This window comes from Pleurodeles waltl, chromosome 11 (assembly GCF_031143425.1).
Source record: "Pleurodeles waltl isolate 20211129_DDA chromosome 11, aPleWal1.hap1.20221129, whole genome shotgun sequence".
NCBI lineage: Eukaryota > Metazoa > Chordata > Amphibia > Caudata > Salamandridae > Pleurodeles > Pleurodeles waltl.
In genome coordinates this window covers 165,487,653-165,631,831 of record NC_090450.1, presented here as the reverse complement: position 1 = coordinate 165,631,831, position 144,179 = coordinate 165,487,653, and the positions used below count along the sequence as shown (strand labels likewise).

Sequence of the window (144,179 nt, the reverse complement as noted above, 5' to 3'; positions counted from 1 at the left end):
ATGGCTCCATACCACTGAGACATTTAACAGCTAAATGGAAGAAGTGCACCTCCTCTGTATCTTGTCATTCCTGTCCTCAGCTAAAGGAAACTGAAGAGCACTTTCTTTTCTTCTGCCTGCAATATTCACACCCTTGCGGCAGATCCATAATCCCTGTTTGTAAGCTCTTGGGTGCCAGACACTACTGGGAAGCCCTAAGAATCTTTAAATATGATTTGAAGGTTTTTATAGTCATTGCTGTCACCAAATATCTGGAGCAAGCATGGAGCATTGTCCTAATGGAAATTCTTGGACTGACAAAGTGCCCAGGCTGTCTAGTTATCGGACAGATACTTTTGAACTTACATCTGATTACTCCACCTCCAATGTAGATGTGTTTCCCATATGCTGTACATGTACTTCAAGTTAAATTTGTACCTTGCACTTACACGATGCATATGTGTTTTAATTCTTTTACGTGTGTAAATCATACATATTCTATCTATTTTCTTTTTAAGATTGGAATGCACTAGGAGATTGTATATACTCAATTTTATGAATGTATTTATGTATACTTTTATGGTTGTTTTACCAAAATAAAGTAAATACTACTACTACTACTACTGAACGGAATTACACAGAAAGAAAAAAAGCACTCTTTCTGGACCAGGACCTACCTTCCTGCCAAATTTGTTATAATTCTGGCCAGTAGTTTTTGCGTTATCGCTGTTCACAATCCCTATGGAACAATGAATGGGTAAAATGTGTTTTGGGACCCCCATTTTTTCTCAACTCCCCCGAACGGTTCACCCAGAAACTTTCCAGGCAGCAGCTGACGGGACTGGCAAAATAGAGAGAGAGAAAGGGAGATATCCCTTTGTCAGTGCATGTTTGTTTTTTCCTGGGGGCTGCGATAGGCCCTCATGGAAACCACACACACATATAAAAGTGATCTCTTCACGAAAGAAAGACTCTTTCCCTATACATATGTATAGGAAATATATGTGATTATCTTCCTGCTAAAGAAAGAGATTATACTTCTGTCTAGTGGCAGTTTTGACACCATAAAGTATTGCAGGCGGTTTATATTCCTGCTGCAAAGAACAGATCTGTATTTTATGTAAATAGCTGAGTGGATTAGTAAAGCCAGCCATTACCCGTGCTTTACAATAAATGAAAAGTATGTGTGTGGGGGCTATGAAGAGATAAAGGGCACTTTTGCTGGGTGGTAATGACGGAATTCAAGGAGGAGGTGATTGGAGTGGGCGCACCAAAAATTATTGTTGGACTGGGCACCACCAGCGCTAAAGGCTGTGTCTTCAGAGAACTTGCTGATTGAGGGAAGAAGTGAAGGTAAGGTGACAGGCATTTAGTGTTACACACATCACACACACACACACACACACACACACACACACCCTCCAGCAATTTTGTCAACATATTTGCCTTCTATGTAGGCTAGTGTTTTAGAGGAGCAGTTTAGCAAGTAGCAGAGATGGCGTCTCATTGGATGACTGCTGCGCAAGCCCTAACCTAGGTTATGGAGGTCAGCTCTGAGGCAGGAAGAGATAAAGGGCACTTTTGCTGGGTGGTAATGACGGAATTCAAGGAGGAGGTGATTGGAGTGGGCGCACCAAAAATTATTGTTGGACTGGGCACCACCAGCGCTAAAGGCTGTGTCTTCAGAGAACTTGCTGATTGAGGGAAGAAGTGAAGGTAAGGTGACAGGCATTTAGTGTTACACACATCACACACACACACACACACACACACACACCCTCCAGCAATTTTGTCAACATATTTGCCTTCTATGTAGGCTAGTGTTTTAGAGGAGCAGTTTAGCAAGTAGCAGAGATGGCGTCTCATTGGATGACTGCTGCGCAAGCCCTAACCTAGGTTATGGAGGTCAGCTCTGAGGCAGGATCAGAGACTGAGAGAGCAGATACTGATACAGCGTCTGAGGGAGAGGATAATGGAGCAGAATCTGGGAGTGATTGTTTAGTCCGTAGAGTCCCATCCGATGACTTCTCCTCCAGTGATTCTGAGGGAGACGATGAGGATAGTCGTGCTGTCCCTTCACAAGCACAGTCTGTGCAGCGGGACCACAGCTGCTCAGCCCAACCCAGAGCGCAGGTATGTGCAGCGGCAAGCGCAGAGAGAGTGCGCTCTTGGCAGCCCCCAATTTAGTTCAGCCCCATATTCTACCTTTTAATGGTGACACTGAACATAGAGTTGATATGGCTAACTTTTTGCCAATTGACTACATCCATTTATTTTTGGATGTTGACTTCCTTCAGCAAATTGTGAGGTAAAGAAATTAAAGGAAACTATTTCTGAGTGAGCGTGAAGGCACTGTAAGGCCCCTTTCCAGGGTAAGCAAGTGGACTCCTAAATCGCTGGTGGAGTTGAAGATATTTTTGGGCCTCATGCTCAAAATGGAGTCAGTGCAGAAACCCACCTTGCAGTCCTACTGAACGACTTGCATGGTTTGAGTAACCCCCACCTTTGCACAGGGCCGCGACAGGGAAGGGCCCAAATTGAATTGTGGAGACATCAAAATTATCTATCACAAAACAACCTGGTTTTGTAAGGCAGGCACCTGCGTTTTTGGTCCTGGACTCGGCGGTCATATAGGGGAATCTACCAAACCCAGACATTTCTGAAAGCTAGACAGCCGGGGGAGTCCACAGAGGTGTGGCTTGTGTCTGTTCCCTCAAAGTTTTCTTATCCAGAATTCCCTGCAAAGATGAAATGGTGAATGAAAACTTATTTTCCTTGCATTTCTAGCACTCAAACTACAGGAATATGCAGGGATCCAGAAAATTCCCACCACCCAGCGTTTCCCCATTTGTCCTTATAAAAATGCTACCCAACTTGTGTGCCCTGTGCCTAGGGCCTTGGTCAGGAATGGATCACACCAGGGTCAATAGTAGCTCTCCTGCAAGGACTACCATTAACCATTGTGTGATCCATTCCTGTCACGGGCACTAAGACCAGGCACACCAGTGGGATAGAATTATTATTGGGACACGTTGGGTAATGCTGGGTGGTAAGCAGTTTGTGGATCCCTAAATATTCCTGTATTCTATGTCACAGGATTTCAAGGACAAATAGTGCTTTTATTCAATATTTTATCTTTTCAGGGCATCCTCGGAAAAAACCTTTGGGGAACCCTCTAAAGCGATACCTCCCTAGACTCCCCTTAAAGTCTGCTTTTCAGAAATGTCTGGGTTTTCCCTAAATGGTCCCAGAACCCAGGACTAATTAGTACACCCACCTTAGTCATCATTATCACCACAATACATTTTGGGACCTTCCCTTTGGCAGGCATTTGGCCTACCCACACAAGTGAGGTAACATTTTTATCCAAGGACCTGGGCGAATGCTGGGTGGAAGGAAGTTTGTGGCTCTCTTCAGATTATAGAGCTTTTCCTCACTGAAATCTGAAGAAAACATGTTTTTTAGATAAAATTTGACATTTACAAAGAATTCCGGGTGGCCGAACCTGGTGAGAGCCCCACAACTCAACCTGTGCTGGATTGCCCTAGGTGTCTAGTTATTGAAAATATACAAGTTGGCTAGGTTTCCCTAAATGCCGGCTGAGCTAGAGCCCAAAATCCACAGCCATGCAATTTGCAAAAAACATGTTCATTTTCAGTGGGAAAATGTGATGCATCAATGTTGTGTTTTGGATCGTATCCTGTTGTGGGCACTAGGCCTACCCACACAAGTGAGGTACCATGTTTATCAATAGACTTGGGGGAATTCTGGGTGGAAAGAAGTGTGTGGCTACCCTCAGATTGCAGAACTTAGCAACACTGAATTGTGAGGAAAACACATTTATTTTTTACAAAATTTAATTGAAGTTTGCAAAGGATTCTGGGTGGCAGAACCCGAGGAGAGCCCTAAAAGTCACCCCATCCTGCATTTCCCTAGGTGTCTAGTTTAAAAAAATATTTGGGTTTGCTAGTTTTCCCCAAGTGCCGGCTGAGTTTGAGCCCAAACTCCGCAGCAAGGCACTTTGCAAAAAACACGTCCATTTTCAGTCAGGAAATGTGATGTATCCACGTTGTGTTTTTGGTAATTTCTTGTCACTGGTACGAGGCCTACCCACACAAGTGAGGTGCCATTTTTAGCAGGAGACTTGGGGGAATGCTGGGTGGATGGAAGTTTTTGGCTTCCCTCAGATTGCAAAACTTTGCAGCACCGAAATGTGAGGGAAATGTGTTTTTTGGACAAACTTTGAAGTTTGCAAAAGATTCTGGATGGCAGAACCTGGTGAGGGCCCCATAGGTCACCCCATCCTGGATTCCCTTAGGTGTCTAGTTTTTAAAAATATACAGTTTTGCTGTGTCCGTAAAGGGCAGCTGAGCTGGAGCCCAAAAATCCACAGCTAGGCACTTTGCAAAAAACACATCCATTTTCAGTAGGAAAATGTAGTGTATCCACGTTGTATTTTGGGTTGTTTCCTGTCACGGGCACTAGGCCTACCCACACAAGTGAGGTACCATTTTTATTGGGAGACTTGAGGGGATGCTGGGTGGAAAGAAGTGTGTGGCTTTCCTCAGATTGCAGACCTATGCATCACTGAAATAAAAGGAAAATGTTTTTTAGAAAATTTGAAGTTTTCAAAGGATTCTGAGTGGCAGAACATGGTGTCAAACCCACAAGTCACTCCACTGTGCATATCCCAGGTGTCTAGCTTTCAAACATATGCAGGTTTTCTAGGTTTCCTGTTATTGGGTTATAGATAAGGGCAGGTAACGGAGAACCGGCGGATGACCATGGCGGTAACCGCCATGGTCATAATTCCATGAGGGGAGACCGCCAGCCTGTTGGCGGTCTTACCGCCGGTTCTCCGCCTTCCGCCAGGGTCGTAACGACCCCCCTAATGTTTTTATCGCTTAGAAACAAATAGTGTCAATCTGGTCGCACCTCAACCGGGGCAAAGTCAAAATTTAAGGCCAACTGTGATGGAGCCCTACTTGGCTACAGCAAGCGGAGTCCTCTGTCAAAAGTTTACCTTCAGACTTAGGGGCTTATTACAACTTTGGAGGAAGTAAAAATCCTTCAACTGGGGGAAACCTGAATTTAGAATTTTGATCCATGGAGCCCTCTTCTGATGCTGTGCACGAGGTCCCGGTCAACTTTCTACGTTTGGACTAAGTCACTTTTTCTTAGATTTTCTTCACCGGGGCAAATCTGCAAGTCAGGCTGCGTCACGGTTGAGGTAAGCCAGCTAAAGTTGCAGCGGCAGGTCGGTCCCGTTATGGAGCTTTTTTCAAAAAGTTCTCCAAAGTTCTCCAAACTTCTGGATCTTCTCCAGAAGGTCTTTTAAGGTTCTTTTGGTGTCCAGAGCTCACCCCAAGGTTCCAGAGGCTCTGAGTTGCTCCATGAGGGTGCAGACTACAACTGCCAGAATGCACCTGGCTCAAACTTCACATTGGCCACTGGACATTAGTCAGCTGGTCAGTTTCTTCAGGAGTTGGTGCAGGGGACTCTGGTTAGCAAGTTTTCACCTGTAGCAAACAGAGAGTCCCTCCTTGAACCACTTGAAGTTAGGCAAAGTCCTTCCTGTGGTAAAGCCCAAGTGTGCAGCTGGTGCAGTCTTTCTGAGTGCATGGTCCAGGTGCAGGTCAGGGGTCCAGCTGGGCAGTCCTTCTTCTTCTGATGTTCTTCATTGTAGGGATCTGAGGTATGCTTGCAGCTCTGCCAGTTTTATCCTTGCTCCTGGGGGCAAAACAAGGGGGCCCTGGTTCTCCAATCAGATGCAGTGTCCTTTCCCCTCTGATGACCACTTCCTGAGAAGTGTGGCAAAAATCAATATCAGGGAGCAACATTCCTCAAAAATCCATCATGGCTGAAACTGATTTTTGGTGGTTACATCTGGCTGAGCTCACCCACTGGTGTGGCTAAAAATCCTAAACACACCCCTCTCCTGATCTAATCAGGGGGACACCTAATTGTCTGTTTGCAGGATGTGAGGGAGGTGCTGGGTTGCTCCATATGTCCTTTCCTACTTTTGAAGTCCAGTTTGGCAGCCCTCCCCTTCCTACTTTTCCATCTGCTGAGGGGAGTTCTCCACCCCAGGCACATCTCTTTGTACTCAGCCCAGGCCACTTCACATCTCATCAAGGCAGCCTGCCTGGGCTACCAGAGGCTGGCCAATCACAGAAGGGCACTACAGGGCTAAAGTTGGCAACTTTTTAGGAAGAATTTAAAACTCTTTACCTGAACAAGTTATATTAAATACAATAATTGTAAGTTGTGGGATTTATTATAACAATTAATTTGATACTAAACTTGAGGGATCTGGCACTTAAGGGGACTTTGTAAATTAAAATAAAATCTCTCCATTCTAGCCTATGGAGGCCATTCACTACAGTGAGGGAAAAACAAATTTAGCTATTTTACCTCACCAGGGCTTATACAACATAATATATATGGTTCCTGCTTATAGCTACATGGCATCCAACCATAGGGGCACATAGGGCACACCTTAGTGGTGACCTATATGTAAAAAGAAGGTTGTTTAAGACTTTGGAAGTACTTTTAATTCCAAAGTCGAATTTGCATATAACTTTAGTTTAAAAGCAGCCAGCAAGTCAGGTCTACCTTTAAAATGACACGTAGCACCTCAGCAGTGCACCTATGGGTGTACTACTTATGCTGTGGTCCCTAAACCTACATGCCCTACAATATACTAGGGACTTATAGGTAGGTTAATATTGCAAATAATAATTAGCCTAATTTGCATATCCACTTTACACAGAGCACTGGCCCTGGGACTAGTAAGCAGTACCCAGGGCACAGCCAAGAGTCAGTAACCACCAGTATCTGTCCAAAATGTTTGGTGTGACTAGGGCAAAAAGGAGGACTTTCCTACATGAAATGCTGGCTGAACTAGAGCCCAGAACCCACAGCTAAGCAGTTTACAAAAACACACCCGTTTTCATTGGGAAAATGTGATGTATCTACATTGTGTTTTGGGTTGTTTCCTGTCACTTGTACTAGACCTACTCACACAAGTGAGGTACCATTTTTATCGGGAGACTTGGGGTAATGCTGGGTGGAAAGACATGTGTGGATCCCCTCAGACTGCAAAACTTTGCAGCAGTGAAATATGAGGAACATTTATTTTTTAGACAAAATTTGAAGTTTGCAAAGGATTCTGGGTGGCGGAACCTGGTGAGAGCCCCAAAAGTCACCCCTTCCTGGATTCTCCTTGGTGCCTTGTTTTAAAAACATTTCAGGTTTGCTAGGTTTCTGGCTGAGCTGGAGTCCAAAATCCACAGCTAGGCACTTTACAATAAACACGTCCATTTTCAGTATAAAAATGTGATGTGTCCACGTTACGTTTTGGGGCTTTTTCATGTCATGGGTTTTAGGCCTGTCACTAACTGTAAGGAGGCTGAAAACACAAAACATAGTGAAAATGGGGAATGTCCAATTAAAATGCCAAAACTGTGTTGACAATTGTAGTTTTCTGATTCAAGTCTGTCTTTTCCTGGAAGCTAGGAAGATGTTGATCTTAGCACCACAACCCCTTTTTGATGCCATATGCAGGGAAAAAAAACAGACACTCTCTTCCTGCAGCACTTTTTTCCTATTTTTTCCAAAAAAAAACAAATTTTAGCTGTATCTTGCCTAAATTCCCAGTCTCCACCAAGGGAATTCACAAACCCCTGGTACCTTTAGAATCTCCTGGATGTTGGAAAAAAGGACACAAATTTTGAATGGATAGCTTTGTTTGAAAAATGTTATGGATCCTTAAATGCAAACTACCCAAAAATCGCCGAAAAAGGGCTCAGTACTGAGGGGAAAAAGGCCCAGCAGCGAAAGGGTTAATATTTACTCTATTTTTCTAAATTGGGAAGGTATTTTTCTTGTTTCGTGTTTTTACTTTATTACTGTTTTTGTGTTGCATAAATAATTTACACATTGACTTTACATTAATGCTGGTTGGCTGAGGCGAGGACCTGGACAGGAAGAACCTAACACTCCTATCAGGGGTGGGTGATTACATTCACTGTATAACCTGCTCTCTCCCTTGGGTAGCTTGGCTCTGAGTAGTAAGACATCACAGGGGCAATGTGTAAAGCATTGGCACAGCACTCTTAAATCCCTAATGCAGTGCACTGATATTCAGCAGGTCAGTTGTTACTGTACTCACAGACCCTATGGGCCCAAACCCTCCTTCTCTCCTTAACAAACAACTACTAGCCCACCCCGTGGACTGAAGATAAAATAAGATGCATTTCCCTGGGTATTAGGCTGATCACTCCAGGAGACACACTTACTCAGGATCCCAGGGGAAAGGTGGGAGGAATAGAAAACATGCTGACCCAGCAGTGGTGGCCAAATGGAGGTTTGGCTCCCATTCAGGAAGTTTGCGCAAAGGTCTCCATGCCTTGCCTTCTGGCACGGTCCCTGTTCTACAAAGCACAGGGAGAGGATCATTGTTCACAATAGTGCCCAGCCAAGCCGGGATCTCTAGTACTCGGATCCACTCCTCTGCACCCCTCTGGAATGAGTCACAACGTCTGGTGCGAGATGACTTGAGTCACACCAGACAATTCCGATCACACATGAAAAGTTACCAATCTCTGACCTCCCTAGAATGAGGAACAACGTCTGGTGCATGACGACTTGAATAGCACCAGATAACTCTTATCACACATGAAGAGTTTTCGATTCCATACTTGCTTGGAATGAGGTACAACATCTGGTGCACGAGGACTTGAGTTGCACCAGACAATCACGATCACACACAAAGAGTTACCAATTCTGCCCCTCCCTGGTATGAGGCACAACGTCTGGTGCACCATGATTTGATTCACACCAGACACTTCCAATCACACACAAAGAGTTACCAATTCTGAACCTCCCCTGGAATCAGGCACAACATCGGTGCATGAGGACTTGAGTCACCCCAGACAGTTCTGGTCATACACAGAGGTGCAAGTTCAATGGTGCCACACAAAGTAGGATGCGGCGCTGCTATGGCTACGCCCACACCTCTAAGGGTCATAACGTGAGAATTGGACACAGCAGACAATCAGCTTTTAGTCTGATTTACGCACAAGAGAAATGCAGCACAATCAATGAAGCGGGCCACAAGGGGTCCCTCTATCGGTGAATCTGCTCACCACCAACAAGATCCTCATGCATGTTGAGGCCCCATGAATGCATGCAACAGGAATCCTGGAATGTTGCAGGCATGTAGACTTAATTGTTAAATCCAGATTGGCTAAGGATAGTAGAGCAGCATTTATTTGTCTGCTGCCAAGAGACTTGGTTATTAGACACACCCCATATAAATGGATATACCACTTATAGTGTCCCAACTATTCCCTAAAAATCAGGTAGGGCTAAACGGGGTTTGGCTACTTTTATCTCTTTAGCAGTAACAGGGGTTGCTAGACAGGTTGTCGGCTCATCATCAAACTATGAAATACTTATTTTTAAGCTTCAGAAGTCCTTTGATATGCTGTTGATACAATATTATCATCATAACATTTTTGATCCTACTATAATAAAGACGGTTGACGATTTAGAGAATTCCCTGCATAAATCATTAAGTCACAATTAGAATATTGTCTGGGTAAGGAACTTTAATATTCAATTATGTGACTTTAAAATCATAGAGTCTTGTGACATCACCGATGCGTTTGAACACCCCTTTCTGCATTTTAGGCACACCCCATATTGGGGCGCATTAAATAGAGTCATTTCTGCTAACTATTTAGGCCCGTATTTATACTTTTTTTGCGCCGCATTTGCGTCGTTTTTTGACGCAAAAACGGCGCAAACTTGCAAAATTCCATTGTATTTTGTAGGTTTGCGCCGTTTTGCGTCAAAAAGCGGCGCAAATGCGGCGCTAAAAAAAGTATAAATACGGGCCTTAATTTTTGCTAACCCAGATATGGGGGGGATCCCAATGTATTTGGATGGAGGGTTGAATTCTATAATTGATTTCATTGTCTTCTCAAAAGATTTACTCCTATTTATGGGAAATTTCAATGTGTTGCCAGTTTGCATAAGTTATCATAACCCCTGATACTGGATCTATGGATGGTTTTGATAAGGGTTCAGATGGCAGTGCACAGCAACCCAAGCTCAGGTTTAATAGAAATGTTGAGAGGTTAATTTCAATAGAGAACGTATTACAAGTTTAAGGAATAAATTGTGACTGCACTTCAGGATGATGCAAACTCTGCTGATGTTATTCAGGCTTTCTCTCCCATAGCAGGCTATAGGGCTGATGAGCTAATGAAAGGCATGAAAAGGCCAAATAAAAATCCTCACTGGTTCAATAATTCTTGGTCATCCACTCATAGAGAATTAAAAAAAACCCTTAAGGCTCACCGCTGTGTTCATGTTGGCATTGGGTTGGCGAAGAACACCTACAAAGAAACTAAAGTAGCAAGGAGAAAAGAATTGAGGGAGATCATGTGGGAGGCGCTGATAGAAGCAAGCTTCATGAAAGATACAAAAACCTTTGGCAGGTGGTCGATTCCACTAGCTCACTAGGAGACAACACCCCTAAAATAAATGCTGTCAGACCATCTCAGGTCTGGATGGAACACTTCTCCAAAATAATCAGTGCTGATGATCAGACACAAGGTGAACCAGAGATTGAGGCTTTTAGCAAGACAATTGAAGTTTCAGATGTCATATGGACCATTCAGCTTAGTCCTTCAGATAAGGCCACTGGTCTGGATAGAATTCCCTTAGATCTATACAAATTCCTTCCAGAATTCTGTGGACCAATAATCACTAATGTATTAAGATCTGCTATGACTGGGCCCCTGTTCAAGACCTGAAAGAGGCGGTTATCATCCCTATTTTCAAAAAGTTAGACAAGAGCCAGTCTCATAGTTATCATCCAATATCTCTTTTGGACAGCTCTGTAAAGATCTTAGGTTGAGTTATTCTAGCCACATTAGAGGACGGGGTGGCAGAAACCTGTGGCTTGTCTGATGTTCAATTTGGTTTTTGCCCGGGTCTAGGCACGTTAGAACAGTCTCTGAATCTAACCCTCATTGTACAAAAACATACAAAGGCAAAAAAAGGCTGCGTCCATGATGCCTTTATGGATCTAACTTGTGCCTTTGACACAGTAAACAGATCAAAACTAAGGGGTGTAATGTTACAGTTGGGGGTTGATAATCTGATTATAACTCTTCTTAGCAGACTTCATACACAAACCTCTGCTAAAGTCCAGTATAGCCAAGAGGGCTATTCGACGGAAGAGTTTCCATCTATTAAGGAGAGGAAGCATGGGTGTATATGTACCCCCTTCCTTCTTCTTCTTTATATTAATAGCCTGGAGGACCATATGCGTAGTACGGGTCACTCCCTGTGCTTCTTTATGCAGATGACGCTGTCCTCACAGCGAGGACAGCCAATGGCCTTCAATCCCTCTTGGATGCATTTAGGCCCGTATTTATACTTTTTTTGCGCCGCATTTGCGTCGTTTTTTGACGCAAAAACGGCGCAAACTTGCAAAATACCATTGTATTTTGTAGGTTTGCGCCGTTTGGCGTCAAAAAGCGGCGCAAATGCAGCGCTAAAAAAAGTATATATACGGGCCTTAATATTTTTATGGGAAATCTTGGCCTCAGGAGATATAAATCTAAGGCCCTCATTACAACCCTGGCGCTCGGTAATAAAGTGCCGGTAATACTGCCAACCGGTTAGCGGTAAATACTGCCAAATTATGACCATGGCAGTAAGATGTCAGACAGACAGCCACTTTAACACACTGACCACCAGGTGGTAGCTGCCTTCAGCCAGGCCGAAGTCAATGTTCCGCCCACCGTACTATGAGACAGAATACCACCACCTTTTCCGGGGCGATACCAACGACATCAAAAGCCTGCACAGAAGGGAAACTACTCACCTTTGGAGACACAAGGAAGAACCATGCCACCAGAGAGCCTGAACTGAATATCTTCCCAATGCTGTTCTATGTCCTGCTCTCTACCACGAACACCAATGACGGTGAAGTCGACCACTGTGAGTACAGCCGCCTAGCACACAAGGAAGGGAGGGAGGAAAAAGAGAGTGACACACACGCAACACGCAACACCCCCACTCCAACACCATACTCACAATCAGATGCAGTACCAAAACATATCTACCCTGTAACTCGGAAGAATAATGCAAGGACAACAGGAATTTACTAAAGTGAGTGTAATAGGATCAACACAGTATCAATAATAAATATGCAATGTAAGAGATATATACAATTTTACAGTTCAAGGGACACTGCCCAGTCCTCAGCGTGCGTGGGCCACAGAGCACAGGCCAAAGTCCGAGGCCTCACTTGTCGCCTGCATCAACACAGAGAGAACACTGCAGGGGCATCATTTGGAAAATAGGCAGGCACCTCAGGGAGAGGGGGAACGGGGGGCACCTCAGCTGGGAGATGGAACAAGGCCACTGGTTCTCGATGGGGCAACAAGCCCTGTGCTTGGTCCTGGGGAGTGTAAGGACACAGTCTCTGCCCACATGCTCTGGCGGGGGCAACATGCCCTGTGCTTGGTCCTGGGGAGTGCAAGGCCACAGTCTCTCAAGTGGGTGACTTGCCCACATGCACAGGAGGGGGCATCGTGCCCTGTGCTCTTGATCCTGGGGAGGCTGGGGTTAGTGGGTGTCTTACCCACTGGTTCTGGAGGGGGCATCGTGCCTTGTGCTCTTGATCCTGGGGGATGGGGTTGGTGGGTGTCTTACCCACTGGTTCTGGAGAGGGCATCGTGCCCTGTGCTCTTGATCATGGGGAGTGCAAGGTCACAGTGTCTCATGCAGGTGTCATACCCACTTGATTTGCAGGGGGCAGGCCACACAGCAGCCAATGGAGGCAGGACTACATGCCGTCCGCTGGCGGTGACGGCTGCTCAGTGGTGGTAGTGGGGCTGCTGCTAGTGGTGGGGGGAGGCTCCAGCCCATCCCTTGCAGCCTCGGCTGGCCACCCATTAGTGGTGGTGATGCTGCTGGTGGGGGGAGGCTCCAGCCCATCCCTTGCAGCCTCGGACGGCTGCACAACCATGGTTGGTGTGTGGGCTTCGTCAGAGTCCCTGACCCAGGCTCCTTGCTCTTCCTGGCAGCAGCTGGTCCTGGCTCCTTGCCCTTCCTGGCAGCAACTGGTGCTGACTCCTTGCTCTTCCTGGCAGAAGCTGGTGCTGGGTCCTTGCCCTTCCTGGCAGCACCTGGGACAGGCTCCTTGCCCTTCCTGGCCACAGCTGGTACTGGCTCCTTGCCCTTCCTGCCAGCAGCTGGTGCTGGCTCTTTCACCCTCAGGACATGTTACCTGGATCCTTTCCCACCACAAGTGGGTGTGGTGAGTACTGGGCCCGTCGACTGGGTAGCTTAGGTGCTTCCAGGGTTTTTGCCATGCTGGCCAGACGTGAAGGATGCAGGGAAGGGGTAGGGAAGATGTCAATGGTGGATAGGAAAAGCTTTTTAGGGCCTTTGCGGTGGGAAGAGGGAGAAGGTTTGGGAGTGGAGGAAGAGGGAGTGCTTGTTGGAGGTGTCTATCTGCTGATTGTGGGTGTATGTGCATGAGGTGAATGCTGTTGTGAGGTGGATGGCTGTTGGGTGTCTGAGTGCTCGTGGTTGTGTACTTTGGGAGGGGGACAGACACAGTGGGAGAGGACACAGGGGACATGTGCATGGCTGTTGTAGAGGTGTCTGCAAGTGAGGTATGTGTTCTGCTAGGTGTGGTAGTGATGCTTTTAGTGGATGAGGATGTAGTGCATGCAGATGTGAGTGTAGACGGAACTGAGAGGGAGATGGGGAAGAGGAGGGGGACACAGTGGAAATTGTGGATGTTGTTCTGTCTGCATCTGGATGGTGTTTATGTGAGTGCCTGTGGGATGTTGTGTTTTGCTTGTGTTCGCCTGTGCCACTCTTGTGTGCATGCTCATCTGGCTGTGTGCTTGGGATAGGTTGAGGTTGAGGAGAATGGGACTGGGAAGAGGGAGTTGAAGGGGGGAGTGCGGAAACAGGGACAATGGTAGCAATCAGAGAGGAGGCCAGAGCCTGAATCGATCTTTGTTGAGTCGCCAAGCCAGTGTGAATGCCGTCCAGAAATGCATTAGTCTGTTGCAGCTAGGCTGCCTGCCCCTGGATGGCATTCAGAATGGTTGACTACCCTACAGAGATGGATCTCAGAAGGCAATAGCCTTCTCACTCAGTTCAGCTGGGCTCACTGGGGTAGGGCCTGAGGTGCGAATGAGATGCCCACCCTCCGGGGTGAGCGGGCATGAGCAACTCGCTGAAGGGCTGCTGGGATGGTGGGGCTGGTACGGGGTGGCGGCTGTTCCAGTAGCTGGGGTGGTCACAGAGGTGTCCGCCATCACCAGGGAGCTTCCATCGGAGGAGGTATCTGTGTCTGTACTGTCCCCTCCAGTACCCGCTGTGGTGCTCCCCTCACCCCCGTCCCACTGGTGCCCTCACTGTTGGTGGACTCTGCCTCCTGGGTCCTCTGGGATGCAGCTCCCTCCGTCGGCAGTGCCTCTGCTCCTCCGCCAGATGATGCTAATGCACATAAAAGGGGGAAGAGACAAAGGATACATTTGGTCAATGGCTGCACCAACACCACCGTTGGCTTACACACCACCATCACACACAGAGAACAGCCCTACACACTATGCATTGCACTTCCAGTGATATTGCTAGCCACCAAGGCATGGGGAGGGGCACACACCGTCAAATGCAGCACACCAGGGACCCACGCAGCCCTGACCAGTTGTGGATGCTTACAAGCTAGATAGCAGGATTATCCCTTCAGGAGCCTTGCCACCAGGGGACCTATTCTGCAATGTCAGGCCTGGCCTAAGGGCACCCACTGACACACATCCCCTACCCGGATACCACCCTACCATGTGTAAGTTGCAAAGAAGGGAACTATACTCACCCCCTTGTGGCTGCTGTGATGCCCTCATGCGTCCATCCAGCTAAGGGTAGGCCACCGCCAGTATGCGGGCCATCAGCGGGGTCAGGGTTCAACGGGCACCCCTTCCTCATTAGTAGGCAATCCCCAGCTGGGCCTCCGCCATCTTCTGTGCCCAGCGTCTCAGGTCCTCCCCCTGTTTCTGACAGTGAGTGCTCCGCCTACCGTAGACCCCCAGCGCCATATACCCTTCTTTTGATGGGCACTGACCTGCAGAGGAAATACACACAGGAAAATAGTATTAGTCAGCCAGTCCTGCCTGTTACACTTTTGGCCCACCATACCCCTTTACATCACCACTTACACACACATGTCCCAGCACACAACCAATACAAGTCCTTCACACACACCACTCTATGCATTAATGTCACAAGCATCGTTGTCACAGTGTACTCACCTGTTGGTCTGAAGGCCCATACAGCAGTCTGTACTAGGGTAGGACCCCATCCACCAGTCGCTCCAACTCTGCTGAAGTGAAGGCAGGGGCCCTTTCCCCAGTCACACAGGCCATGGTAGGTTTGAGACACAGGTCACCGCAGCACATGCAGTGTAGGTCCTCTCCTGTTGAAGGTCAGGTAGCAGGTGAGTGATCGAATATGGCGGACACATCCACGGCGGTGCATATCGTCACCACCAGCGTACATCACCATTGGCCACTGTAACCCATAGGGCCCAATGTTAACCAATGAGGAGTTGCACGGCGGTTCCTGACCGCCTCCCTCAATGGCACACAACGTCAGCGGGATTACCTCACTTCCACCTGTCCCTCCACACAGGATAGGTGGACGCCATTTCAGGGGGTGGGGGCAGGACCTCGATAACAACTGCGTCACTGTTTAAATTTGGACATACAGGACAATTCCCACTGAGCCATTACAAATTGACAGCATGAATAGTACTGTTGTAGCCCCTTTGTTCAGTGTGTGACCGGCTCCTCACTCTTTTGTCCCTTAGATTGCTACTGCTGCGGATGAATAGTAGATGGAGACATAGCCCTGTGTACAGACCCCTGGTGGACTGGACAACAATGGAGGAGACAGGCACATCATCCTCACCTATAGACTTGACAGGGCCACAATCACAGACCTGTGTGCTCAATTGGAGCCTGACCTGATATCTGCTATCCGTCACCCCACTGGGATCCCCCCTCTTGTGCAAGTTCTATCAGTGCTCCATTTCCTGGCAACTGGTTCTTTCCAAGTGACAGTGGGCTTGGCAGCATGAATGTCACAGCCAATGTTCTCAATAGTGCTGACCAGAGTGTTGTCTGCCCTGATTAAACACATGTGCAGCTCCATTGTTTTCCCCCAAGTGGAAGATTTGGCCACAATGAAGGCTGACTTTTATGCAATGGGACATATCCTCAACATAATTGGGGCTATTGATGGAACACATATTGCATTTGTCCCACCCATCAAAATGAACAGGTGTTCAGAAATCGTAAGAGTTTCCACTCCATGAATGTCCAAATGGTGTGCTTGGCAGACCAGTACATCTCCCATGTCAGTGCTAAGTATCCTGGGTCGGTGCATGATGCCTTTATCCTGAGGAATATCAGTATCCCAAATGTGATGGCCCAACTACAGAGGCACAGGGTGTGGGTAATAGGTAAGCCATGGTTCCCACCCAGTATATGTTGGTGTATGGGTGTGGTGTGGGCCATATGGGATAGTGTGTGGCTAAATGTTGTCCCTCATTATTTGCAGGTGACTCTGGTTACCCCAACCTATCATGGCTACTGACCCCTGTGAGGACGGCAGGACAAGGGCAGAAGAACTTTACAATGAGGCCCATGGGCGAACCAGAAGGATAATAGAAAGAACCTTTGGCCTCCTGAAGGCCAGGTTTCTTTGCCTCCATCTAACAAGTGGATCCCTGTGCTACACACCAAAAAAGGTCTGCCAGATAATAGTGGCATACTATTTGTTGCACAACCTTGCCCTGAGATGCCATGTGCCTTTTATGCAGGAGGAGGAGGCTGGAGATGCCTGTGTGGCAGCAGTGGACCCTGTGGACAGTGAGGATGAGGAGGCAGAGGATGAGGATAACAGAACAGCAGTGATGTGACAATACTTCCAATGACACAAGGGTAAGACAGAGTTACTTCACATTTCATTGTCATTATTTAGAAATTCTTTGGCACTGGCATGCTGTTATTTCCCACTTCTATGCCCACTTACTGTACCCTTTGGCAATTCATTTTACAGATGTTGGTGCCCCACTATTGTTCCTTGTGTGATCACTGCAGCCAACTACAGGTATTTTCTATGTGATCATTTACTGTACAGTTGAATTGCAATGTTTGTACCTGGTTAAACATAAACATACTTAAAAAATGTGGCATACTCCATACTTGTATTTTTTCAAAGGGTGTTTATTGAAGTGCTAAGAAAAAAGAGGGGCAAGTGCAATGGGATGAGGTGATGATGGAGGAAGGTTCAGGGTATTGTTCCAGTCCATTTGTAGCACAGATGCATTGTCCAAGGGGACATAGGAAGGGGAGCAATGGCATTTCAAGGTGGACAGAGTGACTGAGTGGGACACAAGGGTGACAATCAGGAGAGTCTCATTTCCTGGCGGGGGTCTTGGCAATATTCTCTGGCTTCTGCCTGGATCACAGGGAACATTTGCGGGGTGGTTCTCCTTCTGCAGGGGGAGGGGTGCTCATGGCCTTTTGGTCCTGTGAAAGGGCCTCCTGCCCACTAGCGGCAGTGGAGGTGGAAGGCAGTTCAGATGTCTGGCTAGTGACAGGGGCCCACTGTTGTGAGACTGCCTCCCTTACAATATTGGCCATGTCTGCCAGCACCCTTGCTATGGAGACCAGGGTGGTGTTGAAGGCCTGCAAATCCTCCCTGATCCCCTGGTACTGTCCCTGTTGCAGCCACCTGTTCTTCTGCACATTGTCCAGGTTCTGGCCCATCGTGTCCTGGGAATGTTGATGTGCTCCCAGGATCTCGTGAGTGCTTCCAGGAGAGTCGGATCCCTGGGCCTGTCCTACCTCTGGTGCACAGCAGTCCTCCCAGTTTCCCTGTTGTCCTGTGCCTCTGTCCCCGAACCATGTGCCCACTGCCACTGACCCCAGGTCCCTGATTGTCTTGGGTATGAGGTGTGTCCTGGGGTCCCTGTAGAGGTGGACACACTGCTGATTGACGTGTCCTGGGGACAGAGGTATGGGTACGCTGGGTGGGTGCTGTGGTGGTGTTTCCTGATGGGGGAGGCTCTGTGGTGGTGTATGACTGGGCTTGGGTAACCGACTGTCCAGAGGTCCCTGATGGGCCAGGTTGGTCATCCTGATCCAGGCAACCAGAGTTGCTGTCATCACTGCAGGCCTCTTCAGTTGGGGGACTGGATATTGCTGGCACCTCCTCTCCGGTGACATTGGCTGGGATACCTGTGGGGATGTAAATGATGTGTTATTGTTTCTGTGTGTGACATATTGTGCATCTGTGGGTTTCCCTATTTGGTTGTATTTGCCCTGGCATCTTTCACTTGTGTAAGTAGGAAAGTGGTGGGCTAACTGATTCTCTCTAGTGTGAATGCTTGGGTGATAGGTGTCCATGCAGGGCTGTGAGTGGTGTCTTTGCATTGCTAGAGCATGTAGGGCTTGGCATTGGGATAAGTGAGATGCGATGGTGGGTTGTGTGTGAAGTAGTGGAGTGATGGGAGTGAGGGTGGAGGTATGTGATGGCATGCAGGTAGGGGGGTGATAATAGCATAGAGTTGACTTACCAGAGTCCAGTCCCTCCTTCTACTCCGGCCAGGCCCTCAGGATGCATGATTGCCAAGACTTAATCCTCCCATGTTGTTAGTTGTGGGGGAGGAGGTGGGGGTCCACCGCCAGTCCTCTGTACAGCGAGTTGGTGTCTTGCTGTAATGGAATGCACCTTCTCCCATAGGTTGTTCCACTTCTTCCTGATATCATCCCTTGTTCTGGGGTGCTGTCCCACGGCGTTGACCGTGTCCATGATCCTCCGGCATAGCTCCATCTTCCTTGCAATGGATATGTGCTGCACCTGTGCTCCAAATAGCTGTGGCTCTACCATGACCCTTAGCTCCTCCTCTGAGAATCGGGGGTGTCTTTGTGGTGCCATGGGTGTTGTGTGAGGTGTGAAGGTGAGGGTGTGTAGGATAATGTGTTGAGGGTTTGATGCGTGAGTGATGTATAGGTGTGAGTGGTGTGTGGCTTTGTTTTTTTCTGTGGTCATGGTGTCTGTCTCGTGCCAATGTTTTGTAGTCGTAAAGGGTTGTGGGTAATGTGGGTGGGTGTTTTATAGTGGTGTGGGTGTGGTGTGTATGGGTTTCAGGTGTGTGTAGTTTGAATTGTCCAATGTAGTGTTATTTTGTTTGTGTGTGTGTATTTTGAGCTCAGCGGTGTGTACCACCAATGGTTGACCGCCATTGAACGTCCGCTGTGGTGATTCGTGGGTCATAATGTGGTGGGCGTCGTTCTGTTGGCTTAACGGTGTGGGTTTGGATACGGTGCCAGTTTATCACTGACTTTTGGTGTGGCAGACTTGTGTCTGTGGCTGAATAGTGTTGGATCGGTGTGTGTATGTCATAATATGGTGAATGGATATCTGCAACGGCGGCGGTATGTTGGCTGCAGTCAACATGGCGGTAAGTGGGATTTACCGCCAATGTCATAATCAGGGCCCATATGCCTAACCTCCAATCGAACACCAGACATGAATTTCTAGTGGGAAGGGGAAAGTGGAGAGAAACGTGGTGGTTCTCCAGAGGTAGAGTGTCTCTTTGTGTCCTTGTTTATATAGTCAACCAGGTCACTCTGGAATCTAAAACAAGGTACGTTAATCCACTGCCTACTAATTCCTTTCTACTCCAGCCACAATGCTATGTTACAAACCTCACCATTCTATCAGCCTGTTTACCTCGACTAGCATGCTGTTTCAAATGGATTCAGGACTGCCTGCACAATAGTAAAGCAAAGGATGTTACATATGGTTCAGAATTGTGCATTACTCCACCCCTTCGCTCCCTGAATTGACTAGATTCTGAATCTTCACAGTTACATTGCATGTATCTTATAAATGTGTGGACCTCCTGCAAGTACTCTATTCTAATGCAATACTCATGCATGTGTTCCATAACAAGTCATTGAGGCACAGTTGCTCTCACTCTACTGTGATACTATGTGCACAGTTCTTTAAGCTCCCACACCTTTCAAAGAAACCTCAGTGCCTCTCGTTATACACACATTTCTAAACAGCCTCAATGCTTCATAGTATAAACCGCATACTAAGCACTCTGATGGCTTCACCCAACAACACAACATGCCTCTGGTTACCACACATTGGAAGTCCCAATCAAGACAGACTGCACAGATTTACTGGTAAGGACTAGCAGGCAGTTTTCCCAGAATAGGATGCTGGTAAAAAGACTGTGCCTAATAACTATCAATCAGCTACTACAAACCTCTGTGCAAGTCATGCTCTGGACATAGGAACAAATATTGTAAATGCTAAAATGAGCTCCTCTGTAGGTGGACCTCTATCCCCAGCAGATTTTTGTACTCTCCTGGGCAGGCCATTGTCTCAATTAGAATAAGCCCCAGGTCAGGGCCAACAGCTACACCATTAGGAATGCCTCCTTCCTTCACACTCTATATCAGTTGGCAGAATGCTGTAAAGGGTGAATGAGATATCCTATTTTTTCTGCAGATATACTGCTACTGTCCTCCTCCAGTTCAGGCCCTATGGCTCTAAATCTGGTAGTCTCATTTCTCCTGCATTTAAGTGTGCATAGAGTATACATTTTCCCACTTGGGCTTTTTGTCTTCCAAAAGAAAGCTTTCCAGCTCTATTGATCAAATATCCTATTCTAAAACAAGGTGCATCTAATGATGGCAACCAGGTATATGCTCTGGATCAAAACAGTGAGTGTTTCAAGTGGAACCTGATTTTCTGATTCCCAGGTACTTGAAGTTATAGCCCACTAATTTGGAGGGAGTGGCTGGAGTGTCCTTTCCCAACAGTGACTTGTGTTAAGTGAGGATCTTCATATTTACCCCTTTATTCTGTTTGTTTCCTCAAAGATTGAAAATAAATTAATTATAGCCAGTAACTGCTTGAAAGGTATTTGGAGATTGTAAATTATCAACAAACTACCACCTGTGTGGACACTTATGACTCCTTCTCTTGTTATTGAATGAAGTTTAAAAATTGGTTTTGAGTATTGATTGGGCAACGTGTTTTTCCTTATCCATGTTAATGTATTAAACATTTCGCTTGGTGAATGCAAGCAACGTTTTGTTATTTTGCCCATGGTGATATCAAATTCACGTACCTGCGCTCAGTCACTATTTTGTGCTACAGGATGTTCTGTGGGTAGAGGATCTTCTGCATGCTGTTCATGCTACAGGATGCTCTGTACCTACAGGATGTTCTGTAGCTACAGGATATTCTGGAGATGGGAATCCTGTAGCAGGGAGTCATGTAGTAAACCTGCAACCCTGCCCATTCTGCTATATTATAAGTACATATTTGCATCTTCAGTGCAAATCAGAGCAGGAGAGTAGTCCTGGGAGCAAAAGGAAAAGTGACTGAGTGATGTGCTCTTTTCTCTGTCAAAGGATTCCAGGTATAAACCTCAAATAAGTGCACAATTTGTGTTGGGGGTTGCAGGTGGGGTCCCCTGGCACTCATTTTTGGGGAACATACCTTTAACCCAGAACAAGAGGCAGAATTGAAGAAAAGGGAGAAAAGAGTAAAAAGATGGGAAAACAGTGACATTCAGAATGCAGGGGTGAAAAAGAACCCACATGAGTGAAATTAAGGGATGGTGAAGGTAGAATAGTAAACGAAAGAGGAATGAGGTGGAATTTAGACTAGACAGTCCTAGTATTCGGAAACCCTGATATCCATCAGGGTCCCTGCACTTATTCTTTTACAAGTTAAGCATTGCCTTAAATGTGTTTGTTTGTATGAAGCAATGAAGCTATTGTACACTGCTGAAAAGTGGGGTACAAAAAATAATCGTACACAGACAGGCACAGTCCACAGCTTCCCCAGTATTTAAACAGAGTGAAGTTGAATTCTAGAGAACATTTTACTAGGGAGACATGAATGTGTCCTTAGAAATTAGGAATTAATGGAGAAATCAGTAAGCCCATATCAACTCTACTGGTAATTCTTAAATTCTCCACAAAGTTTCGCTCCAACATTTCAGCTGCATAAACTAAACAGGTGTGTTTTAACAGATGACATAACTCCGAGAGGGTGGTAAATGTTATTACTGATCCCATCAAATTCAGAAGCCCACATAAGGAGGGCCTACTGTTATACAACATTTTATCTCATATGTAAGGAGAAAGCAAGTTTATTAAGAACATTGTCACGCAGCTCAGTGAAGCGAAATATGCTGAGCTGTGTGAGGAGAGAGCAGGATATATACAGAAATATGGCACTTTCCTCCCCTCTCCCTAGCACCGGTGCAGAAATCTGCTGCTGTGCACCATGCACACACCTTTGCACCATAGTGCAAGGGTGTCTGCATGAGTCTAGCACAGGTTTTGTACCGGAAGAATAGCCTTCCGGCACGAAATACTATGCTTAGACTAACTTTAAAACTTTGCCTACTTTGCATGTGTGCTGTACACATGGAAAGTCGGAAAAGAAAGGAGAAATAAGAGCATCTATTTGTGAGAGTGCTTAGTTGGAAAGGGCACTATTTTTGGCACAACATCTATTTTCTTTTTTTAGTAAATATGGTTTTGCGTCAAAATTCTTGGGTGGTTGTATTGGAAAGCATATGCACCACCCTTGGTGCAAAGTAATGCACAGCTTTGCTATGCGCTGCTTTGCATTGATTTGATATGATTTTCCAGCGCAAAACAAGTTTTGCGCTGTTAAGTAAATAGATAAAAAAAGGATTTTGCTTCGATTTACACGCCTTAAAATCGTCGTAAATATACCCCTGAGTGATCTTTTCATACGGAATAATTGTTGCCAATCTATTTTGCTCAGTATTGAGATCACTTACAATGTAAAGTGTTGAATCATAAACGGAAACTTCGCCCTTTCACTCGAATGTATTGCCTAACCATGCACTCTGCCACGGTAAACAGATAAAAGTCCGAGACAATGGTTAGATACCCTGTAGCCCTGTGCACACCCTGTTATTAATTAACAGAACGGACTGCTTGTGGGTTGCCAGTACACGTTTTATTGGACAGAAAGAACCTGAGTGCAAGTTCCACAGTGTTTCAGATGAAAGCTGCCATTGTCGTGAAAACTCGAGTGTGGCTGTAGTGGGTGGAAAGTGATTTAACTCGACCAGCACTGAATGAGTGGGTAGTTTAACATGGCGTCAAAATTACTGTACTTCACAATCGCTGCTATTTTTGTGGCCTATTGTTTTTATAGCCCTCTTCCAGAAAACACCGAGGAGAGATGGAAAGTGACTTTATTAAGTTGGATGTTCGGAACAGTTACACGTGTGGTAAGTTCCACCTTGCATATTCATCCTTTGATTATTGTGACACACTTTAGAAGTACTGTTTGCTGATATATATATATATATATATATATATATATGTTAACTCTGTGATTAAATCCAACAGATGTACTGTAAAAAGATATTTCTAAATGTATTATTATGTACTGTAATTAATGTAGCTTATAAAGGGATACTTACATATACTTTTTAATGTATGAATCAGTTTATGAACTGAATATTGTTGGAATGGTCAGAATATATTCATCTTTATTTGAGAGTTCTGTTTATCTATTTCCTGTAAATGTATGAGGCCTTCTTTAAATAGTACAATAAAGATACAGAACTCTCATGCTGCTAATTTTATGCAAAAGCCGGGCAGCACAGATTAACTCACATGAAGCTTAGGGGAAGTGGAAACCAAGATTCTGTATTACACAAAGGGTCATATGTATGAAAACATTTTCCCATAGACACTGAATGGGTAAAACCCTTTTATACATCTGGCCCAAAGTACTAACACTTAAACAAATGAATATCCACCAGAACTATTTTACTACACAATATCGGCTTCATGTATAAAAGCAAAATGGCAGTTGCAAAGGTCAAATCTGAGCCTGGTATTTTTAATTGTGCACAACCAAAATTGTGATTCAGTGACACGTTAAAGCATCGCAATATGGGTTTGCGAGTAAATACCGATTCAGTGTTTGGAAAGCGTGTGTAAAGAGGACCTTTACACACGCTTTCCAAACAAACAAATACCAGTTGCTTACGGTTTTGTGACTATAATCTGGTCGCAAAACATTAACATTTTACCACCACATCAAAGATAACCATTCGCCAACGGGAAAGGACACCTTGTCCTCTGTGAATGTGTACGAAAACATATTTTAGGCGCAGGCAGTGTTACTTAAAAAACGGTTGTAAATGTTTTTCCATTTTTTTTTTAAACGCGGCTCGTGCTTCTATTAGAAAAGGACTGCATTTAAAAAAATGCTTTATTTAAAAGCAATACTAACGATGTTGGTTTGCTGAACCCATCAGGTCACCATGCCTGCCATTCATAGTGGGTCGCAATTTACAAGCTATCTCATGGAAAATACTAAGGTGGGTCGAATCGTAACCCATTACGGTTCGGTAATTTGTGAGCCAATTTAATACCAAATGGTTTGCAAAATACCACTGCATTTGGTAGAATCAGGACCACAAATTGCAGTCACTTCTACTAAATACAGTTTAGTACAATCCAAATGAGAAATTGCAAATTGGTAATATTTTTCAATTTACAATTAAGTGTTTGTAATATTTAGTACATGAGGCCATAGGTCTTATACTTAAGTTGAGGAAAATAAGGTAGTTCAAATAAAGACATACACATAAAAGTGAGCCTGAAGCAGTAAGTTATCACAAATACTTCCTAACTAGTGCCACAGTAATTGTTCAATGTAGGGGAACTACTGATGGTGGACATGGGTTACTATAGGTTACCAAAGTTCTCAGGCTGTCTCACAAATTAGAAATGGTGGGTGGAATATTTCTGCTGGTTGGATGTTGGGTACACTGTGGATTCTGCACTGAACCTGGGGTACCCAATGAACCCAACAGATCACAGTAAAAGCTAGGTAATTTATTGGAGATTAAAGTCCATTTTCACATTCATACCTCGATATATCTCGCATTTTGAGGGCTAATGGGATGATCTGAGCAGATCTGTAGTTAGGGGTGGCTGGCTGAACCAAAATAGCAACACAGTCCTAAAACTTAGGCACAGTAGGAACAGTCATCCTAGTCCTCTTCTGCAGAAAAGGGTATTTTTTCCAAGTGATGAATGGAATGGACTGATCTGGGACAATGCAGGCTCCACATAGTGCTGTTCGGATGTTCTGTGTGCAAGGCCCACATTGCTTTTGTGGACACTCTTACTTCATGAAGTGTAAGCAATCTTCAGTCAGTTAAGTCTTGCTGTATATGTTTCAGGTTCGAGGTCAGTTTTCCACAATGTGCAATAAAGTTTGCTCTTGGTCTAGGGGAGGTCTCAATACCAGGGCTTGTACAGACCGAAGACAAGGTAGTTCAATGATCAGAAGCAGTAAAATGCTCTGCTCTGCTCCTGACACACAGGCCCCTGGCTTGACAGATGGTGCTCCTTCCTGAACTGCAGATGAAACTAATGCGAGCACTGGCAGAGATCAAGGGCCAACCAACGAGCAAACTTTCTGTACACTTTTCAGATCTCCAATCTGGACAGCGTGTTTTGTTGCCTTCTTTCAAAGTCTTTTGCAGTGCAAGCAACAGCTAAAAAATGGCCTGAGTGAAGCAAGCATATATGTTCTCATATCAACTAAGACTAGAAAGGCCACCTGAAGGGGGACCTCAATTCTGTACAACATTATCCCATATGTATGTATGTGTTGGTATTTACATAACACAAAGACAAGAGGAGAAATAGACTATTGGAATGGATGGATTGAAAATGATTTGCAGTTCTCCATATCAGGTGTAAATTAACATATTTGCAACATAAATATGTTTACATTACACAGACACATTACAACCCCTTAATAATCTACAAAGTCTCACAGTTACGTATCGTAGTATACAGGCACTGTTTTTCAGATCTGCGTGCTACAAGTGGATGACTGGTTGAGACACTTCTAAAGCACAGAAACAACAGACATTGTATTCTTCTCACGTTACATTAGCCCTCAGGAACTTCATGCTTGTGTTTGATCTTACGAATTGGGCCCCGAACCAACGCCTGTTCTCTCTGCATGAAATTTGGGTTTCCTATTTGATCAAGAACTCCCTCTGCTCCCTCAAATAAGCAAACCATTCTACACCTGTATTCTGTTTTTTGAGCTACTTCCTAATATTCTTCCATATCTTTCAAGTTAATCCTGCCATTTTGTTTTGCAGGCTACTATTTTAGTCACCTGGATTATTGCAATTCTTTATTTCTAGGCGCACCTTCCTTTTTGTCACATGGAATTCAGTGTTTTCCGTATGCAGCTTCTCAGGTGGCACTAGGGGTTCTACGTCTTCTCCTGTTTCAGCGTGTCTCAATTCTTTTCATTGGTTTTCTGTATACATACACATCCTTTTTAAATCCATGTGAATTACCTTCAATGCTTTTTAATGTTCTGGTTGAGTTTATCTTTACCAAAAACAGGTTTGTTATGTACTTGGTTGTTCTCTTATGTCTTATAATGCTCAGTTGGCATTGGTTCCAAGGGTCTCCTGCTGACGCTTGACATCTCCCCTTTCATCTTATGTTCCATGACCAGTTAATTTTATTTCAAAGAGCCCTGAAAACAGAGGTTGTTAACTCACCAGACATAGAGCCTGATTACGACCTTGGTGGATGGGATTCTCTGTCACAAACGTGACGGATATCCCGCCCGTCGTATTACAAGTTCCATTATATCCTATGGAACTTGTAAAATGGAGGGCGGGATATCTGTCACTTTTTTGACAGAGTATCCCATCCGCCAAGGTCATAATCAGGCCCACAGTCTTCTCTGCTCTTCAGCAGCTTCCCATTTGTAAGGGCAAAGGTGCCACGTCTCCCCTACCTTTTGCAGGACATGAAGAGTGTCTGTCAGGCTGAATACAAGTTAGCCTGCTAGATACTCTCCTGGTTCAGGTCAGGCAGCCAGGAGATGAACATAAGCTAAATGTGCTGACTCCTGGCTGCCTGAGCTGAGCTTTGCTGGGCTGAGGAAGTCACAACTCCTGTTGGTGTGACCTCTTCAGCCAGGCAAAGGTGCCTCAAGGCCCTCCCCCTGATGGCAAGGGGGAACATCACCGATTGCTTCAGACCTGTGTGCATTAGTTTTAGGCCCTGAAGTGCCCAGGTCCATGTATCAATCAGTGACATCTCGCCACAGGGTGGGGTGGGGTTAGCAGTCGCACTGACCCCATCCAACTATGTGATGAGATTGGGACTGCTGCCTTCCCTCATTGGCTGACCTAAGGTCAGTCAATGAGGGAAGGCAACAATCCCAACCCTCTGGGACCATCGAGGCTTCCCTTTCAGAACTGCTGCTCTTGAAGTAAGTTTTATTTTTTTTATGTTTGGTGCATGTGTGTATTAATATGTGTATTTGTTAGTCAGTGTTGTGAATGGGTGTGAGTGAGGTGTATATGTGCATATGTAACCCCCCTCATAAAATTGCCACCCACCACTGATGCTCTTACTGCTAAGGTACAGTACCTCTTTGTTTTCTTCTTGTTCTCCGATTTGGTCTTTCTAGTGCCAAGCCACCTTTTAGGTAACTGCATGCTTCAAAAAACACATAAATAAATAAATAAATGAATTAATAAATACATAAATAAATAAATACTTCATTAACATATGAATAAACAAAGCATGACACAAATACACAATGCACATTCCTGGGATGGAATTAAGGATCTCAGTTTTATAGGAAAGAGTTGGTAGGCTGCCTCCCTACAAAAGGTCCAAGTACAAAGGCCTGAGCCCTTGAACTAGAATCAGTTGGCAACAACCACCAATCTTTCCATTTTCTTGTATGTGGAGGACAGTAGCCACTATTGACAATGTATATAAGACTTTCAGTGAGTTAGACCCAATTTAGCAGATCTTTTTTCTCTGATGATAGAATGCCAGTGAAAAATAGGTTATCCTATAATGGGCTATGAGACATTACTTTCACTCATTAAAAGCCCAAGGTAGATCAAAAAAGGTTAAACTGAGTCAGATTTGCATTATGACCCTTGTCAATGTAAAATACTTTCATTCTTACCACATGTAGGCATATATTCATGACTTATGACAGTTGAAAAGTATGAGCATAGCTCAAAGTAGAGCTCATTGTCTAAATTCATGCAGGTGCAAAGTATGATCATGTATAGATCTGTGACTGAGTCAGCATGAAGCAGAAACATGCATATGTGATGTATTTTATGCATGCTCTGCTTATTGGAGGGATTCAACACACATGCATACATAAAAAAAGTAACTTGAACATCAACAAACAGCCTATCCTGAAAGCTCTTACTGTGAGGTTTACACAGTCAGCATTATCAAGAAACTACCACCCAAACAACTGCTCAGGGCATGAAGAGGAAGTAGAGTATCTCCAATGAAAAGGTTTAGGTCCATATTTATAATTTGTTTTGCAATGCAGCAAGCCACTGTGCTGCGTGCGTGAAAAGGCAGGAATGCACAGTATTTTACATTATATGGTGCATTCCTGTCATTTCCTAGCACTGGTGCACTTTTGGCTGCCTAGCGCCAACACATGCATCCTTGAATCACTCGCAAGGGTGCCTATAGGCAGGATTGTTTTTGTGCACCTTCCAGCACAAAAACAATCTTTAGTGGCACTTTCTTTATTCTATGTGTGCTTTAGACAGCAGCACACCTAGAACGAGGAATAAACAAGAAGAAGCAAAAATATTTCTCCTTGTTTTTCCCCTGATGAAGAAGTGTACAATTCTGACACATTCCCATGTATACCAGTGTTCATAAATCTGGGAATGAGTCAGAAGCCATGTGTGGATGAATGGGAACACCGATGCTTCACCGAAGGAATGCCTCCCTGCTTCAGAATCACGCAAGGCAGCAAGCTGTGCTGTGTTAGTCTAGATTTATCAAGCCATCCATGGTCACACAAGGTGAAGCACTAGAAATAGTAGTAGTAGCAGTAGTAGTAGTAGTAGTAGTAGTAGTAGTAGTAGTACCAAGAGTACCACTTGTACCAGTGGTAGTACCAGTGGTACCTGTAGTAGTGGCAGCAGTAGTAATAGTAGCAATAGTAGTAGTATAAGTAGTAAATGTAGTATTGGTGTTAGTAGTAGCAGTAAAAGTAGTAGTACAAGGAGTAGTTGTAGTCATAGTAGTAATAGAGTAATAATTCTGGATGGTTAGATACCCTTCTGAAATTTGTTAATACTAGATGTGAGAACAGCAAAGCTTGGACAAACCAGAAGGAATAACTAGCCAAAATAGAAAGTGTTTTTTTAAATTGCACTATAATGTATCCTGTGGAGCCTTCACAGTATATTTTAGATAGGTAGTATGCTACTCCGTTGGACATGCCTAGATGGAGGGATGTATATGTTGAGTGATGAGTATTACATCCAGACTTAGATCTATATATTTACCTTCATAATAATGGGGTAATGGATATTAAGGATATAATATTTTTTGCAAGATGATATTTTTTCACTCATTATTGAGACATGCACCCGCACTAGTGCCCTACAATTAGACGATATAGTTTCTCCCCCTAGCAGATTGTCTCTCTGGTAGAAATACAACTTAGCAATGAACTTTGATGTATGAGGTGGTTGTAGGTCAGAACCACATTGAAAAAAAAAACAAATTTCCATAGTGGCAGGTAAAATAGGATTGTAAAATCAGTAAAAGGTTTTGGCACCATTTGGGGCCAAGTTGCATACCAGACAAGTTCATTGAGTTTAGACACTGTACGCTAGATTTGGGGCAAAGTTATTCTAAGTGAAATTATCAGATATTACTGGTTCCCTTCAGAAGGCCTCATGTTCAAAATTATATACTGACTTCCATCCAGACAATGGATGGGGCGGAGGTGCTAGACAATATACAACAAATCATTATTTTACTTTGATATGTGTGCGCTCTGTCCTATTATCTTTGTAGCCTTGGATGAAGAATGGGATAAATCAAAGTATTTGAGCATTGAGCAAGTATTTGAGTATAGTTTGAAATAAGTAAATGCAAAAGTCCACCTCCCAAACTAGAACATGGTTTCCACTCAGGTGAAAAAAGGTTTTTTCAAAGTATTAAAGGTCAGTTCATGTAAAACTGTGGTATTTAGTTAAAGGGGCTTTTGTTGGTGTGGCAGTTAGGGATTCCTGAGCAATGGGCATAGGCCCTCATTATGACCCTGGTGGATGGCATTATTTTGGATAAAAGTACTGCCAACAGGCTGGTGGTACCTTTCCCCAAAATATGACATTGGCAGTTTGGCTCAAGCCAAACCGCTAATGTACCACTCCGTCCGACAGGGCGGTAACAGCCCTTGGGCTGGAGACTTCGGTCTCCAGCCAAACGGCGTCACAATTCCACCCTCGGGATTTTGACCCCGCCTACTGTCCTGGTTTTCGTGGCAAACTTACCGCCATGAAAACCATGGCGGTAGGCACTATCAGTGTCAGGGGATTCCTTCCCTGGCACTGATAGGGGTCTTCCCTGCCCCCTCCCCCTCCCCAGAGTCCTCCCTCCCGCATGCATACATTCATACACACACAGCAGCACACACTGACAAACATACAAGAACACATGCATTTACACAACACAACATACATGCATACTCAGACCCATACCTGCACAGACGCATTCTACACAACTCACACCCGCATGCACGCATATATTGACAGTCACACACAACCCCCCCACACACACAACACTCCCCACCCCCTCCCTTGTCAAAGAACCCGACTTACCTGCTTGCAGGGGGTCCTCTGGGAGGAGACCGGCTGCGGCACTGCTGCCAGCAGCAGCGTCCACCAGCGGAACACTGCCAGGCCATATCATGTGTTATGATACAGTCAGCAGCGTTCTACTGGCGAGGCACTGCTGCTGCCAGCAGTGCCACCTTACCACCATCCGCCGCCATGACCGTAGGCGAAATTCCACCAGCCTTCTGGCGGAATTCCGGCTACAGTCATAATTTGGCAGGCGGTAGGTAGCCACGGCCATGGTCTTTTGGAGGCCGGCGCCGTGGTGGTAGGCGTGATTTACCGTCAGGGTCTTAATGACCCCCATAGTCTTTTATTAGGGACCAGTTGGAAAGGAGTCTGAAGTCAAATTTCTACAATTGGACTGACTGCCAAACATTGACAGCAGTCCAACAATGTTGCCTAAGTGAGGCTGAATCTCCCGGGTGGCCAGCCTGATGAAGATGTCTTTTGGCTAGGACATTCACGGGTAATGGATTAATTCATTCAAACTGTAGTGACTGTGAAGTGGGATTAAGATCAGTGGTAAAGTATGATTATAAACATGCCCATCTCCAGAATTACTGGGATTCAGAAACGCCTGCTCCAAATTTTTCAATGGAAAAGGCTTCTTTTACAAATACAGTAGGAGGCAATGTGTATCTGGGAATTGGATAGAATATATTTGATCGCGTTGGTAACATATATTAAGGGGGTGGTTAGCAAACCTTCAAGGTGGCCCAAATGAGCTGCATAGATTAGGATTATTAAATCATTTAAATCATACAGTAAACACCTGAATGCAGACCTTTCAGGAATTTTGGTTAATTAACAATTGATGGAGATTCCATTCTATGCATTTCACTGCATCTGCTGTCTGAAACGTGAGTTTTTAAATGGAGCCACATCTCTTGTGTTGCTCACATCATTTCATCCGTTCATTCTACTGCTGCTGACTTACACAGGCATGTTTTTTGAGCTTGAAGACGTTTTTTGCCATTGCGATCACTAATGGTGTCCTTAACAGAGGGTGTGTGTTGATGTTTGGGGTATAATTGATTGCATAGTGCATTTGGACCCGAACATCATGATTGTAACTAGCATGATGTGGTTTGGCATGTAGTCACACAGTTTGGAAGGTGCTGGAAGTGTTTTTTTATTCTGGTTTGTGACATTGTGATTAACAGTCCTCCTTGTTTCCTGATGATTAACAGTCCTCCTTGTTTCCTGTTTTTTTTCTCTTTTTTCTCATCTTTTCTGGTTCATTTTCATTCAGCATTACCCCTAAAGAAGGGACATCTGGTCCCGAAATGCATTGGGTGTCATCTTAAATTTTGGACCATGCTCATTGGTAGAATTTTCTGTGACATTCATTGCTGGATTTCTAAGGAATTTTATTGTTTGGTTTTGATGAAACTGTGCCTGTACATTTATGTAGCTAAGGTCAGTTTGTGATTGAAGGGATGCATTTTTATTTGGTATTACATTTTGATGTCTTGTTTTTAAACTTTATAAAACAGTAACACAACAATCCCTTACAGAGCACACTGGGTCCAAGCCATTGATGGCCTGGAGTTCTTTTTCAATGTTTGTCTGTGCAGCTGGTATGGCCTATCCCAGTGTGGCACCCCACAATCTGTGAAGCCTGACAACATAGAGTTTATAGTGAGTTGTTCAGGTGTGCATCATACACTTGCATTATCACATTGTGAGGTCTTGCCATATCTCACTATAATTGTATCTTAGTTGCCTATTAACGATGAGGTTGCTGCCTGATACCTGGGCCATTCCATGGCACCTGAAACATCAGTTTATCACTTTAGAGAACATTTTATGATGATCCCTAAATCAACTTTGTGTTGTGAGACCTGCATTGACCATAAGGAGGCCATTCACTTTATTTGTTGCCTGAGATACACACAACACTGCATTCACCTGTGTTGTGCCAGTATCTGGAAATGCCAGCTGTGTTTTTTTAAGATTTCACTGCAGTGTGTAATGAGGGCATTGGTGTTTGTTGAATGTGGTGTATGTGAATTTGATGAGGGGTGGAGAGTATTTATTATTGACATCCTACAAGTGCACTGGAGAGCCATCAGTGAGGTGCCTGGTCATTCTCCTAAGGTTCATGTGCATCAACTTCTTAAATTCATCTCTCTGTGGTTACCATTCTCAGCACATCACCTGATTGATGTTGCAAAATCTCCCCTTGGCAGTGAAATGGTGTGGTGGATCATGTTCCATATTTCTAGTGCTTCATGTTGGGAACAACGCTTTCCTTAACCTCAACTTCGTTGTTTTGTGCCTTAACCACGCATGTGCTCAACAACACACATGCGTGGTTAAGACACAAACAAGAGAGTCGGCTGAGGAGGACAACGCAATGAGGTGACGACTCAGGTAAGTTGGGCGGGGCGGGGGGCCAGGGTATTTTCTGTTTTAGGGGTGGGGGTGGGGGGTCGGGGTTTTAGGTTTAGGGACGGGGATGGGGGGTCGGGGTAATTTCTGTTTCAGGGGTGGGGGGTGGGGATGGGGGGTCAGGGTTTTAGGTTTAGGGCCAGGGGTGGGGGTGTCGGGTATTTTCTGTTTTAGGGGTGGGGGGCAGGGTGGGAGGGTCAGTGTTTTAGGTTTAGGGCTGGGGGTGGGGGGTCGGGGTATTTTCTTTTTTGGGGTGGGGTGGGGGGTCGGTGTTTTAGGTTTAGGGCTGGGGGTGGGGGTTAGGCTATTTTCTTTTTTAGAGGTGGGGGTGGGGTTTTAGGTTTAGGCCTGGGGGTGGGGGGTCAGGGTTTTAGGTTTAGGGCTGAAGTGGGGGGTCACGGTATTTTCTGTTTTAGTGGTGGGGTGTGGGGGTTTAAGGTTTAGGGCCGGGGGTCGGGGTATTTTCTGTTTTAGGGGCGGGGCGGGGGTTGGGGGGTCGGAGTATTTTCTGTTTATGGGGTGGGGGTGGGGGGTCGGGGTTTTAGTTTTAGGGGCGGGGTGCGGTGGGTGGTTGGCGTTTTAGTTTTAGGCCCGGGGGAGGGGTGTCATGGTATTTTCAGTTTTAGGGGGTCGTGGTAGAGGGTTGAGGTTTGAGATTTTACGGGTGGGGTGGGGGGTTGGGTAGTTTTAGGGGCAGGGTGGGGGGTTGGGGGGATTTAGGTTTAGGGGCAGGGTGGGGGGCTCGGAGTAGTTTTAGGGGCAGGGGTGGGGGTCGGGGTATTTTAAGTTTTAGGGGCGGGTGGGGGGTTGGGATTTTAGGTTTTAGGGGTGGGTTGGGGGTCAGGTAATTTTAGGGGCAGGGTGGGGGGTTGGGTGGGTTTTGGTTTAGGGGCAGGGTGGGGGGCTCGGGGTAGTTTTAGGGGTGGGGGTTGGGGTACTTTAGGTTTCAGGGATGGGGTGGGGGTTGGGGTTGTTTTAGGTTTTGGGGGTAGGGTGGGTGTCAGTTTTAGGGGGGCGGGGGTGGTGGCTTGGGTTTTAGGTTTTAGGGTTGGGTTGGGGGGGTCGGTTAATTTTAGGGGCAAGGTGGGGATTGGGGGGGTTTAGGTTTAGGGGCAGGGTGGGGGGCTCTGAGTAGTTTTAGGGGTGGGGGTACTTTAGGTTTCAGGGATAGGGTGGGGTGGGGTTGGGGTTGTTTTAGGTTTTGGGGGTAGTGGGGACGCATGCAGGAACAATGGATGCCTATCACTAATGCCTTTACCAGGAATGACTTTACAGCAAATAATCGTTGTTTAGGCATTCGTGATAAAGGCATTAGTGGTAACAACGAGGTCGTTGTTCTGACCTTGTTGTTCAGGCGTTCGTTGTTCCGGCAGGCGGCGTTCCGACATACATTCCTTCATGTTTGAGTCATTGGTTGCTCTTGTGCCTGTTAGATTGAGACCTAATTTGCTGAAATTTCCATGGATATTGTGAGAATGTTTGATGCATCACCATCATTTGAATTAGCCACGATAACTCAAATGGTGATGAAGAATAAGGACAAACAAATTTCCCATTATGATTATGTTGGGTTGTTTAGTCTTAGAACATCAGTAATGCAGTAATACTGCATTACCCATATTCAGGTACAACATCTGTTGCAGCAAAGACAGTGGTCCATACTGCAGCAAGGTAACACAGCTTCTAAATATAAAACAAATCTGTCATTGTATCCTGCTATGTTGTTAGCTCTAATTTGGTTAGCCTTGACACTGCAATGATTGTCCAGCCTAAATGCCTTTGCTGGCATTTCTTTCAAACATCACAGTGTCACTTGCTTTTAATGGCAAGTGTTTTGTGATAGAACGTTGGCTATGTTTTAGGTCACTATTGCATTTACAACAGTCACCTTTGTCTTGACATTTCACTCCTCCAGTGTCTACATCTTTAGCTTAAACCACAGTTGACACAGCAAGCATGTTTTTGTCTAATAACTCCCAGTGTTAAAACTGCAGTGCTAGGGTCAGTCCTTCTTCTTATGGCCCGGGAGTTATGGTGATGGTCACTCAAGATGTTTTTCTCTATTATGTGAAGTCATCCCACATTCTCTGCAAACCCTTCACTGCACACAAAATACACCATGGTGGTTGTTGTGCTCACCTTCCAGACTTCCTACAGTGGCACATACGTGACTTGGGTTGAAGATTGAAACTGGAATTGTGTGACAGCTTTACTTCAGGTGTCAGAAACTGGGTTACTGGTCGACTGGGGTTTGAGCCCTGGCCAAGCAGCAACCACAATCCTAATTTGGGTAAGGAACAAGCAAACCCCACATTAGTATCCAGATTGGGCAGAAATACTAATGCCCAGACTCCTACTGCCAAATCCGTCTATTTTTCCATTTGTTATAGAACTGTTTTTGTCTCTGCTGTGCTACTTCTAAATTTGTGTGGGCCAGTTCCATAAAGCTTCCCTAAACAAGCCTTTAATTGTCTATTATAATCTAGCCAGGTTTTTGGCTTTGCCTGGGTTATTATTCTCCCATGCCTCTTTGGTATTTCTTTTTTTTTAGTAATTGTTTTCATTTGCAGTTTAACCGAGACATAGCATATCCAGATAGACTTTACATGGAAATCTCTTTGCTGTGTCTCCAGACCAAAGAATACACACACACATATATCTATATATAAATATATATATCAAACCAAAACCCTTTCAGGGATAGAGCGACGCATAAATTATGCAAAAAACAAAGGAGAACTCTGGGAAGTTCCCAATTTTAGGTGGAGAGCTGCTCTAGTAAGGAGCACCCGGCAACACCAGCGACACTCTAGATTTGCTCACCTCAAATGTCTGCTTATCTAGCAAAGTCTTTAAGCATAGGATTAGCACAGTACTATCCTCACCGAGCTAGATAGTGACAAAGTCTTTTGCCATTTGTACAGCAAAATCTTTAAGCATAGGATTGACATAGTGTCATCCTTGCCGAGCTGTAAAATGACAAAAGCCATTTACCACTCCAGGCACAGTATTACAGCTTTGGACTGGTCAAATACCATCCAAGCCAACCTGGAATGAGTAAAGCAACCCCTGACACGTGTTTCGCTCTCATTAGAGCTCTTCAGAGGAGTATAGCTTTGTCCAGACACAAGGGAGCACCCAGTATAAGTCAAACCAAAACCCTTTCAGGGATAGAGCGACGCATAAATTATGCAAAAAACAAAGGAGAACTCTGGGAAGTTCCCAATTTTAGGTGGAGAGCTGCTCTAGTAAGGAGCACCCTGCAACACCAGCGACACTCTAGATTTGCTCACCTCAAATGTCTGCTTATCTAGCAAAGTCTTTAAGCATAGGATTAGCACAGTGCTATCCTCACCGAGCTAGATAGTGACAAAGTCTTTTGCCATTTGTACAGCAAAATATTTAAGCATAGGATTGACATAGTGTCATCCTTGCCGAGCTGTAAAATGACAAAAGCCATTTACCACGCCATGCACAGTATTACAGCTTTGGACTGGTCAAATACCATCCAAGCCAACCTGGAATGAGTAAAGCAACCCCTGACACGTGTTTCGCTCTCATTAGAGCTCTTCAGAGGAGTATAGCTTTGTCCAGACACAAGGGAGCACCCAGTATAAGTCAAACCAAAACCCTTTCAGGGATAGAGCGACGCATAAATTATGCAAAAAACAAAGGAGAACTCTATGACACTATGTCAATCCTATGCTTAAAGATTTTGCTGAACAAATGGCAAAAGACTTTGGCCCGTATTTATACTCCGTTTGCGCCGAATTTGCGTCGTTTTTTTCGACACAAATTTGGCGCAAAACTAACGCCATATTTATACTTTGGCGTTAGACGCGTCTAGCGCCAAAGTATTGGCAAATAGCATCATTTTTTTGCGTGAACGCCTTCCTTGCGTTAATGAGATGCAAGGAAGGCGTTCCCGTCTAAAAAAATGACGGCGACGCAAATGCGTCGTATTTATACTCCCGGGCAAAAATCACGCCCGGGAGTTGGCGGGTCAAAAAACCCCGCATTTGCGCCACTATTTAACGCCTGGGTCAGGGTAGGCGTTAAGGGGCCTGTGGGCTCAAAATGAGCCCACAGGTGCCCTCCCCTGCCCCCAGGGACCCCCCCTGCCACCCCTGCCCACCCAGGAGGACACCCAAGGATGGAGGGACCCACCCCAGGGACATTCAGGTAAGTTCAGGTAAGTATTATTTTTTATATTTTTTTGGGTGGCATAGGGGGGCCTTATTTGTGCCCCCCTACATGCCACTATGCCCAATGACCATGCCCAGGGGACACAAGTCCCCTGGGCATGGCCATTGGGCAAGGGGGCAAGGGGGCATGACTCCTGTCTTTACTAAGACAGGAGTCATGAAATGGCGTCTGGGCGTCGTAAAAAAATGGCGCAAATCGGGTTGAGGTGATTTTTTTGCCTCAACCTGACTTGCCCCATTTTAAGACGCCCTAACGTCATTTTTTCCCAACGCCGGCGCTGCCTGGTCTACGTGTTTTTTTTCCACGCAAACCAGGCAGCGCCGGTCTGCTTGCGCCGGCTAACGCCATTCCATAAATACGGCGCCCGCATGGCGCTTCAGAATGGCGTTAGACGGCGCTAAATTTTTGGACGCTAAACTGCGTTAGCGCAGTTTAGCGTAAAAAAGTATAAATATGGGCCTTTGTCACTATCTAGCTCGGTGAGGATAGCACTGTGCTAATCCTATGCTTAAAGACTTTGCTAGATAAGCAGACATTTGAGGTGAGCAAATCTAGAGTGTCGCTGGTGTTGCAGGGTGCTCCTTACTAGAGCAGCTCTCCACCTAAAATTGGGAACTTCCCAGAGTTCTCCTTTGTTTTTTGCATAATTTATGCGTCGCTCTATCCCTGAAAGGGTTTTGGTTTGACTTATACTGGGTGCTCCCTTGTGTCTGGACAAAGCTATACTCCTCTGAAGAGCTCTAATGAGAGCGAAACACGTGTCAGGGGTTGCTTTACTCATTCCAGGTTGGCTTGGATGGTATTTGACCAGTCCAAAGCTGTAATACTGTGCCTGGAGTGGTAAATGGCTTTTGTCATTTTACAGCTCGGCAAGGATGACACTATGTCAATCCTATGCTTAAAGATTTTGCTGTACAAATGGCAAAAGACTTTGTCACTATCTAGCTCGGTGAGGATAGCACTGTGCTAATCCTATACTTAAAGACTTTGCTAGATAAGCAGACATTTGAGGTGAGCAAATCTAGAGTGTCGCTGGTGTTGCAGGGTGCTCCTTACTAGAGCAGCTCTCCACCGAAAATTTGGAACTTCCCAGTGTTCTACTTTGTTTTTTGCATAATTTATGCGTCGCTCTATCCCTGAAAGGGTTTTGGTTTGACTTATACTGGGTGCTCCCTTGTGTCTGGACAAAGCTATACTCCTCTGAAGAGCTCTAATGAGAGCGAAACACGTGTCAGGGGTTGCTTTACTCATTCCAGGTTGGCTTGGATGGTATTTGACCAGTCCAAAGCTGTAATACTGTGCCTGGAGTGGTAAATGGCTTTTGTCATTTTACAGCTCGGCAAGGATGACACTATGTCAATCCTATGCTTAAAGATTTTGCTGTACAAATGGCAAAAGACTTTGTCACTATCTAGCTCGGTGAGGATAGCACTGTGCTAATCCTATGCTTAAAGACTTTGCTAGATAAGCAGACATTTGAGGTGAGCAAATCTAGAGTGTCGCTGGTGTTGCAGGGTGCTCCTTACTAGAGCAGCTCTCCACCTAAAATTGGGAACTTCCCAGAGTTCTCCTTTGTTTTTTGCATAAATATATATATATATATATATATATATGTATATATATATATATATATATATATATAAAACATCCCCACCCCTCCCTCTCCCCCCCAAATCCCCCTACAGCACCCATCAACACGTTGAACAGTCCCATGGTTCAGTTCTTTTAGCACCCTCGTTGGTCTCTGCAGTCTCTCCTGTTGCTGAGCGCAAAGGAGTATCTCCCTTATCCCCCATAATCCATGATCGCCGGTCGACTATATCTCCAGGGAATAGTATGTCATCCAAGCTCCCCATATATTTTGGAACTTCCCTGGGCATCCTCTATTTGTATATGGCATTTTTTCCCCCATCATGAACCCGTCCATTCCCCTCCTCCATATGCCCATCGAGGGGCATTTCTCTGAGCCCCATAGGCAGGCTATATCCCTTTTGGCTACCATCAAACCCAGTCCGCACAGTGTAAGCTTTCTCCGGGGCAAGTCTATATCATTAGGTATTCCTAGTAGAATGTACTTGGGATCTAGGGGGATTGGCACCAACAGCACCCCCGCCAGCTCACCCATCACCTTACTCCAAAACTCCCTGATCTTGGGGCATTGCCATAAAACGTGAAAAAAGGATCCGACATTACCACAACCTCTAATGCAATCTGGGTGTCTCACCCTCCCCATCAAGTGTAGTCTTTGTGAGTCGTAATATACTCTGTGTAAAACTTTAAACTGTATTAGCCTGAGTCGTGCCCTAATCGCCACATCTGTGGGGAACATTAGTGCCGCCTCCCAGTCAATGTTTTCCATCGTTCCCAGTTCTGCCTCCCATTTATTATGCAGGCTTACCAGTGTTTTTGGCATTTATTGTTTATGGTCTTATATATTACGGATGTCGCTTTAGCAATTATCTCACCCATTAGTAGTCGGCCCTCTAAAGGGGCGTACTCTGGTATTCCTTCTCCCGGGAGTTTCTCCGCCTTCCATGCATGTCTCAGGCGAGTGTCATGGAAATGCTGTTTGCTTCTCAGTGCAACTCCATTTGAATGGACTCAAAGCGCATAATGTCCCCATTCTCCATCACGTCCCCAACTTTTGAAATGCCAATCCGGTCCCAGCCCTGGTAACCCTCCAATTTCCTAATTTCAAATACCCAGCCCCCCTCCCATAGTGGGGTTTCTTTTGTGGGACGTCTATGCCACCCCATCATCTTATTAGCTCTGGTCCAGGCCTTCAAGGCCACCTTTGTAGCAAGTGGGGGCTGATCCTGTTTCCCTCATATAAGAGTTGCCTACATGACCTCCCCGCCCACTGTAACGGCTCCGGGCGGAAGGAGGGGTGATCCTCCAATGCGAATAACCAATTGTTAATGTTGACTAGGTATGCCGCCCAGTAGTATGCCTCTATATCTGGTAGGGAAAGTCCCCCTGCTTATTGATTGCGTTGCAGCATTTTAAGAGCTATTCATGGATGTTTCCCCTCCCATAGGAAGAGCTGCATGTCCCCTTCTATGGCCCTGAACAGGCTTGGGGGGAGCTGATAGTATGTGTTTTGTAAAACATACAGGAGCTTTGGTAAAGGAAGCATTTTACTCATTTCCACCCGTCCCATCAATGGAAGAGGTAGTGTTTTCCATCTGTCGAAGTCCGTCTTGCATTCCTTCAACACCCTCCCCAGGTTACGACCAATGCATCTGTCAGCTTCATGTGTCACGTAAATGCCGAGATAAGTGAAGCCCTCTTCTGTGCACTGCAACCGCATCAGCAATGGGGGCAGCCGGGTGTCTCCTCGTGGTGCATGTAGGATCAACTTATCCAAGTTAATACAGTATCCTGAGTGTCTCCCATATTCCTCAATCAGGAGAAAAAGCCTTGTAGAGGTCACCTCTGGGCGGGTGATGTACAAGAGGACATCGTCCGCATATAAAGAAATGCGTTCCTCCTCCTCTCTTAGTCTAAAACCGTATAAGTTTGAGCAGGTGCGGATCCTACACACTAGAGATTCCAGAGTAAGGGCGAACAGTAGGGGGGATAGTGGGCATCCTTGTCTTGTGCCCCTTGCGATGGGGAACTCTGAGGAGAGGACTCCATCTACCCTCACCGCCGCCACTGGGCTGCAGTAAAGCAGGCGCACCCACCCTCTATATTTTGGTCCGAAACCAAATCGTGTGACCGTAGCCTCTAAGAAGGGCCAGTGCACTGCATCAAAGGCCTTCTCTGCATCCAGGGCTAGGAACAGGTGAGGCTCTGGGTGGACCATGGTAGTGGCCAGCCACACATGCGCCCATCTCAGGTTATGTCTTGTGGATCGTCCCGGCATAAAGCCAGTCTGGTCCATGTGAACTAGTGGAGAGATAACTCCCATCAATCGGGTTGCCAACACAGTGGCCAAGACCTTCACCTCTACATTTAACAGGGATAACGGTCTGTATGATGCACACTTACATTTGGATTTCCCTTCTTTATATATCACTGCTACCTCAGCTCTCCTTAAGTCTGGGGGAAGGACTCCTTGCTCACTGGCCTTCAGAAACATATTTAATAGATGAGGAGCCAATACCTCTCGGAAGCTTTTAAAGATCTCTGCCGGAAACCCATTTGGGCCTGGAACTTTGCCCGGTCTAAGCCTCGTCAGCTCGGCCGAGATCTCCTCTAGGGTAATGTCTCCCTCTATTCCTTCCCGTCCCTCCATGTCTAGGACTGAAATATCTATCCTGTCCAGGTATTCAGTGATGCGGACCACGCTTTCTAATGATCTTGCTTTGTAGAAGTCTCTGTAATAGCAAGTGAATGTCTCTGCGATATCTTTATCGGCGGAGACTCTGTTCCCCTCTTAGGACTCTACCTCCTGAATCCATCTAGCCTCTCTTTCCTTCCTCCCAAGCCAGGCAAGACATTTCCTAGCTTTGTCCCCAGTCTCGTACAACCTGTATTGGGCCGCCTGGAGGTGATTCCTGGACTCTTTTCCTGCTGTCTCAACTCTTGTTGCCGAAGAAGCAAGGATGTAGGCGTCCACACCACCTCCCCTTCAATTTCTAGGAGCTTACCTTCCATATCACTCAGTTGTTCATTGTCCCTTCGCCTTTTATGAGCCACTCGATTTTGTGCACTATCTCGAAACACTGTCTTGTAGGCTTCCCACAACACCACCGCAGATTCCACTGACCCCACATTTTCTTGAAAGTATAAGTCAGTATCCACCCGTAATCCTCTCGCCACTTCGTGGTCTTGCAAATCCCAAGCATGCAGCCTCCACCCCTTGCACCCCCCTGGCCTCCCTCCCAGACACACCATCAAAGGGGAGTGGTCCGACAGCCCCCTTGCCAGGTATTCAGCCCGATGTAGTTTGCCTACCTCTCCAGCCGGGGCGAAGATATAGTCTAGGCAGGAGAAAACCCTATGAGCCCTGGAGAAATATGAGTACTTTCTTTCCATTGGATGCATCCGTCTCCATAAGTCCGTCAGCCCCAAGGCTGCAGCAAACCCATTGAGTGGGGTAGCCAGGCCCGGGGTCAGCCCACCCCGGATCTATCCATCCTTGTTTCCATCGCATCATTTAAATCCCCTCCAAGTATGTGAAGTGAGGAAGGGGACCCCAATAGGATCCTTGCTACCTTCTCTAAAAGGGGGCCCTGGAGTCTCGGGGGGCATATGCACTCAACAACAGAACCTCTCTCCGTCCCCAGAACCCCTCCACCCCTACAAAGCGACCATCTGGGTCCTCCTAGTGATGAGTGACACGAAAGGAGGGGACCGACGGATTCAAATCACTACCCCCGTGGAACCAGATGTGTACCCCGTGCGTGCAAGCACTACATAAGGACCCCTACTTAGAAATGCACACTTCGTACCTCTGAGATGGGTTTCCTGGAGGAGCACTATGTCTGGCTTCTGTCTTTTGATATATTGGGAGACTAGTCCTCTCTTAACCATGTCTCCCAGATCATTTACATTCCAGGAGAGGATAGTAAAGCCCTGTTCATTCTAGGAGGGCATCACCCTGGCTTCATCATGGGGGCCATTTTAAGCAGTGAATTTCAGTAACAAAGCTCCATGACCGTTTGGACCTCCAGGAGCTTAATCCCCGGCTCCTTTCACCTATTGGCCGTGTTGGCCATGGCTCTGCATTATGTTACTTTTTTTGGGCGGGTGGGGGAATGTAATCCCAGCCTCGGGAGTACTACCATTTTTATCCTGGAAAAAATTTGGGATGAAACTGATGAGGGCATTAGAGAGCTTTAGAAGAGCACCAGATGACACTACATAGGGTCAGGCTTTATTTTTAAATAGGCACTGATGAGATTAAGTAATTTGCACATAATCAAAGGATGGTAGCCGATGCCAGGACTCCAGCCTAGTTCCCCAGTTCTGAAGTCAACAGCTCTAACTGCTAGGCCACATCTCCTCCTTTGACAAAACTGGTGAAAGCACAGCGTAGCTGACAGTGAAAAGCTCCATGGGGCTGTGGCAGGGGGCCCCTGCACTGCCATGCCATGCCAGTGGCATGGGCAGTGCAGGGGACCCCAGGGGCCCATCGTTTCCCCTTTCCTCCAGCCGTTTCATGGCGGTTCTTACCGCCATGAAAAGGCTGGCGGGAGGGGGACTTGTAATCCCCTGCAAGCAGCTCTGCCCTGGAGGATTACTTCCGCCGGTGCGACGCTGCGGTCGTAATCCCCCATGGAAGCACCGCCAGCCTGTTGGCGGTGCGTCCTCCAAAACAGCCCTGGCGGTCGAAGACCACCAGGGTTGTAATGACCCCCTATGTCTTTCTGGTATCCGTCTTGCTTTGTCAGTGCCACAGAAATGAACTCTGGTTTCATTGTTCCCACATTCAGATTTGTCACAGAGGCTGGGCGCTCTGGAGTCTCATGTCTGTCTCTATTTACCTGTTCCTACACCATTTACAGTTTGTCTTCTCTATTCTGTTTTTCAGGTTGCTAAAAATCATTTATTGGAAACTATTTTTGTTCTTTTGTCTAGTGATATTATTAATGGTACTTTGGCGCCCTCCGCTGGTCACAGTAATTAATGCAGGGTCCTTGTTCTGTTTACAATACCATGATGAAAGCTACCGATTCAAAGCACCTACCAGTGGTTCCCAAACTGTGTGCGGCGCCCCTGGCTAGTTTTGACGGCGCACCAGGGAGCCGCGGTGCACAGATTGGGAACCACTAGGATAGGGAAACTGTCTCTCCAATAGTATAGTGCGCAACTATTTGTGTCTGTGTCTGCGGGTTAGCCGTGCAACTTACCAATAACAATGAACAGAAGCTTCTTTTAATAGAAACCCCTCCCCCCCTCCCTATCTCCCTGTGGCCCCTGTGAGTGTACTTCTCCATATCCCTCCCCCACAAGAGTCAAGAGGTCTGTAGCCCCCTCCCTCATCCTACCCTCCCAGCAATACGAACTTGTAAAACTTGTTCACAACCCCCTTAATTTTAAGGGAACCTAGTCCTTATACGGGTTGGGGGTGAAGCTGAACCGTCCCTCCACTCTCCTTTGGCCTCCAGTCGTGCAGCTACCCCTCCGGACTTCTAGTTCTCCAGGCCTCTCTCTTCGCCTCCATATTGTCAATAGCCTCCAGTGGCGGGTGGGGAGACTCCCCTCCTGGGTCGGGTCGACCTCCAGGAGTCAGCGAGTCCACCGCTTAATTTCCACTACGCGTCCGAGCTCCTGCCCTGCGATTCCCCTCCGAGTCAGTAGTGTCCGCTCCTCTTTCTGCTCGTCTGGAAAGCCACCATGGCGTGTCCCTACCAGTTCTTTGTCTCCGCTTGCCTCTGGTGTATTGGGAGGGACCAGTCTTTAAGTCTTGCACCTTCCTTCTCTCGAGGTGCCTTCTCAGTCTCTCCACTCCCCCCTTTGTCGAGCCGGGGACGCTCCTTGATCCATCCCCAGGCCTCCTCCAGAGACTGAAAAAAGAATGTCTTTCCTTGAAACAGGACCTTTAGCTTGGGGTGGAAGAGCAGCATGTACTGGAGCAGGAGACCACGAAGCCTGGCCTTAACCGAGTCAAAGGTGCGTCGTTGTTTCTGAACTTCTCTAGTGTAGTCCGGAAAGACCAGGATCTTGCAATTTTCATACCGGACCTCCCTCATTTTGCAAACTTCCATTAGGATCATATCTCGGTCTTGATAATTGAGAAAATGGGCTATCACAGCCCAAGGGGGTGCATCGAGGGGTGGCCTCCCCCCCAGCGCCCTGTGGGCACGTTCAATTACAAAGCAGGCAGAGAACTTTTCAGGTGGGAGGACTCTCCTGAGTCACTGCTACAAAAAGCAATTCATGTCAGTACCCTCGGGTCCCTCCGCAAAGCCCACAAAGCGGAGATTATTGCGTTGCGCTTGGTTTTCAGCATCTTTCAGCCACCACATTACGTTCTTATTGATGACTTTTATCTCTGACACCTCTTTCCATAGGTCCCTGACTGTGTCCTCCATTTCAGATATGCGTGACTCCACCGCTGTGACTCGCTCTGCCACCTTACGGAGATCTTGTCTGAGCAGGGAGACCTCCGAGTGCACCTCGCCCATCCGCTCCTCAAGAGCTCCCCTGGATGCTTGTATCGTTGAGAGAAGCGCGTTGTTGTCCGGGACCGTTATGGAGTCCCTCACCGGCGCTGGGGGGGGCCACCACCTTGGTGTATCTATCCATTTTGCCCTGTCGAGGTGTTTTAGGCTCCTTATCTCGTGCCATTGGGAGACGTCACCAAGTCTCTTTGGATCACCAGTTTCTCGGTGGCCCCATGACAAGCAGTGGGTCACCGCACCCACCCCAGGCCGAGGCTGACCAAGGGAGGGGGCCCCCAGACCCAGAGGGGGTAAGCCCAGTGCCAAACAGCTCAGTCTTGCTGTTGAGTCTCACCTCTCTGTGCTCCCACGTGTAAATGGCCTCTCTCCCCGCTCTTTCTCCACCTTCAACCGGCCTCTGGTCAGCACGTAATCTTCCTCTTCTCTCTGCGTCTTACAAACCAGTCATGATGGACCCTTCTCACCAACGTCTTTTCTTTCCAGAGCGCTCTCTGTCCACTTGGGAATCAGGGGCGCTGATGCCCCGGTCTCCGTTAAGCGTGCGGCCCAGGGAGGGGACACGGGGAGCACACCCTGTTTCCTCAGGCCCCAGCAATGCTTCCTATGGGGTCAGCCAGTCACCCTGTCTCCAGCGCCACGGGGGCCTCTGAGGCAGGCCCCCATTCCGTGAACCCTCACCTCTTCTTTTCCTTCTTGAGAGGCGCACTCCCCTCTCAGCTCCTCCGCTGCCCGGGTGCCCGCACAGGGTGGCAGGATTATGGGTCAGCCACCCGCAGGAGTCATGTCTCACTGCCTCCTCTCCTCGTACTCTTGGCGAGCAACCGAGTGGCCCCACTCACCAGGCAATCCCTGGCCACTCCGCAGTCTCGAGGCTCCCCACCCTTGACCGCTTCCCTCACGGTGGGGACACCTCCTCACCTGGGCCCGCCGCGTCTTCTCAGCTGTCGCGGAGGAGCGCACCAGCGGCTCCACAGCACCCTGGCCAGGAACCCCCAATTGGAAGAGGGGGGGAGGGAGGAAGACTCCCCCTCTCCGGATCGGTCTGTCCCTGAGGGGTAAAGTATGTTACAAAGGATATTTTTGGTGGAGGCCATTATGGAGCTCGTTAAGGGCCGTCCATTCTCGGCGCCATCTTGGATCTGCCCCCTCTTTGGTATTTCTGAAAGAGTGTGGGGTTTTCTGCCAAAGCGCAGATCGATGGGGAGCTAATCATACTACTTTGAGTCTGGTTTCTGTTCACAAACAGGGTTGGGGGGAGCAATTGGGGTGAGCTTTAGGGTCCCATTGTACCTCTCCACCAATCCATCATTTTTTTGGGGGGGAAATACACAGAAGTTCTTAAGTGTTGAATGTTCATTTGTTTACATATCTGCTTCTTCAAGCGAGATACTAAAGGAGTGTCTTTATCCATCAAGATTTCTTTTTTGAAACCCATTCTTGAAATGATTTCCATCAGGAGTTGTGCTATCATGTTAGTAGTGATTTTGAAATGGGGCATCTATTTGGCAAAGTAATGCACAACACAACCTAAATTATTTTTTGCTTACCCCCGGGTAGCTTGGCACAGAGTAGGAAGGCTTAACTTAGAAGGCAATGTGTGAAGTATTTGTTCAAAAACTCATACAGTAACACAGTGAAAACACCACAAAAAGACTCCACACCAGGTTAGAAAAATAAATTGTGACATTATAAATAAAATAAGACCAGAATGACAAAAATCCAATATGCACAATTCAGGATATGAATATTTAAGGAATAATTCCAAATAGTACATAGAAGCAAATTCCGCTTCCAAAATTTACATTACGTTACCCTCGAATGGTTCAAAGTCAAAATTCAGGCCGACTGCTATGCATTGCAGGTCAGCTACAGGACCCTCACAGGCCCTGGGTAACAAAGTTCCTTTCCTGATCCCAACAACGAGATGCGGTGTGAGATGCATCGACCGGGTCTTCGTAGGGATGAAAATGAGTGGATCGGTCTCACGCAGTGATGGTGATGCATCAGCTTCGAAGACATGTAACATGGGAACAGATGTAGCCATCTATCGAATAACAATCCTTCTCTTGGTCAGCAACAGACCTAATAATGAAAATCCATATAGCATCCTCGCCAGACCTTGGTGGAACTCGTGGAATTTTACTCTCTGGAATTTGACAGAGCTACCAAAAAACTTGGTGAAATTTTGTGGAATTTCACCAATGGGTGGAAAAAAGCTCTTCCTGCCATTCATACTGTTTTGTTCACACCAGTAGTGCATTCTGCATTGAAAATCAATGCGCACAGTGCCATGTAGCGCGCATGGGTGTGCCCATTTATTTTCATCTGATTCTGCTTTTCCTCCCGCCCTGCTTCTAATCTTACCCAATCCTCCCCATGTTATCTCCCCAATCTTAATTCCACCTGCCATTTCCTTATTTTAATCAATGTCTGTCTTTTTATGTTTGTATTTACATTTCTGTTTTTTTTACTTTTGTACTTTTTTATACTTTGTTATTTGTTTTCCTTTCCATTTGTCGTTCTCCTCCTCCCCCTGTTCCTTTTTCCACTATGGGAGAAGCAGGCAGCAGCAGATCCAGCGCCACCAGCTCCCCCTGTGGGCACTACTAGCATAAACAACAAAACAAGGATGCTTAAGTTTAATAGCTTCCTCCACAGGACCTTGTGATCTACCCAATTGAAGGCTGTTGAAAAGCCAGCATAAAGGGGTGCAGCCCACCACATTTTCATTAACATAGAGGGGGCCACACTAATATTTAGGGTAATGTGCCAACTTCTTCGCATTTTGGCAGCAGGTAGCAGGCCTGACCAGGGTTATGCCCTGCAGGAACATCAGCAGCTCTGGGGGGAGAGCATGAGCAGCAACACAGGAGAGCAGCACATATTACAGTAGCTGACGCACCACTGGGCTGATATCATGGACCAGGAGCAGGACCTGCTTGACCTGCTAGATGTTGAAGTTGTGGGGCTCAGTGAGTAATCATTTTTGTTCTCTAAAAATTCAGATTTTCTTTCGAATAGCATGCTCACACAAAAAAAGAAATATATATATAAATATATATGAATATATAATATATATGTGTATATACATTTAAATATATATGTACACACACACACACACACGTATATATATATGTATATATATATATATATATTTTTTTTTTTCTTCAAACAAGGATGGTCTAAAGGTTGCTGGGTGGTGCACTCCACTGCCGGTGCTCGTGACGGAGAGGACCAATCTCGAAAAATATAATTCACCAAAAGTATTCACTGCACTCCATGAAGTTCAATTAGTGCCTATTTATTGATGCCAAATTAACAACCACCAACGCGTTTCAACTCCCCAAGGAGTCTTGTTCACAGTGAATGAGTCCCTTTTCCCTTTTGCTATTTATACCCCAAAGTGCCTCATTATTTACAATGCATTCTGGATAATGTAGTTTTCAAATTAAAAAGCATTTGTATAAATTTTTCAATTCCTAAATACAAATACTGAAAAATAACACAAGAACCAAATAATAATAACTTTAAAAAGTGCTATTTTTTAAATATATATGTGTGTGTGTGTGTGTTCATTTTTTAGTTTTTCCAATTGTACAAATAAATATATTTCACAATGGTTAATAAGTGTGCATATTTATTTTTCAAAATGTGAGTAGGTATATATTAAAAAAAAAATTAATTTGTTAATTACAATTATAAATGCGTGCTATGTCTATTTATTTTAACTATTCATTCATTTATAATATATATATATTTATATATACATATATGTCTGTGTGTGTTTATATATATATATATTGAATAGATATATAGATATGTATTTGCAACACTTATTATAAGCGCATGTGCCTTCTGTTTATTAATATTTCGTACTTATATCTCTCTCCTCCTCAAAATAATTTGGCCTTGTGCATTTTTTATACTAACTACTTTTCCCCTATTTACTGTTTGTTGTTTCTGCATTATCCTGTCTTTCTATATTTCCCCCTTCTGCTGCTGATTTTCTCTTTTTATTAGCTTTCTCCTGCTCTCTGTTTTAGAAATTTTTCCCTTGCCCCTCTTGTTTATGTCTTATCATACTGTGAGACTAGGAGAGTAAATATTGACACTGTGGAAAAGACTGCACGCCCAAGTAAACTACTTTTCACCAGACATGTTGGTTGAGAAGGCTTTTTGATCAAAGATTCAAAAAGAGATAGAGTGCCCATAGTCATGGACCCACCCCCATAAGTTTTCTTATTTATACTGTATACCAACAGTTTCCATAACAGTGCAGCATGGCTGGAAGTTAATGATATCCCATTACCAACCAATACCATATGTCCTTCATTGACCATTTCCTTCCACCTCTTCATTGTGCTTCACTCTCATCCTTTTGTAGCCTTGTCCTTCTATTAGCAGAAAAACATTTTTGGTTGACTTGACTATTTGGCTTTTTAACATGTTGCCAATCAACAAACCTCCCAAAAGCTTCAATTGAAGATATTGCTAACCGAACTGTAGTGATAAATCATTGTTGTACTTTGTGCAATATAATTACTAAGGTGGTGAATCTGGTAGCTAAGATGGGTAAATATTTTTTTATTTGTAGCCAAATAGACCACCATTGCCATATTCAGCAGGCAGGCAAGCAGTGCGAATGAGGAGGCCAAGAGGTTTGGAGGTGGAGCAATCACAGCGGTAGCAGGGACATGTAACAAGTCACCTTCCTTGCTTGCATGCTTATTGACAAAACTGTATCCCATTACCTCCCTGTCCACAGCATTTCAAATTAACACCTAACTGCAGTGTTGTTGAATTTGGTGCTGCAGTGCAGTGTCACTGCTTCATTTAACAGTGCAGCATTATGAAGTGTGCAATGTATTATGAAAAGAGTTTCATAATTCTTTCCTTCTGTCCCAGCCTACCAAAAATGGGTAAATTTAATTCTCTGCACGTGCCACATTTTTCTGCCCAAGTGACTTATATTTCATGGCTTCTGTAATGGATTTACACATGTTCAAACGCTTTCCTTTCATCATTCATCATCCAAAGTGACTGACTAAGCAAACGTGTAGCACATGATCTGTGACACCCAATTATTGTATAGCTAAACCTCTATATATCTTAATCCCTCTAAGTTACTTTCAGTAAAATAACTTTCCATACTGCCAAGTGTAGATATTTGTTGAAAATAATTTGTAGTGGAGGCCACGGTGAAATGTAGGACTAAGGGGCATATTTATACTCTGTTTGCGCCGAATGTGCGTCAAAAAAAATGACGCACAATCGGCGCAAACCCTGCCCCATATTTATACTTTGACGTCCGACCCCGCGGGCGTCAAAATTCCACCATGTGCTTCATTTTTTGGAAGGGGGAACCAGCCTTGTGTTAATTATATGCAAGGTAGGCGTTCCCTTCCAAAAAATGACTTTAAGGACCGTGCCCCATATTTATACTCTGACATCATTTTGACGCACAGGAGGGGTTGGGCCTTAAAATTCCGTGAACCCTCACCTCTTCTTTTCCTCCTTGCGAGGCGCACTCCCCTGTCAGCTCCTCCGCTGCCCGGGCGCCCACACAGGGTGGGAGGATTACGGGTCAGCCACCCGAGGGAGTCATGTCTCGCTGCCTCCTCTCCTTGTGCTCTTGGCGAGCAACCGAGTGGCCCCACTCACCAGGCAATCCCTGGCCACTCCGCAGCCTCGAGGCTCCCCACCCTTGACCGCTTCCCTCACGGTGGGGACACCTCCTCGCCTGGGCCCGCCGCGTCTTCTCAGCTGTCGCGGAGGAGCGCACCAGCGGCTCCACAGCACCCTGGCCAGGAACCCCCAATTGGAAGAGGGGGGGAGGGAGGAAGACTCCCCCTCTCCGGATCGGTCTGTCCCTGAGGGGTAAAGTATGTTACAAAGGATATTTTTGGTGGAGGCCATTATGGAGCTCGTTAAGGGCCGTCCATTCTCGGCGCCATCTTGGATCTGCCCCCTCTTTGGTATTTCTGAAAGAGTGTGGGGTTTTCTGCCAAAGCGCAGATCGATGGGGAGCTAATCATACTACTTTGAGTCTGGTTTCTGTTCACAAACAGGGTTGGGGGGAGCAATTGGGGTGAGCTTTAGGGTCCCATTGTACCTCTCCACCAATCCATCATTTTTTTGGGGGGGAAATACACAGAAGTTCTTAAGTGTTGAATGTTCATTTGTTTACATATCTGCTTCTTCAAGCGAGATACTAAAGGAGTGTCTTTATCCATCAAGATTTCTTTTTTGAAACCCATTCTTGAAATGATTTCCATCAGGAGTTGTGCTATCATGTTAGTAGTGATTTTGAAATGGGGCATCTATTTGGCAAAGTAATGCACAACACAACCTAAATTATTTTTTGCTTACCCCCGGGTAGCTTGGCACAGAGTAGGAAGGCTTAACTTAGAAGGCAATGTGTGAAGTATTTGTTCAAAAACTCATACAGTAACACAGTGAAAACACCACAAAAAGACTCCACACCAGGTTAGAAAAATAAATTGTGACATTATAAATAAAATAAGACCAGAATGACAAAAATCCAATCTGCACAATTCAGGATATGAATTTTTAAGGAATAATTCCAAATAGTACTTAGAAGCAAATTCCGCTTCCAAAATTTACATTACGTTACCCTCGAATGGGGCAAAGTCAAAATTCAGGCCGACTGCTATGCATTGCAGGTCAGCTACAGGACCCTCACAGGCCCTGGGTAACAAAGTTCCTTTCCTGATCCCAACAACGAGATGCGGTGTGAGATGCATCGACCGGGTCTTCGTAGGGATGAAAATGAGTGGATCGGTCTCACGCAGTGATGGTGATGCATCAGCTTCGAAGACATGTAACATGGGAACAGATGTAGCCATCTATCGAATAACAATCCTTCTCTTGGTCAGCAACAGACCTAATAATGAAAATCCATATAGCATCCTCGCCAGACCTTGGTGGAACTCGTGGAATTTTACTCTCTGGAATTTGACAGAGCTCCCAAAAAACTTGGTGAAATTTTGTGGAATTTCACCAATGGGTGGAAAAAAGCTCTTCCTGCCATTCATACTGTTTTGTTCACACCAGTAGTGCATTCTGCATTGAAAATCAATGCGCACAGTGCCATGTAGAGCGCATGGGTGTGCCCATTTATTTTCATCTGATTCTGCTTTTCCTCCCACCCTGCTTCTAATCTTACCCAATCCTCCCCATGTTATCTCCCCAATCTTAATTCCACCTGCCATTTCCTTATTTTAATCAATGTCTGTCTTTCTATGTTTGTATTTACATTTCTGTTTTTTTTACTTTTGTACTTTTTTATACTTTGTTATTTGTTTTCCTTTCCATTTGTCGTTCTCCTCCTCCCCCTGTTCCTTTTTCCACTATGGGAGAAGCAGGCAGCAGCAGATCCAGCGCCACCAGCTCCCCCTGTGGGCACTACTAGCATAAACAACAAAACAAGGATGCTTAAGTTTAATAGCTTCCTCCACAGGACCTTGTGATCTACCCAATTGAAGGCTGTTGAAAAGCCAGCATAAAGGGGTGCAGCCCACCACATTTTCATTAACATAGAGGGGGCCACACTAATATTTAGGGTAATGTGCCAACTTCTTCGCATTTTGGCAGCAGGTAGCAGGCCTGACCAGGGTTATGCCCTGCAGGAACATCAGCAGCTCTGGGGGGAGAGCATGAGCAGCAACACAGGAGAGCAGCACATATTACAGTAGCTGACGCACCACTGGGCTGATATCATGGACCAGGAGCAGGACCTGCTTGACCTGCTAGATGTTGAAGTTGTGGGGCTCAGTGAGTAATCATTTTTGTTCTCTAAAAATTCAGATTTTCTTTCAAATAGCATGCTCACACAAAAAAAGAAATATATATATACATATATATGAATATATAATATATATGTGTATATACATTTAAATATATATGTACACACACACACGCGTATATATATATATATATATATATATTTTTTTTTTTTCTTCAAACAAGGATGGTCTAAAGGTTGCTGGGTGGTGCACTCCACTGCCGGTGCTCGTGACGGAGAGGACCAATCTCGAAAAATATAATTCACCAAAAGTATTCACTGCACTCCATGAAGTTCAATTAGTGCCTATTTATTGATGCCAAATTAACAACCACCAACGCGTTTCAACTCCCCAAGGAGTCTTGTTCACAGTGAATGAGTCCCTTTTCCCTTTTGCTATTTATACCCCAAAGTGCCTCATTATTTACAATGCATTCTGGATAATGTAGTTTTCTAATTAAAAAGCATTTGTATAAATTTTTCAATTCCTAAATACAAATACTGAAAAATAACACAAGAACCAAATAATAATAACTTTAAAAAGTGCTATTTTTTAAATATATATGTGTGTGTGTGTGTGTTCATTTTTTAGTTTTTCCAATTGTACAAATAAATATATTTCACAATGGTTAATAAGTGTGCATATTTATTTTTCAAAATGTGAGTAGGTATATATTAAAAAAAAATTGAATTTGTTAATTACAATTATAAATGCGTGCTATGTCTATTTATTTTAACTATTCATTTATTTATAATATATATATATTTATATATACATATATGTCTGTGTGTGTTTATATATATATATATTGAATAGATATATAGATATGTATTTGCAACACTTATTATAAGCGCATGTGCCTTCTGTTTATTAATATTTCGTACTTATATCTCTCTCCTCCTCAAAATAATTTGGCCTTGTGCATTTTTTATACTAACTACTTTTCCCCTATTTACTGTTTGTTGTTTCTGCATTATCCTGTCTTTCTATATTTCCCCCTTCTGCTGCTGATTTTCTCTTTTTATTAGCTTTCTCCTGCTCTCTGTTTTAGAAATTTTTCCCTTGCCCCTCTTGTTTATGTCTTATCATACTGTGAGACTAGGAGAGTAAATATTGACACTGTGGAAAAGACTGCACGCCCAAGTAAACTACTTTTCACCAGACATGTTGGTTGAGAAGGCTTTTTGATCAAAGATTCAAAAAGAGATAGAGTGCCCATAGTCATGGACCCACCCCCATAAGTTTTCTTATTTATACTGTATACCAACAGTTTCCATAACAGTGCAGCATGGCTGGAAGTTAATGATATCCCATTACCAACCAATACCATATGTCCTTCATTGACCATTTCCTTCCACCTCTTCATTGTGCTTCAGTCTCATCCTTTTGTACCCTTGTCCTTCTATTAGCAGAAAAACATTTTTGGTTGACTTGACTATTTGGCTTTTTAACATGTTGCCAATCAACAAACCTCCCAAAAGCTTCAATTGAAGATATTGCTAACCGAACTGTAGTGATAAATCATTGTTGTACTTTGTGCAATATAATTACTAAGGTGGTGAATCTGGTAGCTAAGATGGGTAAATATTTTTTTATTTGTAACCAAATAGACCACCATTGCCATATTCAGCAGGCAGGCAAGCAGTGCGAATGAGGAGGCCAAGAGGTTTGGAGGTGGAGCAATCACAGCGGTAGCAGGGACATGTAACAAGTCACCTTCCTTGCTTGCATGCTTATTGACAAAACTGTATCCCATTACCTCCCTGTCCACAGCATTTCAAATTAACACCTAACTGCAGTGTTGTTGAATTTGGTGCTGCAGTGCAGTGTCACTGCTTCATTTAACAGTGCAGCATTATGAAGTGTGCAATGTATTATGAAAAGAGTTTCATAATTCTTTCCTTCTGTCCCAGCCTACCAAAAATGGGTACATTTAATTCTCTGCACGTGCCACATTTTTCTGCCCAAGTGACTTATATTTCATGGCTTCTGTAATGGATTTACACATGTTCAAATGCTTTCCTTTCATCATTCATCATCCAAAGTGACTGACTAAGCAAACGTGTAGCACATGATCTGTGACACCCAATTATTGTATACCTAAACCTCTATATAGCTTAATCCCTCTAAGTTACTTTCAGTAAAATAACTTTCCATACTGCCAAGTGTAGATATTTGTTGAAAATAATTTGTAGTGGAGGCCACGGTGAAAAGTAGGACTAAGGGGCATATTTATACTCTGTTTGCGGCGAATGTGCGTAAAAAAAAATGACGCACAATCGGCGCAAACCCTGCCCCATATTTATACTTTGACGTCCGACCCCGCGGGCGTCAAAATTCCACCATGTGCTTCATTTTTTGAAAGGGGGAACCAGCCTTGTGTTAATTATATGCAAGGTAGGCGTTCCCTTCCAAAAAATGACTTTAAGGCCCGTGCCCCATATTTATACTCTGACGTCATTTTGACGCACAGGAGGGGTTGGGCCTTAAAAAACGACGCACAGCCTGATGGGCGCTGTTTTTTAACGCCTGGGTCAGGGCAGGCGTTAAGGGACCTGTGGGCTCGGAAGGAGCCCAGAGGTGCCCACCCCTGCCCCCAGGGACACCCCCTGCCACCCTTGCTCACCCCAGGAGGACACCCAAGGATGGAGGGACCCATCCCAGGGAAATAAAGGTAAGTTCGGGTAAGTATTTTTTTCAGATTTTTTTTGTGGCATAGGGGGGGTCTGATTTGGGCCCCCCTACATTCCACTATGCCCAATGACCATGCCCAGGGGACAGAAGTCCCCTGGGCATGGCCTTTGGGCAAGGGGGCATGACTCCTGTCTTTGCTAAGACAGGAGTCATGTCAATGGAGGTTGGGCGTCCAAAAAAATTGCGCAAATCCGGTTTGAGGCCTGAATTTTGCCTCAGACCTGACTTGCCCCATTTTTTGACTCACAACCCCCATTTTCCCATACGCCGGCACTGCCTGGTGTGAGTCATTTTTTTTTACGCACACCAGTCCGCAGCGCCGGCTAACGTCATTCCATAAATAAGGCGCCCGCATGGCGCGTTGGAATGGCGTTAGCCGGCGGTAAAATTTTTGACGCACAACTGCGTTAGTGCAGTTGTGCGTCAAAAAGTATAAATATGGGCCTAAGTGCCTGATTTACAGTTTGCTGGATAGGATACTCTGTGACATGCATGCCAAATAAAATATATACCATTCCCTTCCCTTCCCTTCCCTTCCCTGTACTTTAGATGCATTGTTTATAATCTGTACACAGTCTACTTATAGTGGACCGGTTATCAGTTATATGACGTCACATGTGTATTCAATCTGCCTCTTCTCAGTTTGGAGTCAGGGTAGAATTGTAGATGCATTTGAAGAAGAGCAGGACCTTTTGAATTAATTATATAAGTTAATAAATGATCCATTACAGCTCCTCCAAAACCATGGTGCAGAGTAGCAGACCCACTAAAATGTCTCTATTAATGTTGTATACATACTATCAAGTATACTATAAATTGTGCAGCATCGATGTCCTATTCATTAATGAGAGTATGTAGGTATTTTTGCCCAATTCTCTGCAGTCAGTGCTATTGTTATGTAATGCATTTGTGGGAAAACTTGATCCTGTGGCTAATCACATCATAAATTCCAAAGGCCTCAAGAACCAGCAATGTTCTGCTACTGTGCCAATGTAAACAAGTTTTTGCACTGAGCATTAAAATTTGTGTTTTTCATTTTATTCTTTCTTGATATAGCTACTTCTGCTGCTGGAGGTCACTCATCCCGCAGGAGGTAGCCACCTGGTTGTAGCGCCAGAGGATGGGGGCTGATGTGGCCAAATACTGCCAGCTGGTGGCCTTGGAGGAAGAGGAGGAGGCACACATCTTCAGTTCCTCTCGCCAGCCTGGCGGCCTCTATCCTAGCCACACCCACAGTATCGCTGCTGGTAGCCGGGGTCCACCCCTTCCTCATAGTTGAGATAGATGACAGGCCGCCTCCTCCACAGGCCTTACTGCAGCACTGCTTTAATGTGGCCAGAAAACCTGGCTTAGAAAGTGGCCCAGCTTCACTTCCTTATGGATGCCTTGTAACCCTCTTTTTAGATGGACTGTTTTTGGTGGGAGGGAATGTGTTGCTGTGGGTGGAGATGGTGAGAATTGGGAAGGGAAGTTGGGGAAAGAGTCAGACATAACAGGACATTTGGGGGAATCTGTTTGAAGAGAGGGGTGGGCCTGTTGTGGTTATAGAGGATAGATTTTGTTTCTAAAAAAAATTCTTTATGTTTCTTTCTGATGCATATCACTTGCAATTAGTCCTTTGTCTTTGCACTGCTTTTGAGCACAGCATTGTGTTTTTTTATTGACAAAAAGCTATCCTCTGAAATAGTCACATACTGTACATTGACTTTTTCCCCTAATCTTTCCCTACCTGAAATCCCTTGACACCTATTTCTTTGCTAGGTTACTTTACTTACATCCTCTTCCTGCATCAAAGTATAACCAATACCCCATTACCAGAGTGGGAACAACTGACGGACCCCCATATTTATACTTTTTGATGCAAAACTGCGCAAACGCAGTTTGCGTAAAAACATATAGGGGGTCATTCCGAGGACTGCGGATTCACCACCAACAGGCTGGCGGTGCATCCATGGGCATTCTGACCGCGGAGCGCCGCCATGGGGATTCCGACCCCCTTACCGACAGCCTGGTTCTGACGGTTTTGACCGCCAGAACCTGGCTGGCGGTAATGGGTGTCGTGGGGCCCCTGGGGGCCCCTGCAGTGCCCATGCCAATGGCATGGGCACTGCAGGGGCCCCCTAACAGGGCCCCACCAAGATTTTCAGTGTCTGCCAAGCAGACACTGAAAATCGCGACGGGTGCAACTGCACCCGTCGCACCCCTTCCACTCCGCCGGCTCCATTCAGAGCCGGCATCCTCATGGAAGGGGGTTTCCCGCTGGGCTGGCGGGCGGCCTTCTGGCGGTCGCCCGCCAGCCCAGCGGGAAACTCAGAATTACCGCGGCGGTCTTTTGACCGCGCAGCGGTATTCTGACAGCGGGACTTTGGCGGGCGGCCTGCGCCGCCCGCCAAAGTCAGAATCACCCCCATAGTGCCAGCTTGCATCATTCCATAGCACCAGCCAGGTGCCAAATTTATGGAATCCCGCAAGCCGGTGCAAAGGGTGGGCTAGGGTCATGGAAAATGACATTAGCCTGGTGGTATGGGGGAAGGGTGTTTTGCACCAAACAATGAAGCTAGGCTGGTTAGAGGCAAATGGAAAATGACATTAGCTGGGTGGGGGTGGTGGTATGGGGGAAGGGTGTTTTGCACCAAATAATGAAGCTAGGCTGGTTAGAGGCAAAGTAAGTCTTTAACCACCCTAGCATCATTTCCAGATGCAAAACCATCCATGCCATATGACTCCTGTTTTTAAAAGACAGGAGTCATGCCCACCATCTCAATGGCCAGCAGAGTGGACAAAGTTCCCTTGGGTACGGCCATTGCACCCAATGCCATGTAGGGGGCCCATTTTAGGGCCCTCAATGGCACTTAAATAGTTTTTTTTCTTTTAAAATACTTAAGTCTACTTACCCTACTTACCTGGGATGCAGTCCCCCCATCCTCTGGTTTCGCTCTGGTGTGGGTGGGCATGTTCCTGTGGGCTCTTTCCATGGTGCTTGACTATGGAAATGGGTCCACAGGTCCCCTAATGCCTGGTCTGATCCATACATTAAATAATGGCACTAAGCGTGCTTAGTGCCATTATTTAGGCCCGCCTCCCCCCGTGCACCATTTTTGCACAGGAGGATAAATAAGGCAGTAGGGGCTTTGAGTCAGTTTTTAGTCGGGAACTCCTACATTGAATCTCATTGACACAAGGAGGTTTCATGCATCCAAAAAATGACTTTAATTCCAATATTTTGACGTTAGACCGGCCTAGTGCCGAAATATAAATATGGAATTGAGTTTGCGTTGAATTAGCATTAAAAAATTACGCTAATTCAGCACAAAGAAAGTATAAATATGCCCCTAGGTGTGTTTGATTTACTTCTTCATGCAGTTTTGTCACTTTTGCAGCACCCAGCCACCTTTCATAGTGTATACTAGTTAGTAAATAATACCTTTGTCCTACTACTCTTCATAACTCTTGACCATAGGGGCATTTGCCCATCCTCACATCATACACAAAGACCTTAATCTTATTCTTCTATTTCTGCTTGGCAAAAAAAAAAAAACTTCAGCATCAGTTACTAACTAGTTCACAAGTGAGCTGCCACTCCCACCTATAATGAACAAGGTGAAATCCAACTGTAGGATTATTCAGAAAGATCATCCATCACAGGCAACTAAACCAAACAAAATAGAGATAGTGTATTATTTTCATAACTTATCAAAGACTGAAACCAGAACACCATCATGACAAAAACTCATATTACAAAAACTAGCAGTAGCAGCGTCTAAGCAACAGAAAGCTAGTGTGTAAGCTTACAAAATCCTCAAGTCAGGACTTAGGAGAAGGTTAAGCATTTAAAGAAACAGAAGGCCTGATTCAGAAAGGTAAAACATGTTACACTTTTGGTGTTAGTTTATTCTTGAAGTGTAAGTAAACTACTAGTAACTTTTCCATCAGTAACCTAAGGTTACTTACAACTCATAAACTTGATGGTACTTCAGTTAAACTGCAAAAGTGAATTTACACCACAAGTGTAACTTTATCTTTGTGATCAGGCCATATAGTGCTAGTACATCCTGTCATGGGGCAGACATTGTTCAACTAAGTCTCTGCACCTTGATGATGATGTTGTGCCTTTCATGCCTGGGTGGGTAAGTGGGGCTGTAATAGGCTATTGCATTATTCAAGTAAGAAGAACCTGCAGTGCCCTGGTGCCGCTTTAACCCCATCTGCCCCACCAAGTATGTGATCCATTTAGGTTGTTAATTTATGAGTTACACCTCAATATATCACATAGTCTGGGGGAAGAGGGTTAGGGGTTTAATTAATGGTGGGAATGAGGATTTGGGGAAAGGTGTAACCAAGACAAACACAACAACAATATTCATCGTCGATGAGCAGCACATCATCATCAAATCTGTTGTGGGAGGAAATGAGGAATGACACAGTTCAGTTAATAAATGCATTGCAAAAAGTCCTTCAGCGCCCGAGACCCAAGTTATCATCTAATTGTTCTGTCAGCTAGGTTTGAACAATACAAATTAGGAAGGAGCTGACCCACACAGTTCTACAAATTATGATTGTTAATAAAAGAAAAATTATACTGAATACAAATGCCAAAATGGGTGGTGCATCTGCATTCTTCTTCTTGGAATGCCTATCTTGGGTGCATTGCTGAACCAATCTGGTAAGGTAAGCAGGAGTGTTATTGAGCTTCTTGCAGAAGAAGATAAGGCCTGTGGATTGCAAAACAGTAAGGGGCATATTTAAGAGAGACCCTAACGGTATTCAAACGCCACATTACCATACTTCTTTTATGCTAATGTGGCGTTAGAAGGCCAAAAACGCAGCACCATATTTAAAATGCATGCATTGTACCACTTTGTAACCCTTTGCACTACATTATGCCTGCGCCAGGCATAATGTATGCAAAGGGGGAGTTCCCTTATTAGGGGGCCAAAAAATGGCGCAAGGAAATCTAAGAGATATCCTTGGGCCATTTTTTTCAGCACTTTTAATGCCTGTTCAGAGCAAGCATTAAAAGGAGACTTCCATTGGTTACAATGGGCCTCTGGATGCTTTGCAGGATTAGTGTCAGAAATTTTGAGGCTAGTCCTGCAAAGTGCCAGACTAGCATAACAAATTCTGATGATAGTACCCTAACTACTGCCATGGTGCTCCGTATTTTAAATATGTGCACACATGATGGCTTTAGGGGGCCACTAAGGGGTGCAAAAAAAGTGGTGCTGCACTGTGTGCAGCGCCACCTTTCTGAAATATGCCCCTAAATGTCTATTTTGTGGAGTCAAAGAGAATATAAGCTTCATGGTGAATGACATCCAAGAGGCATAGCAATAGCATAGGCTGGTGCAATCATGACGTATGTGTGATTACCTGAGAAGTAAGAACAATTTTATAACCAATTCCACACAAATATCTGCATGTACCTAGCTGTCCGTACTCCTGACCCAAATGAGATTGAGAGGGATAGACCTGTAGTGCACTGTCACATCAGTCACACGTCTCTCTAAGTTCAGATGGTATTAGGGTGATGATGTGTGAACACTAAGGCACACCTGTTGCGAAGATATGAATTGGAAGGTCAGAGAAAAAGTATGTCAAGACACATGTAGAAAGAAAATAGTGAAGCACCAATATACTACCTCTTCTACAGTTAGTACATCATGTTCCAGGAAAAACACTCCAGTACAATCCTTAACATCAATAGTAGTAACTATTGCAAACCTTCAACGTCACAGAAAAACCTCCACATATTTCAGTAAAACATATTTCTTTTACTTAGTTCTGGTTCTTTTCACATAAAAATCATGGATTTATCAGCAGAAATTCTTTCTGGTGCTCTAACTTCCAGCCATTCTTCTTCCAGGTCCCTCCCATGATCACAATCCAAGTCTTGTATTGTGAAGCATCCCCCTCTGCAAAAGGAGTGAAAGTGGCCAGTATTTTTTTGTACTGTGGCTCAAATATTTTGCCTCAGATGTACTCTTTGGAGGAAATGATCTCTTTTTGTAGTCTTCTATTAACAACCAAGTGAGGGATTAAGCTCTGAACCAACTCATAAGCTTCTTTGTACACACCAGCGAACCTTTGCAACACCACTTTTTTAACTGGTCCTGAAGCAGATGCAACAACGGATTGCTTGGCTCATTGTACTTTTCTCCTTGCTGACTTCTAATTTAAAAACCTCAAAAGGAAGTAGTATTTGTGTCAGGCATTTCAACTACCCCCCATTTGTCCTTCTCCATGGTCATGTTTTTCCCAGTTGTATCCCCGCCTCTGCGATGGACACTGTCGGTGATTAATCTGTACTGCTCAAACAGACGTTGAAAGATGTAGTAGGTAGAGTTCAAATGTGTTGCAAACTTCTGTATGAAGGTTTTTTCCTGTACTCTATTAGGATGCTGAATGATCCTCATCTGCTTTTGGGCTTTAAATTAATCAATTAAATGAGTGAAGATTCATTTGCTGGTGGTCAGTATGTTGCTGACTATGTCTTTTTTATTGAGAAAGTTCTGCACAATCAGGTTGATGCAAAGTGCCAAACATAGGACGCTGACTGCCATGGCCTTCACTATATTACTGCCATTGTCCGTGGCAACGAATCCAATTCTGAGAAACCTGGGTCAAAGCCATTAAAACATCTTGCTGTTAAAGTCTTCAAGATATTTGTAGCTGTATGGGATTTCTTCATGGCACAAATTGCTACTGTTCCATGCCACCAAACGGTCTTAAATCCTTCTTCAGTGCGGAGACCTGGAGATACCTGTTGCATACCCACACAAAATAGATCCAATTTTCAGGGATACACATGTAATCAGTTGCTTGTTAACTGGTCCACATGTTTGTTGTCAGGTGGATAGTTCAAACAACATTCTGCTGCATAGCTTGGCCATCCAATTGCATGATAGAGTGCCTGATCAGCAACACTGGCTCTGGCAAAATAGCTCTGGCTGGGGGCCTTCCATTTTGGGCAGATGGCTACTACAAATATAAAAATGCCACTCCTTCTACAAAAGAAAAAGGGAGGACGTCCAGCAATAAATTTTTGCCAGCTTCCTATACAAACGGGCCATTGGGTGGTTGTGTTCTTAGGGCTCCTTCTGTCTGAACTTGCCCTAATAGTAACTTGGATTTTTTTCTTTTGTGGTGCTACTAACATAGGCGACTTCTGGAGAGCACCAAGAGATGGTAAACTCAATATGCCTTTTGGGGGAATCACTGTATGTGGTGATGTCTGCATCTGAGTCTTGTGCCATTTAGAGATTGCTGAATTGAGTAATGCTGCCTTGTATATATGCATGGGAGCTGGTGATGGTGGAACCTGTGCCACATTCCTCTGAGCAGGTGACTAAGAAGGGTCTTGTTGGTGTTCTCAGAACCACCCTCCATACTGACAATCACCCACTCATCCTCATTACTGTCACTTTCAGTAATTTTAAGACTTTCAGGAACTTCCCTTTTCCTTTGACTCGCATGGCAGGTCTCAAACTCGGCTGGTTTCCACTCAATGTCAGGATCAGCAGAATGGGCGCTTGGAGAAGATGTGGGGTAACCTTTCATTTCAGTAGATCGTGAAGCGAGTGGTTCAAGAGCTGCATCCTGCTCAGCAGGAAGCTCAATCTCTGCTCCAATTTCAGAAAGAATTGCTGATGGCTATAACTCCTGTTCCTGAGAAGATTGGGTACTTTGTAGCTGAGACAAATACAATTCAGACTTACTGTTTGTCATCACAAGTGCAGTGGCAGCCTCTCTGAGAGACATGGGCTTGGACTTAGGTTGGAGTGGTGCTATTGATGTAGGAGAGCCGCTCTCTGGTTTTTGCTGCCCAGAGGACAGTGTGTCAGGAACACCATGTTTACTGAAAAAGGTGGAGGGCGGCACACCAGTGTTGGCAAATTCCATCTTCTTTTCCTCCTTGCTTGCCACTTTTTTGCCAGCAACACCTTTCTTTGGGAGCATCTTCAAGCTCTGTCAGTTGGCACTTAGCTGCTCAAGCAAAAGCAAAGGTCTTCTCTCTGGCAGTACGGTGGGTGTTGTCTCTTGTGCACCTAAAACAAAACAAAAAAGAAAAACAATCAGTGCAATGGCATTTCTACAGTTTGAATTAATCATACAGACAATATGATTTAGTGATGTTATCCTAAAAAATAACATTATTGTATCAATTGTAATCCATACCATACCATAATACCTCAATAACAAGATACAGATTTTAACGTTTTCTTTTGTGCCTCTGAGGCCTATAAGACACCTATGGCAGGCAGAGGGTGAAGGAGAAAATTGAAAAATCTTCAAAAAAATGAATGCTGGTGTGCACCCATGGCAGGCAGGAGGTGCTGGTGAAACTGAGATAATCCTTAAACAAACTGATGCTGGTGTGTACCCATGGCCTAGGAAACCCACACCAGGCAGGGGGTGCAGAGAGTAATGAAATAATCCTTAAAAATGGATGCTGTTGTATGCCTATTTCCTTAGAGACCTATAGCAGGCAGGGGATGCTGGGAAAAATAGAATAATCCTTATAAAAATGAATGCTAGTGTCTGCCGATGGCAGGTAGGAGGTGCAAGAAAAAGTGGAATAATCCTTCAAAATGAATGCTGATGTGCGCCCATGGCAGGCAGGGTGTGCAAAGGAAAACTGAATAATCCTTAAAAAAAAACAGTTCTGGTTTCCGCCTATGGCAGACAGGGATTGCAGGGGAAAATGAAATAATCAATAAAAACGGAATGCTAGTGTGCACCTATGGCCTAAGAGACCTATAACAGGGAGGGGTGCAGGGAAAAATGAATAAGCCTTTAAAAATTAATGTTGATATGCGCCTATGGCCTAAGAGATCTGTGTCAGGCAGGTGGTGCAGGGGAAGATCAAATAATGTAAAAAAGTAATTCCTCACTAGGGACTATGAGAAATCCTTTGAGAAGCAAGGAGGTGCAGGGGAAAATGGAAAGGATGCATATATTATTATGTAAACACAGTACCTATATACTACAATCACCCTCAAGCACATTGAACTGATATCAGGGAAAGAAGTGAAAATAATGAGCACAAATTAAAAAAAAACAGGAATAGCCCTCTTTTATCAATTTCCCAAGAAAATGGCTTTAATAATTAGAAAAAATGGATTTAACACACTGGTTGGCTACACAAAATGTCCACCAGCCACATGTTCAACAACAGCAACAAGAAGGCATGGAAAACAAAGCCCACATGCGGTCCTATGGCAAAAGTACACTGGCTTGGTACATAAAATGACTGCTGGCCCTATGTGCAAACAACAACAACAGGAATGCATGAACAACAAAGTCCACATGCAGTCCTATGGCAAAAGTGCACTGGTTTGTTACACAAAATGGCTGCCGACCACATGTTCCTATAACAACAAGGAAGAAGGCATGGACAACAAAGAACACATGAAGGCCTATGGCAAAAGCACACTGACAACTAAACAAAATAGCCACCAGCCACAAGTTTAAACTACAAGAAGCAAAGAGACATGGACAACAAAAAACACATGCAGGCCTATGGACAATGACTACACAAAATGGCTGCCGGCCTCGTGGCATGGAGGACGAAGACAAAATGGTAGACTATAGCAAACACACACTCACACACGCACAAAATGGGCCACTTGCACAGCAAACAAAGGAGGCAGGGTAAACAAAGAAGAAAACACTACCGGTAATTCAGCAATGCCAAAAACAAAATTTTACTCCATGAAAATACACACCTTTTGCAGAAAAAACATAAAACCACATTTTGCATTTAGTCCAATGCCATCCCTAAATCATAGATGTTTTAAAATAACATATACCGCTGAAACAGTTGTTTCATTATACTCAGTGCCTTGTACTGGATGGATGGGCCGTGGGCTGGCAGACTAGGCCACATGGTTAAATAAATGAATAGAGCACATTTCACAAACATGGACTAAAAGTACTGTGCAATTGTTTTCCCTAATAAAAGCTAAAAAAAAATGAATGCATAAAAAAGACCCATACTGCAACTCCAAGCCACCCACTACAACCACAACCAAATTTAAAATTTTAATAAAATGTACAAATATATACAGGTGCATGTCCTCTATCAAAAGATACCCTTATCCAAAAGTTTTTTTTAACTTACTTGTTGTGATGTCACAATTTAAACTGTAAAATCCAATGGCACATGTAGCAAGAATTGTAGACAAAGAGAGTGATCCTTTCACCTTGAAATTAAAATGATAAGTGACCAGGAGATGGACAAAGCACTGGGAGCTGCCTACGGGACAGGAAGAGGAAGTTGGAGTCTCTTTGGCACTCCCTTTCTGCTAAAAAATAAAGCAAAATGAAAATGTGTGCTTTGTACTACAAAAGTACCTCAACTGTCTGTTTGAGAAGAATATTCACTCAAAAGGTATTTTAAAGTTGAGATTGCTGTTTCTCAAGTAGAAAATTCACTTGAGAAGCAGTCCACCTTCTTGTGACCTCTGGTGTTACAAAACGGTGCTGGAAGGCTCCATGGCGACCAGAAATTGTGCCAGGGGCCGGGAAATCTCACTTGGGCTCGCAAGCCCATGTTGATGGAACCTTGCATTGTTTCTGTGAACATCATGCTGCTTGTACAGCAGAATAATTCTGCCACACACCAATTGGCAGAAACTGGCAGGAACTCGGAATGCGGAATTACTAAATTCTGCAAGTGGGATTATAATTTCTACCGGGGACTAATCCTCTCAGTTTTTGGGCAAGGAATTACCCAGATTGAACAATGTTTTATAGTGATCTCCAATATTAATACTTGATGCCTGCTTCAAACATCAAACAATGTACGCCTAATACAGATAGATTTATTAATTCTTAACTAAGCTGAATACCATGGAGCTTGCAATTTGTAAAGTCTGTTCTTATTACATTTAGTAGGGGCCCCTTCATTGAAAGCTTTAAAGAGGGTTTTGTGATAGCTGGAGACTGCATTGTTAACATTATCAGAACTGAGTATTATCGAAGGACTGAAAGTGTAATGAAAATCCTGGGAACATTTCTCACAACCGTTGTAGCCTTGCTGCCTATGGTAGGCCCAGGAAGATCAAAACTAATAGCAGAGTGATTGGTCCAAACTAAGGGCATTGGGATATCAGTTTCTTGGAGCCTGAAGTTGGTAAAAAGAAGGTCTAGGATGTGGCCTACAGTATGAGTTGGTCTGAGAACCCTCTGTTGCATCCCTCACATTTCCAAATCAGAAAGGAGTTGGCAGACATCAGGATCCAATAAATGTTTGCGTGATAATTAAAGTCACCCGGTACCATGAAATTGTCCATTGAGAGCGGATATGATGCAAGGTACTCAACTAGCTTGTGACTGAAACCTCGCTTAGGGCCTGGTGGACAATAAATCAAATCCCCTCTCCAGGAAACTCTTAAGGTAAATTCTACCTTAAATATACACATCTCAAACCATTGGCAAGAAGCTGTTAAAAATAGAGACCTTTACGGTATCAGAGCATGCGCCCATTAAACTCCCTCCCAACGTTTGCTCCCTATCCAGTCTGATTACCTTATGTTTGTCAGGAAAGGCAATAGGAATACTTGGAGAAACTGGAGGAGGGAGCCAAGTTTCCATAATGAAACAGATGTCTGGGTAGGACAGAAGGTCCCATAGTTTAAGTGCATGTTTGGGAATAGAGCTGAAGTTGTAGTATAAATCTCTGATAGACTGAAGCGTGGGCCCCTGTGAGGTTGGGTGAAATTGGCTTCACGAGTTCCTGCCTGTTTCCCAACACTTATACTCCCTCAAGCCCCCTCAAACTCTTTCCCAGTGCAAACTCCTTTGGGTGCAGCAGAATCGACAGCTACAACATGAGGAAAGATCTTCCTCATTAATGGACATAGTTTAATACAGGCAGAGGTCCTAACCTTCACAATGGGAAGCCTATCTCCAATTAGACATAGTTCCTTCCTAGACTAAGACTGCCTATGCCACTTGATAATATCACTTGCAAAAATGCAGGGGTCTTGGCGACTGTCAATGTTTCGTCACGTATGTGCTTGTCTTTGGCGTGTCTTCAATCAATTAATCAATGAAGGAATATGAACGGAATACTTAAAAAAATGGATGAAAGTGAAAATTCAGTAACTGTATGCCCCTTTGTATTATGAGAGTCTCACCATTAGGAATCGTCATATGTATGTACTTCCTGTGATGTAGACGGGATTAAGGTGTTCCTATAATTCTCTCAGAAGGAGCTGGATATTATTTGCCAACCAGGGGAGACATAAACTTGGTCTTGTATTTCATGCAGTTGTTACTCATGGAAAGCATATAGGGTAACACCAATAAAGATACAAAACTGTAGCATGTTTTCTTGTTTGTTCAACCCCCAACCCTTTTTATAGGGATTGAACCAATATCAATTTACCTAAAAAACTAGCGTCCTTTTGTATGCGACTGAATAGGTGACATTGTTAATGTTTTGGGAAAAATGTGGTATGGAATTATCAATTTGATATATAAATTACATTTATTAAATGTGTTATAGGATGCTGAAATATTTTGTTTTTTTTTATTTGTAGGCAGAGTTTACCGATTTGATTGGGATGGTAGATTACATGGACATTATGAAGCTTGTCATTTCATCTAGAAATGTCCCCGTATTATCCGATGAAAATGTCACAGTGACCAAGACAGCATTTAAGAAAGTTCCTGTTCATTTATATGTTCCAAAAAAGTCCTCTAACACTCAAAGGAGAGCAATGATTTATTTCCATGGTGGAGGATGGTGCATTGGAAGTCCTGGTAGGTACCAAAGTAAAATTATTTCATTTGTAGAAATAGGATAATTAATGCCAATTTATTTTTAATACATTATTTTAAATTCCAAGTAATGATTAAAATGAAATTTCAAAGAGACTGCTGTCAGTTGCATCATTTATCTTATCTCCAAAGTGCACATGTTGCTTTGGCTATATGATATATTCCGTCTCCAAACCTCACTCAGTGACTTCGGGTGAAGTTGAACACCAAATAGTCAGAAGAGGAGTTCGTTCCTCACCCCGGTTATGTTTCTGGGTTCTTCACATGATGATTAAATTCAAGAAGATGCAGCATGATGAATATATAAGAGAAGGTATGGGCGTTCAAGTTTAGCGCACACAAATGAGAGCAGAGGTTAAATCAATGGATAACATGTTGGAGAGTAATAATGTGGAAACCACCTTTAATTCAAATTACGCTGAGGTTGTGAATAGAGTGGCCACAGGGAAAATCATCTGGAAGCCCTGGAGGAGAACCTGCATAACTCATAATCCACAGACTATAAGCAGGCAAGCTGAAATTCTTAGTTATTGGGTACGTGAAGGACAACCCTGGAAGGGCTCAATCATTTAAATTTTGGCGGAGTAAAACTGAATGCCCGACTGGCTTATGAAGTAATGATGCTCCATACAACAATAAAAATATAAAGCAATCAGCTTTATTCACGAACAACTCCGACGCAGTGCTCTCTCTCCCAAGGTCAGCAAGTAACTGCCACGGAGAGAACACTGCCGAACTCACGTATCAAAACATTCCATTATGTTGTCTCGAGGCCTGCAACACGTAGGATCCTCGAGACATACTGCGAGACAGATTACAACACATCTCTTCCCGTTAATATTACAAAGGAAAATAAAACATGTAAAAACATAAACATATAAAACATAAACATAACAGAGGTGAAACTAATAAGAGCCAAGAAAAGAAAAAAAAAATCAAGGCACAAAATCTTTAAGAAAAACAGGTGGTCTCCTAGACCTAATAGGCCTAAGACCGAACAACCTTGAACTAACACCACTGGTGTGTGCAGTCCTCATATTCTCGTTCGTAACTCGACGCTCAGGCATCAAAACACCGCCACCATCACCAGCATCCAAGACCTGACCTTCAAACTGATCATTCACGACCTCACCATCCTCCATCAACATGTAACCTGTACAACTTTCTTCATACTCCCCATTATCCCAATTCGATGCAAATTTAGCCACCCTCCTCTTATTCCATCGTTCTCCATTAAAGAGAACAACATGCCATTTATGCACTTCAAGTACCTTGAATGGCCCTAAGAATTTTGAAGTACCACCCCTTACTCTTCCGGATTTAACCTTTACCCAATCGCCTGGTTTGATTCTGAGATCAACTCGCTCAGCTTTGTCTAAACAATCAAATGTGTTATTAGACTTGCCACAATAATATTGACTACCAGAAATTAACTCTTGCATCCACGATGGTTTAATTCTACCCAAAGGTTTCCTGCCCCTCATGACCTCGAATGGAATCCTTCCAGTACTCACATGTTCAGTGGTGCGATATGCCCATATCAGTTCAGAAATGGCACTCTCAACATCCAATTTATTGACTTTAGCTAATTGTATCCCTCCTTTAATCATACGATTAGCACGCTCCACAATACCATTAGCACGAGGATTATACAAAGCTGTGCGAGCATGTCTGATCCCACACGAATCCAAGTATTCTCTCATTACCCTGGAGGTCAACTGAGTACCATTGTCTGTGATTAACACCTTCGGAAACCCTTCCTCTGTGAAAATATCACGCAATACACCAATGGTAGCTAAGGTAGTAACTTCAGCCATGAATTTGACCACCAACCATTTTGAATGAACATCAATCAAAACAAGAGAAAAGCTTTTACTTCTACTGACCCCTGACAAAGGTCCAATAAAGTCCAAACACACACTGTGCCAAGGTCTTCCAGGATCGCTTATACTACCACCCAGCACTTGTGCCCCAACTTTCAGACGTTTTTCACTCTGAATACACTCACTACACCTTTCTACCCAGCCTACAACATCACTGTCCATGCCTGGCCACCAAAACTCCATTCTGAGCTTTTTTTAGTAAATGTCTGCCCCAGATGCCCTTCATGAGCTATATCAAACAATTTTTTTCTGACACCCATGGGTGGAACTATCTTGTCTCCACGTAGAACCATTTGACCATTTACCTCTGAAAGTTCATCCAGCACTTTGCTATATGGCTGCACTAAAGGAGGAAGAGTACTTTCTCTTCTACCACCTTTCCTTATAAGATCAATCACACACTTCAACACATTGTCCTCGTCCATTGCTGTAAACCACTCTTGCTCATTGACAATTCCACCACTCCAATGAGTAACTTCACATACAGAAGCAACAGCACCTTCGCGCTCACTCTTCAAAACACCATGCTCATCCACCATATGCCAATCAAGTGCCAGACTTGACAGGCAATCTGCCTGAGCATTCTTCCAGCCAGGAATATACTCAATATTATAATTATATTCCTGCAGACGTGAAGCCAGTCTGGCTAATCTCGCTGAACCTTTGCCAGTACCACCAGGCAACAAAATCTTCAACAAAGGCTTATGATCTGTGCGTAGAGTGATCCTAGTACCCCAAATGTATGTACGAAAATACTCCACACCCCACACTGCAGCCAAAGCCTCCCGTTCAATAACAGCATAATGTCTTTCAGTGGTCGTCAAAGTCCGTGAAGCAAAAGCAACTGTCTTTTCAATAGAGTCATGCATTTGTGACATGACTGCGCCTATTCCCGTGGCACTGGCATAAACGGTAATGATGGTATCCTTCTTAGTGTCGAACGGCGTCAAAATGCCAGCACCACACACAGCTTGGTTTATAGAAAGAAAAGCATGTTGTTGCACATTGTCCCAGACAAAACTCGCTCCTTTGCGTAGTAGAGTCTTTAGATCTTCGGTTTGGTTGCAAAATTTTTTACAAATTTAGAATAGTATTCCACTAAGCCTAAAAAAGATCTGAGCTGATCCTTGTCCTTAGGTGCCGGTGCAGATCTAATGGCCTCCAAGAGATCTCTCTTAGGCTTGACTCCAAATTCGGATAGAGTGTGGCCCAAGTATTCAACTTCCTTCACAAGAAATTAACATTTCTCCTTCCGCAATGTCAAGCCACACTCCGACAGTCTGTCTAACAACATTCTCAAAGTTACATTATGGTTAGCAATGGAATCACCGAAAACAAGTGTATCATCTTGGAAGAACAAGACATTCTGCAGTCCGTTGAAGACATTGCTCATCATCCTTTGGAAAACACTCGCAGCCGATGCTAAACCAAAAGGCATCTGGGTAAATTGAAATGTCCCCTCCATGGTAACAAAGGCTGTGAGAGCTTTAGATGCTGGATGAAGTTTTATTTGATGATAAGCATGTTTAAGATCCAACTTGGAAAAATACCTAGCACCTTTGCATAGCAAAACCAATTCACTAATATTAGGTAAAGGAAAGTTGTCAGTCACAATGTTCTGATTTAAACCCCTCAAGTCCACACAAAATCTTAACTTTCCATCCTTTTTTTTTTAAATCACAATAGGCGAAAGCCATTCAGAGGCTTCCACCGGTTCTATAACCCCACTGTCTAGCATTTCACTTAAAAGTGTTTTGACTTCACCTCTAACTGATACTGGCACCTTCCTGACTTTGTACTCCACAGGAACAGCTCCTTGCTTTAATTTGATCTCGTGAACATAACCTTTTAGTACACCCATTTCTTCTTTGAACACATTTTTAGCACAAGACAAAATATTTTCTAGAGTAGAGTCACCAATAACCTTAACTTGAGTGGGAGCACATGGATCAATAGTAATACACAGATCAAACTGATGTTGCCAATCCAAAATAGGAGGACCTGACTCAGATATGTACACTTTGCCCATGACCATCCTCCCATTAAAAGCTATTTCTGCAAGCATGTATCCTATAATATATATTTGTTCTCCTTGGTACCCCCCCAGGTTAATGTCTTTGGGCAATAATCTAGTGAACGGCCACTTGCAAAGAAACAATTCCCTAGGAATAATGGTGTACAAAGAGCCAGAGTCCACCATTAATTCAACAGGCACATTCCTAATGATGAACGTGGCTCTGGGCCTTTGCATTCTTCTTACGCCTACTAGACTAGTGTCAGACCCAGATACATATAGTACACGGTCAACCACATCACTCGCATACGGTTTTTCATCCTCGTCCACAACCACAGCCACTTTCCCTTTGGATACATCCTTCCCCTTGCACACTCTGGCAAAATGCCCTTTACGCCCACATCGTCTACACTCTTTCCCAATGGCAAAACAATTCTTAAAATCAGAAGTGTGAAATCTACTACCACATTTAGAACACAACTTATTGCCAAAAGCACTACCGCTTGTACTACCGCCAGGCATCCCTTTACTTGACTTTCCACCCCACATTCTGGAGGTAACCACAACCTCACTCTCCACACATGTCACATCATCAGAATATTTAACCTCCCTCTTATCCATCAACTTCATACACGACTCAGACTCTTCGACTACTTTTGCAATCTCAATAGCATCTTTCAACTTTGGATCTCTTGCAGCCCACAATCTTTCTTGCATTTTTCTGCTTCTACATTGTACTATAAGTTGGTCCCTAATTAACTCTTCTGTCATGGGGCCAAATTTGCACTTAATGGATAATTCCCTCAAACGAGTAACAAACTCGTCTACTGATTCGCCCTCTTTTTGAGATTGCGTGTAAAATTTAAATCTGCGCATAACCACATTTTCAGTCTTAGCAAATCTCAGTTCTAATCTATGTCTTGCCTCAAGGAACACATCATCTATAGGTTGCCCAGATTGATCACAAGCCTTAGGTAGATATTTAAACACTCGGTGACCTTCATTGCCCAAAAAACTAAGCAAAATCGCTTTTTTTCTGTTAGAAGAAAACCCCGACCCATCTAGCGCTTCCAAATAATTGTCAAAAATTTCGACCCACTCCTCCCATTCGATTGATGGAGCGCCAGGATGCATAAAAAATAATGGAGGAGAGTTGATAGCTGCAGCTGAATTCTCCATGTTCATAAGTAAGAAGAAAGTACGTCAATCACCTTTGAAGACCATAGTCAATATGTGAAACAGCACAAAATTTCCAATATTCAATTGAATCAAGAAGTCTGTGTACAGTATATCCAGTATAGCCAACAGGGGTAAAGAGTAATAAAAAACTAGTAATGATGTCACAATCCTTGCATCACCAAAAATGGCAGACACGCAGGGTCGATGATGTAGACGTGCAGAAAACAGAAGTTGCGCTGTAACCAAAGTGTGATAGACTACGCGTGTTGTAAAAAAAAACCACACGTTCCCACGTTGCTAGGTAACGCGACTAGCACATAAGGGGCTCAAACAGCCACTATAAAACGAAGAAAATACAAAACGTCAGTACCAAAGAGTATAATGAAGTCCAGGATACCTGGATAGCAGACATAGAATTGAATGCAGCTCCGATCAGGACTTGAAATTCACAACTCCGTTATGCGTGAGTCCTGAGCATCCACGACGGGTTGTAATAAGGTGAGTGATCCTCCTGACCTCCTCGTCGCCAAAATGAAGTAATGATGCTCCATACAACAATAAAAATATAAAGCAATCAGCTTTATTCACGAACAACTCCGACTCAGTGCTCTCTCTCCCAAGGTCAGCAAGTAACTGCTGCGGAGAGAACACTGGCGAACTCACGTATCAAAACATTCCATTATGTTGTCTTGAGGCCTGCAACACGTAGGATCCTCGAGACCTACTGCGAGACAGATTACAACAGCTTACATCTGTTCAGATGCCTTCTTTACCAGCAAAACGTGGTAGAAATCCACATGGAAGAGTGTCTCATTAATGGTCCTTCACTTAAGGCTTAGGAATAATATTATCCATGGGAGGTAATGCAGCAATCCATGTAAGACTCAAAGGAAATCATAGACAATGAAATCAATCTAAGTGCCCCCCCCTCCAAATGTTGCTTATGCACAGGTGTGATACTGGATACAACTTACATATCCAGTGGTAATCATGTCAAACCCAATCAGGCTAGAATCCATTTACTTTAAATATAATTTGAGGGCTTAAAGTATGTTACATTTGCCAATATTGCATTAGTAGCTTTCATACGTTAGTTGCATGAACTACCCTAATTAAATTGGACAGTGAAGATTTTGTTGAAATAATTTAAACCCACAGAGAAGTCTTTAAGATATGGCAATTTGACAAAAGAATTCACAGTTATGTTAATGCACTGGGTTCAGTTTCATAGAGCGCTCTGAAGCACTTGAATGTCCCGCCTTGGGGAACTGCAAATACATGGCATACTGAGTTAGAGAGGGTGTGTAATTATAGGTGTCTTAGGCCACAGGAAGAATTAGTTGGTCCTGGCTGGTAAGCACCCCAGTGAAGGGCAGCCAAACATAAGCAGGAAAAAGAATCAGAAAAAGGCAAACTCCATTTGATTAAAATGTATCTTGTGGAACAGAACTGGTCAACATTTTTTAAATCTTCAAATGCACTAAACTGTTTGCAATCTTTTGATCATTATGGCTTCAAAATGCTGGTGTAATACACCAGAGGATCAGTCTTTTTCTCTTGATGCCAAAAAAGAGTCTACATATGACATGCAATTGAGCACTGCATGAAATATGGCACAGTGCCAGAGTTAATAATTCTCCTTCTGATTATGTCATTTACAGAATTCACCCTAAATCTGGCTGTTCTTTATCAAGTAGAGCTGTGTCACAAAGACAAATCTGATCTGTCTAGTTCAGGCTTTGAACTTTATCCAGTACAGATTCCAATAGGTGGACACCAGCCCATGGGTCAAATGGTTTTCTTTTGGTAAAACACCCCAAGTCACATGAAGATATATCATGTGATATACCACTTGGCTCTTTGCTTCTGTCTGTTTTTCTTTGTGTTGCAATTTGAGAAAAAGTCTTATCACACTATTTCAATAATTATGGCATTTCACCAAAATGCTATGTTTTACACTGGCTCTCCCCATACACACCCTCCTTTGTATCCATTAGCAAGAGGATGACAAAATATGAGGATCAACTATCAATGTAAAATATGTGATGCACAAGATGGTTGATTAGTGGCTGCTCTTTGTGGTGTTTTGGATGCTTCACAATGTGCCTCACTTAGCAGCCCTTGCATAAATCCTTAATATACCTGGACCCAGGTTTAGAAGAGTAAAGGCAGGCTGGCAATTCCAGTGTCCACTATACTGACTTTTAAACAAATAAGTTAAAAAAGACTGATCCTGTATTAACAGCCATGTTAGAGAACATGGATTTGAGTTGGTTAGATAAATCTAAATGTCTAGGTAACTGGAGAGGTGCAATAATGTATTTACTTTACAAAGACCTTTCTGCTGGAGCACCTGTTAATTATAGGTCAATTTTACTTTTAGACACTCAGGCAAATGGTATGCAGGTCTACTGTTACAATTATCAGAAGGGTGGGCTGCAACGCACAACATAATTCCACACTACTAAACACACTTTTATTCAGACTGTTAAACAGGAGATAACATAAAAGCTTTACCCAATCATGTTCATGATCAAGTGACAGAAAGGTAGCACAGGCTTTATGTCTGTTGAACTGTCAAGACCTATAACAAATTTCGGGGTTCATAATCACTAGAATAATCTAGTAATAAATGTGAATAAATATAATGAGGTAATTTGTAGGAATAAAGAGAAGCCCTTAGAGACCTCGGCCCTATTCACAAACTGCATGTTGGCACTACAAAAGGTACTACAATAATCTATTATCAAACCTATGTGCAGAGTTTATTCCTACGCCTCTCCAATCTTTTTCTGTGGGAAAATATCCTCCCTGAATGCGGACTGTCTTTGCAGACCCAAGTAGAGGTTCTTTTATTAAATGTGAGAGGGACAGGAGGTGGAAAATATATATATATATATATATATATATATATATATAGAGAGAGAGAGAGAGAGAGAGAGAGAGAGAGAGAGAGTGTTTCTATAGTGCATAGTGCATAGTGCACCCCTGATGACCCTGATGAGAAGGCAGTGGAGCACTGTACATGGTCTAAGGCAAGGTTTAAGTTGGCAAGTAATGGGAGAGGTAGTTGAGTTATGCATTTTAGGGTAGACTTCTTTAAAGAGGAGAGCCTTCAACTGTTTCCTAATTTGGAGCAGCATTATACAGACACAAGAATGTTGTTCCAGATCCTGGGTGCATAGATGGAAATTACCTGTTGTCTTATGTTTTTGTTTTTTAAACTTCTGAGCATGGGTAATACCCATGACTAAAAGGAAGGCTAATAGAATTAAGGAAGCTTTTAGGGAGGGAGGCTACCCACTCACGAGAGACTATGCTTGTTTCTATTCAAAATGACACTTTTAATGGCACTTCAGCCACAAAGGGAGTTAAAACAGTAGTACGGGACTCGAGCTCAGAGGTGGATTAAGTTCAGCACCACAAATGGCCAACCACTAGTTTTGCAACCCACTCCCATAGAAATCAAAGGAGTTAGTTAAAATCCTATAAGGAATACGATGAAACTAAATAAAATTAACTAGTTTGAAATATGAAAAACTATAATTTAGGATAATAAATATAAACAAAGTACATATTTTTTAATTTAAATAGAAAATATTATATTTAAGAGCCATTTTTGCATTTAAAAAGTAATGCAACAATACTTTAAAAAAGAAAATATGAGAAAGTGACTATTAACTCATTCTATACATCACTTTCAGTAAGTATTAGTGAATAAGAAAAATAATTGTTTGACTTTAGGTGGAAATATATTTTTTAATATAATCTTGAAAAAAACTATTTGAAATGTATTTAATATCTTTTAAATAGTCAGTTTTAGACTAAATGTAGTTAATAGTGCTGTAGCATTTTTTTCTATAGATCTACAACTTAAATAAATATATGAGACAATTTAACATTAATATTTTACGGAAAAAATATTTTAACAAACGTTTTCAAGTTGATTTCTTTTGTTTTACTTTTTCCTATACTTTACCACAGGGAGACTATGCATTTGGGGTGGAGAGCTCTGCATGGCAAAGTATATGGAAAAGTCCATTATATTTCACCTTAGTACATCAGATTATATCAGTGTATTGAGAAATATTTGTTAATAGTGCTAGTTTTATAAAAAATGAACATAGAAACATGTTGTTCACCTTGACAAGAAGTAAACTAAGAGACAAGCCAATTGTCATGTGGGTCACTCATCATAGTTTACTAAATCAGACACAAGAGAAGGTTTTCTACATTGCACAGCTGGAACTCATATATTTCAAGGTACTCTTTCAAGTGATGATGAAGAAATAGAAAGCAGACTGAAACAAAACTATTGCCTACAATCACACAGTGTGGTGTAGTGGGAAGCCAGGATTGATCTCAGGGTTTCTGACTTCACATTGTGCAATTCTATTTCACTTCAATATAATAATCAAGTTGACTCTTTTGTACACTTGACTCTCCGAAGGTAGCAAAACCAAGCAGGGAAGGCTTACCCCAAGGTGCGGTAGAGAGATAGAGATTAAGTACAGTATTATCAAATCTATGACTCCTCTAGAGACAACAGGCTTAATGTAGAGGGCTGAACAGAATTAAACTATCAAAATATCTCAATGACACTCTGCCCACACCATGTACATGCTTTGCTTCCCCTCTTCCCACCGTACATCCCCCCACCCCCCATGGCTCACTTCCACCCTGGTCGCATACATTTGGCAAACCACAGACCATTCTCTTAGAGCTGTAGAAAAATGTTTGCCGGTACCCATGATATATAGCAATATCATTTAATATTATGTGCATTTTAACTGATATAAGTTGTAATATTAAGCAGATCACCATGATTTGGAACTTAGAAACTCATCTGAACGTAACCCTGATAGCAAGGACCAAAGGTGGTTCACTACACATTGTTATCATACCAGCAATTTCAAGACCTATAGTTTCATATTGTATAATATTCTAATGTACTGTTTTGTTCTAGGTCACTATTGAGACCTATGTCTTCTGTTCTTAATGTGTTGATCCAACATGTTTCTTTCAATTCTAATCTTTTGGTGTCTATCTTCACCTATATGACCCATTACAATAATTTGGATCCCACGTATTTTTATTTTCATAATCTCATTTTTTATTGTTGTGTAGCCATTTTATTTGTAGCTTCATACACGTTATTTTAGCAAACTAGGCCTGTCACTGTGCACTTTAAGCTAGACATATTTTATTCAGCTTTGTTTTATTATTTTAACAATAGCCAAATTTGTGGTCTTATTTTATTTTCTCTATCTAGCTGTTCTTTGCCTAGGCCAGCACTGCGTTCTTAAACAAGACATTTCTTTCACTCTTTTCTCAAGGCTGCAGTAAGGTAGGTTGCCGGCAAAAGTGGTACGCTTTGTCTCTAATGTTCATAGAAACATACACACTCTTATGTGGTGCTCCTTTCTTGGAACATCAGCTGTTTTATTATAAAAACACCATTTTGACCCATGTACGTTAGAGGGAGATTCCAACCAGATGACCACAACTGTATGCTGATTGCTCAGTGCTTTGCTGCAGCTGCTTATGTAGACTACAGGCCTCTTGCTCAGGTATGAGGAATTATGTCTTCCCAGGGGAAACTGAAGGGCAGAATTAGAGCTTACCATGCTGTGCTCTAACATAGCCTCGGTAGGAGCTATTTTTAACTATTGAAGTGACAATATGGTAGCATTATTTTTATGCTTTACTCTCCTTGTCACAATATTAATCCTGTCATGCTTCATACACCTAGTTATTGCAATCCATGCTTTATTATCTATGGTGTAGTTACTTCAATCAAAGTTTATTGAACTATATTCTGACTCTGATTGTCCTTACATATGTGAGACTAACGGATGAGATCTGAGTGACCACGATTTCCCTGAGGAGTCAATTGTGTCATGCGCCCGGTTGCCCAATCATCCTTGCTCTTGGGTGGAGATGACGCACCGCTAGTTAGGTGGAGCAAAACCCAGATTAGGCCGACAGGTGTCACCTACAGTGGGTTCAGACTGTCTCTCACAGTGCAAGTGATTCTGCCGCCAAAATCCAGTAGTCTCATTATGATAATGAAAGCCTACGCAACACTATGTCTGTGTTCACAAAATGTACTGTAATTGGGCACTTCATATGCTGTTTTTCTATATCATTGCTGTATTCCTTTCATTTAGCATTTAACTGCCTTTTTATAGCCACAACATACTGTTTTCACATATATATAATGTAATAAATGCAAGAAATGTTATTACAGTTTATGAAACCAACCTTTATTTTCAAAGGATTTGCTGTTATCATGTTTTATCAGAAACATATTTGAAACACATATATTTATCAAATTTGTAGCACCTATTAGGTTAATTGAATAGTGATGTTGAGAGGGCTTTGAGTGTATCTGTAGGTATCACTATGACTCAAAACAGTTTTGAGAGTTGCAGCTCTCCTGAATCTAATTCCAGGGTTGTTAGAAATGGGGTCTTTGGTTGGCAGTCAGGGTACCCCCCTGTCCAAGCAAGGACCCACACTCTAGTCAGGGTAAAGGAGAATCACTCTCAGTTAACCCCCACTTACCCCCTTGGTAGATCTGCACAAGCATGCAGGATTAATTTCAGAGTCTAGGTGTAAAATATTTGTAGCAACACACACAGTAACTCAGTGAAAACACTACAAAATGACACGACACAGGATTAGAAAAATAGGTAATATTTATCTAAACAAATCAAGACCAAAACGACAAAAATCCACCATACACAAGTCAAGTTATGAATTAAAAAGCAAAAAGAGTCTTAAATCCTTAGAAAACAGTGCTAACACCGTTAGCGTGAAAAAGTACCTGGGTTGCAGCAAAATAACACTGTACGGGCAGGTGTGGGTTGGAAAACATCAGCGATGCGCTGATTTCTCACACACAGGCGACATCTTGCGTCGTTCTTCCTCCAGTGGGGTTGGTGTGCATCGTTTTTCATCTTCGCAGGAGAACGATGCGTTGATCCGGACAGGCACCTCGGGTCCACACAGGCTTTGCGTTGGTTTTCCGCACACAACGAGGTTTGCATCAAAAATCCGGTCGCACAGTACCAGCAAACCGCACTATGTGGGTTGCGACGTTAACAGCCTCCGTCAGCGGGTGTTGCGCATCATTTATCAAGCTGCGTTGCATCGATCTTCCAGCCGCAATGCAAGTGGAGTGTAGGTTTTAGCCGCAAAGCTGGCGGCTCGTCGTTTCTCTGCTGTGTCTCGGAAGGTGAGTCAAAAATGTCCCCACACAGCAGTCTGTGCGTGGATTTTCAGTCTTTGGCTGACAGCTTCACATTTCAAGGGCACAGGAACTGGATAGGGCACCACTTGGCAGGGCAGGAGTCTCAGCAGAGTCCAGGTGCTGGCAGGGGAAGTCTTTAATGACCCTGAGACTTCAACAACAGGAGGCAAGCTCAGGTCAAGCCTTTGGAGATTTCTTCACAAGCAGGAAAGCTCAACAAAGTCCAGTCTTTGTCCCCTTTCACAGGCAGAAGCAGCAAATGCAGGATAGCTCCACAAAGCACAGTCACAGGCAGGGATTCACTTCTCCCCAGCCCTTCAGCTCTTCTCCTTGGTAGAGGTTCGTCTTGATTTCCAGAAGTGATCTAATTTTCCAGGGTTTGGGTGCTCTTCTTATACCCATTTTGGCTTTTGAAGTAGGCCTACTTCAAAGGAAAGTCTCTCTTGTTTGTAAGATCCTACCATGCCCAGGCCAGGCTCCAGATACACACCAGGGGCTTGGCGACTGCATTCTGTGAGGGCAGGCACAGCCCTTTCAGGTGTAAGTGACCACTCCTCCCCTCCCACCTGCACAGATGGCTCATCAGGATATGCAGGCTACTCCCCAGCTCCCTTTGTGTCACTGTCTAGAGAGAGGTGCAAACAGCCCAACTGTCAAACTGACCCAGACAGGGAATCCACAAACAGGCAGAGTCACAGAATGGTTTAAGTAAGAAAATGCCTACATTTCCAACTTTATTAAAATATGTATTTTCAAATTGGGAGTTCAGAGACCCTAAACTCCACACGTCCATCTGCTCCCAAGGGGAGTCTACACTTTAATCATATTTAAAGGTAGCCCATGTTAACCTTTGAGAGAAATAGGCCTTGCAACAGTGAAAAACAAATTTGGCAGTATTTCACTGTCGAGACATATAAAACACATAAGTACATGTCCCACCTTTAACATATACTGCACCCTGCCCATGGGGCTACTAGAGCCTACCTTAGGGGTGTCTTACATGTAAGAAAATATAACATACACTGCACCTTGCCCATGGGGCTACCTAGGGCCTACCTTAGGGGTGTCTTACATGTAAGAAAAGGGAAGGTTTAGGCCTGGCAAGTGGGTAAATTGCCAAGTTGAATTGGCAGTTAAAAACTGCACACACAGACAGTACAGTGGCAGGAGTGAGCCATGTTACAGGGCTACTAATTTGGTTGGAACATCCAGTGCTGCAGGCCCACTAGTATCATTTGATTTACAGGCCCTCGACACCGCTAGTGCACTCTACTAGGAACTTACCAGTATATCAAATATGCCAATCATGGAAATCCAGTTACAGATATATTTTACATAGGAGCACTTGCACTTTAACACTGGGTAGCAGTGGTAAAGTGCCCAGAGTAACAGAAACAGCAAAAACAGAGTCCCGCACACATCAACAACCCGGGAAACAGAGGCAAAATGTTAGGGGAGACTACACCAATGATGCCAAGTCTAACAAGGGTTATTTGGTAGAATTGGAGACAAATCTTTCTAAACCTTCAATAAGTTCCAATGTTTACATACAGCTGTGCATAGTTTGTTATTTTTAGCGTAAAATCTTGCAATGGGTGTTTTATTCTTTGCATTCTAATCATACAATGCAAGCTTACATTTGTCCTCAAGGAGTTTAACACAGAGTATCTGTTTTTCCTACATATTATAAACACTGGAGAAACAAAGGGGGTCATTATGACCCCGGCGGTCGGAGATAATGTGCAGTAGTACCGCCAACAGGCCAAGGCCAACCCCCAATGTACCACTCTGACCGCCATGGCGGAGGCTGCTGCAGGGCTGGAGATAACCATCTCCAGCCCGGCGGATGCTATTGTACCGCCCAGAGGTATCATGACTGTGCCTACCGCCATGGTTTCCGTGGCGTTCGTAACACCACGAAAACCATGGTGGTCGGCCCTATCAGTGACAGGGAATTCCTTCCCTGTCACTGATAAGAGGTCCCCTCTCCCCAGCACCCCCCAGACACCCCCACCCCCCCTTCATCCACGCTCCTACTCCCTTCCAACCTCCCCCATACACACACACGCAGACATACACTCATTCACACAGACATACACGCATACATACACAAATGCATTCATTCATTCATGCACACATCCGCACACACAACCACACTTACACGCAGACACGCATTCCATTTCCATTCGTACACGCACTCACACACATGCATACATGTACGCAAACAACACTAAACACACACTTGCATTCATGCACGCACTCACACACACATGCACACACACCCCCCCCACACACACACAATACTCCCCTCCCCTGTCGGAAACCTGACTTACCTGTATCCAGGGGGGTCTTCCGGCAGGGGACGGGTTGGGGCCTGCTATGGCCAGCAGAACAACGCCAGGCCATATTATTTTTCATTATACGGCTGGCAGCGGTCTACTGTTGTGATGCTGCTGGTGGTAGCAGTGCCACCTTCCCACCATCCGCCAGTATGGCCACAGCTGGATTTCCGCCCTTCTTGTGGTGGAAATCCAGCTGTGGTCATAATTTGGCAAATGAAGGGTAGCCGCAGCGACGATCTTTTGGCATCCGTCGCTGTGGCGGTATGCAGCATTTACCACCATTATTGTAATGAAGGCCAAAATGTTTGATGAGCTTTTGAGCACTGGAAATAAGGACTTAGGGGGTCATTCTGACCCCGGCGGTCATTCTGACCCCGGCGGTCATGGACCGCCGGGGCCAGGGTTGGCGGGAGCACCGCCAACAGGCTGGCGGTGCCCCGCAGGGCATTCTGACCGCGGTCGGAAGAAGAAAACCGGCTGTCTCCCGCCGGTTTTCCGCTGCCCATAAGAATCCTCCATGGAACAGGATGGCGGTATGGGGTGTCGTGGGGCCCCTGGGGGCCAATGGCATGGGCACTTCAGGGGCCCCCGTAAGAGGGCCCCACTTTGTATTTCAGTGTCTGCTTTGCAGACACTGAAATACGCGACGGGTGCAACAGCACCCGTCGCACCTTCCCACTCCGCCGGCTCCATTCAGAGCCGGCGTCCTCGTGGGAAGGTTGATTTCCACTGGGCTGGCGGGCAGTGCAGTGTTCTGGGGGGGGTACTTTGGCGGGCGGCCTCCGCCGCCCGCCAAGGTAAGAATCAGGCCCTTAGAGATGTGATCATTTAGGCATATTTTTAAACTTGACTTAGAGATTCAGCGCCACTAAGTTTGACAAAACTCTGTGCTTTGTGACTGCAATATTTTCTCTTTTTTAAATATAGAATACATTATTATCGCACAGAGATACAATAGGAGTTACGACATACCATTGTTCATTGAAATAGAAAACAGAAACTTACAGCACCATGCAGGATGTGACTGGAACTATACATTAAAAAAAACAGACACGAAGAAAGAAAGAGAGCAATTCTGCTGAGACGAATAGTCATGGAAAAAGCTAACAGCCCGAAAAGAGTCCTCTTAAAGGATCCCAGATCTTCCTAAGCTTAGTTCTTTGTCCATCATTATCAATTAACAGAATTTCGAGGAGACCTGTCTTTAAAAATTCATGCCACCAAATCATAGTGTTAGGAGCAATGGTAAGTAGTCAATGACGGGCCAAGACTAAACGTGCCAATACAATTACAAAGAAATAGACCCCACCCAGATGGTTGGGAATATATGGTGAATGACCTAAAATGATTAGTTTAGGGTGCCAAATCAGATTTGTTGGACAGAACTGGCTAAGCTTCCCCGAAAACTGTCTGCCAATAATAAGTGATAACAGGCCAGGCGGAAAAGACGTGCACAGCATCTGCCTGATCTGTTGAGCATCGAAAACATTAAGCATCTTGCCTGATATGCAGATGGTAGGGGTCTATTAGAAGTTGTTGATGAATTTGAACTGATGTGTTTTAACCTGCAAAACATTTAAGACAGAATGCAAAAAGACCTTTGTGCACATTATGTCATCAGAGGTAACTTCTACCCTAAGGTGGCAGCTCCACGTATCTGTGGCATGTTGAAAAGGATCAGGCCGCTATCCAACCTAGGCCAACAATATCATTTTGTAAGCCAAAGTAATGCTCTTTTTTGGCAGGCCACCCCACAGGTAATCCAAGAAAGTATTTAGAGAGCAGTTAATGACCTTCACCTTCAAGCACCTAAGAATATGCTGGAGCTGAAGATAGTGGAAGAATCCAGAGCGGTAGAGAAAATCTGTGACGTGGAATTTCATATGGGAGAAGAGTGTCACCCTCATAAAAGTGACCCAGCGTAAGAAGCCTAGAGGCCTCCCAGCAGTCTATAAAACTCTCATTAACTTTCTGAGGGATATTAAAGATATAGCCTAAGTATGACTATGTATTACAGAGAATTATGCCCAAAACTCTCATTTTTAGATATTCCCACATTTAATTAAATACCCGCACAGTCTTAAACAGTGTCCCTTTGAAATACACTGTATCAATGATTTCATTGCATGGAACAATATCCGCCCCTACCAGGGGGGAAATTCTATTCTAGAAATATATGACCTAACTTCCATGACTCGCTCCCCAGACCCTTGGATAGAGGTGCCTTGAAAGTGGCTAAGTAATTAATCTGTGGGTCAGGTAACGAAAAATCTCCCTTCTCCCTAGGCCTCTGAAAAGGTAGTATACTAGATCTATGCTTTTTATACCCCCATATCATTTTTTGCCACAAGGCTTCAACGTGAGAAACAAAAGCAGCTTTGGGTAAGTAAAGAAGTACTCATCAAAAAACATAGATAAATAACATGGCAATATAATCATTTTGATGAGAGGGCATCTTCCAGTTAACCCAATATATAATCTGTTTCACTTACTAAAAATCTTGAAAGTCCTTTTGAAAAGGTGTCCAAAATTGGACTTGATTCCCTCGTTCATCTTTAGAGATATTTCTACCCCTATGTATGTAGGCGAACTGACCACAACGCTGATCTTGTCCCAGAGGAGCTGTGTTTGCCAGTACCTTTTTCTTATCCACGTTGAGTTTGTGCCCCAATATAGCCCCAAATATGCTTGCTATAGTTTCAATTGCTGATAAAGAGACCGCAGGAGCTGAGGCTAAAATAGCAAGATCATCTGTATACGCTTGATCTTTGAGCTCTAATTGGAAAATTTGCAATGGAAGAATATCCCTAGATCTCTTACGGTCTTCAATGTAGGGCTCGAAATGGAGTGCAAAGCTGCGGTGCCAACGGGCACCCCTGGCAGGTACCTCAGATGATCAGAATAGAATCAAAAGAACTACCCAAACAGAGAACTCTATTGGTCAGTGTAAGAAAACTAAGCTCTTTGCAGATTCCCCTCCACTTTTTGTCCCCATTTGAACCCCTAGATGCTGGCTATTCGACTCTGATAATGCACTGAGACCTGCTAACCTGACCCCAGGTATGTGTTCTCTCTCTTTAAATTGTTATGTCGACATGGTGAGTTCCTGATTGACAAACCTTTACCCCTTTTGTAAGCCCCTAGTAAATGGTATCCCAGGTAACCAGGGCATCAGTGGTAAAGGGATTTCCAGGGCTGCAGCACCAGGTTCTTCCACCCTGGAGAACCGAAGCAAACTATTCATGGTAGGCCTGCTAGTGAAGACTGCCAGAGCATTACAAACTGCTCGAGTTTGACTGTGCCCTAACCAAGAGTGGCACAGTCCAATGCACTGCCTTACATATATGTCAGACACACCTAAGGAAGGCTTCTGCAGCCCAGAAGGCAGGTTGCATTATATCTGAGGTACAGGCATGTAGGTACAAGCTTCTATGCTTCTATAGCATCCTTTCCATTAAGGTACACTATAAGTGCAGGCCGGTCCGTACGATAACATTGGACTTAAGTACCAGTTGACCAGAGCTGCTAGCTCCATTATGGTACCACATAGATATGTCAGGTTTAGGGTCAAACAACATGCCTTCTCTACCCCAACACAAATCTCATGTCGAGGAACAGCAGGCATGCACCCTGGTGGCGCACTAGTTTATCGGCACTGGCTGGATTCGAACCCCTGTCCAAGGGTAGCCTGCTCCACTAGAGGCAGTCACCCAACCAACTGAGCTACAGCTTCTTGATAGTGGTTGCCCAACTGTGTGCCACCATCCTTTGTGCTCTGGTTTAGCAGCCCACCCTTTTTTCTGTGCTTGCTGCCACCAAGGCAGAGTTCCGACCTCTTGCCAGGCGGTCTGGGTGCTCCCAAAATTCAAAACAAAGGGCTGAGACGGGCAGGAGGTCACACCTCCTGCCCCCCAGCTGGGCTAGTGAATACAGCCATGAAGGCAGGGAGCTTCAAAGGCTGAATAACCCTTGATAGCCATCAGCACTATCCTCCAGTGAGGAAACAGCCCTCCCTCCGTCCCAGGCACATTTGCTCATGGACAGGTGGTAAATTAACTATGCAGGACTGTGCACATCCCCAGAAGGCTGACCCCACCTCTAGGGTGAGGAGCCCGGGCTGTGCACCAAATTTGAGCTTCTGCCCTTTTAGGAGTGGCAGAATAGAGGGTTGTGGGGAACTAAAGGTGACCTGTTCCACCGGATGTGGTTACTTCAGGGGCAGTTTAGGAGAAGGGGTTAGCTGCCCATTGTCCACTAGTATCGACAACCCTAACTCCTCCAAATCCAAGTTTTAAGGGACACCACTGAAACCAGAACCTCAGATTTGGTTGGCTCGCTTCAAAGAAGGGCATGTGGACGCTCTGCATCACCAACAACCGGACACTTCCTACTGCTCCAAAGGAAAGGGGAAAACTCTGACCCTGAGGCAACTGACTGGGAACTGTATGATTGACCTTCATACTTTGCTGCAACTTATCACTCCCGACCAGAGGGACACCTGTGGCAGCAAGAAGCACCTTCAGTCTCCCTTGGACTGGTGGCACCACCCACCTCAAAACTGAAGGTAAAAAGATACTCTGGAACCAAAGAATCTCCTGCCTTTGGGCCCACAGAGGGATTGACTTTATCCAGTTGGTGAAGTGCATTTTGGGAGTTGTAGTCTGGCCTTCCTTGAAGTTACAGCCCGCTACCGCACCCCCTGGACCTCCAGACATCTCTACAGCATCTTGCTGTGATTACCGCTGCCAAGGTTTGTTGGTCACCAGCCGGGTGACTGACCCCTTAACTCGACGCTGCAAGAGGACAGCACTGCCCAGCACCTATGACCAATATCAGCTATGACTCCACAGCTGAGTTGCCACAGCACGGTGTATGGTAAAACTAGCACCAGCTTGCATCCCTGTTAGCACCATGGACAGCCAGGACAACTCTGCACCCAGAGCCCACAGACTTGGTAGAAGTGAAATGGCTGCTATGGCCGGGTTCCCTGGCCTCCAGTAGCTTAACCCTGCAAGGGTTTCCCACAGCTCGATCCCCAAGTGATGTTTTTCACCGGTGGCATCCCTGCCAACAAGAGTCCCATTCAGAACCACCGACAGCCAGGACAACTCAGCACCTGGTCTTCATGGGCCAGGTAAAATTGCTCTGATTTTCGTAAGCTGGTCCGAGGGACTGCACTAGCTTAACCCCCCAAAGGTTCCATGCAACTAGTACTTTAAGTGCATTTTTGCAGCATGTTTATTTTTCCCGTTGACCTCAATGCAACACTTAAATACCAATTCTACAGTGATTTTCTATTGCTTCTAAAATCAATATCTCCGACCCTATACAGTTTGTCTTGGGGTCTAAATTTATAGATTAAATAAACACTAGTTTTATAAATTGTGTTGGATTTCTTCTGAGTTGTGTCAATTACTTACTGTCCATTTTTGTGCTTTGAAATGCTTAACACACGCCCCTCTAAGTAACGCCTGACTGCTCTTTGCCACACTACCAGGACTGAGCTAAGGATTTATGAGCGTGAAAACAAGGACCATCTCTGGGGTATTTTCAGAGAATTACGTTGTGAGGACTCACCCCCACACCACACAATAATCCACTTTCCTACCGTGCCGGGCTGATATAATTGCTGAACCCTGGTAATAAACTGTGGGCCAAAACCCGAAGCATTCATAGTTGCCCAGAGCAATGGCTAAGAAACCCAGTTGAAAGCCTTTTCTGCATCCAGTATTATAATTCCGACTGGGTTTCCCCTAGCTCACCCTGCCTCAATGGACGTAATTACTGTGTTGACATGTGCAGTGGTATCACACCCTGTAATAAACCCATGCTGGTTCTCATCTACCAAATTTGATATCACCATAGATAATCTGTTGGCCAAGACTCGGGCATAAATCTTAGAATTAGCATTGATCAATTAAATGGGATGGTATGAACCACACAGCAAAGGATATTTCTCTTTCTGGGAGAAGATGACAAAATTAGTCTTGGCCCAAAGACCCGGGGACCTGGCTGAGTGACTCAAAAGAATTGAAAAGATCACATAGGACAGGAACTAGTTCATGTGCAAGCTTGGCGTATAACTCCGGAGGAATTGCTCAGAGCCACAAGCTTTCCCCCCTCCTCACTATACAGCTGCTGCTGATAAAACCTACATATACGTTTGTGGTCAGTCACTTGCTTCCCCTTGTTGTTCATAATAGTATGGATGATACAGGCATTACCCTATTCCTGACCATAAAGGAAAAAGTTTGGTCCATTGTTTTGCTATATTCAAAAGAAGCTAATTGCTTAGCCTGAGCCTTCTTGGTCGCATTATTGAGTAGTCATACCTGAAGGGAAGCTTGCAAATTGATTCAACAAGGATATAAATGTCGTCCAATCCTGAGAGCTTACACTGCGTACCAGATGCTTGCTTCAGTCAGATGTAGCTCTTTCCGCCGATAAGAGGATTTTTATTTAAAGGATGGCCTCTGCAAAAGGTTTTAAATTCGCACTATACCAAGAGAAAGGAAGATGAGCTAAGATTCTTCTCCAAGAAAATCTTTACCTCCCTGTCCTTAGACTGAATGAAAGTTTCATCAAGAAGGAACTTCCTGTCAAAGGTCCATGAGTGGGGATTTGGAGTTAATTTGAAGCCCTTTAAATGACGGAAGAGAGGGAGACTGAATTATGATTATTTCATGCAGGAATATTTTTAAACTTGAGTAAGAGATTCGAGGTCAGTAAGTTTGACAAAATATGTGCTTTGTGCTTTTCTCAGGTGAACATTTAATTCTACATTTATTTGTAAGTTTACCCTTTTTTGCAACTTACCATTTCTAAGTTTGTATTTACACCTAATGGTAGACTATCATGCATCCTCCCCTTGACGGAACCTTCTAAAACAGGATTTGTAAGTGTTATTACTAGTAATGTTTCACACAGGTGGACATCTCTGCCACCATGGTGGGGTGCACAAACCATTCTAAATATGCATCAATAAGACAGAATAAATAAAAGTAAATGTTACAGCACATAAGCAAATGAAATTAAACGTATGCATATTTTTAAGAATGAATTACAAATAAATCTTCCCACTGTGAACTTTAATTTTTAATTTGTATTTATTATGTAATATTTTTTGTTAAGTTATTTGTTGACAGAATGTCAATAATTTTTTATGTGTTTAAACTTTTATTTTACTGTCATTATCATTTTGAATTAAGTTTAATATTAAAGTTTAAAATGAAAAAATGATTAATACTTATTTATATTTGTTACATTAAACAAAATGTATAAATATTTTAAATGTTAAAATAATTGTATTTATTTAATGTTACTTGTTATGGGGTGTTATTTTATGTCTCTGCTTTTAATATTTTCTAGACTGATTAAGTAAGGTTTAGACCAATGTTTAACCCTTTGTGCCGAATTTGAATCACAAAAATGACACAAACCAGTACACAGTGCTGTATTTAGAATTACTTTCTAGTGCAAACAAGTTTTGTACTGGCCAACGAGACATCTCTTTCATTAACAGGAACTGACTGGTAGTTCGTGTCAGTGCACTGAAAGTTTGATGGCTCCGCCATCAAAATGACAGAACCCTATGGCAAACTTTCAATGCTTTTTTTATTTTCAAAAACAAAATCTGAAAATGGGACTTTGTTTTGGAAATAAAAAAAACAATGTCACCCTATCCATGGGAGTTTTTTTTAGACCTTTCCACATGGATCAAGAAAACTTGCCATTTGTTCACCCCCTCTGAATACGGCGGGCGGACAAATGATGAAACCTTCAACAGCCCTTGTGCCATCGGGAATAGGAGGTGTATGTCCACAGTAGAGGCAGAGTAGTCTCTGCTGTCAACATACTGAAGGTCACCCGGAGTCTAAATTAGGCCCGTGGAGATTCTGTTTTGTGGAGTGGGCACTCCATCGTCTTTATAACAGAGTACAATCTTCTCCAAACTTTAAATCAGGCTCTTACAGCATATTTAAAAACAAGATGAAAAGATGGGGGCACAAGGTACATGGATTCACAGGATTAGAGTTCATATTACAGGGTTGTCCTAATACCCATGCATGTAATATCTCAAGACCCAGCAATAGGGATAATCGGTCAGATCAGATTGGCTCCCTCAGAAAGAACCGGTGGGTTTCAGACACTGGCCAGTGACAGTCATGGCTGCTGTTTGACCTCGCCCTTGTATCAAAAGAAAAGCTGCATCCTCCCATACAACAATATCAGCAATCCCTTTGTGCATTCAGAACAAAAATACACCAACCACACTGGAATTCTCTGAGAGTCGGTGGACAATTGTAAGAAATATCTTTGGAGGAATGCTAGCTAATGTGCAGGCTGCAAGACACATCAGTTCTCTAGTGTCAGTGTCTCTCTGTTCCTGTGAGTATACATCTTTTTTTGTTGTTATGTCCTTTGCTGTCCTTTCTAGAACTGACGTTTCTGGATTCCTGGCCCAGAGTGAGTGTTCCTAACAGCCACAGTGCCCTGGTGTTCATGTTCCTATGTCTCATTGTCTGTGTTGATGATAGGTCTTTCTCAGTTTCATTAATTGTATCAGCCCTAGCAGTCTGTTTCTCTCATTCGAGTTCCACAGCATTTGCTTTGCCACAATGTAATTATCCTCCTTTCCCAGCACCAACGTCCTTCTGTGACATTGCCAGTGTCTCGCTGTCTGGTTCTTTTGATCCCATTTTCCCTGTTTTCCTGTTCCAGAGTCACTGCTGATGTTTTACTCTCCCAGTTCCAACATCTGTGTAAAATATTGTGTTTTCCTTGTCCCAAACATAAAACCTTTTTTTAACACTGCATACATCTCTTTATCCCATGTATCTCTAAAACAATTTCAGAACCTTTTCTAATGTAGGATTCATCCTCTCCAAGTGTCAAAGTGTCCTAGCATCATAGTATTAGACTCCCACATTCAATGCAAGAGTCTCCCATATCTTCTATATGATCCTGAGTCCCAGTTTAATCTCTATACCCTGTTTTCCCATTGTCAATATCCCCCAATATCAAAAAATGTATACATATCCAGAAATCCAAACGTAAAAACCGCCGTCATTGCAGTTCCTGCAAAAGACTACAGCTATCCACAGGCCTGACAGGCATCTCTAAATGTGGAGGAGTACTCTGCCAATATGACAGTGCATTTTACTTTGTTGCCCTAATGGAGTACCACCATCCTCTTCAATTTAAATCATCCCCTGATTTAGACTCCTTGGTCTGATGCAAAAGCTTTCTTCAGATAAAAGCTCCTGAATGAGCTGAGAAACACCTGGCCCCAGATTTATACTTTTTTGACGTAAATCTGCATTAGCTCAGGCTTGCGTCAAAAAGTATAGCGCCGGCTAGCGCCAATCCAGGACATCAGCCAGGCACCATATTTAAGGAGTGGCACAAGCCGGCTCTAAGGCCCGGTTAGGGTCAAAATAAATGATGCTAACCATGGACATGACTCCTGTCTTAGTAAAGACAGGAGTCATGCCCCCAAGCCCAATGGCCATGCCCAGGGGACTTAAGTCCTTTGGGCATGGCCATTGGGCACAGTGCCATGTAGGGGGAGCCAAGTTAGGCCCCTCATGGCACTTAAAAAAAAAAAACTTACCTGGACTTACCTGGGATAGGTCCCCCCATCCTCAGGTGTCCTTCATGTGTGGGTGCGGGTGAGTGGGGGTGTCCCTGGGTGCAGGGAAGGGCACCTGTGGGCTGTTTCCATGGTCTCTGACCATGGAAAATGGCCCACAGGTCCCCTAACGCCTGCCTATACCCAGGTGTTAAATAATGGTGCTAAACAGGTTTAGCGCCATCATTTAAGGCACTCCTCCTCCCATAATGTGACTTTTGCAGAGGAGGATAAATAAGGCGCAAGGGCCTTAGAGGCATTTTTGCCCGGGAACGCCTACCTTGCATCTCATTGACGTAAGATAGTTTTCCGCAGGAAAAAATGACGTTAACTCCAATATTTTGACGCTAGACGGGTCTTGCATCAAAATATAAATATGGGCCAGTTTACGCTGGGTTTGCGTAAAAAAAAATGATGCAAATCTGATGGAAACAGAGTATAAATATGGGCCTCGATGTGCAAATTGATTTTTGCCATATAAAAAGAGAAGTTGTATTAGCAAAACATGACCTGCGGTTTGAGTTTCTTCAAATATTGATAAAGTGTGGTGACAGTCAATGACTGAAAGGTAAAGCCAGAAACTATAAATTCCAAGTCAATTTATAATTCGGGAGATACTATGCTAAAGTCACCAAAATACTGCAGTAAAAGTCCAAATGCCTCTGCACTGCACGTTTATAATTGAAAATAAAATAATTTCAGGACGTGAGGGAAGCTCTTCATTCATATTCTAAAACAGTTTTTTTAAAGAGACATTGGTGCAAGCACCACAATGATTACCACAGAGGTAATGTGGAAGGCTTGAACATCATGTCCTTCACATTACAGAGGTTATGAAATACCCTTATTCCTATGCTGTTTCCCAAGCACATTACTGGATCTCAACTAACTTTTTAACATCCTAAAATAATTTGGAAGAAGCATTTACAATTTGTTCTTATTTTTCACTAACACAATTCAGCTTTGCACAGAGGAAAATGTGCATATCATGCCTTCAAAATATTCAAAATGTATTTTTCGCCTTCATGACAGAGCAGGAATACTTGCCACAAGATATGTTTGATTGATTGAGGTTAATAATAAGAATCACACTCAACCCCCTCTCCATGTCCATATCTGCCTACATCAAACAAAAATTACTACAAGGCACATATATAAGCTCTTCTAAAAAGCCCCGATCAGAATGGCAAAAATATCTTAATTGTTACATCTCTCTAGCATCTTTGTTAGATGTTTGAAAAATTACGGTTAATGTGTTAGGGGCATATTTACAAGGAACTGGTGCATCACCTCTGATGTGCCAAGGTTTTTGCCCTGCCCTGTGCCCCATTAATGACACCATGTTAACACTGTATTTACAATACAGTGCACAATGGTGCTTGTTAGCACAACTGCACCAAAATATTTGGCACTGTTGTGGCGCTATTCCAGCAAAGCTCCAGGAGGCCCATAGAATATAGCACTAGCATCAGTTTAATGCCTGCCTAAGGCAGGCATTAAAAAATGATGCTAGAATGACGCAATGAAATCATGTAGATTTCACTATGGCATTTTTTGGGCCTCCACGCGTATAATGTGGCGCAAGGGCTTACAAAGTGGCGCAATGGTACCATTGCACCACTTTGTAAATATGGGGCAGGGTGAGGGTCTGTTTAGCCCACCATAGCATAAACGAATTGTGCTATGGCAGCGCTAAGGGGCTTGTAAATATGTCCCTTATAGAGAACAATTTAGTCATCGGAAAAATTGGAGAAGTAGGGCAGTGACTTCTGAAAGTACAAATTCCAAAAGGCACCTAAGCCCATATTTTTGTGGATTGTGCCCAACTGTCAATATGTTGGAAGGTACAGTTCTTAGAATAAGTCTAACAACTCGGTACGAAAAACAACTCCACAAAGCTGTTGCAGTCAGAGACAAATCTAAATAAGTTGAATGAGAAAAACAGCAGAACATGTCACAAATGAAAGGCCTAATGACTGCAACAAACATGATAATCAAACCTAAAAAGGAAAAAAAGATATCTGTGATGTTCTAATATTCTTGATAGAGCAAATAATGTAATTCTGGTGTGAAGGCATATTCAAATAAATCCAATTATGGAGGCCAAGTATGGAATTGCATGTTAAAGTGTTAAAATGGACTTTTACATTATTGAACTTTAGATGGGCTGAATGTTTAACCCTCTCTTATAAAGAAGAGATGAAAGAGCATTAAACATATCTGTGATTTATTTAACATTCACAGATTTGGTGTTTTCTAAACACTTTTTACATTTTAATCCATGAGTTATGCTAATTTGTGTTCTTTACTGTATTCGAAGGTCTAGTTTGGAGCACCTTCCTGCCTATTTGTTTATTTGTATGCAAAGGTTTTCTTCCTGCAGAATTCATTTTTTTCGCCAAATTTCTGAAACATATGTGAAGGTTCCAAATCTCCAAATCAGTTGGAAATTACCTCTACATTCATCACCTCAACCTAGCTCTAAATGAAGAGTAATATCCCTTTCAAGACACAGGAAACAAAACAAGAACCCCTTGCTGACCCCTCCCGCCCTCCTGCTAAGGCTATAATTTACCAGCCTCAACTTGGCACTTAGGCCCATATTTATACATTGTTAGTGCTGCATTTGCGTAATTTTTGACGCAAAAGGCAGCGCAAACTTACAAAATACAATTGTATTTTGTAAGTTTGCGCCGATTTTGCGTAAAAAACGACGCAAATGCGGCACTAAACAAGTATAAATATGGGCCTTACTGTTTTGTTTTCTCTCTTGACCAGGAGTGCAGGGTACACTAAAGTGGCTGTCTGACTTGCTCCTCTGTCAGTGTTACAGGGTGGTCTCCTGCTGCTGGGCTTTTGCAGACCACCGAGACCATCATGGGATCATCAGGAATGGTCAGGGATGCAGACAGTCCTCTGCTGACCGTATTTTCAGGTGGGACATGCCCTGCTGGTCGGGGATGGTGTCGGGACCTGTTATATGACATGGCGTGGCCGGGGCTCTTTACAGCAAAGGGGAAGGCTCTGCATACGGCTGTTAATAGCCATCGGACCGCGCTCGACAAATATAATGCTGTGTGTGACTGCCCCTTTGAAATTATGCAGTTGCCGCCTAATGTTGTGTTTGTGTCTCAAAGTCGTCCTGGCATTGTGTGTGGCCTGCTACCTGTGTCAGTCCCATGATAAGATATTATGGAGCACTCTGATGTGTGTCTGAGTGTGTATTCAGCCTGGGATGGTGTAATTGACATGTGCAGGCTGACAGGGTTTGTGACTGGAGTCAGAAAGAGCCAGTTCCATCGTGTGCAGGAATTTATGCTTGCCTTGAACGGGTGTGAGTTATTTAAACTAGCTGTAGTAGTTAGGGTGGCCTCCTGTTATGGAGGCAAATTCTAGACCGGACGGTAACAAATTCAGGACAAAGGGTCAAAATTCAGGACAAAAATTCAGGAAAAAAGGTCAAAATCAGGACAAAAGTCAATTGTACCCACACACCGAAGGAGAGACCATACAAGACAACTTTATCAGTACATTTATTCACTGTGGTCTTTATGTGATTGCCTCTAGGAATGCTACATTCACGTGGCACATTATGTTCTTGTTCAATAGTAAATTAATGCCCTTGACCACCGTGTCAAGGGCATCTGCCCTATCCAAATATACCCAATCTTTCGTGGCAAGAAAGTAAGATTTTGAATTTGTTTATAAACATTTTAAAATCTATGGCATACAGCTTGGGAAACATTACTAACAAGGAGGGTGACCTGGCCAAATCTCTGCATTATGCAAACTGGGCTAAACTATTGGAATATCCCTGGAAAGTATCTTGCTGCTTCTGTTTTAAGTAGATTCAATTTAATATTTTGAATTGAGCCTACCTTAAAACTGCTGGAATTACCAAAATATTTTGGTTAAGGGCTTTAAAGACCGTACGAAGGACTATAACTCCCCCCGTAAACAACCTCAACACATATACTCTCAGTTTATATGTACTAGTTGTTCTTGCCACATCTAGGCAACCTCACAAGGCAGTAGTCTTGGGGCACCTATCTCTGACACACTGTCAAGATTTCCCCACTAGAACATTTTCTTCTGAACTCCACAGGGTTCATTGATCTGCTTCCCTATGCTGATAGGTGAGGCAGGGTCAACTGGGCAGGGGGGTGGAGGGACAATTTATTATAGATCAGTTTGTTTCACAGAAAAATGTAAAAATTATATACTAACTCGTCATAAATGTATGTAGCCCAGCTCTGTTCTTCTGTAAATGTACAATGGAATCTGTTGCTACTTACCTGCATTCTATCCTGTTAAGCAACCTCTTCTGGAATACAACAATAACATTAAAAAAAACATACAGTAGTGTTTCAATTTAGTACATTAGAGCACAATATTTACATTTATATGAAGTGAAAGTTTCTAAACATGAACTTTAACCCTCCCTCTTAACAACCCCATGAGTGTACACAGTGAACAAATTATTTGATGTGCCTTACATTATGGCCAATATTATTGTTATGGATGGTGGCACATTGCAGGATAATAAAACATACAAGTATCTTTTTGTACACAGTCCATCTTAAACTGAATTACTTGAAAGTGCTGTCAAATATCGCTATCAAGTAAATTAGACACAAAATTAATTGATTTGACTTAGATCACACAATTTAGTCATGCAGGGAATCCAGGATTTGAACCCAGGCTTCCCAGTCACACATAGTGCATTTAAGCCACTGACTAGATTAATTTATTTTTCTCAAGCCCCTGTAAAACTAGAATACATTGTTTTGGTACAATTCTGTAAAATTAAAAGTACACTATGTTAAGTAAATACACGCCACAGGATAATTTGACACAATAACTAAAAAAGAACAAGCATTGCAAAAGACAATCGTTTTCACCTAATCAAGAACTATTTGTTTTGGCAAAGTGTTGTGCCATGCTGTACACCAGTGTGGCTGCTGTTCAGCATGGCCAAATGTTAGTGGCGTGGAGTGTCAGAGTGGAGTGGAGTGGAGGAGTAGAGTGTCCTAGAGTGGATTTCTTGAAGTGTCGTAGAATGGCGTAGGTCAATGTGTCATAAAATTTAGTAGAGGGGAGTAGAGATAAGTGGTTTTGTGGCAGAGTGTCATAGAGTCGGGTGGATGGGGTGGAATAGGGTGGAGTGGGTTGGAATCGATTGAGGTAGTAGGGAAGATTGGACTGGAGTAGAGTGGGGTGGATTAGAGTGTGGTGGATTGAGTGCAGTAGGGTGGATTGGTGTGGGGTGGATTGAATTGCAGTGAGGTGGATTGAAATGGGGTAAAGTAGATTGAATTGTGGTGGATTAGATTGGGTGAATTAGATTGAATTGCATTGGTGGTTTGGATGGGAGTGATAGGGCTGGGGTAGGGTGGATTGGATTGTGATGGGATATATTGGATGGGAGTGGGGTGGATTGAAATTGGGTGAGGTGGATTGAATTGACGTGGATTTCTCTGGGTGGATTTGATTGGATCGGGCTGGATGGTTTAGATTGGAGTGACAGGTTGGGGTGGGGTGGATTGGATTTGATGGGAGTGGGGTGGATTGGAGTGAGGTGAATTAGGATGGAGTGGGGTGGATTGGATTGGGGTAAGTGGGATTGAATTGGAGTGAGGTGTATTGTTTTGAAGTGTGACAGATTGGAGCTGGGCAGGTTGTTTTGGATTAAAGTGGGGCAGATTGGAGCAAGGCAGATTGGAGTGGGCAGATTGTTTTGGATTGATTGGAGTGGGGCAGATTGTTTTGGATTGCAGTGGGGCAGGTTGGAGTGGAGCAGATTGTTTTGGATTGGAGTGGGGCAGATTGTTTTGGATTGGAGGGCAAACTGAAGTGGTGCAGATGAGATTGGGATGGGTAGGATGATTGGAGTAGGTGGGTTGCGGTGGATTGGGGTGAGTGGTTTGGATTGGAGTGGGGTAGATTGGTGTGAGGTGGTGTGGACTGAGGTGGATTGCAGTGGGGCAAAGTGGAATGGGTGCATTGGGGTGTACTATATGATTATGTGTTAAAGCATCATTTCACAAATTAAACATAATAAAGAAACGATGTCGCTTTGCAATCTTTAGAACAAGTTAATGGTCATCAGCACCCATGAGCAAAAACAAAAGAAAACATAAGTGCAAAGTGGGAAAAGACGACTTCGCAAAATAAAAGAAAGTTAGCTCTAAAAAAATAAAACTTTGTGATTTTCTTTGTCCTGCTGGGCACGTTTTTGCCAGTCAAGCCTTCTATTTGCAGGGTACTAGAACTTAAAAATGTCAAAATATTACGTTAATCATGTTTGGAGCAGTGGACGGGCACTGATTAAGTTGATTCAATCAGTGATTTGTCCATGCTCCACACAGAGGAATGAAAATGATAATTGACCCACAGTGCCAAATAACAAGGCTGCAAAGAAGAGAGCCTCACAAGCCAACAAATGGTAAGCAACAGAAAGAATCCAAGCCCTTTACTGCACACAACAGAGCAGACTTTAATTTGTGATAAAAAAAAAGTGCTGGTGCCAGAAGCTCTGCTCAGAAGCCAGCGGCCAGTGCACTCAAACATCAGTGAGGCCAATATCAAGGATCCACAACTGGACCGTTCCTAACACTTTTTCTCGCTCTTGCAGGCTCCTCCTTTCTTCCTTTGCGGTGGTTTTGCCATCTTTCTCTATCGCAGTCTTTTCGATCTGTGTGTGTTTTCACTCTGCCACTCCGTGATTCAGATAAATAAGTGCAGGTCCCCAAAAATAAGTGCTGTGCCCCCCACTGGCACCACAGGCTTAAATTAGGTACTGCAAGAGAGTCTTGCAAGCGAGAAGCATGCGCTAGCACATGCACTCAATGGCTCACAGGCTCAACTCTAAAAAAGGTATATAATGAAGGTAAGGGAAGGCAGGATACCATATCCTAATAATACTGCCTTTTTTAGGCATTACAGGGAAGATTTAGTGGGGCAGAGTGTTTTGGAGTGGTACATATTGTTTTGGATTGGATAGGGGCAAACTGAAGTGGTGCAGATGAGATTGGGATGGGTTGGATGATTGGAGTAGGTGGGTTGTGGTAGATTGGGGTGAGTGGTTTGGATTGGAGTGGGGTAGATTGGTGGGAGGTGGGGTGGACTGAGGTGGATTGTAGCAGGGCAAAGTGGAATGGGTGCATTGGGGTGTACTACATGATTATGTGTTAAAGCATCATTTCACAAATTAAACATAATAAAGAAACAATGTCGCTTTGCAATCTTTAGAACAAGTTAATGGTCATCAGCGCCCACAAGCAAAAACAAAAGAAAACATAAGTGCAAAGTGGGAAAAGATGACTTCGCAAAATAAAAGAAAGTTAGCTCTAAAAAAATAAAACTTTGTGATTTTCTTTGTACTGCTGGGCACGTTTTTGCCAGTCAAGCCTTCTATTTGCAGGGTACTAGAACTTAAAAAACTCAAAATATTACGTAAATCACGTCGGGAGCAGTGGACGGGCACTGATTAAGTTGATTCAATCAGTGATTTGTCCATGCTCCTCACAGAGGAATGAAAATGATGATTGACCTGCAGTGACGAATAACAAGGCTGCAAAGAAGAGAGCCTCACAAGCCAACAAATGGTAAGCAACAGCCAGAATCCAAGCCATTTACTGTACACAACAGAGCAGACTTTAATTTGTGATTTTAAAAAAGTGCTGGTGCCAGAAGCTCCGCTCAGAAGCCAGCGGCCAGTGCACTCCAACATCAGTGAGGCCAATATCAAGGATGGTAGTCTTTAATCCACAACTGGACAGTTCGTAACACTTTTTCTCGCTCTTGCAGGCTCCTCCTTTCTTCCTTTGCGGTGGTTTTGCCATCTTTCTCTATCGCAGTCTTTTCGATCTGTGTGTGTTTTCACTCTGCCACTCCGTGATTCGGATAAATAAGTGCAGGTCCCCAAAAATAAGTGCTGTGCCCCCCACCGGCACCACAGGCTTAAATAAGGTACTGCAAGAGAGTCTTGCAAGGGAGAAGCATGCATTAGCACATGCACTCAATGGCTCACAGGCTCAACTCTAAAAAAGGTATATAATGAAGGTAAGGGAAGGCAGGATACCAAATCCTAATAATACTTCCTTTTTTAGGCATTACAGGGAAGATTTAGCAAGGTTTTGTGTTTCCCCTGTGCCCCTTAAGGCAACACAAAAAGTAGAATGAGATTTACCATGCCACGCAGAGGCACCCCGCATGGCTTGGTAAATCTGTGATAACGCAAGACAGCACACGCTGTTGCCTTCTGTTACAATAAGCCGGCAATTTTTTGCATGGAAGGAGCTTGGATGTTCCCACACATCTACCAATGTAATTTAAGGATTCCCAGATTTACCAACACTGGTAGACCTAGGAATGCGTTAGAATTGTATGCCTTGCCAAGAGAGGCACAACAATGAGAAATATCTTTATTTCTCCTTGTTGTTTCCTCCTTCTCAGTGTGCTGCATCTTGCAACACACTCAGAAAGAGTAAAATGCCTCTCAGGCTGCTTGTAACACAGGCACCCTTGCACCATGGTGCAAGGATACCTGCGTGGGTGATAGGCTGAAAATTGTGCACTAGTGCAGGTAGAGGGAAGCAATGTGCCATATTTTGATAAGGCATATTCATGCAGCGCTACAAGATGTTTTGCTGCATTGCATGAAAAAAATATTAAATCTGGGCCTACATTACTATCTAAAGCAACAGTCGAAGTGCATTAAAAAAAAGTATGAATACTGCAATGGGGACGGGCCAGTTAGTGCTGAGGCAGAATCAAAGGCGTTGTTAAAAAGAACAAAATATTCTGTAGCTATTTTTAGATCTTTCACCATCAAATAACTACATATAAAATAAAACACACCTTAAATGAAAAGTAAATGAAAGTTAAATTATCAATTGGGAAATACATTATTTTATGTCATTAAACTTCTATTTGTTAATGCAATCACTACAGATGCATATGTCTGCAATCAGAGGCCCACAGAATTGAATCCTTTTGGTGCAGCAGGAAAAAGTGATATATTTGTGGAGCTGTGAGGTCCCTGAAAGCACACGGAATGTGTCATTTTAAATGTGCATTATACAGAGTATAATATAGTCTGACACAAAGGCCCTCATTATGAACCTGGCAGTTTCATGACTGCCAGGTTCATGGTGGTGGTTAGAGCGCCACCAATGCGGCGGTCTGTGCGCCATATTACGACCGAGATGGTCGTGACGCAGTCGGACCACCAGCACCACCAGGATTAGTCGGCCTGGTGGACTTGTGGTCTGGAAGTCATGGCAGTCCTAATCCGCCAGGGCAGCCTGCAGCACTGCCCTGGGGATTACAACTTTGCTCTCGGCCAGCGATTTCATGGTGGTAGCATCACCATGAAAAGGCTGGTGGAGAACGGGTGCAGGGGCCGCCCTGGTCAGCACCATCACAACGTTCACTGTCTGCTGACAGTGAACACTGCGAAGGTGCTGGTGCAACCTGTGCACTACAGCATTGCCACCGGCTGTATTATGATCAGGAGACAATGCTGTAGGCTATTTCCCGCAAGGCCAGCAGGTGGAAACTGTGGTTTCCACTCACTGACCCAGCGGTAAAGTCATAATTGGCCCAGTGGGGAGGCAGCCACAATTGCAGCAACCACCTCTTTGGAATTTCGGCGGACGGCCTTTTCCGTCCACTGAAATCGTAATGAGGCCCAAAATGTGCATATAAATTTAGGTTAAGATAAAAAGAGCTAAGGTCTACATTACAGTAATATACAGATTACACCTGATGCAAACCTTTTTTATAACTGTCCATTATAAGCATGCACTCCACAGCTCAGCTTCTAGCACCCTTACTGTACTTCTAAAAAAGAAAATATTTTTGTCAGAGGAAGCTTGATGTGATTCTATCAATTAAGGCCTGTCCTGGCTCCTGACAAAGGCATACCTCCGTTGGGGTGTTTGGGGTGTTACACCCCCCCTAATAAATATATTTTCTGGAAATTTGTTGGGTACAGGTGCTTTTAGTCAGGTATGGTGAGGTGTCTGTCTGATTTCACAAGAGAATTTTACATACACAGACAAAAATGTACACAAACTTTCTCACTCTCTGCTTTGAAAGTCTTTAGAAATATTGCTCATTTTACAAAATATTCTGGGCCATATTTATACTTTTTGACGCAAAACTGCGCTAACGCAGTTTTGCGCCAAAAAAATTAGCGCCGGCTAACGCCATTCTGAAGCGCCATGCGGGCACCGTATTTATTGAATGGTGTTAGCCGGCGTTAGCCGACCGGCGCTGCCAGGTGTGCGTGAATAAAAACGACGTACACCAGGCAGCGCCGGCGTAGGTGAAAAATGGCGTTTGGGCGTCCCAAAATGGGGCAAGTCAGGCTGAGGCAAAAAAATCGTCTTAACCCGATTTGCGCCATTGTTTTGGGCGCCCAGACGCCATTAACATGATTCCTGTCTTAGCAAAGACAGGAGTCATGCCCCCTTGTCCAATGGCCATGCCCAGGTGACTTATGTCCCCTGGGCATGGTCATTGGGCATAGTGGCATGTAGGGGGGCACAAATCAGGCCCCCCTATGCCACAAATTGTTTTTAAAAAAAATACTTACCACAACTTACCTTTTCTTCCCTGGGATGGGTCCCTCCATCCTTGGGTGTCCTCCTGGGGTGGGCAAGGGTGGCAGGGGGTGTCCCTGGAGGCAGGGGAGGGCACCTCTGGGCTCATTCTGAGCCCACAGGTCCCTTAACGCCTGCCCTGACCCAGGCGTTAAAAAGAGGCACAAATGCGGGGTTTTTTGCCCCGCCCACTCCCGGGCGTCATTTTTGCCCGGGAGTATAAATACCACGCACATGCCTGGGAGTCATTTTTTAAGACGGGAACGCCTACCTTGCATCTCATTAACGCAAGGAAGGTGTTCACGCAAAAAAATAACGCTTACTCCATGAACTTTGGCGTTAGACGCGTCTAACGCCAAAGTATAAATATGGAGTTAGTTTTGCGTCGAATTTGCGTCGAAAAAAAACGACGCAAATTCGGCGCAGAGTATAAATATGCCCCTCTGTTTTCTCTCAATTAGTACCCCTACCAAACCACACTGTCTTATTTTCCACTGCCTCTTTAGGCCATCATGTGCCCTGCTTGTCATAATGTATTTTTACATTATGTGCCACCATGATTGTTGTAAAATCTGAAAATCCTGCACACTTGACCCCCTCCAAACGTACTGATCAAGCTGCACCCCTGTCTCCAGTGGAACTTTTAGGATTGCAGATTTAACCATGTGCACACATAATCATTTCTTTCTGGGAAGCAGGCACCCCTGCTAATAAAGCTTGTTGTTTGTTTATGTGTCTGCCCCTCCCTTGAGAAAACAGAAAAAGAGACTCCCTCTTTTCCACTACAGTTGGGAATTCTCATTTATTTTGTCCTTTGGCTTAATGGCCAAAATTATGGATAAATGCTGTCCGTTAAACCCTTTATGACAGACTTCAGGGTGAAATTACTGGCAGTCGTGAAAATTCTGGTCTGGTGGTCACCCTAGTGGCAGTGCACGCAGATTGATTGGCTGGCTTGGTAAGCAAGGCTGGTCGCTGCTACTGCAGGCTAACATGGGGAAGCAGTCTCAGAATCAGAGGCACTGTTTGCTTGAATCTTCCTCTTCAGCTGCCTTCATAACTCCTCCACCTGACCCCCTGAGAAGGAAAATGGGGAAAGTAGACAAAATGAGGAAGTTAATATTGGAGACCTTTTCCTATTTGAAAAACACAAAAGGGGATTCACACTTTATGACAGGCCAAGACCTATATATGGACTTTACAAGTTCAGGTTAATTTGAAGGTTCATCCCATGGATCAGAGTAACATAAGGACAAATATATATTAAGGGAAATGTTGGCAGAAATTCTTAGCCATGTTAAGGAAAACATGGGTTTTCCAGAAGAGGATTTCCCAGGCACGTCCAGGGATACTCTCTTGCCACAATTTAGGAAAGAAGCCTGCACTGCATTGTCCAATAATAGGTTTGTTATGGATGTTTTGATGAGTGAATGGAAGGATGGAAGGACCCTGAGAGTATCAGTATAACTCGTTTATGACCATATTTTACCCCTTGAAAAATATGGAGGAGATGCTTCCTGAGTCTATTCATGTGGACTCTATTGTTGCCTTTTTAGTGGAATGACCCTCTATGGCAGAGAAGAATGTCCTTAAGAATGGTGCAGATGAGAAGATTGACACTTCATTAAATAAGTCTTAGCAGGGATCCCATCTGGCCGTAGATCAGGTATAAATGGGGCCTATGTGACGCAGTAATTCATGGCCGATTTGAATAAATTAAAGACCATGAAGGAAGGCAGGCCATGTCCTGATCTTTAGGAGGCCATGGAATAACGGCAGACTTCCTATCTGATTGCATTTGGCACTGTCAGGGCATCTGCATTGTCCTTTGGTGTGTCTATTGTGAAACCTCTTTTTCAATTACTAGAATACGGATTTGGCACAGCATTCAACGGCATTGAGGATGCCAATCACTGGTACTCAGCTGTTTGGGGAAGACCTGGAAGATAAACTTCCTAAGGCATTCAAGAAGCAGAAATATTACTTTTCTTTCAGGAGGCATCAAAGGAATAAACTAGCCTTTTCTATTAAACCTTTTCATCATCTGTCCAAGGGAGTTGTACAGAAATTCCCTGGGAAAGGTTTCCATGTTGTTAGACCTGACAGCCTTAGGGTGGTCACCCCTAACTTTTTGCCTGCCTCCCTCCACTTTTTGGACACTGTTTTTGCTGGCTTTTAGACTCTGCACATTTTACCATTGCTAACCAGTGCTAAAGTGCATATGCTCTCTCCCTTAAAACATGGTAATCTTGAATCATACCTGATTGGACTATTAATTTACTTATAAGTCCCTAGTAATGTGCACTCTATGTGCATAGGGCCGGTAGATTAAATGCTACTAGTGGGCCTGCAGCACGGGTTGTGCCACCCACTTAAGTAGCCCCTTTCCCTTGTCTCAGGCCTGCCATTGCAAGGCCTGTGTGTGCAGTTTCACTGTCACCTCGACTTGGCATTTAAAATAACTTGCCAAGCCTAAACCTCCCCTTTCTCCACATATAAGTCACCTCTAATGTGTGCCCTAGGTAACCCCTAGAGCAGGGTGCTGTGTGGGTGAATGGCAGGACATGTACCTGTGTAGTTTACATGTCCTGGTAGTGTAAAACTCCTAAATTCGTTTTTGCACTACTGTGAGGCCTGTTCCCTTCATAGGCTAACATTGGGGCTGCCCTCATACAGTATTGAAGTGGTAGCTGCTGATCTGAAAGGAGGAGGAAGGTCATATTTAGTATGGCCAGAATGGTAATATAAAATCCTGCTGACTGGTGAAGTTGGATTTAATATTACTATTCTAGAAATGCCACTTTTAGAAAGTGAGCATTTCTTTGCACTTAAATCTTTCTGTGCCTTACAATCCACATCTGGCTGGGCTTAGTTGACAGCTCCTTGTGCAGTCACTCAGACACACCCCAAACACAAGGTATTCAGCCTCACTTGCATACATCTGCATTTCGAATGGGTCTTCCTGGGCTGGGAGGGTGGAGGGCCTGCTCTCACACAAAGGACTGCCACACCCTCTACTGGGACCCTGGCAGACAGGATTGAGCTGAAAGGGGACCTGGTGCACTTCTTAGCCACTCTTTGAAGTCTCCCCCAATTCAAAGGCACATTTGGGTATAAAACAGGGCCTCTGCCCTACCTTATCAGACACTTGCTGGAGAGGAAACCTGAACCAGAAACTACATCCTGCCAAGAAGAACTTCCTGGCTGCTCAAAGGACTCACCTGTCTGCTTTCTATAAAGGACTGCTGCTTTTCTGTTGGCCTGCTGCCTTGCTGAACTCTTGTCTGGCTGTGAAAGTGCTCTGCAAGGGCTTGGATAGAGCTTGACTCCTGTTTCCTGAAGTCTCAGGACCAAAAAGACTTCTCTTTTTCACTTGGACGCTCCGTGTGCCGAAATTTTCGACGCACAGCTTGTTCCGCGGCGAGAAAAACGCCGCACACCGACACTGATCGACGCGACGCCTTCGGGGCGACCGGAACTTCGGCGCACGGCTTCGCAAGGACAGCGCCGCCCGACCTCCAGAGGAGAAATCGGCGCGACGCCTGCCGTGAGAACGAAATTTCGACGCGCAGCCCCGCAGAACGATGCGCAGCCGGAAAACAAGCAGGAAAATCCCCGCACAGACCCGGGACATCTGGTAATCCCCGCGATCCCCAGAAAGAGACTGTCCACGTGCCGGAAAACGATGCACGACTTCCCCGCGTGAAAAATAACGACGCAAGTCCGTGTGTGCTGAGGAGAAATCGACGCACACACCCTTTTTCCACGTATGTCTTCATTTGTGGCCCTCTGAGGAGATTTTCCACTCCAAACCAGGTACTTTCTGCTTGAAAGAGACTTTGTTTGCTTTTTAAAGACTTAAGACACTTTATATCACTTTTCAGTGATATCTCTACAAATTCACTTTGCAACTTTATTCGTTTTGACCTACAATTATCCTGATAAATATTATATATTTTTCTAAACACTGTGTGGTGTAGTTTTGTGGTGCTATATGGTGGTATTGTATGATTTATTGCACAAATACTTTACACATTGCCTTCTAAGTTAAGCCTGACTGCTCGTGCCAAGCTACCAGAGGGTGGGCACAGGATAATCTTGGATTGTGTGTGACTTACCCTGACTAGAGTGAGGGCTTTTGCTTGGACAGGGGGTAACCTGACTGCCAACCAAAAACCCCATTTCTAACTCATGGGAAGTTCCTGAAGAAGCCCCTTCAGGTTACAGGCAGCGCTCCTGACTATGCCACCTCCAAGCTTTCTGATGGTGAGATACCAAAGGTTGGTGAGAGACCTCATCTTTTTCTGGACTACAAGCGTTTGACGACCACTGACAGGTGAGTTCTTCTGATCGTGTAGAAGGGTTTCCAGATTACATTTTTGTCACCTGCACCCCCTTCAGGTGCAATTTCAACTCAATGACCGAGGGATCGGGACAAACGGTGAGTCGTAATGGAGAAGATTCAGGTAGGAAGGTGATCGCTCCAGTTACGATAGGCCAGTGGGACCAGGGAGTATACTCTATTGTCTTCCGGGTACTGAAGATGACAGGGAGCTTCGGGATTGTCATCGATCTCAAGTATCTAAACAAATTGGTTCAGAAACTTCCCTTCAAGATGGAGACCTTTCTGCACATCATTCCTCTGATCCAGTCAGGGGCTTTGTTGGCCACCTTAGACCTTATGGATGCATATCTGCATGTTCAGATACCACAGCGATATCAACAGTATCTCTGCTTTGCCATACAGGAGCAACATTGGCAGCATTGTGCCCACCATTTTGCTTAAGGTCATCACCCAGTGTGTTGACGAAAGTGGTCGCCCCTGTAGTGACTCATCTGGATCTTCAAGGGATTTCAGTGTTTCCGTATCTAATGACTGGATCCGTCAGACCCCCATCTCTTTGCCTCTAGGAAGAATACTCTCTTGCAGCGATTTATTCCAGGACATTGTATGTGAGGACTTGGGGCGGATGCCATGTTCCCTCAGTGGCCTCTGGAACTGTTTTACGCATTCCCTCCTTTTCCTCTCGTTACTCCATTCCTCCTCAAGACACAACAAGACCATGCAAAGGTGGTGGCAGTGATCCCATTCTGGCTGCAAAGGTCATGGTTCCCGTTGTTGAAGAGCATGGGCAGTTGTCCTCCATGAGCCTTTTCACATTTTTTATCACACCTGTGGTCCACATCCCCATAACTGACGGTCCCTCATGCTAGCGGTTTGGCGGCTGAACACAATTTATTTCTGTGGTGCAGGGGTTACAGAGGGATCCTACACTGGTGTCATATTCTAAACACTGAACTAATTTTGACATATGGTGTACTGATCATGCCCTGTCTCCTACATCTTGCTCAATCTCTGACATCCTTCAGTTCCTTTTCAGTGGGTTTAAGAGAGACTTTGCTTTGTTCACTCTTAAGGTTTAATGGGCAGCCATCAAGGCTTTCCGAGATTCTGTGTCTGTTTCTTGTAAACCTGAATCTCTTGTCACTAGGTTGTTTCATATCTTTTCTCTTTCCTCCCCATTGGTGAAGGCTGGTGTTCTTTCTTGGGATCTGTCTGTGGTCTTGGCTGCTTGCAGTCTCCTCCCTTTGAACCCTTGACTTCTGTAGATCTCCATTTTCTTACCTTTAAGGTAGCGTTTCTAGTGGCTATCACATCTACTTGATGTTTGGGTGAACTTTCTGCCCTTTGCAGCTCACCACCTTATCTGAGGTTCATGGAGATACAGTGGTTTTGAAATTAGATTCTGGTTTTCATCCTAAAATGCAGTGTAAGTTTCATTCCCCATAGAAATTGAGTTTGCCCTGCTTTTTTCGTTCACTGTCTTCTCCTGCAGGACACAGGTGACACGCTCTGGATGTGAAGCATGCCTTGACCATCTACATTGATAGATCTGCCTTGTTTAGGAGATCTAACAGTCTGTTTGTGACTTTCAGCTTTGCAGGACGTGGGAAGGTTACTTCCAATGTGACTCTTAGTCCTTAGATCAAGTGTACAATCTCTGTGGCATATCCAAGACCTGACTTGCCTGGCACTCCTAATGTTCAGGCACAGTCTTCTAGGATGATCTCTGCCTCCTGGGTTGCTTTTAAAGGAGTCTTTTTTGACGAGATCTGACAGGCTGGTACTTGGGCCTCGGAGCACACCTTAATTAAACTCTACCGTTTGAACTGGGTTTTATCTCGATATCTGAACTTTGGTGATGGAGCATTACACGTGATGGACTCTTCAGTTCATGCATAAGTCTTCTGTGTGTTTTTGTTGTATTTCCTTTAAACTGTATGTATTACTTCTTGGTTCTTTTGGCATTCAACAGACTGCTACATTTTTGGGGTATGCTTTAGTAAGCCTCCTTTTTTAGGACTGGGTAGAGGACGAGTAGGACTAAGAGTAATGAATATTACCTAAGTATTTAGGCAAGGGGGTGAACATCAGGACTTTCTCAGGTATTGCTTTGTGACATTACAATTTGTTTTGAATCACTCTTGAGGAGGAAATAATTCAGATGTTCACTTGAATTCAAATTGTCTAAGGCCAAATGTGAGACACAGTTTTGGAATACTAGCAAGAGAAAGATAAACATAGCATGCACACACGAAAAAAGGCTACAACTCAAGGAGGAGAAAAAAATAAGCTGGGGAATCGAGAGCAAACTTCAAACAGTAGGTCCGTATCGGTCAACTTTGTGAGACTACACTCTCAAAAAAACTCCTTTACGCACCCATCATTATTTAATAGTTTAACGGCGTCTGATTTGTATCTCTCTTGCTTTAGAAAATGGTACATATTTGTTAATATCACAATTATATTTTTGGAGTAAAAAGCGATATTAAAACACAGTTACATACATGCATCGATTTTTAAGTTATGCATTATTGTTTTAAACACTGTCTAGGTAATCATTTTTCTCTCAATTTACCTTACTTAATTGCAGCTATGAAGTCGTACGATCTTCTCGCGCGATGGGTCGCGCACAGGCTAAACGCAGTTGTTGTGTCAGTTGAGTGAGTATTTTGTTTTTAATGTTTCAAAATGTGTACTCGTGTTTTAGTTTAACACAAACTGTGACTTTCCAATTAATTACTTAAGCATGTAACTCGTTCACTGCTTACTATTAAAAGCTGTCCGGTCAAGAAAATGAAATAAAGCATTATTTCATCTTTCATTAACTGGTATAACTATACGTGACGTATGTGTTAAATAAGAACGTATGCCATGGACTGCCAAATACTATGTTGGTAAATAGTATTTGTTATTGTTGATTTGAGCACTAAAGGTAGTCATCTATGGTTGATACAAACGGAATTATCTTGTCCCTAATCTGCCGCCATATGATTCCCTTCCAAGACCTCATCTTAATTCAATCCTACTGTAACATTATATGGCAGTTCTGGGCAGAATATGGTTTTGATGTGTTAACACATACAAATGCAAGTATGCACAGATACTATTTGCTGACAATGGCACACAAGAGACAGATTTATTAGTTGTGACACTGCTTGGCTCCCACAAGCCAGCAGTACTTAAGGTGTACTTGGAGTGACCAGTAGAAGCCTGCAATGCGATTACTCGCCGTCCCAAGATCTTTAACAATTAGGACTGACTTCAAAGTATTGTAATGTATAGTAGTGGCACTAGAACGTAACTATACAGTAAGTTTACCACCCGTGGCTGCTCTCTTTGATATCTTCCCTGTCCATGCTTGCCATTTCTCTCATGGCGAACGTGGAAAGCAAAATCTGCCTCAGGTGGTCTGACCTAGAAATTGACCGCCAGTGTAACTACTATCTTCGTATGCTCAACCTGCAAACATGTGAACAAAGATTCAATGGAAGTATCTAGAGATTGTCATGATAATTCCAATCCTACTGTTTAATAATGAAAAGAACTCCTTGGCCCAAGCAGGTACCTCTAAATTAACTGTTCCACTAGGTTGTATTGCAACACAGAGACTAAATTGTGGCTACACGTGTTAAAGATAAGATAGGTGGCACAGTCGTTTCAACTGAAGATACTTCTTGGTAAGTAGGAGTCAGACAGCTAGTTCAAGTACGTAAATAGGATACATGGTTACCTGGCGCCACCATGCCGGGTGTGAGTTTCATAGACAGTATAAGAAAGGGTTGCATTGAAACCTTAATACTCCTCATGAAATGGGCAAGGCGTTTGAGGCCATGTCAGACAGTAATTTGTGCTAGTAAAGGTTTCCAATGACAGAGCTGGCTCTGGGTTATGTGTTAGACACACAGCGTGTATACTACCTGTAAATGGGTGGCTGATGCAGTATCCAGAAATGTTTCTTGGATGTCTTACTGCAAAGTATAACTGAATCCAGGCATCTGGAAATACTAGATCTAGGAGGGCTTAGCACTGTCAATTTTCAAATAGGCCCTTCAGTCTATGGGGAAAATTTACATGCCTCTAGCACCAGAGGAGCATCCCTTTTAACGACCTTTCAGTGGTGATGTGCCATATTTGCAAAGCGGCACTAAGACACTTTTTGTGTCATAACACCGCTGTTGGACTTTTTTGCTTATGCAGGGTGAACCCCAATCTTTTTGCCTCCTGCCTCCTATTTTTTCTGACCTGCTGCTGTTGGCTTTTGAACTCTGAGCACTTTACCACTGCTAACCCGTGCTAAAGTGCATATGCTCTCTGTCTAAGTTGTATGGTTGATTGGTTTATCCATGATTGGCATATGTGATTTACTAGTAAGTCCCTAGTAAGGTGCACTAGAGGTGCCAGGGCCTGTAAATCAAATGCTACTAGTGGGCCTGCAGCACTGGTTGTGCCACCCACATGAGTAGCTCTGTAATCATGTCTCAGACCTGCCACTGCAGTGTCTGTGTGTGCAGTTTTAACTGTAAATTCGACCTGGCAAGTGTACCCACATACCAGGACTAAACCTTCCTGTTTCTTACATGTAAGGCACCCCTAAGGTAGGCCCTAGGTAGCCCCAAGGGCAGGGTGCAGTGTATGGTTAAGGTAGGACATATAGTAATGTGTTTTATATGTCCTGACAGTGAAATATTGCTAAATTCGGTTTTCACTGTAGCAAGGCCTGTCCCTCTTATAGGTTAACATGGGGGCTACCTTTAAATCTGATTAAAGTGTAGATTCCCTTTGGGAGCGGATGGACATGTGGAGTTTGAGATCTCTGAGCTCACAATTTAAAAATACATCTTTTAGTAAAGTTGATTTTAAGATTGTGTGTTTGAAAATGACACTTTTAGAAAGTGAGCATGTTCTTGCTCATACCATTTCTGTGACTCTGCCTGTTTGTGGATTCCCTGTCTGGGTCAGTTTGACAGTTGGGCTGGTTGCACCTCACACGAGACAGTGACACAAAGGGAGCTGGGGTGTAGTCTGCATTTCCTGATGAGCCATCTGTGCTAGGAGGGAGGGGAGGAGTGGTTACTTACACCTGAAAGGGCTATGCCTGTCCTCACACAATGCCGTCTCTGACCCCCTGGTGAGTGTCTGGGGCCTGGCCTGGGCAAGGCAGGATTTTACATTCAAAAGAGACTTTACTTTGAAGTAGGTTTACTTCAAAGGAGAAATTGGGTATAAGAAGGGCACCCAAATTCACAGACTTTAGAAAACTTCTGGAAACAAGAGGAACCTCTGCCTGGAAAAGAGCTGAAGAGCTGAGGAAGAAGAGCTGCCCTGCCTGTGACTGTGCTTTGTGGAGATATCCTGCAGTTGCTGCTTCTGCCAGAGTAAGAGGGCAAAGACTGGAATTTGTGTACCTTCCATCTTGTGAGGAAATCTCCAAGGGCTTGATCTAGAGCTTGCCTCCTGTTGTTTGAAGTCTCAGGGACAGCTAAGACTTCTCTCTGCCAGCACCTAGAGTCTCTGGAGAGACTCCTGCTCTGACAAGTGGTGTCCTATCCAGTCCTTGGGCCCTTGAAAGGAAAGCTGGTGGAAATCCAAAGAAATCAACTTCGGACGACTTCGGACCGACGCCGCTGTTGAATCTGGTGACGTCGCCTGCAACCGACTCAGTGATCTTCGCTGGAACACGATGACCTTTGCAGCCCTGATGCCGCTGCAGCCCCGCTGAAGTCCGCGACTCCGTGGAAGGCACTGCATCATGTCGTGACTGATGTCGCTCGAAGTGCACAGATTCAACTTTTCGCACAGACACCGCGATCCTCGGCTTCACGTATCGACTTGTTTTCACTCTTCACCAAAGGTACTGTACTTGGGGGTCTACGCGACACCGTGTCTGGCGCCGCTGGTGTCGGCTTGTTGGGAATGACTCCGTCACGACGCCGTGTTAACACCTCATCGAAGCATTTTGTGTTTCTAAGCACTATTTTTTTTAGCTCAATCTTTAAAAATTCATAACTTGACTTGTGTATGTCGGATTTTTGTCGTTTTGGTCTTGTTTTGTTTAGATAAATATTTCCTATTTTTCTGAACTGGTGTTGTGCCATTTTGTAGTGTTTTTATTAAGTTACTGTGTGTGTTGGTACAAATACTTTACTCCTAGAACTCTGAAGTTAAGCCTACTGCTCTGCCAAGCTACCAAGGGGGTATGCAGGGGTTAGCTGAGTGTAATTCTCTTTTACCCTGATTAAAGTGAGGGTCCTTGCTTGAACAGGGGGTAGCCTGACTGTCAACCAAAGACCCCATTTCTAACAACCGCCTTGTAAATATGGCTCCCACTAATAAGTGTTGCTGTTGGCGTTCCACCACAACACCTATTGCTTTTGACGCAGCCCCAGATTTACAAGGATACATAAATCTGAGGCAGCGCCTAAAACTAACGCCATCCCAGGGGTGGTTCTAGCATGGTGCGATGAGGAGAAATACTTTTATTTCTCCTCGTTTTTGCTTTTTCTAGGTCTGCTACCTTCTGCAGCACACATAGAAAGAGCAAAAGGCCATTAATGATCGTTTATGTGCAGGAAGGTGTCCCTTCAATGCAGACATCTGTGCACTATGGTGCAAGGATGCCTGCGTTGGCAGCAAAATTTAGCGTCAGCACTAAGGGAAACACAGAGGAGCACCTTATTTTTGTAAATACGGTGCATCCCTGCATTTCAGAACTGACACAGTGCAGCGCTGCCAATTGTGGCACCATGCCAGTTCTATCTGAATATGCCTCTAAATTTCTACTTGTGACTTCTTCAAATTTTACCCACGACAATATTTGATTCTTTTGGTGCACACTACGTAACCACTCTTATCCCAATTATTCACTTTTGTTCTTTTGCATGGATTTGGGCAACTCTTGGTGGTACTTTAATATTCTGCCTTTAGAGTATGAGTGACAATATAACATCAGTGTTTTAGATTGTTGTGCTCCAAATGACTAATATGTTTTCACAATTACTAGACTATCGTAACAAAGCAGAAAACGTTATATTTGATGTCGTTTTTTAGAAACGTACCTAAAAAGTACAAATATAGAAAGCCATTTGAATTTCTGTAATCTATTTCATCATGTGAGCTTGGAGGTTACCGTTTGGTACCTGGCAGTTTACTAAAGAGATTCTAATAACATGTTTTTTCCTCATGCAGCTACAGGCTAGCACCCGCCCATCATTTTCCAGCACCATTTGAAGACGCATATGTTGCTACAAAGTTTTTTCTACAAAAAGGAATTCTTCACCTGTACAATGTTGATCCAGAAAGAGTTTGTGTGTCAGGAGATAGTGCTGGCGGAAACCTGGCTGCAGCCGTGACTCAGCAGGTATGAGATTGTCATTTATAAACCAAATTGTTTCTTATGTTGTAATAGAGCCCATTACACACTGGAAGAATTGACCTCATTTGCGACAGTATGTACCCTCCTTATTTTGTCTGCCTGATGCAGAATAGAACTGTTCACAATAACAGAAGCACTATGATTCCGGTGATACGAGCTAACTCTCAGACTGAACTGAATGGAAAACTCTAAAATCCTCATTAGAAGAAATGTGATAGTTCCGATTTGGCCATAAACATAGTTCATGGTCGCCGAATCAGTATTACAAGCGTGATGGAATACTGCACATATGCAAGTCTTCTCAGTGGAGGTTTTAATAGGAAAAAACTGTTGAAAAGAACACACGGGGAAAAAATTGCTGAAAGTGAGTACAGGAGAAGAGCATGTAGAATTTCAAGTGCTAACAACATTTCCACAGTAATTCCCAGTTCTCGTTTCCAATATACCAGACATCTCTGCTTGGCCGATAAAACTACATGCACACATCCCTTGCAAACGCAGAACCAGATCCACCTGTCGCTTTACCCCACCTCACTCCCAAAGCCTAGAACAAACTGCCTTTGCACATCGAAACCACATCTTCAGTTCTTCTGCAAGAAACTGAAGCTGTGGCACTTAGACTCACTTCGGCCCATGATTGGCGAATGCTACTCCTGATTTCAGCACCAGGGTACTCTCCCGGGTGAGTTGTGCTCTCTACACCCAACATTACATAACAGAGACTTTAAGTTGCCAGGCATGCTGCACCTCAGATTGCCATCCATTCATATTGGCATTTATGGGTGCTTAGCTACCCAGGAGGTCTCATGGTTTAAGAGTTGCACATGTGCTAGAAAGAGCACCAGAGAGAAATAATGCAGTGGTGAGCTCACACGTGTGATGTTCAGCAAGTAGTCTCCTGGCAGCTAGGTATTTAATTCACTTCCTAAAGGTACTCGGAGTGATGGTTGCGGCCATACTGCACCAACCCTTATAGGGGACTTCAGAAACACGTAGTAGAGGTAGGTTGCTTGGTTTACATGCCTCTAGACTCATGACAATGTTTTTGCAGGCATACCACTGGACTGTTTTTGGAGTGTGGCATGGAATCCACCCTACAGAGGAGTGCAGCCTCTGACAGCACACCTATATAGTGAGGTAATCAATTTGGAAGGGCTACTAGACACTTTTTCCCTCTTCAGAAAAAGTGGTCAGATAGTCATGTTACTGTACACCAATGTTAGGTAGTACACTCTTAATACTTCCTTACGGACCTTTGTGCCCGTGCACCTGTGTCACTGTTATAGAGCAGAAGCACGGCAAACATATATCATTTTCATGGCAAATATATCTCATTTTCATGAGTCTTTTCGCATATAATAGAACACCAACTGTATATTGCACAACTACTGCTTTTCTCCTTCACAAAGTGTATCGCAGAAGAGGAAGCACAACTATTTTCATCCCATTCTGTACTATGTATGTGTTTCAGGAGCACTACAACAAGAACGAAGAACCAGTGTGGTCCACAAGTTAGGCTGAGTAAAAAGTTCTATAGCACACACATTTTAGAAATGTTGGATTATGCAGATTTAGAAACATTTTGCTTCTTTGCTCCATGATCATCGGTTGAAGCAGAAAATGCCTCGCAGAAAACATGTTCTCCATGCACAAACTCCTGCCGGTACCTCGGCTGACTTCTGAATCCGAAGGAAGCCCAAGTGACCAATTTTGACATGAGATGCCATCAGCAAGAGCATTTTTAGACTTTTCACAGACCCCTTCTCCAGAGATACTTTTGTAAAAATGTCCATGATGTCCAACCTTTTATAGGCTCACTTCTCAAACACTTTCTGCGTTAACTCAAAGAAAATGTATTAATTTACAGCATTAGCTTATCGTGTGCTTTATAACAATGGATATGAAAAAGGTAATTCATCTTTTATCATGTGTTACGTTTTTAGGTTATAAAACTAAACCAAGCATTGAGATAGTTCCATATGCAGGCGTATGGAGCAGATAATTCCCCCCAATTCTCCTTAAAATGCAAAGAAAAATTAGTCATTTGTGAGTGAGATAATAAGAGAAATATCTCAAAGATATATATTTTAAGGAAAAATCCTTTTATAGTAGCAACCATATGTATCTTTAACCTAACATTAGACCTTGAAGAAATTTAAATTACAACAACGTCATTGGAGTAATTTTGGGAATTTCACATCATGCCTATGACACGAAATTCCTAAATGTATACCATTAAGTAAAATAGCACAAATTTATAATTTGTACCGAAAATGCACTGAAACAACAGAAATTTAGAAGCTGTTGTTTGCGATACTTTTGTTGAAATGCATCCTCCTGGCAAAGAATGACACAAGCATCAATTTGCCCTAAAATTTAGTTCAAAATAATGATTTGCTTTTCACGTAAATTTTGTGCAATTTCGACTAATTACGCGAAAGTAAACAGCACAGATTTTCCACACTCCTGCCTAACGTCGATATTACTTGCACACAAATAAGGTAGAATTTAACAAGGCTTTTGCCAAAATGTGTTCCATTACACAACAGAAAATCCACAGTCATGATCAACAACAGGAGGAAAATCAGCTTTCAATAATAGTGATTTGTAGAAATTATCCTGGAAAACGTCATATCTGACGGCCACAACACGTTATAAACAGAAGATCGCTCTCCTTATTCGACACAACCCCACTTAAAACTCCCAAAAGGAGCTGGGATTGATGGCTTAAAAAGGTACTTCCTTAATTTGTCCATACATCCTTTTTTCCAACGCCCGTAAAGCTCAGCAGTAGCTGTGGGAAAGTTGTCATTTTTGCCCTGATCATTTCCATCGTTTTGACTGATGCAGGTGGTTATTGATTGTTAAAGTGCCCTGGGCTCTACTAACCAGGCCCAAGGCCGGCACTCTGACCTCTAAAGGTATATGGTAATTGTTGGACCTGGCTTTTTGACAGGGTCATCCCCAAACTTTTTGCCTCCTTCCCCCTATTTTTTCTGACCTGTTGTTTTTGGCTTTTGACCTCTGGGCACTTTACCACTGCTAACCAGTGCTAAAGTGCATATGCTCTCTGTGTAAATTGTTCTATTGATTGGTTTATCCATGATTGGCTATTTAATTTACTTGTAAGTCCCTAGTAGAGTGCACTATATGTGCCTAGGGCCTGTAGATTAAATGCTACTAGTGGGCCTGCAGCACTGGTTGTGCCACCCACTTCAGTAGCCCCTTAACGTTGTCTCAGGCCTGCCATTGCAAGGCCTGTGTGTGCAGTTTCACTGCTACTTCGACTTGGCATTTAAAGTTACTTGCCAAGCCTAGAACTCCCCTTTTTCTACATATAAGTCACCCCTAATGTGTGCCCTAGGTAACCCCTAGAGCAGGGCGCTGTGTGGGTAAAAGGCAGGACATGTACCTGTGTAGTTATATGTCTTGGTAGTGTAAAACTCCTAAATTTGTTTTTACACTACTGTGAGGCCTGCTCCCTTCATAGGCTAACATTGGAGCTGCCCTCATACATTGTTGAAGTGGCAGCTGCTGATCTGAAAGGAGCAGGAAGGTCATATTTAGTATGGCCAGAATGGTAATACAAAATCCTGCTGACTGGTGAAGTCGGATTTAATATTTTTATTCTAGAAATGCCACTTTTAGAAAGTGAGCATTTCTTTGCACTTAAATCTTTCTGTGCCTTTCAATCCACATCTGGCTAGGTTTAGTTGACAGCTCCTTGTGCATTCACTCAGACACACCCCAAACACAGGGTACTCAGCCTCACCTGCATACATCTGTATTTTGAATGGATCTTCCTGGGCTGGGAGGGTGGAGGGCCTGCCCTCACACAAAGGACTGCCACACCCCCTACTGGGACCCTGGTAGACAGGATTGAACTGAAAGGGGACCTGGTGCATTTCTTAGACACTCTTTGAAGTCACCTCCACTTCATAGGCACAATTTAGTATAAAACAGGGCCTCTGCCCTACCTCATCAGACACTTGCTGGAGAAGAAACCTGAACCAGAAACTACATCCTGCCAAAAAGAACTGCCTGGCTGCTCAAAGGACTCACCTGTCTGCTTTCTCCAAAGGACTGCTGCCTTGCTGTTGGCCTACTGCCTTGCTGAACTCTTGTCTGGCTGTAAAAGTGCTCTCCAAGGGCTTGGATAGAGCTTGCCTCCTGTTCCCTGAAGTCTCAGGACCAAAAAGACTTCTCTATTTCATTTGGACGCTTCGTGCGCCGAAATTTTCGAAGCACAGATTGTTCCGCGGTGAGAAAAACACCGCACACCGACGCTGATTGACGCAACGCCTTCAGGGCGACCGGAACTTCGACGCATGGCCTCACAAGGACAACGCCGCCTGACTTCCAGAGGGGAAATTGACGCAACGCCTGCTGTGAGAGCGAAACTTCGACGCACAGCCCCGTGGAACAACGTGCAGCCGGAAAACAAGCAGGAGAATCCACGCACAGACCCGGGACATCTGGTAATCCCCACGACCCACAGAAAGAGACTGTCCGCGTGCCGGAAAACAACGCACAACTTCCCCGCGTGAAAAATAACGACGCAAGTGAGTGTGAGCTGGGGAGAAATCGACGCACACACCATTTTTCCACGTATCTCTTCTTCTGCGGCCCTTTGCGGAGATTTTCCACTCCAAACCAGGTACTTTGTGCTTGAAAGAGACTTTGTTTGCTTTTTAAAGACTTAAGACACTTTATATCACTTTTCAGTGATATCTCTACAATTTCACATTGCATCTTTATTCGTTTTGACCTACAATTATCCTGATAAATACTATATATTTTTCTAAACACTGTGTGGTGCTCTATTGTGTTATTGTATGATTTATAGCACAAGTACTTTACACATTGCCTTCTAAGTTAAGCCTGCTTGCTCGGGCGAAGCTACCAGAGGGTGGGCACAGGATAATTTTGGATTGTGTGTGACTTACCCTGACTAGAGTGAGGGTTCTTGCTTGGACAGAGGGTAACCTGACTGCCAACCAAAACCCCCTTTTCTAACAGTAATTGGTATAATTCTAATTGGCAAAGACAACTTACCTGTAAGTCCCTAGTATATGGTAGGGCATGTCATTTTAGAGACCCAAGGGGATTTGATTCACTTATGTGTGCACAGGTGTGGTGTCTGGTGTAATTTTAAAGCCTGGCCTGCCTTTCAGGCTCTAGTTAAAAAAAAGAAAAAAACGATGCCCAAATTCGACTTTGGAATTAAATGTACTTCCAAGGTCACAAACTACCTGTTTATGAAGCATACATCAACCCTAAGGTCTGCCCTAGGTGCCCCAAGAGTAGGGTGCATTGTTATAAAAAGCAAGGACAATCCAAAAGATGTTTTATATGCCCTGGTAAGGAAAACAGTCAAATTCTATTTTCCCTATTGTAGTGCTGCTGGCCCCATAGTCTAACATAGGCTAACATGGGAAGGCTTTAAAGTCTACCTTTACATTGGAGCTAGCCAGCAATCCCACTGTAAATATCAAAGTAATGAGTACAATAAATCTGACAACTTGCTAATTTTACTACTATAAGTATCCGAGGAAAGTAGTTTTACCAATTACTATCATAAAGTTACCTAGAACAGCCATGTAGCAGCCTCTTCTGATAGGTCAGCCTTTGACAGCCTGAGCCAAGCTGCTCCCTGAGTACGCGTGAAGAGGGCTGGTGCTGCAACACCACTTGGTGGGAGGAGGTTTGCTTCCTGGAGAAGCCATGGGAAGGAAGGGGGCTGGGTAGATAAGCTGGATTTCAAACGCAGAAGTCTTTGCAGGTAACAGATGTCAAATGACTCAGACAGGCCCCAATATCCTTGCCCTCTAGACAGATGGGAAACCCCCTAATTAGATTAAGAGAGGGACTAGAAGGGTAATGTAGTGTAGTCAGTTGACAGCCACACCTCCGGGTTTGGTAACACAGACACACAAACACCAAGGAAAGACTTTCTCCATTTTGACATTTAGGGAAATAGTGCCTTCAGAGTCATAAATATGTCACACTTCGCAGGAAGTAATCATAGCAGGGGAGGTAGTTGTGTTCCAATTGGTTGGGGTGTCCCCCTTTCTGCAAGCCCAGAATGGATGATAAATATGACAGAGCTGCAGAAGCTTTTCACATTACTTCCTTGAACAACATAAGAAGTAGGACTTCCCTGCTGGTCATCTGGTGTGCACCATAGAAGGCCTGCACTCTCAAAGACTGCATCTGCTGCACTCACAATGCTTCAGCAAGAGATGACTGTGCCTGACTCAAAGGAAAAGGTGTTGACTCGTTGATCAGCAACAGGTACAGTAGGGATGGAAGAAGTAACCTGCCAAGCCAAACAGAGGATTACACCAGCTGACCAGTTTCAAATGGATTTTTTCTGATCCGTGCAGGTTCATTGTGGGAAATTGAGTCCTATCCCGCAAGAGGCAATTCAGAGTCCCGGCATCCGTAGACTGAGCTAGTTGACACTTATATTTCCCAAAGGAACTCAGAAGCAATGAGATTACAAATTTTGGAAATGTTTTGCAAAGTTTTGCAGAAAAGCTCCAGGAAGAGACCTGCTTGACATTGAGTTACGTCGCTGTCATTGAATCATGAATCAGCCTGTCTGCAATGTTTTGCCCCGCTGATAGCTCTAAAGCTCCTCGCAACCGATGCTGAGGACAAAGACTTCCAAAGGCCTACTGAGGCATAGTGCTGCAGCAGGCTGCCATCACTGAATCAAGCTCCAGATCGAGGAACCTAAGGACTCATCAATGGGAAAAAAGATTCAAAAGACTAAGGCTCAGATTTAAGAAGGCCTAGCACCATTAAAATGCCACATTGGCATAATTTTTTTTCACGCTAATGTGGTGTTGGAAGGCAAAAAACACCGTGCCATATTTACAAAGTGGTGCAGTGCTTGCATTGTGCCACTTTGTAAGCCCTTGCGCCACATTATGCCTGTGCCAGGCATAATGTATGCAAGGGGGTGTTCCGGCACTAAAGGGGGCTGAAAAAATGGCGCAAAGAAATCTAAGATATTTCTTTGCATCATTTTAACCAACATTTTTTAGGCCTGCTAAGAGCAGGCATTAAAGGGAGGCTCCCATTGTTTCTAATGGGTCTCTTGGTGCTTTGCAGGATTAGCATAATCATTTTTTATGCTAATGCTGCAAATCGCCGGACTAGCGTAAAAAGTTATGATGCTAGCACCCCTGACTAACGCCATGGTGTGCCATATTTTAAGTATGGCGCACACATGGTGGTGTTAGGTGGGCTTTATGGGATGCTGCAAAAGTGGCGCTTCACTAAGTGCAGCGCAACCTTTCATAAATGTGCCCCTAAATCTGAAGGTAAATTTTTGAAGTGGACCTAGCCCTGAGCCTCTCCAACTCGTGCTCCATCGCAGTCATCCTTAAACTTTGCATTTGTCCTGGTCTAGCTTAACTGGATACACGCGAGTGGCACTTTAAGCTTTTTGGCACTAAAATGCACACTTTTTTTAAAAATCTCCAGTTTCCTACATTTGATTTTTGTCCCTTTGGTGTTGTTTTGAAGATACAAATATTTTCTATTTTTATAGATTGGTGTTGGATTTTTATTTTGTTGTATCATTTACTGATTTACTTTTTTGATGGTATTAAATGCTTAACTTATATCTGTCTTCTAAATTAAGTCTGACTGCTTGTTTGCTAAGCTACCAAGAGTCAAGCAAGGATTAAAGTACAGAAACACAAATAGATCTATTAGTGGTTGTGATATTTTTACTGGTGAGGGTGAATAACCCCACCTACAAATAATCCACTTTCCTACAGTTTCATTTCATCTGAGGAACCACTGATTACACTGCTATTCCTCTCCCATGGCATTGCCTCAAATTTCCTGATTGTGGACACTGCAATATGATTTTTGGGTCAAATATGGAAATTAGGAGGCACAGATAATGAGAATGTGAGGCACTGGCCGTAGGCTGAAATGCACACTGACACTGAAGGACATTAATATGGAAAATTCAAACTGAGGAGCACAGTGAAAGAAAGAAATTGAATAAATAGACATATTAGTGGGACATCTACAAAATTGAGAGAATAAGATAACCAAACACAGAAATGGGAGGCTTAGACACTGTGGAGGGGATCTATAGGTACTGAGAGGTATAAACACATGGGAAATAGGGCACTTCTAATGAAAGGTGCAGATGGTAGCAGATTGAGGGGCTCATTTAAAGTATGGTAGGTGGCCTGCCATCGGACAGTGTAGTGGAGGTTATTTCGTTTGCCTCCTCTTCCTCCACTGACGTGACCACAAGCCACCATATTTAGAATTCTCTACCAGCCCTGAGAAGAACTTTGTGCCTTCAGAGGAGCCATTGTTACAGCAGCTTCTCTGATGGCAGTGAATGTTTGGTGGGTTAGGATGTTCATTTAGAGCCTGTTACTATATTACTAGGTTTGAGCATACATTTGGGTACTTTTGTGAACTTCAGTGTGTAAAGCATCTCAGGCTCATTGTCTGGTCTGTGCTTACAGGTGATGTGTCTGTGAGCAAGGTTATTTGGTGAGATTGAACATAGGTTGCTGAGTAGAACAGTAGCATGGAGGACCTGGAATAGAAAAGGAGCTGTTTGTGCACACAATGGGGATTGTGTATTCTTCGCCTTTGAGAAAAATTGTACTAATAGGTCAAGAGAGCAGACATAGGAGGCCTGGCACTCCTCATAAGTACATAATAAAGTAAGAAAGTCAGCTACGGTATAGAAGAGAAGTACCTTCAAGTTCAGGTTATTTCTCTGCAGCTTATTGAAATATTCACCGTCTCGCTTGTCAGTTGGTGCAACTATTCCTTCAGTCCTCTCATGAAGAGAGATGGAAAAGGTGCAGAAAGTTCTTGTATAAAATTGTTTAATTAGTCAAGGTGGGTGACATTTGATTATCTCAATACAAAAGTCTATAAATTAACCCCTGATAGTTATGGCACTTGGCCAACCAGCTTAATGTAAGGCAATATGTAAAGTATTTAAGCACTACCAAAAAAGTAACAAATTCAAAACACAACACAATAACATTTCAAACCAAAGCAGAAAAATAGAGTACATTTTAATAAATAAAATGAAACCAAAATGACAACAAATTAAATAAGGGGAACCAGAGGTATACATTTTTAAATGTTTGAGTAAAAATAATGTCAGAAGGGTTAAGTGCCCATGGTGGTTAACTGGTAGGAGTAGACCCAGACTGAAGTGTGATTTAAGGCCAAATAGAATGGATCATGGGTCAGAGACAGAAACAAACTTTGACCAGGTCTGAGATTTCACATTGGGACTTGTTCTTGAAAATAGAAGTCCAAAAGATCAAGAGGGGAAGGCAGCAGGCTGTAGCCAAAGAAGGCTCCATGAACTCAGATAAACATTGGATGTGGTCCAGTGAATTGGTTTCGGCAGGAAAAGCTCAGAGCTTGAGAAATTTGAATTTCATGCCCCGGTAAATCCTCTTGCCAGGCAGATATTTTTGAACCTTTGTCTGGTCAAGATTTCTACTTTCATACTTAGGGCCAGATGTAGGTAAGTATAATTTTGCGACTTGCAATTTGCGAGTCTGACCGACTCGCAAATTGCAACTCGCAAAATATTATGCAGAAAGGTGTCTCAGACACCTTCTGCGACTCGCTATGGGGTCGCAAAGACCCACCTCATGAAAATACATGAGGTGGGTCGCATTTTGCGACCCCATAGCGAGTCCCTGCACTCACAGGGATGGTGGCCTGCTGAAGTCAGCAGACCTCTATGTCTGTGACTGCTTTTTAAATAAAGCAATTTTTTTTCTTTTTGCAGCCCGTTTTCCTTAGAGGAAAACGAGTTGCAAAATGAAAAAACTTCCAAAACCATTTGGTTTCGTTTTTTTCAGAGTAGGTAGTGGTCCATAGGACCACTGCCTGCTCTGAAAAAACATTTTTTTCGGCATTCCCAAAGGGGAAGGGGTCCCATGGGGACCCCTTCCCTTTTGCGAATGAGTTACCACCCACTTCAAGTGGGTGGTAACTGCGAGTTGGTTTGCAACCGCATTCGCGGTCACAAAGCAACTCAGCATGGCGATGCGGTCGCAAATAGGAAGGGAACACCCCTTCCTATTTGCGAGTCGCAGCCTCAAATTGCGAGTCGGTACCGACTCGCAATTTGAGGTTGTGCATCGCGTTAGGCCTTTTGCACACCGCAAACTGCGTTTTTCGCAGTTTGCGACGTGCAAAAGGCTTCCTACATCTGGCCCTTAGTCCCTTTTTCAGACCCCAGAATCATTCAGCAAAGCAAGGCTGCAGATTGTAGCTACAGAGGGCTCCACAAGGCTGGATACGTTCTTTGCTAGATCTTGCTAAACCAGATTTGCTGCTGCAGAGAAGCTCCAATCAGGAGAAACCTGAATATTCAACCAAATGGCAATGCACCTTGGGCAGATCAACTTGGCAGGTTTGTCCCAGTCCTCCAGAGGTCTTGAAGTTTAAAGAGTTTCTAGGTTTCTGGTTTTCAGTGGTCGTAGGAGAAGTCTCATGCTAAGTGTTGGTGAACCTGAAGAACAGCACTTGGGATTTTGGACTCACTCCAGCAGAGGCCAAAAAAAGGAATTGATCATCTGGGCAGTTGCAGGAAAAATACTTCTAGCTTTTTGTATCCCTATATCTTGAATAGGAGGATACCCTGGTCACCATTGGACTGCAATTCTGGGTACAAGAAGAAGTAGGTTCAGTCCTTCAGGGCCCCTTACAGGTTATTAACAACATACCCAGTCCTCTTCTGTTCTTCCTCAGGCCTGGGAGTGCTACCTCACCAACCAACAGAGTAGAGTAAAAGTTCCTATTGGCAACCTAACACCTTTTGCGGCACTTACTGTCTGCCCTACTGCAAACATTCACAATGTGTCCCTTACTCCAAAACCCCCAAATGGTGAAACCCTTCTCCTATTGTACAGAGCCTAAATGCCCACCCAAAGGTTTGTCCTGGGTAGAGCAGCCCCTCCTCTGTGGTTACTCCAAACCAGTTCTGGGGATGGTTCCCCTCCCACTGGGATTCTTGCCTGCCTGATTGACAGAACAAAGGAATGGGGCTATCTAGGTGCCATTTGACATCTGCTTGTGACAGGGGAGGCTCCTTTGAAGTAAATTAAGTTACTGGGAACAGCCCTAATGGCAGCCCTACCTCAGGAACAAAAACACCTATCCACACCCAGACCTTTATATCTACTCTTTGAGCAGCTTTCATACCTCCGTTGGGGCCATTACCAGTTGTGAGAATGGTATTCTAAAGTAGCCCATGGGAGTTTCAGGCAGGGGAACATTGATTTTTACATTAATACATGCTTGTTCAAATATTTTTAAATTAAATATTCTACATTTACTATTCTTTTTTAACATTATATTAAATCAATATATATTTTTATCTATTTCAAATATATTGATTTGATTTAACAGTATTTCCTATCGAGATTTTTTGTCTCTACCGCTATTATTTAGTATGGGAGGGTGTTGTAGTACCAGTGCTCATATGTAGTGCTGGAATTACTACTGCTTTGGCAGTGGTAATTATACTCAGACATTAGCCTCCTCACCCTTTTTCAGGGTATGGAGACATGAAAGATACACTTTTTGAGTAACTTTATACTCAGAATTTGTGAATAGCCAGAAAATAGTAAACTTACTCAAGAGTGTAAATTGTTGAAGGTGGAAGTTACCTTTGTGAATCAGTCCTCCTGGCAAGGCATATAGACATGGAAAACATTTGACCAATGTACATACATGATGAGTTAAGTATAGTAAAACTGTACCTTATAGTGGTTGTCATTATTCTGCGCTCAATATTGCTGCAAGATAATATTATACACCGCTGTGAGAAACTAGGGCTGATTGCAGAGGCCCCATAACTTTTTGCCCCCCTTTTCCACTTTATGCTGGTGTTTTCCTGACTCTGATGGTGCCCTGAGTACTGCTAACCAGTCCCAGGGCCTGTGCTCTGTGTAAAATGGATATGCAAATTAGGCTAATTATAATTGGCTAAGTTAACCTACCTATAAGTCCCTAGTATATGGTAGGGCATGTAGGTTTAGGGACCACAGCATAGGTGGTGCACACCTAGGTGCATTGCTGAGGTGCCCAGTGTCATTTTAAAAGCAAGCCTGCCTTGCTGGCTGCTTTTAAATTAAAGTTATATGCAAATTCGACTTTGGAATTAAAGGTACTTCCAAAGTCTTAAACTACCTTATTTTTACATATAAGTCACCCCTAAGGTGTGCCCTATGTGCCCCTAGGGCTGGGTGCCATGTAACTATAAGCAGGGACTTTATAAAAATAGATTTATAAGCCCTGGTGAGGTAAAAACAGCCACATTTGTTTTTCCCTCATTGAAGTAAATGGCCTTCATAGGCTAGAATGGGCAGACTTTATTTTACATTTTAAAGTCTCCTTAAATGTTACATACCAAGAATTTGGTATCAAATTGATTGTTATAATAAATCCCACAACTTCCAGTTGTTGGATTTAATATAACTAGTTCAGGTAAAAAGTTTAGACTTTACCTAAAAAGTTGCCAATTTCAGCTCTGCATTGTTTTTGCTGCTGTGCTCTGATTGGCCAGCCTGCAGCAGCTTCTGCCAGGCTACTTTAATGAGGTGTGAAGTGGCCTGGCTTCACACAAAGGAATGTGCTTGGGGGAGAGAATCTCCCCTCAGCAGATGGTGAGGTAGGAAGGGGGAGGGCTGCCAAACTGGTTTTCAAAGGCAGAGAAGGACATCTGGAGCACCCAGCAACACCCCCACATCCTGCAACCCCAGACAGCTAGGTGCCCCCTTGATTAGATTAGGAGAGGGCAGGAGAGGGGTGTGTTTATGATTTTTAGCCACACCAGTGGGTGGGCTCAGCCAGATCTCTCCTCCAAAAATCAGATTCATCCATTTTGGATTTTTAGAGACTGTTGCCTTCTGGGATGGATTTTTGCCACACTTCCCAGGAAGTGGTCATCACAGGGGGACGACCCTGTCCCTGATTGGAGAACCAGGGCCCCCCTGCTTTTCACCCAGGAGCAAGGATAAAACTGGCAGATCTGCACCCACGCCTCAGATCCCCACCAAATTTCAAGAAGAAGGAACTACAAGGAGAAGAAGGACTGCCCTGCTGGACCCCTGGCCTGCACCTGGACCCTGCACTCAGAAAGACTGCACCAGCTGCACACTTGGGCTTCACCACAAGAAGGACTTTGCCTGGCTTCCACTGGTTCAAGGAGGGACTCCCTGTTTGCTACAGGTGAAAAATTGCTATCCAGAGTCCCCTGCACCAACTCCTGAAAAAGTGACCAGCTGACCACTGTCCAGTGGCCAAAAAGGAGTTTGCGCCAGGTGCATTCTGGGAGTTGAAGTCGGCACTTCCCAAGGACCATCACAGAACTTCTGGACCCTTGGGGTGAGCTGTGGACCCCAAAAGAACCTTAAAAGAACATCTGGGTGAAGCCCCAGAAGTTTGGAAAAGATTGGAGAATTTTTGAAAAAAAGCTCCATAAAGTGACCGACCCGACGCGGAAATTCTAGCCGGCTTGCCTCAACCGTGACCCGGCCTGACTTCGTGGTTCGTCCCGGTAAAGAAAAACATCCAAAAAAGAGACTAAGTCCGAACTTAAAAAGTTGACCGGGACCTTCCAGCCATCGTATCCGAGAAGGGCTCCACGGACGTCGGATCAAGATCCAGGTTTACCCCGGTCGAAGGATTTTCATCTCGAAAAAACGACTAAGTCCGAAGGTAAAAATCACCACCGAGGAAACCGACTTTGCGTATCCGGACAAGGGCTCCAGGAGGTCGGATCCAACTGGCAGGTTCGTCCCGGGGAAGAAAAACATAAAAAAAGAGACTAAGTCAGAAGGTAACTTTTTAACCGAGGCCTCCCGCGACTTGTAGCCGAGCAGGGCTCCATCGCGGTCGGCCTGAAAGTTTGACTTTGCCCCGGTCCTGCTGCAACCAGATGACCCGATTGGCGCTTTTTGTTTCTAAGCGCTAGAAAATAATAATACTTTAAAAATTCATATCTCCGGTTCCCCTGAACCGATTTTAATCGTTTTTGTGTCATTTTAAAGATAAAAATATAAGCTATTTTTATAAATTGGTTTTGGATTTTTAAACTGTTTCCTGTGTTTTATTTAATTACTGTTTTGTGATATTTGAATGCTTTACACTTTGTCTCCTAAGTTAAGCCTTGACGCTCGATGCCAAGCTACCAAGGGTAGAGCTGGGATTAATTTACTGAGACCTAACTGTACTTATGTTGAGGTTTGTGGCTTGTTGCTAGGTGTAGGTACCCACCTGCCCTACCAATAACCCATTTCCAACATAATTGGAAGCAGCGACGGGATCCTGTACTTGTGTTCAATATCACGTTACAGTTTTGGGTAAAACAAATTAAAAATCCTTTAAATTGTCCTAGTGCAAAAATTGTTTTTAATTTTTAATTTGGATTAATTTCAATTATTGAATTTTTGTAATTTTTCTAAATTCTTGTTTCCAATTTTTGCAAAACGTTTTTGTTGACACAAAACGAGGGAACCATGGAGCTTGATCTGGCTAGCCTACCCACACTGACAGTAGTCCAGCTTAGGGGGTTGTGTGTTGAAAGAGGGTTGCCTGTAACCACTGATCTCAGGAAGCAAATCCTGATCACATCCCTGACAGCATGGGCTGAGGCCCAAGAGGTAGAGTCAGAAGAAGCTCCAGAGGGGGGAGAAAGAAGGGAGGATGCTAGCTCTAACCACTCAGGGGAGGGAAGGCATCTGAGCCTAAGTGAGGAAGAGGAAGAACGGTCCTCAGTAGACACAGTCACTAGGGGCAGACCCAAAGCTAGTGGTAGGAAGGGGGTCCCTTCAGGAGGAGAGAACCCATCCATCAGAGAAAGAGAGCTGGAGGCCCAGCTAGCATACATAGCTTTGGAAGCAGAGAAGCTGGCCCTAGAAAAGCAAAAGTGGGCATACAAAGAGAAAAGAGATGGAAGCAGCGATAAAGAAGCTGAGGTGTCCATGGGTGGGGGAGTTTGCCCCAGATTACCCAAGGGGGTAGTTCCTGCTTATATAGAGGGGGATGACATAGATAATTGGCTGGGGGCCTTTGAGAGGGCACTCCAAATGAGAAGGGTTAGGCCTCAATACTGGGGTTCCCTTTTGTGGGAGTTGGTCCCCAACTCAGGGAGGGATAGGCTTCTGACCTTAAGGGGGGAGGAGGCAGATTCATACCCTAGTATGAAGAGGTGCTTAGCCAAGAAGTTTGGTCTGACCCCAGAGCAATATAGAATGAAGTTCAGGGACACCCAGAAGGTCAGTACCCAGTCTTGGGTTGACTTTGTGGACATTTCACTAAAGGCACTAGAGGGCTGGATTATTGGTAACAAAGTAGATACTTATGAGGGGTTATACAATCTGATCATGAGAGAGCACATCTTGACCAATTTTATCCAAGAAAGGTTACGCCAGCATCTAGTGGACTCTAAGCAGACCAACCCTAGAGAGCTAGGGGAGGCAGCTGATGAGTGGTTGAGAACCAGGGTGGTTGTCAAGTCCCAGGGGGGAGACTCCAAGAAGGGGGGTCAGGTCCCCAAAAACCTAAGGAGGGAGGTGGTAAGCCCACCACAGAGACTCCCTCTGTACCCCAGAACCCTAAGAAGGAGGAGAGTAAATCCCACTCTGACCAGCAGAGACAGTTAGACCCAGGGTTAAAAAAGCTCTTGGACAGTAGGGCTTGCTTTGACTGTCAGCAGACAGGTCACTTCAGAGGAGATGCAGCCTGTCCAAAGAAGGTGGTTAGCACTGGGCTGTCCAGTGTAGCCATAGAGGAGGATTCCTCAGATGATGAAGTCCTCCTAGCATTGTGCTGGGAGACAGGACCAGATGGTAAGCTGGTGATCCCTGAGGGTCGGAGTAGGCACTTCCACCACATTCAAGTGAATGGGATCCCTACCACTGGCCTGAGAGACACCTGTGCCAGTCACACTATAGTGAGTGACCGGTTAGTGACCCCAGACATGTATGTCCCAGGAAGGACAAAGAAAGTCAGGATAGCCACAGGGGAGGTCACCTCCAAACCTGTAGCCATAGTGCCCCTAGAGAGGGAGGGTATCCTTGACTGGATTAGGGTGGTAGTCAGTGCTGACCTTCCCCTAGATTGTATCCTGGGCAATGACCTCCCAGAGGTGAGTCTGGTCACAGATGGGGTGGTCGCCCTGGGCGCCCCTCCAAGCCAAAGTCCTGGGGAGTCAGTCCCTACAGTTAGGAGACAGGGGTCCCCAAGAAAAGGAAAGAAGAAAAGGAAGGGTAGGCCACTCTTAAAGAGAGTTCCAGGGAGCCAAGGGCCCTCTGCCCCAGTAGGGGGGGAGCCCAGAGTTGGCACTGGTGAGGCCTCACCTGACCCCAAGGAAGTCCTGAGTAGTCAGGCAGCTGTCCAGATGCAAGGTGTTGCCCCTGCACTGACAGAAGGGAGAGTGGAAGGAGGGTGTCTGCCACAGGAGGTGGTAGCCCCCCACTCTAGACAGCAAGAGGGGTGCCAGAACCCCAAAGTTGCCCTTGAAGCAGCTCAGCCACCTGTCAGTGGAGAGCTTAGGGTGTGGTTCTGGGTACTGACAGCTGTCAGTAGCCTCTGCTGGGTGCTAGCCTTCCTGGCAGCACTGTACTTGGCCTGGGAGGCAGACCCCAGGGCCAATAGCAAAGTAGGCCCCCTGACCCTATTGGTCATGGTGGGGTTGCTCAAGTGTTGGGTGACCTCTTTGGGTAAGCTAGGTGTTGCCCTAGCAAAGTTTGGAGTAGGGGAGGTGGGCACCTCACTACCCAAGTTGGCAGAGAGAGAGGAGGAAGACCCCCCTAGAGGGAAGTTTCAGTTTGAGTTGGGTCCTTTTACTGTTGGGATGGCTTCACTATCCAGAGGGAGTGACCCTGACAGGAGGATATAAGGCAGAGTAGGCCCTGCAAAGGGACAGCCAGTTTTCTTCACTGTCTTCCTCGCCTAACAAGCCAGGAAGACTCTCCCAGGGTTGGGCTGAGTCTCCTGGGCGTGTGGGCTGGGGGGGGGTTGTGTGAGAAACTAGGGCTGATTGCAGAGGCCCCATAACTTTTTGCCCCCATTTTCCACTTTATGCTGGTGTTTTCCTGACTCTGATGGTGCCCTGGGTACTGCTAACCAGTCCCAGGGCCTGTGCTCTGTGTAAAATGGATATGCAAATTAGGCTAATTATAATTGGCTAAGTTAACCTACCTATAAGTCCCTAGTATATGGTAGGGCATGTAGGTTTAGGGACCACAGCATAGGTGGTGCACACCTAGGTGCATTGCTGAGGTGCCCAGTGTCATTTTAAAAGCAAGCCTGCCTTGCTGGCTGCTTTTAAATTAAAGTTATATCCAAATTCGACTTTGGAATTAAAGGTACTTCCAAAGTCTTAAACTACCTTATTTTTACATATAAGTCACCCCTAAGGTGTGCCCTATGTGCCCCTAGGGCTGGGTGCCATGTAACTATAAGCAGGGACTTTATAAAAATAGATTTATAAGCCCTGGTGAGGTAAAAACAGCCACATTTGTTTTTCCCTCATTGAAGTAAATGGCCTTCATAGGCTAGAATGGGCAGACTTTATTTTAAATTTTAAAGTCTCCTTAAATGTTACATACCAAGAATTTGGTATCAAATTGATTGTTATAATAAATCCCACAACTTCCAGTTGTTGGATTTAATATAACTAGTTCAGGTAAAAAGTTTAGACTTTACCTAAAAAGTTGCCAATTTCAGCTCTGCATTGTTTTTGCTGCTGTGCTCTGATTGGCCAGCCTGCAGCAGCTTCTGCCAGGCTACTTTAATGAGGTGTGAAGTGGCCTGGCTTCACACAAAGGAATGTGCTTGGGGGAGAGAATCTCCCCTCAGCAGATGGTGAGGCAGGAGGGGGAGGGCTGCCAAACTGGTCTTCAAAGGCAGAGAAGGACATCTGGAGCACCCAGCAACACCCCCACATCCTGCAACCCCAGACAGCTAGGTGCCCCCTTGATTAGATTAGGAGAGGGCAGGAGAGGGGTGTGTTTATGATTTTTAGCCGCACCAGTGGGTGGGCTCAGCCAGATCTCTCCTCCAAAAATCAGATTCATCCATTTTGGATTTTTAGAGACTGTTGCCTTCTGGGATGGATTTTTGCCACACTTCCCAGGAAGTGGTCATCACAGGGGGACGACCCTGTCCCTGATTGGAGAACCAGGGCCCCCCTGCTTTTCACCCAGGAGCAAGGATAAAACTGGCAGACCTGCACCCACGCCTCAGATCCCCACCAAATTTCAAGAAGAAGGAACTACAAGGAGAAGAAGGACTGCCCTGCTGGACCCCTGGCCTGCACCTGGACCCTGCACTCAGAAAGACTGCACCAGCTGCACACTTGGGCTTCACCACAAGAAGGACTTTGCCTGGCTTCCACTGGTTCAAGGAGGGACTCCCTGTTTGCTACAGGTGAAAAATTGCTATCCAGAGTCCCCTGCACCAACTCCTGAAAAAGTGACCAGCTGACCACTGTCCAGTGGCCAAAAAGGAGTTTGCGCCAGGTGCATTCTGGCAGTTGAAGTCCGCACTTCCCAAGGACCATCACAGAACTTCTGGACCCTTGGGGTGAGCTGTGGACCCCAAAAGAACCTTAAAAGAACATCTGGGTGAAGCCCCAGAAGTTTGGAAAAGATTGGAGAATTTTTGAAAAAAAGCTCCATAAAGTGACCGACCCGACGCGGAAATTCTAGCCGGCTTGCCTCAACCGCGACCCGGCCTGACTTCGTGGTTCGTCCCGGTAAAGAAAAACATCCAAAAAAGAGACTAAGTCCGAACGTAAAAAGTTGACCGGGACCTTCCAGCCATCGTATCCGAGAAGGGCTCCACGGACGTCGGATCAAGATCCAGGTTTACCCCGGTCGAAGGATTTTCATCTCGAAAAAACGACTAAGTCCGAAGGTAAAAATCACCACCGAGGAAACCGACTTCGCGTATCCGGACAAGGGCTCCAGGAGGTCGGATCCAACTGGCAAGTTCGTCCCGGGGAAGAAAAACATCAAAAAAGAGACTAAGTCAGAAGGTAACTTTTTAACCGAGGCCTCCCGCGACTTGTAGCCGAGCAGGGCTCCATCGAGGTCGGTCTGAAAGTTTGACTTTGCCCCGGTCCTGGTGCAACCAGATGACCCGATTGGCGCTTTTTGTTTCTAAGCGCTAGAAAATAATAATACTTTAAAAATTCATATCTCCGGTTCCCCTGAACCGATTTTAATCGTTTTTGTGTCATTTTAAAGATAAAAATATAAGCTATTTTTATAAATTGGCTTTGGATTTTTAAACTGTTTCCTGTGTTTTATTTAATTACTGTTTTGTGATATTTGAATGCTTTGCACTTTGTCTCCTAAGTTAAGCCTTGACGCTCGATGCCAAGCTACCAAGGGTAGAGCTGGGATTAATTTACTGAGACCTAACTGTACTTATGTGGAGGTTTGTGGCTTGTTGCTAGGTGTAGGTACCCACCTGCCCTACCAATAACCCATTTTCCAACATAATTGGAAGCAGCGACGGGATCCTGTACTTGTGTTCAATATCACGTTACAGTTTTGGGTAAAACAAATAACCCATTTTCCAACAACTACATTTTGGGGAAAAGCACATCTACTTTGTTACTCGTGATCTCACCCAGAGACCAGACTATCTATGTATACCAATGTATCCCACATGCTATCCATTCCAAATGGTTCCTATTCAAAATACTCTTTACTCAATCCTCTCTACACCTGTTCTGCTTGCAGATCACCGCACCATACATTTGGGAAGGGTAGAAGTATCAGAATACTCTTACCAAGAGACCATCTCACCTTATCAACTAACCAAGAGAACACCGTCTATTTTTTCAAAAATATTCCTTGTTCCACAAGATCACCCCATTGCTTAAAGATGTTAATCCTTTGTGGAACAGACCAGTTACCAGATCACATTAGATTAGGACTCCCTATACACTTTTAAATTAAGTATAATGAATGGATGTTTGTGTGTTGGCTAAATATTAGTACTAATATATGTACAATAATGTGTGGTAACTGGAGAGCCCATCTACTGTGCAAAGGAGTGACTAAAAGGGAAACATATAAATAACAGTGAAGGCACAGCAATTATTTCGAATAATTTGTAAACTTGTGGGTGATACAAAAAGTGCAATTTTCTATAAGTCATAGTCCCTGACATTACTCTCATTGTATTTAAGCACATTAACATGAATTACTTCTTTTCAGAGAACAGTATATATTAGGTAGTAAATAGTTGGGTGTGAATGTGCCCAGTCATGTATGATCCACGTGTTTTGAATTATTTTTGTACATTAAATATGTAATCTTTTTGGCACTATTGTTGTGTAATATTGAACTTCAGGCCTGATTTAGATCTTGGTGGAGGGAAATACTCTCTCACAAACCGATACCCCTTCCACCATAATACAATCCCATTATATACTATAGAGATCGTACTATAGTGGACAGGATCACGTTTGTGACAGTGTATTCCATCCATCATGCTCTAACTCAGGCCTTTAGTGACCTTCTTACCCATTTCTTTGTATTTTATTAGGTAGACTGAAATCAATAAACAAAGTGCAAAACTATTGTCTTTACAGCTGCAAGAAGACAGTGAAGTTGATGTTAAGCCTAAAGTTCAAGCTTTGATCTACCCTGCACTGCAGACAATTGACCTGGACACCCCGTCATATCGTGACAATAGTGACATGCCTGTTCTTACGAGGAGAAGTATGGCCAGGTTCTGGAGTACATACTTTGCAACTGACAAGTCTTTAATTGAAGCCATGACATCCAACACATATATCACTTCAGAATCAAACAATTTTATTAAATTTGCAAACTGGAGTAACCTCTTGCCAGACAATTTGAAAAAAGATCATGTTTATCACAACCCTAAAGATGGAAGATCAGAATTTCTGAAAAAGTATCCTGGGATTACAGATACAAGAGCAGCACCTCTTTTGGTTGATGATGAAAAATTGAAAAAATTGCCACTAACATATATCCTTACCTGCATGTATGATGTCCTAAGAGATGATGGTTTTATGTATGCAGCAAGACTCAAGCAGGCAGGTGTGCAAGTTATGCATGACCACTATGATAATGCATTTCACGGAATGCTAGCCTTCATTACCTGGCCGTCAGAGCTGTCATTGGGTATGAAAATGGTCAATAGCTACATTAACTGGCTGAATGACAACCTGTAAAGAACATCAAATAGCAACCTGCTTTATTGGAAATACACTGTTCACATTGAACATTTTCAGTAGGAAATTACATTTGAATGCAGAAGGAGCCTGAGGGATTAAATGAGTATGTTTGTCATTGATTGAGAACAAGGTTTTCTACAAATCATGAGTGAGGTGAACATTTGAAATTTAAATCCCTTAAAGTAGAAATGTCAAATTGTTCACATTCTGAATAACATTACATGCAGGGCTTGGTGATTACCATGTGGTATAGGATTTACAATAGCTGCTTAAGAAAAAGATGTGCATGGTGTTGCAAGCTAGTAGGCTAAAATATGTTTTGCCTAATGACATTCTGAGTAATTACGTTATTTTTCGGGAAAAATCATTTGTCCATTGCAATGTGGTTTGTACTGCGTGGCTCACAGACATGCCTTGTTTTGAAAATAGCACATTTGTTAGATAATGTATAAGTGTATGAAGAGTCTCTTTCACTCACCTCAAGTTTATTATGTTGTAGAGAGAGAAATACAATAGTTGGATTAGCTAGATAACTAATTAATAGAGGGCCCTTTCAAGGCAGATGCAACTGCCTGAAGTCCTTCACAGAGCTGCAGTCCTAAAAACATTTTGTATATATTTCATTCTAGTCACATGCTACTGATTGGAAAGTCTCAAAGCTATAGTTTCATTATATATCACTATCAAGCTAAATGATCTGCATACAGTCCTTTGGAAAGCAGAAGTACCTATTTCTGTAATTTCATGTTCCTTTCTAGACAGATGCAACTGCTTAAAAAGACTTTCATAAAACTGCAGTACATCAGAGCGTTACAAGATGTCTCTACCGAGTCAAATCCATTTGTAGCAAGATCTTTCAGAAAGTTTCAGTATCTACTTTTGTTGCTAGATTTCCCCCTAGACTGAGATGCAGCTGCTTGAAAAGTCTTTCACAGAGCTTTAGCATCACAGGATGTTACTAGAATTCCTTCTCAAGTCAGATGTACTTCTTCAAAATCTTTCACAAAGCTGCAGTTCTTCAAGACATTACTTGACGCTCCTATCAACTGCGAAGCCACTGTGTGAAAAGTCTGTCACAATGATACAGTGCTGCAACACACTTCAGGAGTCACATGTAACGGCTTAAAAAAACTTTCCTGATCTTCAGTATTGCAACACAGTACTTGAGGTCCTAATAAAGTCAGCAGTCCTGTGGGGTTGCGATTATGATAATAAGACTGTGTATTAGGACAACAGAACTTCAGAGTGTGGGAGACTAGGGGCCTGATTTAGAGTTTGGCGCACAGGTTACTCCATCACAGTTATGAGGGATATCCTGTCCGCCGTACTACGATCTCCATAGGCTAATATGGTATCGTAATACAGTGGACGGGATATCCGTCACATTTGTGATGGAGTTACCCCCTCCGCCAAACGCTAAATCAGGCCCTAAGTCCATTCAAATCATCAGAAACTGATGGCCCAATATCCAGCTAGCTCACAGTGCCTCACTTGAACCCCCAACCCATCTGGGATGGAAGGTGATTATGGCAACCTTAACATGACACTCTGACTCCCTGGGGAAGCTGCGGAAACAAGTCTTACACTTTCGTTGTATTACTGACACAAAAGAGATGCAAGATAAGTTTTCAATACATTTATTGAAACAATTGCATTTATTGAAACAATCATAAAATAGCATATAGCCAGTGAGTCTATGCATTTGAGAAGTGAGCAATGGGGGACACCCCTCATGTCTCCTATCTCTATGGTGGGAGCTGCAAAGATAGCCTACCTCTGGCGACTGGAGTGGCTTTGAATCAATGGTGCTATTCTCTGCATCAGATTAGATTTTGGGGAGACTGACAGTGTAGATGCCGATTTGGCAGGGTCGCTTGCTGCTGCAGGTGGCAGCACAAGAGGGTTTTAAAAAATGAGATTTCATTGGATTCTCTACTCTGTGTTTCGCTATGAGTGGGACAGTCCTTAAGTCCCTTCAGTTCCTACAGGTGGACTATTAGCTCCATTGTAGCTAGTTTCATCGTCAACTCCAGCTTTGCCATGCACTGACCTTTTACATCAAAGCTTTGCCCTACCTTCCAGAATTCAAACCATTGAAAGGCAGACTTATTATGGATGACCTAGGTGACCACAAGACTGCGAAGATATACCAGACGCTTCTCTCCAATGGTCCTGATGCATTTAGTGCTCTCTGAGGGGCGTGGGAGGCTCATGTGGGATCTTTGGAGAACCAGGATTGGACTGAGGCATTGGGGGCACCTCGAGTGGCAGCCATCACAGTTAGGCTTAAGTTGAACCAGCTTAAATATCTCTATAGGGTGTATTTTACATACTTCTCTGACCTGTCTTAAATTTGATGTTGGGGATGGCTTATTTTTTCCATATGATTTTGGGCTGTCCTTAGTTCATCTGATTCTGGCATGGGCTGACGAACTGTCTGAGTGGGATTCTATTCTGGGTTATTCCAGTAGACCCAGAACGTAATCTTCTTGATCTCACTGACTCACTGGTGGCCATAGAACAAAACTTTTCATTATTTTTCCTGGTCTGACTTTAATGAAACAGGATTTTTACAGGAGAGTGGAAGTCCATGTCTCCCCCATCCCTCGTGGTGTGGAAGGGAGGGATGGACCACTGTATGGGCTTAGAGGAGGTGGTCTACAGAGCACGGGTCTGCTCACAGAAACACCTGAAGGTGTGGCAGGTATAGGCAGATTATGGAGATTGAGGCATTCGCTTGAAACCTGCCCGTTCAACGCATCAAATGGTTCACAATGGAGCTCGAACATTCATGGGATGGGGGTGGGTTGGGAGTATACTGGACAAGAGACCTTATGCTTGAACGCATTCTGAGTTTTAATGCTAGAATGCGGGTGGTGGGTGGGGCAAGAATGGGAGTGCAGGTATTTGCTTTTCTGTATGCCTTCATTTCTTTGCTCTTTTTGTTGTATACCGGCCTTCCGGGCCGTGTTTACACTTTAAACCTTAAAACCAATAAAATCTGTTTACATTTTTTTTATTTACAAGTGGGGCTTGTAGGCCAAGTCCACTCCTCATTGTCTACTGCAGCCTGAGCTGTGGAGTGCACAGGCAATTCTTGAATTTTCCTGGATTGTGCTGGCAGGGGCTGACGACTTAGGATCGTCCAAAGTACTTTGCAGCTCTTCAAAAGACCATTTATCACTTCAAAGGTCTGTGTGTATTTTAATTGGTACTGGCTCCTCTGCTGTCCTCATTCTTGTTACGGACAGTTGCTGCCAGAGTGAGGAGGAAGATTTCATTTACAATGCAAACATGACCATGTAGCACATTAATATAAAGAGCCTAGCCCCTGGCCTTGTTTGCCTCTTGAGCTTCAGAACAGGAACCTAGCCCTCGACATGGTCACGCATTTCAAAAAGTATATATCTTTATCCGGGAAGTGTTTCCCTTAAGTACTCTAAAAAGAATTTCTGCTCGACTGACATTTATCGGGATTCACAGTTTCCAAACATAAACTTTGAAACGTTCATTCCTATGATGATGGTGGTATTGGTAGGGGCAGTGGAATTATGTGATTTAAGAATTTTTTCATAATATTGGATTTCCTTTATTTGCCACATAATCCTTTGTCTGCTGCATATTCTGTAGATGTTGACAAAAAAATAGTTTCGAGGTCAAGCAGATCAAAATGTACTAAAAGCTTAGTGATATGTGTCCTGTACACTGGAATGCCCTTCACAAAGTTTGAATGGTTATATTTCAGTTGTTTGATGATGTATTCAGAAGTTACATTGGTATTAATAAGGTGAAATATTTCAGAGACAGCGTAACCATATGCAAAAATGACAAAGTAATGAGGTAATACTCACACAAAATGTGCCATGTTGCGCAACATAATTTACCCTTTCTTGATGCATAATTTAGTCAACACTGCTACATAAATGAGTCCTCCTCTGCCACATAATTCCAGTGCCCCTTGCTAATAGTGAGCCAAGAGGCAAGTCAGTTGTCATGTGAACCCCGCTTAGATTTTTAGAACACACAGAACAATACTAAAGTCTATTACAACATATAAAAATTAGGTCTTTTTAGACGGCCCATCTAAATTGAGTTTTTTTAAGGTACTCTTAAAAAGGACGCTAGAAGACATGGAGGCACAGTGAAATAAGGTAATTGCCTGGGGTAAAACATATTTAGTCTAGCAGGTAAACCAAGTTTGAAACCAGGTTTCCTGGTTTTAGAGCACATAGATTAGCCACTAGATGAAGGGGAAGTGGCTTTGTGACTGATATAAAGGCAGGGCTGGCAGAATACCAAGAAGTCTTGGCCCAAATTTCCAAGACGACTTTTACCAAAGTCAGAGCTCAGCACCTGTATCTAACCTTCAATGATCTTTCACCCCTAGAAAAGTAACTTTCAGTATGTTGAAAAGGCTGACATTTCATTGCAACATCAGCTTTGATAACCATAGTTTACATTGCACCTGAATCCACCCTTGCCAACTGCCTAGGATAAGGTGACTTACTTAGAGTGTCTAGGGATACATCATCCTGCATTTACACAGCTCACACTACATTCACACAAGTTAATGAGTCATCCTCTGCTCATACAGGCTCACCTTTTACTCTCCCCATCCACTCACAAGAGCGCCCTGGTCATTCAGTTCTCACAGAGGCACACCACTCATCCTGCACTCACACCTCTCTCCCTGCACTTACAAAGGCATTCTTTTCACCCTGCATTCACACTCTCAACCAGCACTTACACCACTCACACCACTTAGCACGTCCAGACCACACCTCTAACATAGCACACATAAAACTACTAAACACTTGTGAACATGCACCTGTCGACAAGTGCAGTTACTGTATATCCGTTCTTGCCCTTGTAGTAGATGCTTATTTAATTCCAGCCATAATTACAGGTGCAATAAAAGAGGGGAGAGTGGTGTACTAAGAATGTGTGATTGGGAAAAGGGTTTAAGGTGGGGCTGTGGGGCTGGTGTAGGAGTCCGGATCCTTCTTAGGCTGTGGGGATCAGCCAACAGCGAGTGGTGTAAGCAGGTGAAGGCAGCAGGACAGGGAGCAGCGCAACAGGCTAAGGATGAAGCACTGCAACTGTGGCTGTGATCTGGTGTGGAAATTGGCTGATACTGCATGCTAAGGTGTGATGTAGGTGAGGAAGAGTATACAGCTCAAGAGGTACTTGTTGGCCGTGCACTGAGCCCCACTGGCCTTCATAACAGCCACTGTGAAGAGAGGTGGGGAAGTAACTTGTGACTAGGCATGCTGTTTTTGCTCCTACTGAAGCCATGATGTAGACCAACATCTAGGTCCTGCTGGCCTGCAAAGCATTAGCGCTCTTTAGGGGCTGGTATCTCAAGAGAGAGAGTGCTGAGTCTACAGCTGTTGTGTGAGATGGGAGCAGTCTGGGGACGAGCCAGTGAAGCTGGGGAGAGTGAAGTGAGGTTGTAGGTTGGGATGAAGCACTGCAACTGTGGCTGTGATCTGGTGTGGGAATTGGCTGGTACTGCAGGCTAAGAGTGTGGTGTAGGCAAGGAAGAATATACAGAGGTACTTCTTGGCCCTCCACTGAGCCCCACTGGCCTTTATACCAGCCACTGTGAAGAGAGGTGGGGGGGTAACCTGTAAATAGACATGGTATTTTTGCTCCTTCTGAAGCCTTTATATAGACCAATATATGGGTCCTGTTGGACTTCATAGCACTAGCTCTCTTTAGGGGATGGCATCGCAAGGAAGAGAATGCTGAGGCTACAGCTGGTATGCGAGATGGGAGCAGTCCACAGAGGAGTCGGTGAAGTTGAGGAGAGTGAGCAGGATCGCAGGCCAAGGCTGCAGTGAGCACCACTCCTGGAGTGCAAGGAAAGTAAGGCAAAACAAACTTTTTTGTTTTGAATGTCACTAATACAAATGTGGAAGAAAAATCTAACAAACTCGGATGCCACTGCATCCTCACACTGGACATAGCAACCATTTAGGATAGGAGAACATATATGTTGGGAATTTCTATTCACCTATACTGCTACCTGTTATACTGCTGTCGGCTCACAGAGTAAGATTCTTAGCCAATACTATCACATCATTGAGGAGGGGTCTTCTTCTTGCACACGGCCACGTTATTGCACTTTAAAGGGATAGCCAAGTTTGGTGAGGGAGCACCACTCAGGATTCAATAGAGGTGCAACAGCACTGCACTCTTTCTCAGCAGCACCACACAATTTCTGCCCAATCAAATGCTGTAGCTAAGGTGAACATGTGGGAGGAGTCAAAGTCTCTCTGATGGTTATGATTCTTGAAGCTTTTTTTGTTGATCACACAAGGTATGGTGAAAGCCAGACCTAATAAGTACATCTCAAAAATGTTGAATGACATTCAATATGGTGCTTAAGAAACTGACATCATAACACTATACGTTAACTTAAGTACATTAACGCTTTAAGAATAAAACAGGAGTTATGTCATGTGTTGTGAAGTACTGGTGATTACCCAAACGTTGTGATGTGATTTCTAAAACAGTATTAGTTTTATTCAAAAACACTTCATTTTAATTATTTTCCTTCCCTTTGCATGTTCTGTGCCAGGACGGTGTTCCACTGTAAAGTCCATCCCCTGTAGGGAAATAGACCACCTCAACAGTTTTGGGTTCTCACCCCTCATCTGCATTAACCATCTGAGGGGCCTATGGTCAGTCTGAACCTGGAAATGAGGCCCAAACAAGTAGAGTCTTAGCTTCTTCAGCACCCAGACCATACCAAAGGCTTCCCTTTCAATTGAACTCCACCTCTGTTCCCTCGGAAGTAGTCTCCTACTAAGGAAGACTACAGGCTGTTCTAGGCCCCCTTATTTAGCTGTGAAAGTACCACTCCCACACCATGCTCTGAAGCATCTGTCTGTACCACAAACTCCTTGGAGAAGTCAGGAGTGAGCAGCTCAGGTGCAGTGCACATGGCTTCCTTTAGGGTGTCAAATGCAGTCTAGCACGCCTCGGTCCAGATCACCTGTCGAGGCTGCTTCTTAGAAGTTAGCTCAGTCAAGGGAGCAACAATGGTGCCATACCCCTTGACAAATCTCCTGTAGTAACCAGTGAGACCAAGGAAGGCTCTTACCTCTGACTAGGTCTTGGGGGGTGCCAAAGCCCAAATGGCATCATGGGTTGTAGGGGTGCCACCCGGCTGCTTCCTGCCTGGTGTCCCAAGTACACCACTGACCACTACCCTATCTGGCACTTACTGGCCTTGATAGTGAGGCCTGCGGCTTGCAGCGCCTTCCACGCTTCACAGAGGTGGTACAAGTGGTCCTCCCAACTGGAGCTGAACACAGCAATGTCATCAAGGTAGGAGGCACTGAAGTTTTCAAGCCCAGCCAGGACCTGATTGACCAACCTCTGGAAAGTGGCAGGAGCATTCTTGAACCAGAAGGGCATGACCCAGAACTGGAAGTGCCCCACTGGTGTTGAGAACACTGACCT

The 144,179-nt window shown here is 44.0% G+C and overlaps 1 protein-coding gene across 1 annotated transcript; it reads left to right on the top strand.

Moving 5' to 3' along the window:
- Window positions 1-23,148: 23,148 nt before the first annotated feature.
- On the top strand, window positions 23,149-139,732 carry LOC138265532 (arylacetamide deacetylase-like). Its single transcript, XM_069213337.1, has 5 exons — window positions 23,149-23,395; window positions 68,582-68,804; window positions 110,672-110,741; window positions 115,267-115,438; window positions 136,098-139,732. Exons 1-5 carry the CDS (start codon window positions 23,258-23,260, stop codon window positions 136,704-136,706), a joined length of 1,212 nt encoding a protein of 403 aa, XP_069069438.1. The 5' UTR covers window positions 23,149-23,257; the 3' UTR covers window positions 136,707-139,732.
- The last annotated feature ends 4,447 nt before the right edge of the window (window positions 139,733-144,179 follow it).

Coding starts and splice junctions, on each gene's coding strand:
- LOC138265532 (XM_069213337.1), top strand. CDS start 23,258: ATGGCGTCAAAATTACTGTACTTCACAATCGCTGCTATTTTTGTGGCC. Junction 68,805..110,671: donor ATGGTGCATTGGAAGTCCTG/GTAGGTACCAAA, acceptor ACTTAATTGCAG/CTATGAAGTCGTACGATCTT. Junction 115,439..136,097: donor CTGCAGCCGTGACTCAGCAG/GTATGAGATTGT, acceptor TTGTCTTTACAG/CTGCAAGAAGACAGTGAAGT.